General features: G+C 35.8%; 15 protein-coding genes, 3 long non-coding RNA genes and 1 other non-coding gene across 26 annotated transcripts; 9 read left to right on the top strand and 10 right to left on the bottom strand.

Moving 5' to 3' along the window:
• The first annotated feature begins 5,386 nt into the window (after positions 1-5,386).
• Positions 5,387-6,800, top strand: LOC121782189. Its single transcript, XR_006046266.1, has 2 exons — positions 5,387-5,745; positions 5,859-6,800. It is a non-coding gene; the product is annotated as an uncharacterized LOC121782189 (long non-coding RNA).
• Positions 6,801-13,130: 6,330 nt separating this feature from the next.
• On the bottom strand, positions 13,131-16,401 carry LOC121782180. The gene is made up of 3 exons (XM_042179914.1): positions 15,820-16,401; positions 15,347-15,447; positions 13,131-13,898 (listed from the first exon to the last, which is right to left on the bottom strand). Exons 1-3 carry the CDS (start codon positions 16,248-16,250, stop codon positions 13,270-13,272), a joined length of 1,161 nt encoding a protein of 386 aa, XP_042035848.1. The 5' UTR covers positions 16,251-16,401; the 3' UTR covers positions 13,131-13,269.
• Positions 16,402-24,613: 8,212 nt separating this feature from the next.
• Positions 24,614-29,466, top strand: LOC121782176 (transcription factor E2FC-like). Its single transcript, XM_042179911.1, has 13 exons — positions 24,614-24,909; positions 26,648-26,828; positions 26,916-26,966; positions 27,072-27,157; positions 27,628-27,716; positions 27,796-27,850; positions 28,096-28,148; positions 28,227-28,262; positions 28,344-28,392; positions 28,481-28,546; positions 28,624-28,700; positions 28,871-29,042; positions 29,124-29,466. The coding sequence occupies exons 1-13, from the start codon at positions 24,673-24,675 to the stop codon at positions 29,196-29,198; spliced, it is 1,227 nt and encodes a 408-aa protein (XP_042035845.1). The 5' UTR covers positions 24,614-24,672; the 3' UTR covers positions 29,199-29,466.
• A 5,244-nt stretch (positions 29,467-34,710) lies between these two features.
• Positions 34,711-36,425, top strand: LOC121782184. The gene is made up of 2 exons (XM_042179924.1): positions 34,711-35,271; positions 35,631-36,425. Exons 1-2 carry the CDS (start codon positions 35,219-35,221, stop codon positions 36,271-36,273), a joined length of 696 nt encoding a protein of 231 aa, XP_042035858.1. The 5' UTR covers positions 34,711-35,218; the 3' UTR covers positions 36,274-36,425.
• A 2-nt stretch (positions 36,426-36,427) lies between these two features.
• LOC121782191 lies at positions 36,428-37,566 on the top strand. The gene is made up of 2 exons (XR_006046268.1): positions 36,428-36,838; positions 36,907-37,566. It is a non-coding gene; the product is annotated as an uncharacterized LOC121782191 (long non-coding RNA).
• Positions 37,567-39,674: 2,108 nt separating this feature from the next.
• LOC121782187 (protein SPA, chloroplastic-like) lies at positions 39,675-42,175 on the top strand. Its single transcript, XM_042179927.1, has 5 exons — positions 39,675-40,023; positions 40,105-40,188; positions 40,323-40,374; positions 41,541-41,697; positions 41,865-42,175. Exons 1-5 carry the CDS (start codon positions 39,877-39,879, stop codon positions 41,884-41,886), a joined length of 462 nt encoding a protein of 153 aa, XP_042035861.1. The 5' UTR covers positions 39,675-39,876; the 3' UTR covers positions 41,887-42,175.
• Positions 42,176-42,518: 343 nt separating this feature from the next.
• Positions 42,519-42,602, bottom strand: TRNAP-UGG. Its single transcript has one exon. It is a non-coding gene; the product is annotated as a tRNA-Pro (tRNA).
• A 1,052-nt stretch (positions 42,603-43,654) lies between these two features.
• Positions 43,655-46,685, top strand: LOC121782172 (endoglucanase 2-like). The gene is made up of 6 exons (XM_042179906.1): positions 43,655-43,853; positions 44,318-44,601; positions 44,844-45,281; positions 45,625-45,766; positions 45,988-46,154; positions 46,262-46,685. The coding sequence occupies exons 1-6, from the start codon at positions 43,655-43,657 to the stop codon at positions 46,592-46,594; spliced, it is 1,563 nt and encodes a 520-aa protein (XP_042035840.1). The 3' UTR covers positions 46,595-46,685.
• A 2,173-nt stretch (positions 46,686-48,858) lies between these two features.
• Positions 48,859-59,067, bottom strand: LOC121782168 (5'-3' exoribonuclease 3-like). 2 transcript variants are annotated; one of them, XM_042179900.1, is made up of 23 exons: positions 58,608-59,067; positions 58,145-58,247; positions 57,972-58,048; positions 57,708-57,899; positions 57,479-57,598; positions 57,327-57,389; positions 56,950-57,099; positions 56,704-56,868; positions 55,807-55,884; positions 55,353-55,439; positions 54,782-55,069; positions 54,453-54,548; positions 53,799-53,894; positions 53,571-53,641; positions 52,910-53,038; positions 52,763-52,839; positions 52,637-52,677; positions 52,468-52,542; positions 51,541-51,698; positions 50,868-50,972; positions 50,691-50,766; positions 49,894-49,973; positions 48,859-49,816 (listed from the first exon to the last, which is right to left on the bottom strand). In XM_042179900.1, the coding sequence occupies exons 1-23, from the start codon at positions 58,809-58,811 to the stop codon at positions 49,129-49,131; spliced, it is 3,219 nt and encodes a 1,072-aa protein (XP_042035834.1). In that variant the 5' UTR covers positions 58,812-59,067; the 3' UTR covers positions 48,859-49,128. The 2 variants fall into 2 exon arrangements, with proteins under 2 accessions (XP_042035834.1, XP_042035835.1); XM_042179901.1 differs by lacking the exons at positions 58,145-58,247; positions 58,608-59,067 and having other exon boundaries at positions 57,708-57,895; positions 57,972-58,047.
• Positions 59,068-63,707: 4,640 nt separating this feature from the next.
• On the bottom strand, positions 63,708-66,431 carry LOC121782719 (putative late blight resistance protein homolog R1B-16). Its single transcript, XM_042180668.1, has one exon. It carries the CDS (start codon positions 66,429-66,431, stop codon positions 63,708-63,710), a length of 2,724 nt encoding a protein of 907 aa, XP_042036602.1.
• A 9,389-nt stretch (positions 66,432-75,820) lies between these two features.
• LOC121782718 (auxin-responsive protein SAUR50-like) lies at positions 75,821-76,129 on the top strand. The gene has a single exon (XM_042180667.1). The coding sequence runs from the start codon at positions 75,821-75,823 to the stop codon at positions 76,127-76,129; it is 309 nt and encodes a 102-aa protein (XP_042036601.1).
• A 7,125-nt stretch (positions 76,130-83,254) lies between these two features.
• On the bottom strand, positions 83,255-86,755 carry LOC121782183 (protein PGR-like). 2 transcript variants are annotated; one of them, XM_042179923.1, is made up of 6 exons: positions 86,606-86,755; positions 84,570-84,828; positions 84,349-84,462; positions 83,982-84,204; positions 83,577-83,825; positions 83,255-83,503 (listed from the first exon to the last, which is right to left on the bottom strand). In XM_042179923.1, exons 2-6 carry the CDS (start codon positions 84,713-84,715, stop codon positions 83,372-83,374), a joined length of 864 nt encoding a protein of 287 aa, XP_042035857.1. In that variant the 5' UTR covers positions 84,716-84,828; positions 86,606-86,755; the 3' UTR covers positions 83,255-83,371. The 2 variants fall into 2 exon arrangements, with proteins under 2 accessions (XP_042035857.1, XP_042035856.1); XM_042179922.1 differs by having other exon boundaries at positions 84,570-84,748.
• A 2,685-nt stretch (positions 86,756-89,440) lies between these two features.
• Positions 89,441-92,174, top strand: LOC121782175 (hexokinase-2, chloroplastic-like). 2 transcript variants are annotated; one of them, XM_042179909.1, is made up of 9 exons: positions 89,442-89,822; positions 89,990-90,140; positions 90,209-90,391; positions 90,461-90,535; positions 90,627-90,782; positions 90,856-90,951; positions 91,049-91,179; positions 91,407-91,488; positions 91,649-92,174. In XM_042179909.1, the coding sequence occupies exons 1-9, from the start codon at positions 89,554-89,556 to the stop codon at positions 91,979-91,981; spliced, it is 1,476 nt and encodes a 491-aa protein (XP_042035843.1). In that variant the 5' UTR covers positions 89,442-89,553; the 3' UTR covers positions 91,982-92,174. The 2 variants fall into 2 exon arrangements, with proteins under 2 accessions (XP_042035844.1, XP_042035843.1); XM_042179910.1 differs by lacking the exon at positions 91,407-91,488 and having other exon boundaries at positions 89,441-89,822; positions 91,649-91,783.
• On the bottom strand, positions 91,169-91,748 carry LOC121782190. Its single transcript, XR_006046267.1, has 2 exons — positions 91,613-91,748; positions 91,169-91,508 (listed from the first exon to the last, which is right to left on the bottom strand). It is a non-coding gene; the product is annotated as an uncharacterized LOC121782190 (long non-coding RNA).
• Positions 92,175-92,850: 676 nt separating the features above from the next.
• On the bottom strand, positions 92,851-97,351 carry LOC121782717. The gene is made up of 11 exons (XM_042180666.1): positions 97,331-97,351; positions 95,816-95,873; positions 95,140-95,258; positions 94,904-95,051; positions 94,588-94,807; positions 94,455-94,515; positions 94,334-94,376; positions 94,107-94,231; positions 93,727-94,029; positions 93,451-93,660; positions 92,851-93,352 (listed from the first exon to the last, which is right to left on the bottom strand). Exons 1-11 carry the CDS (start codon positions 97,349-97,351, stop codon positions 93,065-93,067), a joined length of 1,596 nt encoding a protein of 531 aa, XP_042036600.1. The 3' UTR covers positions 92,851-93,064.
• Positions 97,352-110,993: 13,642 nt separating this feature from the next.
• LOC121782182 (protein PGR-like) lies at positions 110,994-114,626 on the bottom strand. 4 transcript variants are annotated; one of them, XM_042179919.1, is made up of 7 exons: positions 114,433-114,625; positions 113,451-114,090; positions 112,309-112,560; positions 112,087-112,200; positions 111,721-111,943; positions 111,316-111,564; positions 110,994-111,242 (listed from the first exon to the last, which is right to left on the bottom strand). In XM_042179919.1, exons 3-7 carry the CDS (start codon positions 112,473-112,475, stop codon positions 111,111-111,113), a joined length of 885 nt encoding a protein of 294 aa, XP_042035853.1. In that variant the 5' UTR covers positions 112,476-112,560; positions 113,451-114,090; positions 114,433-114,625; the 3' UTR covers positions 110,994-111,110. The 4 variants fall into 4 exon arrangements, with proteins under 4 accessions (XP_042035853.1, XP_042035854.1, XP_042035855.1 ...); XM_042179920.1 differs by having other exon boundaries at positions 113,451-114,073; XM_042179921.1 differs by lacking the exon at positions 113,451-114,090 and having other exon boundaries at positions 112,309-112,487; positions 114,433-114,626.
• Positions 114,627-117,458: 2,832 nt separating this feature from the next.
• LOC121782174 (hexokinase-2, chloroplastic-like) lies at positions 117,459-120,196 on the top strand. The gene is made up of 9 exons (XM_042179908.1): positions 117,459-117,831; positions 117,999-118,149; positions 118,218-118,400; positions 118,470-118,544; positions 118,637-118,792; positions 118,866-118,961; positions 119,059-119,189; positions 119,425-119,506; positions 119,667-120,196. Exons 1-9 carry the CDS (start codon positions 117,563-117,565, stop codon positions 119,997-119,999), a joined length of 1,476 nt encoding a protein of 491 aa, XP_042035842.1. The 5' UTR covers positions 117,459-117,562; the 3' UTR covers positions 120,000-120,196.
• A 645-nt stretch (positions 120,197-120,841) lies between these two features.
• Positions 120,842-127,020, bottom strand: LOC121782171. The gene is made up of 11 exons (XM_042179905.1): positions 126,040-127,020; positions 123,877-123,934; positions 123,183-123,301; positions 122,940-123,087; positions 122,626-122,845; positions 122,493-122,553; positions 122,370-122,412; positions 122,143-122,267; positions 121,763-122,065; positions 121,487-121,696; positions 120,842-121,388 (listed from the first exon to the last, which is right to left on the bottom strand). The coding sequence occupies exons 1-11, from the start codon at positions 126,109-126,111 to the stop codon at positions 121,107-121,109; spliced, it is 1,641 nt and encodes a 546-aa protein (XP_042035839.1). The 5' UTR covers positions 126,112-127,020; the 3' UTR covers positions 120,842-121,106.
• LOC121782186 lies at positions 124,041-125,961 on the bottom strand. Of its 2 annotated transcripts, none has more exons than XM_042179925.1 (3): positions 125,620-125,961; positions 124,932-125,509; positions 124,041-124,843 (listed from the first exon to the last, which is right to left on the bottom strand). In XM_042179925.1, the coding sequence occupies exon 3, from the start codon at positions 124,769-124,771 to the stop codon at positions 124,220-124,222; it is 552 nt and encodes a 183-aa protein (XP_042035859.1). In that variant the 5' UTR covers positions 124,772-124,843; positions 124,932-125,509; positions 125,620-125,961; the 3' UTR covers positions 124,041-124,219. The 2 variants fall into 2 exon arrangements, with proteins under 2 accessions (XP_042035859.1, XP_042035860.1); XM_042179926.1 differs by having other exon boundaries at positions 124,932-125,506.
• Positions 127,021-141,872: the final 14,852 nt, after the last annotated feature.

Genomic DNA, 141,872 nt, shown 5'->3' with positions numbered 1-141,872 from the left:
TTTGACAATACAATGCCATGTCCAATAGGAAGAAAACCTTTCTTAGAATTCTCCATTGAGAAGCGCCTTAGCAACTTATCTATGTAAGTGGATTGTGATAATCCTAACATCCTATTTGGTCTATCTCGATAGATCTTAATTCCAAGGATGTAGGAAGCATCACCCAGATCCTTCATCATAAAGGAACTAGACAACCATTCTTTCACGGATTGCATCATGGAACGATCGCTTCCCATAATCAAGATGTCATCAACATATATGATAAGGTATACGGCGTTTCCATTTTCACGTTTACTATAAACACATGGATCCTCTTTGCTTCTGACGAAACCAAACGATTTGATTGTTCTGTCCAAACAAATATTCCAACTCCTCGAAGCTTGCTTAAGTCCATAGATGGACTTCTTTAGCTTGCACACTGCATTCGGCCTTTCTTTCAACACAAAACCTTCAGGCTGTGTCATATAGACATCGCCTTCTAATTCTCCATTGAGAAATGTGGTTTTGACATCCATTTGCCAAATATCAAAGTTGTAGTATGCAGCTATTGTAAGTAATATCCTAATGGACTTGATCTTAGCAACTGGTGAAAAGGTTTCATCATAGTCAATGCCTTCGCGTTGACTATAACCCTTTGCCACTAACCTAGCCTTGTAGGTTTGTACTTTGCCATCTGCATCTCTCTTCTTTTTGAAGATCCATTTGCAGCCTATGGGGTAAACCCCATTTGGACAAGTCAACTAGTTCCCAGACTAAGTTGAAGTACATCGAGTCCATTTCAGATATCAAGGCTTCAAGCCACTTCTCTCGATCGGTGTCTGACACCGCCTCGGTATAGGTCTTAGGCTCATCGTCATCTAAATCAACTTCATAATCTTGGTTCTCAACCATTAGATTCAGTCTCTCAGGTGCACGACGAATCCTTCTAGGCCTATTAAGTTGGTTTTCTTATGGTTCAGGCTGTTCATTCTGTATGTGAGAAGGTTCAGGAATATCACTATGATCTTCTTGAGGTAGAGGTGATGCAACTATTGTATCATCTTGTCTTTGATGCATCTCATTGTTTTGAGGTGGTCCTTCGAGAGTTTCTCTAAGGTCCTCTCTAAGAGTAATTTCCCCTCCCAATAGATCATCAAAAACTCCCACTGAGTTATTGTCCAATCCAGTGGATAATATCTCATCCTCATTGTTAACTTGTGGTTCTTGAATTTCTTCAAGATCTACTGTATTTTGACCTTGTTCCTTGTACACATAATTGTCTTCAAGGAACGTCACATTCCTTGATGTTATCACCTTGTGATTTTCAGGACAGTAGAAATCGTATCCTCTAGTTTGTTTAGGATATCCCACAAAATAACATTTCTCACTTTTAGTTTCTAATTTATCAGTCATCATTTTATTAACAAAAGCTGGACAACCCCAGGTCCGGATATGGTTAAGACTTGCTTTCTTGCCACACCATAACTCATATGGTGTTTTCTCGACTGATTTAGAAGGAACCATATTTAGAATGTAAATAGCCGTTAGTAAAGCATGCCCCCAGAGAAATAAAGGAAGACTAGCTAAACTCATCATGGATCGAACCATATCTAATAATGTTCGGTTTCTCCTTTCAAATACTCCATTCATTTGTGGTGTACCAGGAGGTGTCCAGTCTGACTGAATTCCATGCGATTTCAAGTAATCAAGAAATTCTCGGCTCAAGTATTCCCCTCCTCGATCTGATCGAAGAGTTTTGATACTTTTCCCAAGTTGTTTCTCAACTTCACACTTAAACTCTTTAAATTTCTCAAAGGCCTCAGACTTGTGTTTCATAAGATACACATATTCATACCTTGTCAAATCATCAGTGAAAGTAATGAAGTACGAATAACTACCTTTTGCTTGAGTTGGAAACGGTCCGTCCGCACACATCTGTGTGGATCAACTCTAGCACATCATTAGCACGCACCTCTTTCCTAGAAAGTGGCTTATTAGTCATCTTTCCTTTGAGACAGAATTCACCAGCATCATATGATTCAAAATCAAATGAATTTAGATAGTCTAACTTTCTCAATCTCGCTATCCTTTTCTCATTGATATGACCAAGTCTACAATGCCAAAGATAAGTAGCATTATCCGTATTACATAGCTTAAGTCTTTTATTTTGCACATTGAGAATATCCTGTTTGCATTCAAGCACATATAATCCATTCTCTAAAGAGGCATTTCCATAAAACAATCCATTATTAGAAAACGAGCATCTGTTGTTTGCAAAATGGAAGGAAAAACCTTCGATGTCCAACATCGGAATGGAAATAATATTCTTTGAAATAACTGGAACAAAATAACAATTATGTAAATCTAGTCTATGTCCTGAAGGAAGGTCTAATCTATAAGTTCCCACGCGTTCGGCAGCAACTTTTGCTCCATTTCCAACACGTAGGTCTACTTCCCCATGTCTCACTTTCCTGCTGTCAATTAAACCTTGCACATTATTACAAATGTGTGAACCACAAGCGGTATCCAATACCCAGGATTGTGAGTTATTCATAGACATATTTGTCTCAATGACAAACATAGCCGAGCTCCCACTCATTGCACCTTGTGCCTTGAGTTTTGGGCAGTCTCTCTGCCACTCCGTGAAATTTGACCTAGTCAATTTGTTTGTTTTCATCATACACTCATAAGATAAGTTTGACATATTATCTAAACAGAAAATAATACGAAAAGCAAATTAGAAAAGCCTGCAAAGATCACATTCGCATCACTAATCAAACAAGAGTTTATTGTATTGATTAGCTCACACTAATTTTGACATATATTATGCCCCCAAACATAAAATATGAATTTATATCAAATATAAATTTTAGTGGTCCAAGATCGAAGTCTATGTTATTGCAGCCCCTGCTTTGGCTGATCACTACAATAATATCACAAGGTAGGCCTCCAAGCCAATTGCAATAACTATTTTGCAATTCTTGGTTTATTAATCCAATTAATATGCATCCATAAACTATTTAGGTCGCTTTGGCGTCACTAAACAATTTAAGCAAGTCAACCTCATCACACGATGCCAACCATGCATCTATGAATGAGCCTAGGCCTTGTAGATTTAGAGTAAACACTTTGGCGTAAAACTCGTGGTCGAAAAGGCTAGGAACATCAAACATTTATGATGGACGATGCGTTTGTTTCAAAACAAGACTTATATTTTATGGGGAAAAGTGTGATACTAGTTCTGTGAATATAATATCCAATATTAAATTTCAAACAATTACTGGGCGCCGCCTACCCAGACATAGTATAACACAGACTACACATACTGGGCGCCGCCTACCCAGACAATAAAACGGTCTCCAACTACTATAGTTAAAATAAATAAGCATAAATCAAATAGCATGCTTATCACATCGGATATCAAATAATGCTCAATGAATAAAATCAAATTTTATTCTCTAATTACATGTGGATTTAAAATTATATTAATTCGAAATTAATGTAACAAAATGTATTAATCCAATTAATAAAATTATCATATAATCTATATCAATTCCAAATTAATATAAACATATACTTAATATTAATTCTAAACTAATATTAAAGGCAAATTTAGGGTACTTAATATTAGTTCTAAACTAAACCGATACCCTAAGCATGCACTATTAATAAATAATAATTTCTTGGCATGGATTTGTCGGCGGAAGCATGATTCTCTTTTCATATTATTCGAAAAAAATGAGGTCAAAATCCAAAACAGATTGCAATTTGCCGTAATTTTTACAAAATTTTGTTAAAAGAATCGAAATCTAATTACAACTTCTAAGCAATTATGAAACCAAATTCTTGGAAATTTTGAAATCAAATTTCGAAGCAGATCAATATATACTTCTTCAGTTCTTCTGGTCCCATGTTTGTTTTAATTTCTTGCGGTTTTGTGCTGCGATTTATCTTAAACTCTCCCAATCTGGTATTGCGGCGAGGATGAAAGATTTTTCGAAAATTTTATTTTGATTCAAGATTCGAAATTTTGAATCTAATGCAGTTTCTTAAAACCGTTTCTAGAAATTTACCCCAACTACAATAACATGATTAATCCACATATAATTAGCAAATAGAACAAAATAATTATGAATCGAGCCCCGAGTTCTGATACCACTGTTAGAAATTCTTGTATTCATCTAATGAGCGCAACGGAAATTGCATACAAGAACAAGAGATCTAGATTCATAATTATATTGTACGTTGAGCACGTAATACACAACGGAACTAAATCTTACTTGTTGTTGTGTTTTCTTCTACGATTGAATCCTGCAAGTTGAATCCACTACTATCGAGGTCCACGTGCAATCCAATCCGATGCGGGAACTATCCCGGTACAATTGCTCCGTAGAGGAAAGCTAGGAATTCTCTCTACAAAGCTTTACGTATTTTCTCTCTAATGTTACGCAATTTCTCCTCTCCCACAATGGAGAATAAATAACCATTATATATAGACAAAGAAACATTAGGGTTTCATGATTGTTGGGCTTATGGACTAATTATAATTGTAGCCCAACTATAATTATTTAATCCATATTAATCTAATGTAGCCCATATCCTTTCAATGCTATGTCTTGCCTTGTATTCGTGAGATATATGAGCTTGCCTACAAGACGTTGATACTCTCCTCTGTTGGCTACCGTTGCTCCATCTTCAAATTTCATACCATGATTCACCGTGAATGGTATGTCTGCTGGTTTGCATTTTTGTAACACCCACCCTTTTCTGTGCTTGGAAAAATTCTATGTCACCTTTGACTTGCGTGAAATATGTGAGTAATTATTTTCTTACTTCGTGATCAAGGAATAAATACATGATGGTTGACCAATGTGAAATTTCATGCTAAACACTTGCTTCGTGATCAAGTGATATATGTGACCAGATGGTAATTACACTTGCTTCGTGATCAAGTAGTAATTTCTTGATAAACACTTGCTTCATGATCAAGTGATAATTGTGATCAAATGATAATTGTGATTTTTACTTCAATAATTAATGCTTGGCACAACACCGAATGATTAATTATTTGTTTGTTGCGAAGGGAAATGACGAGTTTAAAATTCAAGGAAATAGGAACATGTTATTTCCCAAGTCCCTTGGACTTTCAAAAGAAATAAATAATGTGAATGTGGTTATTATTTTAGGTTCACTAAAATAATTAAAGTCTTTTGTTCAATTAATTAAATGCACCAATTGGGCTTGTACCAATAAATAAATAAATGCTTGTTTTACCTTTTTTCTCAAATTCTTTTCCGTCCCTGAAATTTTCTTTTTCTATTTCTGTTCATCTCATAAAAGTTGCCACGTTTCATTTTTTATCATTTTTTATTTTAGACCTCATATTTCACTAACTCATTCTTACTCACAATTTATTATAAAATTAATATATAAAAATACAAAGTTCACTAACTTTTTCAACTTATTTTCCATTACATTTTTTAAAATTCATATCTGGTCAAAGTATGACAAAATTTAGGGTTCGGATGGAATATTTCTTTCTTGAGCCCAAAGTCAAATAAATCCATGGAAAAGTCTTCCTTCTTCTTCCTTCCTCCACATCACACGCCTACTACTCCCTCCCCACTCCAAGATCTTTTCAAATTCCCATCTTTATTCCCTACAATCATACACCAAAATTCGAGCTCCCATATTATCTACACCCCTGTTGTTTGAAGAAAAATCGAGAGAGAAGAAAGAGATTTCAAGTTCTTATCAAGTCGAGAGGTATACCTTCATCCACCAATTTCACATATTTTCTTTCATCTTTTGCATTTATATAATCAAGATAATAAAGAGCCAAACTTAAAAATCAAAAATTAAACGGGGGATGATAGCAGCAGTAGTGGCGGCGGCTGAAGCAGCGACAGCTGTTGTCCACGGAGATCAGGCAACAGCGGCACCGGATGGCGGTGACCGGAGACAACTGGCGAAAAAGAGAGATTAGCCGTGAGTAGAGATGTGATACGCTCGGATTTCGCTCTGTTTTAAGGCCAATATTTGATCCGTTTTTTAGTGTCAAAGTTGCATTATATGTCCATTATTTGCATATTTGATCCATTTTGGTATTTTGACGTGTTTTGTGATAAATGTGCAAAATTGAGCTGAAAAAGTTATAAAAAGGTCAATATTCGGAAGTTGGAACTAAAGGGCAACCCATCGGTAGCTGAAAAGCATTCCAAAGAGCTTGAAAGCTGTCCACCGGCCCGCTGGGCCTGTTCGCGCGCGGCAGTCCCAAACACATTTTTCTGGTGATTCTGACTTCTGATCAGGTGGTCTTTCTACACCATTCTCTTCTTCTTCGAAAGATCTTCGCGATGGTACGTTGATCATCTCAATCGGAGTTTCGTGGAGAAAGTTGTCGCCATTTTACCAAAGTCGTGCAATGTTGTCAAGAGCTGAATTTATGCGGAAATTCAAGAAAGGAAAGAAACTATTACCTTATGAAGCCAAATCTGTCCTTTAACCTATGAGGCACGAAATTTCCATCTTTTCTATTACTTGGACGACGTCTTTTACCAAATTCAAACATTTTTCAAGCCTATATATACCCCATAACCTAATTCTTCATCTATTGTTCCATCCATCATTCATGGAGATTGGAGCAAGGCAAGAGAAGACTAATGATTGCACAACAATTCATCTTGGGTTTTGTTTGTTTTTCTTTATGTTTTGTATTTTAATTTGTACTTTTTGCTATTTGTCTATGATTAGCTAAACTATAAGAATTTTTGGGATGCGTTAGTAACTTTTATTAGTTTATATAATTCCACTTTTTTGTATCCGTTTTGTTCATTACTCCGCTTCTATTCTAAGTGTTGGATAATTGCTTCATGTTTGAGTGACACATTCTATGATGATCTATTGACTTGCAACATTATCGTGAAAAGGAGGTTTGCGAGTTAGAAGAGCTTAGTTGATGTTACAATTAGCTTCCCTCAAAACGTCACTGTTAATTGAGAGCGAGAACACTAGGAGTCTTATGTGCTTTTAGGAGTTACAAATCTAGGATCGACACTCCTAGTGAATGTGATCTACTTTGTGCAGCATGAACAATATTTATGTAGCTCATTCTAGTGAACCATAAAGTATGAACTGTGCTAGGCTATCATAACTGTGTTTTTTGTAAACCATATTAGTGAAAGCTCTATCCTTTGAATTCCACTCTTTGCCTGATTTACTTTGGTTATTTGCATGCTTTGCTTTATTTATTTCTGCCTAGTTAATTAATCCGACCCAAACACTCTTGTTTCTCTAGATAGTATACGACGCTTAGTACATGATAGTTAGTTGTAATTATATTCCTTGAGTTCGATATCCCGGTACTGACCTTTAGTTATACTATTTCTTTCTTGTATACTTGAAAGTAGTTGTAGTGCTCAAAAATAGTGCATCATGATGCCCAAAGTTTACAGTCCGGACGATTTATCGATAAACCGTAACTGGTTTGATTGGATAATTAGACTGTAACCGGTTTGATTGTTGTAATACCTATTGTGCTGGTTGGATAGTTAATTAATTGATTGGGTTTATTTATTTGTTTCCCTGAACTATTAATTAATTATTTTATGAGATAATCTTCTTGTGAATAATTAGCGTGCATTCGGTATCATGAAATTGAAGGCTTGAAATTGGAATTGGAGCCTCCAATTCCATATCCATTGTTCGGAATCACAAAAATATTTGGATTTGGAAATGAATTGCAATTCCAAATCTTCCGATTCCACAGTTTGAGTTTCATATCAAAAGCAGAAAATTGTAACTCCAAAATCCAAATAGTCATAAAATTTCACTATATATCCACAACAAACACTTCACACACTTCACACACTACACACATTTCATATACTACACACACTACACACATTTCTCACATTTCATACACTTCACACACTATACACATTTCACACACTACACACATTTCACACTACTACAGTTAACACACTTCACACACTGTACACATTTCACTCACTACACATATTTAACACATTTCACACACTACACATATTTAACACGTTTCACACACTACACACACTACATGCATTTCGCATACTACACATATTTAACACATTTCACACACTACATAAATTTCACGCACACTACACATTTCACACGCTACACACAAGTCACACACTACAAACGCTACTCACATTTCACACATTTCAAGCATCCTATTTTTAAAAAATATTCCAGCTTTTAGATTATTTTTTCACTCTAAACCGAACCGAATAAAAAAACTGATTTTTTTTAAAATTTAAACTGAATCAACCCAAAAAACTGTAAAACTTAACTATTTTTGAAATTTTAGTTTGTGTGAAGTGTGTGTGTAGTGTGTGTATTTCGTGTAAAATTTGTAAGTGTGTGTAATGTGTGTACAATGTGTATATTTTGTGTATAGTGTATGTAGTGTATTTATTTTGTGTGTAATGTGTGTATAGTGTGTGTAGTATGTGAAGTTTGTGAAATGTGTGTAGTGTGTAGGGTGTGAAGTGTGTGAAATATGTGAAACATGTGTAGTGTGTGTATAGTGTGTGAAATGTGTGTAGTGCGTGAAGTATGTGTAGTGTGTGTAGTGTGGTAGTGTGTGCATATTTACCAAACATGTCAATTCCATTTCATATCAATTCTTCATTTTACCAAACATAGGATTTGGTAAATTCAATTACATAGAATTCCAATTCCAATTCCGTGTACGGAATGGACCCTTAATTGTAGTTTTTATGGTAATGAAATTGTCGGACTTTGTATGCATCAAGGGGCAAAGGGTGTGAGTTAATAAAAGCGAAAGCGTCCGACCGGCGTCACCGCGATGCCACAGGCGGCCACTGAAAATCAAAATAACCTTGACGCATGCATTTATTTGCTAAGTGTTATTTTTGTGCTAATTGTGAATTATGTGAAAAGGTTTTTCTCAAGCGATTTTATGTCGAAGTACAAGATCTGTGTTAAGGAATCACCTAAGCGTTTGAGGTGGGCTTTCGAACTACCTTACGGTGGGTCTTTTCTAAGCATTGTGTATGGGAAAAATGATAAACTATTTTACGCTTCGTGAAAAATGAAATGTTTGTCTTGCTATGATTTTGTTTTATGATTTGTCTATCTGAGGCTAGATGGTCGGGGCTAATTGCCTTTATGGAATTATGGGCTCATTATGTGTGAGAAAATGCAGAAGTATGGGCCGCAAACCCTGCTTAGCTAGTTTACACCATGAAATGTGAGCTAATACGTGTTGACCAGTTCAGTGAACGTCGTGGAATGTGGTCACATTCCCGGTTCACAACAATTTGGTACTCCATCCATTCCATAATAGATGTTAGACTTTCCTTTTTAGCTTGTCCTACAAAAGATGTCACATTTCCTTTTTTTGAAAAAAGCTCTCTCACATTAATATAAATATACTATTTTCTATCTCCACCTAATACACAAAACTACATCGCATAAAATCTCGTGCCAATCCCCAAGTATGTCAATTTTTTAAAAAATGGAAAGATATTTAGTGTCTTGGGAATTTATAAAGAAAAACCCCAACTTCACTAACTGCTCAGCTCTGCATGTGTTTTTCTTATGCGCAGGTTTAGCTAATGATGGACCTGTGGTGGGTGTTGAGGTCGAGTTTTGAAGCCTTTGGTTGATGTAGAATGCATTGGATCTTCACACATTGAGTTTGAATCGACACAATATTGTGATTCGTGTTATATCCTTTATTGATTCAAGTCTCGTTGTGAAGATTGACTTCTGTGAAACCATACTCCGATATATGACGAGTCTCCTTTGGTTTTGATGTATTGCTTCCCCATAGTTCTCATCCCCCCCCCATTTCTTTTCTCTCCGCTTCTTATCTTTCTTCCTCAGTCGCGATCACTTAAGTTTTCTATCCTTAGGAAATGAGGGTAGTGACAAATCTAGCAGCCTAGTTTCGGCAAGGAGGTCTAATATATACTTCTTCTGTCGTAGAAATATTCCTTCTATGGATGCAAGCATTTCAATTCCTAATATTTGAGAGCTCCGAGATCTTTCATCTCGAATTCTTGGGACAAATTTCTTTTTGTCTTCAACCTCCTCCCCATCATCTCCTATCTACACAGATGATCAAACAGGCTAGCTTGTCACCCCTTCTCTTTAGAAATAGAGAGTGTTCTAAAAATCTCTCATATTTGAATGTACCCATTCTTTTTATGACTTTGAATGTACCTATATTTGATCATTGCTTGTGAAAATCTCCCAAACTACACTCTTAGGGACTGTTTTAGTCCGTAGAGGGGCTTCCATGTACACCTCCTCATTTTTCTTTAGTTCTCCATGTAGGAAGGAGTTCAATACGTCAAATTGGTGTAGTTTTCAATCCTTGCAAGAGGCTATTGAAAGCAAATTTTGACCTTATTTATTTTTACTACAGGAGAGAAAGTTTCCTCATAGTCGATCCCGTAGGTTTGAGTGTACCATTTTTCCACCAATTATGCTTTGTATCTCTCAATTGACCTGTCTACTCGGCGTTTGATAGTGAAAATCCATAGGCACCCTACAGGTTTTTTTCCATCTAGCAAGCTGCATTTCACTCGAGTGTTGTTTCTGACAAGTGCATCCATTTCTTTTTTCATCGCCTCCCGCTAGTGTTTATGTTTCATTGTCTCTTCTCATGCAAGGCTACTTCAAAAGCTCGAGCCATCTCAGTCAGAGTTCCCACTATAGATTTGTCATAGAGTACCTTGCTTTTTGCCTCTTCCAATTAGCTGAGTATCTCTTGGGTGGAACACCCCTTGTACAACTCCTACAACTCATAGTAGATTCCTCAGTTATTCTGTAGCCCTGTCTCATATGGTCTCATATGGTCAGAACTGAATTGAGGGGTGTTAGTGTTCTCAGAGTTGCCAACCTCAGGAACCATAGACCGGTCTGACGGTGAGGCTATATCGCTGGATTCGCAAGCCTGATCATGGGACTCTGTAGTGATGCACTTTTTATTAGCATTAAAAATATATGCAAGTATACATGGTAAACCTAGTATAGCTAAAGGTTAGTACCGGATATCGAACACAGGAAAAACGATCACGGACTGTCTATCTTCTTCTAAGATTTTTCTACTATTTGGAGAAGTAGAGATTTTTGGTTTTTTAAAAGTAAATTAGAAAGAAAATAAACAATTGCAAGTAAATTAATAGAGATAAAACAAATGAAATAAGAGAATTTCAGGGATATGCTTTCACAGTTATGGTTTATACAAGTTCCAACCACAATGCCCTATCACAATTCATACATCACTAGAACGAGTCACATAAATATTTTCAGCCCACAGTGGATTATAGACACTATGGGCGTCAATTCTAGATTTGTAATTCCTAAAAGCTCCTAAGACTCCTAATGTTCTCGCTCTCTATCGACTGGGGAGGATATAAGAAGCTGGGAAGAAAGGGTAATTAAAGCAAAACCATACATGGACATAAATAGATAATATAATACTCAATCTATTTCCTAAAATAGAAACTCTTGCCTTTTTGGTCCGCTTTCGAAAAATTGAAACTTTCTAATTTGAGAAATGAATCCGACAATCCACTAACAATAATTTGACTATTTTTTTCTTAAAACCCGTGCTGGGTCAAAACTCCTCTTGTATTGGTGGACGGAGGGAAAAACTCTTAATCTCCAAGCCCAAAAAAATTGTCTCCCTTATAGTGGAACAAAATGAGTACTCCCTTCATTCTATAGTAGTAGAGGCTTAGAATCATTTTGTCATTTTAGTATATTTCATAGTAGTGCAGTTATTTTCCTTTTTAGTCAAAGTCAACGCATTTCTTCTCACTTACTTTACTCTCTCTTACTTTATTCTCTCTTCATCTCTCTATCTTTTTCATTTCATACTTTATTCTTTTTTTACTTTAGTCACTTAACATATTTTTCTTAAATTGCGTATCGATACTATGGAACGGAAGGAGTATTATATATAGTGAGTCGTGTGTATATCATTATGGTGTTTGTGGCTTTTGGTATTTCACTTAATTGCTCCTTGGTGGTTCAGAGCTCGAGTGTTTTTCCTTGCCGTGTGCTTTAATACCATATCAAATGGTAATCAAGAGATGTCACAAGGGTAAATTTTTATACCGTTCATTCATCCATCTGTGATATATAAACTATAATATAAAGTGTATTACAAGCTTTACAATCATAAGATCTTTTTTACAAATGTGGAGTTATGTTCATTTTTCTCATCCTTCCCTTAAAGGCAAAGAATCAATTCTTTCCTAATGTTTGAGGAATTTACCCAAAAATGTCTCATTGTTTAGATAATTACTATGTAATATTCATCGTTTTACTTTTGTTCCATAAATTTCCAAATCATCTCGTATTTCATCGTAACAGAGAAGTATGAGAAAATTGTGAAAATTACAATTTTTATTATTTATAATTTAGTTTTTGAAAAAGTTTGGAACAAACTATATTGGATCATCTTTAGTGATTTATTTAGTTATTTACTTTTAATTTACAATAATTTGATTGAAATGAATTATTTGAATAAGATTTCATTTATCCAAAATAGTAAATGTGAAATGAGACATTGAATATCCAAAAAGATAACATGAAATATTTGAAACCACCTCCGGTCCCATTAGTTGTCCCGTTTTCGGTCACAGTTAATTGTCTCATATCATTTTTACTATTTTTGATAAATGAACTTCATATTTCATTAATTTATGACATTCCAAATTATTATAAATTTAATAATATAAAAATAAAATTCATATTTAACTTTTTTTCTATTATTATAATAAACTTAAATAATTTTTGAAACATGCGTTAAATATGAGATCATAAATGAGGACCGGATACTGTAACAAAGTACTATTGAGTATTGGAGTATTTTACAAACTAGAAAGAGATGCACACGTGAATAAACATGGCACTGAAAACAACAATAATAATAACAAAAACCGTAAATACCAAACAGAAATAGATCAGCTTTAACTCTACAAGCCAACCCACAACTATTTACATGGATTGATTCCACCCACTCCATATTTTAAGCTACAACAAGTATACTGTAAAACACAACTAATTATACCCTTTCTTTAATCAATTCATGTGTTACAAACTCTATTGCACCTAACGAGACAACTACATTACACATACAAATCATGTATATACTCATTATTCCACATATATACACGATTGGTACAAGTAAAGTAACATAGCAATAAGAGACGTACCAAAATATGAAGAAAAAAAAAAGTTTATAATTGCACATTAAAAATAGTACTATCATTCAAGCGCTTTGTATATCACCACAAAGCAAGGCAAAATCGCCCTCGAGCTAAACACGTTCAACTCCTCCATATTCGAGTAGACTCCGGCGCCCCCGGAGACGGAGTCGTACGACCCGGTCCCATCGCCATCGCCATCGCCGTCGTCCTCGCCGGGGTCGCGCTTGACCCGGCCGGCGATGACGCGGCAGACGAGCATGGCGCGGCGCCCGGCGCTGGCGAGGGAGTCGTGGGCGCGTCCGCTGCTGGCGGTGGTGCGGATGCCGGCGGCGGACTTGGCGCCGTGGAAGCCGTGGCGGATGACGGTGCAGACGCCGCAGGCCGGGATGGCGGCGCAGAGGGAGGAAGAGCCGCGGGCGCCGAGGGAGCAGGTGAGGGTGGAGGAGAAGAAGCGGAGGAGCTCGTTGCCGTCGGCGGCGCAGCGGGCGCTGCGCTTGGTGGCGGCGGCGGCGGCGCGTGACTTGACGGCGTCGCGGTAGTCCTCGAAGCGCTGGATGGTGCGCTGCGTGTTTTGGACTTTGAGGATGCGGTCGATCTTGCAAATCGGGTTGTCTTTCTTCAGCCAGCTTGATTTGAAGATTATTTCTACTATGTTTCGGCTCGAGTCCTCTGCCCCTAGCTCACATACTGTTTAACAACACAATTTTAAACACTCATAAATTACAGAAAAAATAAAATAGAAAAATACAGACAGAATATATTAGAAAAGTAAACTACAAAAATATACTATAAATCAGTTTAGATAGTGTATTATTCCTAAAACTAATACGAGTCGGTTCTAATGAGAGGATGATAGTAAAAATAAAGAGAAATTGATTAGAAAAATCATGAACTTTCATAAGATCTGGTATTTTTCACAATTTTTAAAAGAGGTTTTAAAAAATCACTAATTTTTCAAATTGTGCGGATTTCCCACTAAAGATAAATTCTAGCATAAATTTTTTATTGAATGCTAAAAAACATACACGTAATCTGTTTTGTGGGAAAGATAAAACTGATGATGATAATAAGGATACTCTATCGCACATAGGGAAATTAATGTTATAAACTCTAGTATGTAAATTTGGCACTGAAATACTTTTTAAGATCATTTTTAAAAATTATACTCCCTCCGTCCCAATAAATATGGAACATTTATTTTCGGCACGAGATTTTATGCAATGTTATTTTGTAAGTTAAAGAAAAAAAGAGTAAAGTAAAAGAGATGGAAAAGTAGAGACGAAATTATTTCTACTTTAGGAAACATTTCATTTCTAATAGACTTACCTAAAAAGAAAAATGTTTCATTTTTAATATAACAAATGTGGAGTAATAAATATCATATTTTTATAAAATTTCATGGTTTTTCTTACCAATTTCCATAAAATAAATAAGATAGCAAATATGAACTGTCGGTGAGGTAGTACATAGAAATAATGCGAGACGAATTATAGAGCGCCACGTAACAAGAAATGTTACTTTCATTTATAGGGTTGAAAGCTGTGATATTAATTTCAGATGGTCCATAACATGATGAAGTGGTGCAGTACTATAAAAAGGCATGGAATTTATAATATTAAGCACGCAATTAAATCTGTTTCACATCTTTTAAGATTTTTGCTTGCACTAACAAGTCCATAATCCTTAATTTCCTCTATTGAAAAGTAAAAAAGTTTCTAGGAATACAAATAAAACCAAAAATACCGAATCCATGTTTTCTGTTTGTAAACAATCACACCCACATTCTATTTTTATGTAAGTACTTATTGAAGATGTCAAATATCAGAGACTTTCCAACGAAACCAATAATAAATGAATAAATAAAATAAATAGGATAAGGGAGTAGGTAGGCCATATGCAATGATAGATCAACTGCCCCAATAGTCAATCTATCTGTTCCACCGTATATACTAAAGTGGTGATTTAATTAATGGTCCTAGAATGAGTAATAAAGTTACAATGATGGTGATTCATGATTATTGTCGTCCCAAATCATGAAACTTTCACATATTACCAAATTGAGCAAATTTAAGTGACAAATCAAATTAATCTAACATGGGAGTACTTTTTATTCACAAAATTAAGAGCAAATTTACCTGCATGTCTCACTGCTTGATGATGCTCCAAACTCTCTAGTTTGGGGAAAACCTCTCCACACTCTGAGCAAGCACATATAGTTGTTCTTGGCAAAGGATACCTTCAACACAAGGATAAATTTCATTAAAGACAGCACTGAATTGGAACTTCTGTAAAATCGACTAAACTGACCTAAAAGTTACCTGGTCCACTCAAATTTATTATACTTTTAATAAAGTTATAAACGAACAATATCACGTACTGATATAAAGAGAGTACTAAAACTATTATCCAAGTCCATATTTCTACCAAGTGGGAACTTGTATGGCTGAAACTTTTACTGACCTAATACAACAAAAGTTACCCGGTCCCCTCAAATTTAACATGCATTTAACAAAGTTGCAAACAAACAGCATCACGTATCGATGTTAAGTTGGAAGTTTTACCAAATCGGCCGAAATTTTAACTGACATAACATTACGAAAGTAGTTACCTGGCGGGGTCGAGAATGGCGTGGCACTCGTAGCACCCGGAGAGCTTCCTGAGCTGGATGCCGCGGGGGGCGGATCTGGCTGAGGCGGCCGAGCGGGAGGAGGAGCCGTGGGCGCTCTTCTTGGAGAGGAGCTGGGTTTCCTGGGCGGTGGAGCTGCCGTCCGGCGAGTTATCGGCGCGGTGCACGACTCTGGTGTTGGCGTCTCGGAATGTGCAAATGGAAGAGCAGGATGAGTAGATATTGTGGTGCTTGGAAGGGTCGTGGATTTTGGAGTCTGCGATTTGCTTGCAGGTCAACAAGTTCTTGAACTGATCCCACGAAGACGGAGGCTTTGCCGCCGCCGCCGCCTGCTTCCTTTTCTTGCGCTTGGACTTGGGGGGGTGTTTAATCGCCTCCTCGGATTTGTCTGGCAGAAAAGTTAGCAGCGCCATGAAAAGGGGAGCTTTGAATCTCAGGAGGAGTGCTGGTGAAGGAGGAGAATCTCACTTTTTCTCTCTCTTGCTTCTGCAGCTTGGGAGAAGAAGATTCTTTAATGGGGTGAGGGATCCAAGATATGTAAAGAAGATGGGGAGAGGGGTGTTTTCGGTATTTTATGCATGTCAATGTTAGCTTGTCAGGATAATAATTAATTCAATCTCATTAGTTAATTGTAGCCATATTAATTAAGTCAGATTTTATGCAAACCCTGCTTTCTTATGATCTCTATTAATTGATATGCAAATAATCACATTTATTGTTGGAAAATGAAACAAAAATAAGTCTGAAATGTTTATTTTGGGCATGAAGATAAAAAAAATTTGTGTTTGAATAGAATAAAATAAAATATGAGAAAAAATAGAAGAGATAAGAGAGAATAAAGTAGAAATTTTTGGATAGAGGGAATCTCATAAAGAGAAATGAACAAACTAAGTTATGACATTCTAAAAAAATACAACTCACTAAGTTAGGGATAGAGTGAGCTAATATCAGTGCAAAGAGAGTACTGAAATTATTATATAAGTTTAATGAACCACTCTTCCTATCACTAATTTGTTTTAGGAATCCTATGAATTAAATCTCTATCATGGTATTTGATCGGGTCATCGATCGTGGACTACATTTAACTGACCTAGCAGTATATCTAGATTGAAACTAAAATAACCGACCCAATACTTTATTTGGAATTTAAATTTGATAGAAGTATGTAGCAACCCGATAAAATAAAGTCCAATATAACCCCTCAACTTAGGCATGTTCGATAAAGGGTTGGTCCATTCCGATAAAAAATTCCAGCACCTCTAGGGTTCAACTTAAAGAGTTGGGGTAGCGTGTTGAAAATTGATACAAAAGTAATTACTTCTTCCGTCCCAGAAAGTTTGTCACATTTTTCTATTTCCATCAATCCTACAGATTTTGTCACGTTTCACTTTATACCATTTTTGGTAGTGGACCACATATTCCACTAACGCATTCGCACTCTCATTTTATTGTAACACTAATATATAAAAGTATGACTCACATTCCACTGACTTTTTCAACTCACTCTCCATTATATTTCTTAAAACTCGTGTCTGGTCAAAGTGTGACAAAATTTATAAGACTAAAAGAGTATAATATTATATATGGGGTAGTGATAAAATGCAAGCTCTATATATTATACAAACTCCAAACTTTTCAACATAGTATCAACACAACGTCAACACAATGTCAACACATTGTTAAATTTCAAGATTTTGATGTAAACACAATGTCAATACAATATCAACACAATGTAACAAGGTGTCAATCGTTGACACTGTATTAATATTTTCTGTTGATGTTATTTTTTCATCTGTTAACATTTTCTAACGATCCAGATCATAGTTTAGAATTTGTACGATATTTAGAGTTTGCATTTGATTATATCAATATAGGAATGTATTCAGGTCAGAACGCTAAGTATTATCAGAATGTCAAACCATGTACATTTTATGCACATATAATGTACCACCCCCATATGTACATTATATGTGGGTGATACATTATTACATATGGGGGTGGTACATTATATGTGAATAAAATATACATGGTTTGACGTTCTGACAATACTTAACGTTCTGATCGTAATACACCCAATCAATATATATATACATCTCTATATATATATTGGTGTAAATAGAAAACTTAAACCATTATATAATCTAAAAGAACTATTCTTCTTTTATTACTAATTGATTTTAAGATGGAATCTTATATCTCTCTATTATTTACGAGTTTTATGTAGCAGAACTATAGATTTCTATTGTTTATGAGATTTATGTAGCAGAACTATTATAGCGTAGAATTTCGATCCGGGGCTTGGTTAAACTCTAGTCAACGTTTATTCGTACCTATATATAAAATTTTAATTATAGCTTAATCAGGATACCTAATCAAATAAATTGTGGACGAGTGCAGTCGGTGAAAATCCGACCAAAATATTTTGTTTTAAGTGTACTTTAATTATGCACCAAGTGATTTAGTCTAAGACAAATAGTTGAAGAAGAATTCATTTAACTCAAAATTCTCAAGATGAAATCTGACCGCTAATTGTTATTGATGTGGGGCTCTGGTCATTTTCTATTTATGGGAGGTCTCAATTCATGCATTTCATATGGAGTAATTACTTATCTCTCTCTATATAAACATCAATCAACTGATTAATAATTGAAGGGGGAAAATGTTCCAAATAATTGAAGACGAAATAGTCTCATTTCAATTCCCCCTTGTGACTGAACTTCTTTGTTTGCACTTTTTGATTGTATTGATCATTTAGAACATGATCGGTTACGATATAAATGTTGGTAGGAATATAAAATCGAATAACTAATATATTAGTTTTATGCAAACAATAGATATTTAGTTCTAGTGTTTTTTAAATATTATGTTTCAACATTAAATTCGAATTGATTGATTTGTTTTACAAATTGTGAAAGGAAAAGAATTCTAGATAATTTTATCCCTCTATGTAAATTGTTGGCAAGCCACATTTGTTAATGTATGTTTGTAGACTACATTAAAGTTGCTCTTGTAGACTTATTTAAAGTTCTATCTATTCACAATTAAATTATAGATTCACACTGGAAAAGCAAGCTTTCGAGTAATTATAAAGTTATGTTGTGTAAGCTATATTTTATATGGAGGAAAAGAATGGTTGAACTTGCTAAGAACTTTTATTAATTTTTAAATTAATTGTTGTAAAGAAAAATAACGTGTACCTAAAGAATTGTCCGTCAATTCTACGATGTCCATCGGTATAAAAATGACGGTAAATTCGGGTGAAGCATACGCGCCAACGTTTGTCAGAGAGTCCTCGGAGAATTTACCAACGGGAAAATCCAATCCATCGGAAATCGATCAACGACGGACTACTATTTGTCGGTAAACTGCGCTTTTAAGTAGTGATCGTTTTGTTGCTTTTGTGTTATTCTCTTATGATTGTCCCATTTCACGTACCAGTGTACTCATCCCACTCCAACAGACAATCTTTCAATATCCTTATTCCTTTGCACTTTTGACTAATTATCACAATTAATCATGCCATAAAGGTACTCCTACAAACATTTCCTATTGCAAATCTCACGAGGTGAGTCGAGTAGCTCATATATAGTAAGTTTGTTATTCATAATGTTTTGGTAACATGACACGTCACAATAACGACAGATCCCTGATATTACACGGTCGAAAAATTAATACTTATACAATAAAATTACACAATTAAAAACATGATACCCCCTCCATCCTACTATACTAGAGGCGTTTCGTTTTGAGCACCAATTTTAATAAAATGATAATAAATAGTTAAAGTAAAGAAAGAGAGATAATAATATAGATAAACGTCTTCTACATCATTTCTAACTTTACTCTTTCTCTCTCCTTTAACTACTTGTTATCATTTTTCCAAAACGAGTGCTCAAAACGAAACGTCTCTATTACAGTGGGACGGAAGGAGTATAGTATAACTAAAAAAATTTCGCAATTTAAATCTTAATAATTAAATTGAGGTATAAGATTTTTAAATCAATTAAATAATGATAGTATTTCTTAATGGGCTATCCGAACCCAACTCGGCCCAACTGAAATTAATCATCGGTTTCTTATTTGGTGAATCCGAACCTTAACTTCATGCGTATTCGTGTCATGTCGAGCCCTATGTATATCAATTTCATTGAGATTTGAGGGTAATGATATATACTTGTATTTAGTAAATGTAGCCTTGCATGCACTATATACTTGTGTCTTTTTCCAACAGGAAAATTAGGAACGTATCTGGTGTCAACTTGTGCGTACTTAGGTCACGGCAGATAGTGAAGATTCAGAGAATAATTAGAAATCATGTATATATAAAAATTAAAACGATAGTGGAACGATATTAAAACAACGCATGTGAGAGTTAGGACGGCTAAGTTTGGCTATATATGCCAAGTGTAACATCGCATGTATATTGGAATAATCCTTTTGTTCCTTCTTTTTGTTCTTTTGAGGCAGAATGCATCTCAAAATTCTTGTAATTTCACATTTTATTTCGATGTATAGGCTATTGAACAAGAATTTAATTTTGTTAGATTCTTTTAAATCTATCTTATACGATAATTTGATCGGTTTTAATTAACAGATTTATCAAACCCGTTAACTTTGTTTCTATATTCTCTTAATATTCTAACTCGGCCTTGATTTATAATAGTTGATGGTGTAGAATATAATTAACCGAGAAGTTAATTGATTTTTGATGAATTCGTTGAAAAGGATCCGATGAAACTGAACATAGGACTAATTACAAGGATTTAATAAAGGCCTGCATGTTACGGTGGTGTTAAAAAAAAAACTTTTCTCCTGAACGATTCAATTTTATATTTAAGGGGTATAATGATGCGTATTTTAGAGTATCTAGACCAGTTCACGCAAGTTATCAAGTTTAACTAATTAACTCTAATAATACTACAAAACTGCAAGAATACAGCGTTGTAGTAGTATTTCAAGTGTCGATCTGCAGGGAAGTGAGAAATTGATTACACTTAAAAGCTTACAAAAATAACTAAAGGAAGACTTTTCAAACGGAAAAACATGCCACTCCAAGTTGCTCACTAGTCTTGTATTGTTCTACACCTTTAACAATGAAACATGTGAAGGGATTAAAACATCTACCTAATCACATACACTGAACATGTACACGATGAGTAGTTCACAATTAGTTGAACACATAACCTATGAACCAATTTTCAATGTCTATAAACTCCTACGGAAGCGCGAGAGAAATAAACATCTACTATAATCACTCACTTAATCCACTATCAAATTATCATTTGAACAATTCTAATCCAATAGCTTACCAACAAACAAACATTCCTGAACTATGTTAAAGAGACAATAGCAAAGGAAAGAACAACACTATATTATTAGCCAAAAACATAGTGTATAATCATTGAGCACATAGTTGGTAACAAAACACATGAATTAAATGGTGTAGAAACATCCATACAAAGCCTAGATTACAACTTGGAGCGACATAGATAGTTTAGCCTAAACACATGGTGGAATTTGCAATAAAAACCATAGGAATCATGCTCTCTTTGAGTGGAATTGGGATTCGGAGATGGATCCTTAGAATATTGCCCGGAATTCCTTCATTCTCTTCTTCCTCCTCCATTTTTCTCTCTTTCTCTCTCTTTTCTCGTCCAAAATCTCTTTGAATCTCCCCCCAAAACTGCCTCCAAACTATATGAAAATTGAATTAAGCAGTTACTGCGTTTTAGTACCTAACCGGGCGAATTATTGGGCATGAAATTCGCCCGGCCGGGTGGCTTTTTTTGAGGGCTCATTGGACCTTTTTCACACTTTTTTTTCACCCGGCCGGGTGGCTCTTTTTCAGCCTATTCTGGACTCTGACGCAGACTGGGCAATCTGTCAAATTGGCCATTTTGCATGACTTTCTTCAATGACCTTGTGCTTAACCCGAGCTTCATTCCATGTTCAGTTTCACCAACCATTCTACTTCCTACACCATAAAACATACTTTTGCGAGCATCAAACCATATAAATCATGTAAAGCAATGGGAATAAAGATATTCTATTTGATTGACATCATATAACTAAAATATCCCGATCATGAAGACTTGAGTTAGAGGTTTATTATACAACACGACTTCTCAAACATCAGAGTTTTAAAGGAAATAGAAAATTTATCTTGCTTAAAAGCATGACAGAAACAATTGAAATGCAGTTACATATATATAAAGAAATGGACCTACGAGAGTACTACATGAGCACTAAAGTAAGCCCATTTGGACCTGCACCCTCCACTCCATCACCGTCCAACCTGCACATTTAGAAATACCTACAGGGGCTTAATACAGGTGTACTCAGTAAACATATTACTACAAGATACAACTATACATCAGAAAATATCGGCAAGCCGTCACAGACTCACAACAACACACATGGATTTTTCGTAAAAGGCCCGAGGATACTAAATTCTTTGTAGGCTAAAATTCGACTAATATCAAAACATCTTGTGCCGAGAAGGCTACCTTCCACGGTCACCAGAGCAGGCAATCATCTGGATGACACACGGACCACAAGTATACTAGTTCGAGTAGGGATGCTCCCCTTGCTGGGACCCGAAATCGATTAATAAATTTTGGCATAGCACTTTCAGTATACTAAAACAGATATGCATTATCACACAAAATATATGGCAATACTGTTATCATTTGCATAAATAATGAACATGAGTTCGATTTCATAAAATATCATCAAGAGAATATTTTCTATTTCTATCTACGTTAGTATGTATGGTATAAAAGTTCATCTTGTACGTTTTCCAAACTCTGTAGATTATTAATCAACTTGAAGTGAATTTCCTTGCGAAGTCCTTTTTCAATAAAAGATAATAATCTATTTAGCTTCAAAAAATAAATAAAAGCGGATCATCTGAATTTATATTATAGGAATATGCATCCTATTTTCTCATTCTATAAAAAGTTTACTTTTTCACTTTAATTAAATTGTGAGGTTTATTTCTTGGCAATAATTAAATAAGAGATTAACTAGATCAATAAATCCAAAGATTAGTCGAATCAAACTATGCAAACTCTCCTACTTTAATTAATTCAAAGGAACTTAAGCCTAAATAATTAATTTAATCCAAACTTAACAATTAATTAATCTTAACTCAAGAATGAATTAATAATAGCCCAACAATTAATTAATCTTAACTAAAGAATTTATTAATTGTAGCCCAACAACGTAAAATCTCTTATGTTCAAAGAATTAATTTAAACCACGAGCTCATTATATTTCTTTTTTAAACTAGCCTAACAAAAATAATAACAAGGCCCTATTATTAAATAAGAATTCAAAATACCTTGGCCCATAAGAAAAAAGTGGCAATACTTAACTAAGAGATTGACTAGATAAATAAATCCAAAGATTATTCGAATCAAATTATGCAAACTCTCCTACTTTAATTAATTCAAAGGAACTTAAGCCTAAACAATTAATTTAATCCAAAGCTAAAACTTTATTAATCTTAACTCAAGAATGAATTAATAATAGCCCAATAACTAATTAATCTTAACTCAGGAATGAATCAACAACTTAAAATTTCTTATGTTCAAAGAGTTAATTAAACATACGAGTTCATTAAATTTCTTTTGTAAATTAGCCTGACAAAAATAATTACAAGGCCCTATTATTAAATAAGAATTGAAAAAACCTTGGCCCATAAGAAAAAAGAATGAGATGATGTAAAACAAGGATCGGTCCTAAACTTTTAACAAAACCGTTGTTTTCAACATTTAGAGTGTCATTTTTTCTAGATGATTGGAGGTTCAAACGTTGTCTAATCATTTTGAAATTTTAACGGATGGTAAACGACTCATCCAACTTCTTTCTGTCTGAAGAAAATTAAATTTAAGCAGTTAGATCTTCCATCATTAATTTTCAAAGTAACTGTTATTTTAAGATGCTAATTTTGTAATTGAAAGAAAATAAAAGCTTTTCTACTTTCTTGAATTTGAATGAAGAAGTTGGATTATTTAATATTGGAAACATGATTGGCTATGAAGTTGGGGCGAGAACAATATTTTTGAAGTTCTTGAAAGCTTTTAAAATTTACCACGCATTTTAGTAATACATGCTTGAAAGTAAAGATTTTTAACAAGATGTGTTTCATAAAATTTGCTACGCATTTTGTTTATGTTTTAGTGAAAATGGGTTTCTGGCAAATAGGTTTTTGAGTATGGGCTTAGTTTCTTTATCAGACTCCGTTTGAAGCGTGTAATGTACCAATGTGAAGCTCTTTCAAAGAAGACATTGGCCCTCTCACCTCCTCCTACGTCATTGTTTGAATGATTTGTCCTCAAATCTAAAAAAAATACATATAACCCAAAAAGACGAAAATTGAAATTTTAAAAAAATTATAATAATTAAATTGAGAATAGCTAGATTCTAATTAAAATTATAAATCTTTAATTTACATTTCTTTTGTCTATTTCAAGTGAACAATTTTTTTTTCTTTTTGAAGCGTGTGACATGGAAATATATCCTTTATTAAATTTATTTTCTCTTATTTTTTTATTTCTATTTAATTAATAAAATGGCATTGTATAAATTTTGCCGAAAAATATATGCTTTACATTAAGTGGGAATGAAGGAGTAATAAATAATTTTGTATAAATATAGCTTTTGTTTTACTCAACCAATGGTGTGGCAAATTATGTGAGTAGAGCATCGGGCCCACAGTGATAAATTGGGCCAATGAAAAAATTGAAAAGGGCAAGAGGCGGGGGGGCGGGATTCGAACTCCACTCCCGCTCGCCGGTAAACCCTTCCTGATTCCGAATTCGATTCCATGGTATGTCGGCCTCCGGCGATAATCTCGACCTCAATCTCAGCCTCAATCTACCTCTATCTAGATTGCAGCTGGAGAACCATTCCCTCTCCCCGGCGCCGCACCCTCGGATTCCTTCTCTCCCGCCACCCGCCTTCGCCGCCGCCGACTCCAGTAATGATAAGTTTCTAGCTCACTCGATGATCGCGCAACGATCGCCCTTCCCTCTTCCACCGTCGCACTTGCTGCCTCGGAACAATGCGGTGCGTTTGATTTGCCTCTTTTTTTTTCGTCTGTGTATGATTGTTATAATTAGTGTTGAGCTCTAACTTCATTTGAATTTTTGGTATTTATAGGATTAGGATCGATGCTCCTGAAAAGTTACACTAGGCGTTACTTTTTTAATGGCAATAGAATAGTGTTTCATATATTGTAGGATCTGGATTCTGATTTTTATTTTTTGCTCCATCACTTTTACTTATTGTTCTCTCTTCCTTTCTCTATGATTATTTAGTCTTCACACTGCTCAGTGATATCCTAGAACTATAAGCATCTATTGTCATGTGTTTGAGATTGAAAGTAGGTGTAATCAACTAACCACAATCTCATCTTGTGGAAAAGAACCATTCCAACAACTGTTTAACAAGCTACGAGCATTCAAATGTTCTCCAATGCGTATGAATTGAGCATTTCTGAAGTAGATTAGTTCACGGAGTATTTGTTTATCCATCTCTGACACATTTTTAAGTTCATTGAATTTGATCCATCCACAAACATTAGTCTTGAAGGGGATACGTTGCCACTAATTTACCGTTTCTGCTGGCGTTAATAGAGTTGGCATGTGGCACAATGTCCTCTGTTTTTTTGATGTGACAAAGTTGGGGATGTTTTGATTCCAAATCCTTCCTTTTGGTGCATAAATGGAAGTTTATGAAATGAAGTATTTTCATAGGTTGTTCTGCTGGACTCAAATATGGTAGTAAGTAGTAACGAGTGAGGTGAGAAAGGTTCTAGATTTGTATGGCAATGCTGACCTTTCAGTACCTTTACTCCCATGTCCATTAATTATTGGTTAAGTTGTTTGACATGGTGAGGCAGATCACTCCTTTTGAGATGTCTTTACAGCATGGATGTTATTTAATTTGATACTTGTCGTGGTAGTCAAATTGGGCCGTTTCTGATGCAATTAAAGCATACTGCATAAATTCTATGGAAGGAATATAATATTGAGTATCATCCATATCAGTGTTGCAAGGAGCATGGGGCGCTCCAGGGTGATTACATAAAATCCGGGGCATGGGACCCACCAACTGGGGCACATTAATGCTTCATGTTTTTGAATTTGAGTGTATGTAGAGTTTTATAAATTAGTAGAGCTAGATTCCCCGTGGTTTGAATTGTATTCTTTATTTTCTTCCCTTTTTATGTGTATTTTGGAGTACTGGTCCTAAGCTTATTGCTAATTGCTATAGGAGAAGTATGAATCTAGTAATGACCTGAGTTGTGATGTGCCTCTCTCAGATTTGAAAATCATAGAAATGGAAATTTAACTGTAAATCTAGTATTTCACAGTCTCATGTATCCTCAGCTCTCAAGGAGAACAAGCATGGCTAAGGATCATAATTTTGATGATTCACCTTTTAGAATTATTACTACCTACAGTACAATGACAAGCTTAACTTTGCACTCCCATGTTTTGTTTCCCAAACTGCTAGAATATTTGTATTTAAATTTGGATTACTGATATAAGTATTCTCAACATGAGTGATGTATTTCCTGAAACAACCGAATAGATAAGGTTAGCATAAAATTTTTTAAAAGGCTACTATAAAATGGTATATACAAGTCTCTACAATTTTCACAGCTTTAGTGTATCATTGTTCACCAGTCTAACTGGTATTTTATTTTTCTTACACAAGTTTTGAGCCTTAATTGCCTGAGTATGTCTCTTCAGAAGCTCTCTAATTTTAATGTGATGTCTTTTAACTATTTTTGAAACAGCTGAATGAACTTGCAAATGTTGGCTGTAAGTCTGGTGGTAATGCAAGTATCCTGATTCCTAAACAGGAGGAAGAAGCGAGCAAATTTGTGCTAGGGCCTTCATCTTACATGGGTGCTAAACGTCTCAGTAAAGCTAAATCTTCAAAACATGCAAAATCTGTTGTTAAAGATGCAAACCTAGGTAAATTAAGCTTATATTATCTAGAATTGTGTAAATTGATCATGATTATAGCAATTTATTTTCTCACTGGTATCCTTTTCCTTGCAGAGGCTATTGTGAACTTTGGTTTAAGCGGTTGCCGGTATGACAGTTCTTTAGGTGAGGCTTCTTAAAATATACTATTATTTTAATGACTTTTTTGCAATCATGTTTCTTCAAATAGTAGAAGTTAAAGGATGGTATTCCAAATGCCAAATTTTGCAGGTTTATTGACAAAGAAATTTATCAAGCTTATTCAAGAGGCTAAGGATGGCACTCTTGATCTTAACAGAACAGCTGATGTTTTACAGGTAATAGCTATTTGTTAGACAGATGCTCATAAGTTATATAGAAGATGCAGGAAATAACTGGAACAGAACAGAAAATAGAGAAGAATAGAGAACAAATGACTAGATATAAGATATGAATAGAAAATACAAAAGAAAAGATAATCCTCAAAAGATGCCCTACGGTACTACCGTCCTGAACTGAAGACACTTTGCTCTTCTATTTAGGAGCTATTTACGAGACTCTTTACTTTGAATAAAACTCATAACTAAATAAAGAATCCTAAACCAACTTTAACTCTAAGAGATAACAGCTATATCTAAACAATTACTAATGCTAGACTCCCTGCTCAAACAAATAACTGATAAAGAATAATAAACCACTGAAGAGAATGTAGTGAATGCAGTGGATGCCCTCCATTAGTATGTTTCAAGTGACACCTTTTTAGTTCTTGTGCCAAATATTGCTGTTAATTGGTTTTGACAACATGCAGGTCCAGAAGAGGAGAATTTATGATATTACAAATGTTCTTGAAGGGATCGGTTTGATAGAGAAAACCACCAAGAATCACATTCGTTGGAAGTATGTTATGATCACCTTCCTTTACTTGTACATGTCTAATGCTTTTTCATGTGAACTATGTGTGGCTTCTTTGTGACAGAGGAGTTGAGATGCTTGGACCTAAGGAGCAAGATGACAAAGTTTCTCACTTGAAGGTGCACCTATAGCACTTCTATGTAATGGTCAATTTTAATCAATATCTGAAGTGCCCAGCATTAGTCAGGCCACTTACCAATATATAACATGTTGGACAATAGTTGGTCCAATTAAAAAGTACTAGTACTTATTTAATGGTAAATGTAGATATGAAGTAAATTGTTATGTAGAAGTTTCTTTGTTTAAAATCTTATGATGTTTATAAATTTTCAAGTGTCAGTGACAGAATTATTTTTCATGACAGGCTGAAGTTGAACTTCTACGTGCAGAAGATTGTAGACTTGATGACTGCATAAGGTAAGGGTAATTGAAAGAAAAAATCTCTTGTAATCTTAAAGCTTAAAGGTGCTTGTCTAATGCCTTAATTTTACACAGGCAGAAACTAGACGACATTAGGGGACTTGATCAAAAGTATGCAGATGTTTCCCCTCTTGATTTTTTTATGTAAACTAGTAGTGAAATTTGGTATTATAGTTTTTGGTATTTCTGCAGGAATCTTTTTCTGACAGAGGAAGATATCACGAGTCTTCCAAATTTTAGGGTTTGAACTCTCATGACCTCCTGAATTGTTTCATTTCCTTACTCCAATATTCCACTGACTGCATTTTATTTTTGTGCGACCGCTACAGAATCAAACTGTTATTGCCATTCAAGCTCCTCGCGCAAGCTTTCTGGAAGTGCCAGATCCTGATGAGGTGGGTAACTGGATTATTCTGGTTCATACTATTCTTACAATTTTTTGTTGGTTTCTTATTGGTACCATTCATCTCAGGATATTGGTTTCTCTCAGAAACAACATAAACTTATTGTGAGAAGCACGACTGGACCTATTGATGTTTATCTCCTGAGGTACTTGTATCAAGAGCTTGAGAAGTTGATGCATCAACTAAAATTGCCTTTGATATTGATCTTTGTACACCTGTGAAGGATGCATATCAAAGTTATTACAAAGTTGTTATAATACCCTCACACTGCAATTTATGCAGACCTCTAATATCAAATTCGTAAAATTTCTGCAGCAAAAAGGAACAGAAAAGTAGAGATGCCTCAGTCAAGCGTGCCAAGTTGTTGGATTCGATGGCCAGGACTAGTAGCAGTAGGGTTGATGAAGCCGATCTGTCTTCAAGTCCTGATACTTCAACGACCTCCAAGGCATCCGGGTTCCAGAAAATAGTCCCGTTTGATGTTGGTGTAAGACCATGTTTATAGCTTCAGCTAGTAATTGCTTAAAGGGGTTCATTATCTTTTTTAACTGTGCACGGCTGCATGCAGAGTGATGATGACTACTGGTTGAGATCGGATCGTAACGTGAGCTTATCAGATCTATGGAGCTCGGAAGAGTTGTAGCACTTCAACAGGATGTGCAGACCAACATACAGAGGGAAAATGAAGGATGTACATAAGTTAGAACTACAGTTTTATTTCTATACCTACAATTATATTGAGTGATCAATCTGGAAAATGAGATTCTCCAGTATCTCGCAGATTGGAGCCTATCATAATAAAAGCCCTTTTTGCACTTTTGGAATTTCAAATGTAAATCTTTAGCATTCAATGCCTAAATAGTGTTTACAACGTGGGGTAATCCAATTATTTGTTCCTTTTAATATTTTTACATGGGGATTATGATCATCTTATGCATTTTCCTTTCATTTTGGTCATTTGCAGCAGTACTGATGTGAGAATGTCTTCTTCAATTTCAGTATTGATATTTGTTTGATGTTTACTTTATAATTAGAACTTTTTTTTTTTGCTTATGCTAATGTAATTTCTAAGCAATATAACATGAAGAAATGGACATGCATATGTCGAGTCGAACACTGGCTGTATTTTTTATTGAGCTCAGGTCATTTAGAGCATTCACAATAGACGTCTTAGCCACTGCCTAGAGGGACGACGGTGGCTAGGGCACTATTGCGGGAGCCGAGCCGACCCGAGAGCTAGGACATGGCCGAGGAGTGCTCGGCGGGTGGGACGGTGCCTATTGTGCACTGAGCCGAGCTGATTTTTCTTTTAATTTTTTTTATTCAATATATACAACTCGTTGTATTTCATTTTTTTAATATTTGAAAAATAAAAAATTAAATGAAGATTAAAGGTCCATTTTGGTCCTTAACATATTGTGATTTTTTTTTTATTTTGGTCCAAAACATTATCTTTTGAATTATTCGGTCCCTCACAAATAAAAACGAGTCACATTTGGTCCATTTTGGACGGTTCCATCAAAAATTTGACGGTCAATGAATTTTAAACCTATTTTGACTGGATTAAGTTAATAAATATATTTTATTATGCATGTTTTGACTGGATTAATTAAAATGAATTAATTTACCAAAAATTTAAATATATTATTTACCAAAAAATTCTCATTCACATCACTGCTCTCTCCCTCAAATTGAAAATAGGGTATTCCAAAAATTGATTCTCCCTTAAGTCAGCACGCAAGTTTGGGGATCCCCCATTGCTAAGAACGAACCTTTAATCGAAGTTTGGGGGTTGTCGAACCAAGATGCGAGCTGGCTGTTCGAATAGCAGCGGCTATGGCGAGAGAACCAGCGAGGAGTTAGGGACTGACGGTAGGCAGCACCCCACGGCTGAAGCACGAAGGACACGACGACGTTGGCTGAACTGCCACAGTCGAGCTTCATCTCCGATTCGCGATGAAGAATGAGACCAACACTGCCTGCCACCGCTCACCGAAGACGGGGGTGGTTTCGACTAGGCTGTCCGAGAGGCGCTGCGGTGAGGTTGAGAGAGAGAGGGATAGAGTGAGGGCAACTGGGAAAAGAGGAGGGAGGCGCCTCACCGCCACACACCGGCGATGGACCAGACGAGAAGAGGGGCGAAGTAGCAGCTGTGGTGAAACAGAGAGAGTTTTGGCTCACACGCCGGCCACGGTTAGTGCCCCGTTGGAGTCGGTATGAGGGCAGCGAACGATTGTCGGCAAAATTGACAGAAATGGGTAGAGGAGGAGCGCTGACTTGAGGGAGAAGGGATGCTTCATTAATTTCAGTTTGAGAGGAAGAAAAACAACGAGAATAATATTTTTTGTTGAATAATAGTATATTTTATTTTCTGGTAAATTAAATAAATTAATTATAACTTGTTAATTCAGTCAAAATAGGTTTAAAATTCGTTGACCGTCAAATTTTTGACAGAACCGTCCAAAATGGACCAAATGTGACCCGTTTTTATTTGTGAGAGACCGAATAATTCAAAAGATAATGTTTTGGACAAAAATAAAAAAATCGCAATATGTTAAGGACCAAAATGGGCCTTTAGTCTAAAATGAATTGAAATTGGAGAACTTTTGAGAAGGTTGTTGGGAGGGTTGTCGGATGGCTAGGGCATTGGTTGGGCCATGAGAAAGGCGTAATGATGTGGCAGGAGGAATTTTAAGCCGAGCTGTAGGAAGGCGTTTCTATCGTGAATGCTCTTATGAATGGGTTATTCTTCATGAACGTTGACCACTGGTTTTGCCTGTATTTTAAAATTTACCTATAAATATAATTTGTACTCAATCTCCTTGATCAATTAATAGTTCAAGTCAAAAAAAGTTTGGTACTTAAGTAGACATTTTCAAGTGTGATTAGAATTTAGAGGCCAATTTTCTAGAAAAATAGACTGTTATTACACTTATAATCTCTTCATCTCATCAACCTAATCTCTTCATCCACGACGCAGTCTCTCCATAGCAGGCAAAGGGCGGGTTCATACCATAACCGTCTCGCCACCAGTAAGCCTCGGGGGCTACTGATAGACCTTCGATGATCTATCGCCGGAAATCAAACAGCACACGAAAGATAGAAGATGAACGGAAACGATAAAAACCCTAGTTGAGGTGCTAGGGGGCGATTTCCACCAGAATCGAGAAATAATGGTGAATCAAATAAAATAAAAAAAGATATATATTGGAGATGATCTTTGATGAGATTTGTTAAATCGAGGACTCTATCAATGATCCACCATTATTTTGAAATGTTTCTCTGAATTTCCCTTTGCTTTGTTGTTGTTTTGGGTTCGAAAAATTCATCAACCCAAATGCTTGGTCCAGAAGATGATTTGAAGACCTTCCATTTCGTCATGCACTTGAAGAGAACATGTGAGATCATGTAGAGTGTATATATGTTGATAAATCCTTAGACTCTTTGATAGCGGCAACAATGTAATCATATTTTGGTGGAAGACTTGGAATGACTTTTTGAACCATTTTCTTTTCTCAATTACTTCTCCAAGACTCCTAATTTGATTCACGATCTCGGCAACTCGGGTAAGATAGATTTGCATGGTTTCATCATCTTTTTTTAATACATTATCAAACTCTCTCCAAAGAGATTATAGTTTAATAGAAGTTACCTCGTCATTGCCATGAAATCCTTTCTTCAGTCTATTCCAAGCTTCTTTGGCTCGTTTGACACCATGAATCCTTGTGGATTTGCTTAGCCCTTGTTCAATGAATCTCAAGGTGCTTGCGTCTCTCTTCACATTCTTCGTGAAGTCATTTCGACTCTTCTTCTAGGTACATGACTCTTCATCGAAGTACACGACTCTTCAAGAAGTTGCACGTCTCTTCATTGAGATTCATGACTGCAAATTACTTTTTCAACAAAGAAATGGTGCTTACCTGAACATGTCGCGACACCAGCACATCTCTGAGTCTACTGACAACAATCTGATGGCAATTTTTTTCTAATTATTTTCGTCCGATAATTTTTATTCTAATCCAATTAAAATATACCAACAATTGATAAAATAATGTGATTTGTGACTGTGGCGTGTCCACTATTAGGCTGAACAAGTTTCTGTGGCTGTGAAAGAGTCTTTGTGACTGTGCCTTGGCGGAATCGTGGCTGTGTCACTCTATTGTGGACACTCTTAGCCGCTGCAATGTGGAGGTAGCTGTGGGCTCATCTTCAGCACCTCTTCAGAACATTTCTTGACAAGGAAACGAGTACTCTTTCAACCAGGTATGGATCTTGTTGGTGAAGTTGTGTTGCGACCCATTTCTATGCAGCTTCGTAAACTTCTTTTTCACCAACCATGTTGATGGAGTTTTAAAGGGTTTTACCCATACCAATGTTTGGACCCACCAAATTAATTTACCTAAAAATGTTTTTTTATTTATAACATGTTTTTTGACGTATGCCCTACCTAGTATTTTTGCAAAGCACATGTACTCCCTCTGTCCCGGCTAAGATGACACATTTCTTAGTCAGCGCAGGATTTTAGGAGTTGTTGGTTAATATGTTTAATTGAAGAGAGAAAATGTAATTGTAAAAGAGAGTTGAATATTTAATTGGCGAGAGAAAAAATAGTTGAATGTATTAATTGGAGAGAGAAATTTTTTAAAAATAGAAATATGTCATCTTACTTGAGACAGATTAAAAAGGAAAGTGTGTTATCTTAAGTGGGACGGAGTCACGGAAGGAGTACTATTTTTAAAATAAATCAAATTGATGCCATAATAGTACTTAATTTCCTGCTGTATCGGAAAATCATGAAGCTGGCGGACTCGTTATTGCTCAATTATTCCAAACATTAATGTGTTAACTATTAATGTGTGTAATTATAACTATTTTTTTTAAAGGAAGTTTAAAATAACCATTAATTATCTCGAAAAATTACAGCTAAATTTATTAATCTTGTATTTTTTTAATTTTTTTTATTGTGGTGTGGAGAGCCGCCATGCAATTGCAAGTTGCAATAAACTTTGCAAGTACACTAGCCAAAATGGACTTTATCGCAACTTGTTTATTGTTTTTTAGTTTATATACTTATTTCCGTTCCATTTAATTAGATTGCCACATTCTTTAGTAGCACAGAGTTTTATGTGGAATAGTTGTTTGTAATAAAGTAGACTGAAAAAAGTAATTGAATATTTAATGAGGAGAGATGATATAGAGAGATTTAATTTCAAATATAGAAAATGAACATCTTGAATGAGACAAACAAAAAAAGAAATGTCGACATCTTGAATGAGACAGAGGGAGTATAACATTTTCTCATTATATAGATTGTATTTTTGTTTATCTAGATGGATTTGGTTGTCCAAACTTGAATAACATGAGCATTCTTTTTTAGAATATAGATACCAATGGATTCTATATATCTTATACATACTTCCTTCGTATGCCATTATATTACATGTCCTATTTTTTTTGTTTCTCTGATAAATATCGCATTTCATTTTTACTATATATGACAAGTAGATCATAAATTCCACTTACTCACTCCTCTCACATTTTAATTATAAAACCAATATGTGAAAGTGGAAACCAAATCCCACTAATTTTTTCTTCCATTTGTTTTACAAAATTAAACAATTTCTTAAAACCCGAGCCAATAAAAAATGAGACATTTATTGGTGGACGTAGGAAATTAGGTAAAATCTTATTTTAGGTCTTTTTTTTAACTTTGTCTAGAATATTTGTACAATTGATACATGTGTTTGTGAATATGCATAATAGTATACATGGTAGGGTTCAAATAAAAACTTTTCTCCCCTATACTTTGTGTAAAATTTCCTTATAGTAGTACTCCATATTGGATCCGGCCTTGGCGATGCTTGAGAGTGTCAACTTTTCTTTAGTCAATCTTAACATATAGCAACAGAGAAAGGGATGGTCTTTGTTTAAACATTTGCTAGGGCTTTCTTGCTAAAGAGACAGTCTTAACATATAGCAACAGAGAAAGGGGATATTCTTTGTTTAAACATTTCCTAGGGCTTTCTTGCAAGAGAGAGAGAGAGTATGGTTGTACACAATCTATATAAATGTTTCATTTGTGTTTTTGTAATAGTATAACTAAGAACAAAATCAAGAAACTAGAGAAACAAAGGCCACTAAAGAATGGTGGGAGAAGCACTAGAAAAGAAACTCTATGATGCTGCATCTGTAGGGGATGTAGAAACATTTTCACAACTTCTCCAACAAAATCCCTATCTTGTTGAAACAGTTTCATTTCCATGTTCAAGAAATATTCTCCACATAGCAACAATGCATGGACAAACATCCATTGTAGAAGAAGTGCTTAAGCTTCATCCGAGGCTAGCGCGAATTTCAGACTCCCAAAAATCATCACCTCTCCACATTGCTGCAGAAGAAGGGCACGTCAAGATCGCCTCGAATTTGCTAAGAGTAGCCCGGAAAGCATGCTGGTGGCGCAACGACCAAGGCATGACCCGATTCATCTTGCAGCCATGAATGGGCATGTCGATATTCTAGAACATCTCCTTCATGAGAGTCCATTGCCTGCAATGGAGAGACTGGATCGCGGACAGACTGTGCTGCACTTGTGTGTGAAGCATGAACAACTTGGGGTTTTGAAGGTTTTGGTGGAGAAGTTGGGAGAGCTTGTGTGTGCAAAGGATGATGATGGGGAGACATTATTGCATTTGGCTGTTAGGTGCAATCACCTTGAGGTAATTATACTGCACCCACTCTCTTTCTTTCTTGTTGAATAAGAGTTAGTCTTGTTTTGCACAACAAATATTCTCTCAGTCCACTATTTAAATAACTATTTAGCAGTTTTGAATTGTCCACGATTTATAGAATAATTTACTTTATTCCACTTATGCGGACCCCACGTTCCACCAACTTTTTTCACTCACAATCTAATAGGAGTATAAAACTAATACTTTAAATGAGTCCCACATTCCACTCACTTTCTCCCTTTACTTTTCTTCACACAGTCAAATAATTTCTTAAAACCCGTGCCAATTAAAAGTTGAAATTATTCGGTTTCACACTATAAGATACTTGGTGCACAACAAAACCATAGGGATGCAAACAAGAAACTCGATGGGAAAAACCGCCCTCCAAATCTTGAACGAGAGTCCTGCAAGCAGCAACTACTCAAAGCGAGTCGTTGTTCGAAGAGTCCTCCCGAAGATGACCGACATCACGATGGTGGTGGTGGTCCTGATCGCCACCATGGCCTTCCAGGGCGGGCTAAGCCCCCGGGAGGCGTGTGGCAGGACAACACGCCATCCCACAAGGCAGGCGAGGTCGTGCTGGCAACCACCCATCCCGAAATATACAGGCACATGGCGCACGCCAACACCATAGCCTTCTCGGCTTCCATCATCACCATCTTCCTCGTCACCACATGGCTCCCAGCCACGCACTTCTTTTTTATGGCGTCGGCCATGTACGCGATGTGGGTGGCCCTCACGGCTATCACCATCAGCTTCGGAGTGGCAATGGCGGTGGTCACTCCTGGCAAGAGGGGATATCTCGTGGTCGTGGCGGTGGGACTGGTGGCGGCCAACGGGTTTGGACTACTGTCGTCTTATGTTGCTGAGAGGAAGTTGCATCTAAGTGGAGGAGGAAGAAGAAGCAGCCCCAAGATCTTGCTGCTGATAGTTTCATACTACGTGGTTTCTATTGGATCTTTCAGCAGTTGGAGACCCGAGGGTTTTTGAGAGCCGGTCGTTGATATTTCATATACAGGAGTGTCTTATAATGCTAACTTTTCTTTAATTGTAAATCTGATAACTCATCAACGCAGTATACTAAAAATGCCACGATCACATTAAAATGTCTTGACATTTTAAATATCAATGTCAACACAGTGCATTAAATATCAACTTATAAGTTTATGTTGACATTTCAATGTCATCGTGTTGACATTTTCAATACACTGCGTTGATGAGTTACAACTTAAGAAAGTTAGCAACGGATCAACATCTTTATTATGTATACTCTACTTTACTGTCTCTGTCCGCGATTTAAAATACAAGATCTACTCCTAGTATGAATGTGTGATCCATGATATTTAGGTTTTGTGAAATTTTCAGCATAATTTCCTTTACTAGAGGAGCTGGAGGAGGATCGGACGTCTCCCTTATACTTCGGATGATGCCGCACCCTCTGCCAAGTGTTGAGATGAGTGAATGTTTTGTAATGCACTAATTGGTAGGACAAATTGGCGGTCGTGATGATGTTGACCTCGCTGGTGCCGCTCCCAGCCAACCGTTGTTCCTCGAGGTAATACCCATGGAACTTTTGGAATTCTTCGTTGGCTCTTCTGACGACATTGCGCACTATACTCTCAGTGCGCTCCACCATTCCAGCCGGTCGGCCGGCATTGTACAGGCCACTGACGCGGAACCAAAACCTGTCCACGCGTTGGTTCGTGCCTACCTCCCATCTTCGGAGATTTTCACATAGGCATCGAATATCTTCTCCATCTCCTGCGGAGTGTACGGGGTGCAGACGTTGGGGTAACCGACACTGCCAAAGGTATGAACACAGACACCACGAGTGCCGCGACTGCTAGAATCGCCCTCCGGAATTTGGGACAACGGTGGCGTTGAGGCGCTCCCTCCTGAGTCGTGCTCGGGTGCCCACCCGTATTACCCTTCGGGGGCATCTTGCATGTCCATCGAGTAAGACCGGTAGCCACCCGAAATTTGCGAACCTTGGGTAAGAGGAAGGGGCGAAATATTCATATCCGGCGAAGGGAATGCCGATCCACCAAACAAGTCGTGGTTCCATCTGCGGCCTTAGCTCAAGTCGGAGTTAGCCTCAGCCATAGTCGGAGTTCGGAGGAGGTTTGCAGGGAGGGGTGATCGCTGTAGCAGAACATTTTGTATTGAAATGTTGGGTATTTATTGATGAAAATGTTTATTTTGTGGTAAAAATAATGAAAAATAAATTAAAAGTGGAGGAAAACGGATATGTTTTATTGGAAAGTGAGAAAATATTTTTTTTTATCTAAATCTAATTTTTTTAGATTTTTCGAATTAATTTTTTTTAAAGGTAAATAGCCAACGGCATTACCTTCGGTGAATCAGAAGAAGCCACGTGCCCTGCTCTTCGGCACGGTGGTGCTCGATGGTAAGAGCAAGTCCGTGCCGTCGGCAAGAGCACAGCGGCGAGCAAGGTACTTGCCGCGCCGACGGCACGGCGGCTGCTCGTTCCAACGAGCACCGCTGCGGATGCTCCAATGTGTCTCTCTCTAGTCAACGTCAACATATTAGGTAATCCATTTTTTTTATCACGCTTTCGACGTTGTGAGGAAATTAGCAATTTAGAATTTTCTTTGGAGTCAACCTTATAATAAGTCGCTCTCATTTAAACAACATGCAAATAAATATAGGGTTGTGTTAAAATAACAACACCTAAGTGACACTGTCACACCACGTATCTTGCAATATTATAAAAGCTACACTGGAATAGTATAAACGCTAGACAACAAATGAGAATAAATGAATATTATTTTAAAAGGTGTTGTCATTTTAACGCACCCCTAAGCCAACATTTGTGGATTACACGTGAAGAACAAGAACTCATAGATGAAATATCTAATTGTGTAATACTAATAAGAAGAAACATAGAAACAAAGAAAGACATTAATTATTAGTGGAAAAGATTGGTGAGTGAAGCAGTAGAAAATAAACTCTATGACGCTGCATCAAAAGGGGATGTCTCAACACTTGTACAACTAGCTAGTTGAAGAAGTGTTGAGGCTTAATCCGAGGCTAGCGCCGATTTCAGACACTCAAAATTCATCGCATCTTCACATTGCAGCTGGGGAAGGGCACATCGAGATCTGCCAAAAGTTGTTAACAATACCTGATAGGGACCTGGTCTTTTACTTTATTTCGGATGAGAGCTGATAATCTCTCCGTATAATTGAAGTCTTTTATTATTATTAAGCAGAATGAATAATTTAATTATTAAATGGGCGTGAAACGCTCCCTAGCACTTCAACTAGGGTTATTTTCTTTTCTCACTACAATTTCATGCCGCTTTCTCTCAAATAATTCCTTTGATAGGTAAAAGCCTATCAATCATTCCAAGGAAGAGGAGGAGATCAAGCAAAAAATTCTAGTAATGCAAATTTTGCAAAAAGACTATTCGTAAGTTCTTAACACAAATGAGTGTTGTTTCAAGTGTAAAAATTGCCATAATTCAAATCATTCGCAAAGGGATTGCTACTACAAATAAAAAGAAGGGGAGCAAAATAAAGCACATTAATTTGTCTAAAGATAGAAGGTGAACAACTCTTCTCTTGTACATGGACAACGACTACGGCAGTCACATGAGAGAAAATATGATCTTTGATTAAACAACATCATGGAGATGGGAAGGAAAATCATTCGAGCATCTATCTCAAGATTATTTTTATGAATCATCAAATGTAGACGATGAAGCAGATCGTGACGTTCCTCCACCTCAAAGTCCAAATCCCACAAAATCCTCCTACTCATGTTACAGATTCAAGTCCAGATTCTCCAATAAAAAAGACTTAAACAAGCTCCAAAAGCCTATAATAGTAGAATTGATGGATATTTTCTCAAAGATGGTTTTCATAGAAGTCCCAATGAGCGTTCTTTATATGTGAAGAAAAAGAATCATGATATGATGATTGTTTGCATCTATGTAGATGATCCTATCTATATGGATACTAACAAGATTTCAAGAAAAGAATGATGGAGGAATTCCAAATGACATATTTGGGAATCATAAAGTATTTTCTTGGGATCCAATTGAATGCAATTTAGAGGGAAAATACTCATATTACAAGAAAAGTAATGAACTCCACATTCTACTAATTAATTTCACTCATATTTTATTATAAATTTAATTAATTGGTGGCAATTAATGGAGGATGAAGAAATGAAGTATGCGATAAATAAGATATCCATATAGGTATGAATAGAACATGTTGAAGATTTAAAAATTTACAAAAACCAGGCATGATTGAGGTAAGATAAATAATCACAATAAAAATAACAAATTAAATTAAACTAAACATATCAAGTAGAATAACTACATTTTCATGATACATCAGTCCACTAGAAAATGAATTCTGGATTAATAGTTTTGAAGAGAAACATATCTTCAACGTTGTTGGAAAATCTGAACAAAATCCCACCAACCATTCTCCATACTTTCCATGGCAAAGATTGAAGTCAGCCCCACACAATCCACATTCCTCCACTGAAACACCCCAACAGATTCTCCTCTCCATCATTTCATTCAAGGATTTGCTGCAATTGATTAGGGAAAAGGGTAAAATGTTAGCTTCTCGCCTCAACTCTCCATTTCTCCATTGCCCCCTTAAGCTTTCCTCCCCATCCCCATTTCCGTCAAAATCCCTCAAAACGCAACGCTCTCCCTCTTCCTATCCATGCGTCAGAGCAGTTGATCTTGATCAGAGCACAGTACATAATATCTATCCTGATTCCTATTCTTCCTCGCTCTCAATTTTTTCTCCAATTGCTAATGAATTTGTTTGTTTGCAGATAGTGGCGATTACAGTTGGAGTGGTCAGTGTTGCAGTCGGGATTGGGATTCCTGTTTTTTATGAGACCCAAATTGACAGTGCTGTAGGTTTTTTACTTCCCTTTTCTCATCATTTCCCCCTTTTTTTAGGTCTTTTAAAATGCTGGATTGTTTGGTGACTATTGAATGATGTATTGATAGAGTTTTGATATGGAGTCTTTACTGTTGTTTTTTTAAGGCCAAGAGAGAAAATACACAGGCATGTTTCCCCTGTGATGGCTCCGGTGCTCGTAAGTCGTTCTAATTGTTCCCTAATATGAGATTTCTAATTGATGTCCAACAAAAATAAAGGTTCCTTGTATATTTAGTTTGATGGTGGCTTACTGGCTTTAGAAAGTTAGAGAAGGTTGCATATTAGATGTTGCTATCCCATTACGAAGTTTTCCTAACTTTGCGCGCGCGCACACACACACACTTTTGCTATATGTATTAGGTTCGTGGAGGTATTGCTCCATTCTCCAATTACAAAGAGAATGCATGATATGTGCTTGTCAATTATGGTTCCTTTAAGGTTTAGTCATATGAATTCTGAAGGCCGTAGTTGGGAAAAAGAATTTCATCTACGAAGGGTACACAAAGAAAGAAAGCACTACTTGAACTAAAATTGATTATTCTTGGCTGTTCTTTTGTTCATTGTTACTTTCAAAAACATATAGGATTTGGAAAAATGTATCAAAATGTGTATGAGAAGGCTATCCTCCAACAATGCAGGTGTGTTTTACCTCTGATTTTCCTACCATATACTAATATTTACACATTGCCTAGCTATATGCCCAAAATAGGGCTCAGTAACAAGCCGCTTCTTCTAATTCACGCCCCATTTATTCTACCTCTAATAATCCAATTTGGGATCCCAGTGAAGTATCGTGTTTGATTAATTATGATGATCAACAGATAAGTAACACAATGCAGAGTGTGTCAGTTTCTGGAGTGTTATTCTGTTAGCCATACATGATGATCAATCGGTTCAATGGGTCCAGTTTTCAAATGTTAATCTGTTGATTTTCTTGTTCTCTTTTTTCCTAATGCACTATTGTGCGTATGTTCGTGTTATGCATTATGTATTGAATGATATGGACTAGTCTAGTACCGTTTTTTGTTGTGTATTGAATGATATGGACTAAGTAATAAAATGAAAGGATAAGTTGAAGTACATACAATTAACAAGATGAACAGGTATTACTCTCCTAAAATACTACTAAATATCTGTCTCTGTTGTATTAAATCTGCTGCATGCCTTCTGCTATATAAGTGACTTGTTTGTGTGTCCTTGCAATTCTTGCACGTACGTAGTAGCCCACATTTTAGTATACATGAACCGAGTGCTTTGCCTATATTTTTAATCAGCTATACTGTATTATTCAGATCACATCTAAATATCACAAATTTTCTGCAGAAAAATGTAGATTTTGCATGGGTACCGGCAGCGTGTCTGTTCAGCTTGGTGGCGATGAGAAAGAAATTTCTCGGTGCATCAACTGTGACGGGGCTGGCTCATTGACGTGCACCACATGCCAGGGCAGTGGAATTCAACCTCGTTACCTTGACCGTAGGTGAGTTGACTGATCATATATCGTTAATCTCCATCCGTAATGTATGTTAATTACAGCTATTATCGGTATATAGAAACGCACAGAAGAGTGAAAACTGTATGCCTTGTAATGGCCACCTAAGGATGACGAACACTTATAATTGTTTTTTTTTGTTTTGCCTCAATCAGAGAGTTTAAGGACGACGACTGAGTGCTGCAGAGAACATGGCTGCGTTCGGATGAATTCTCTAATGCCAAATTAACTGTGTTGAAGTTACATGGATGGGGCATTGACACATTTTTTGCGCAAATACATATATACTTTTTTGTGTATTTTCTTGATTTTGAAGTAAGTTCTTCTAATGTGTTATACTATATCAGTTGTTCGGCTTTTACATGGATTTGATGTATGTTAACTGAAAGCAGATGTAGAGAAAAATGTGTGGAAAGGAGAAATTATATCTTCAGTTTTTTATGATAGTAGAAGGAAATTGTGTTGCTCATGTAACTTGATAAGAGAGTATAAATATACTTCTTTGAATTGATAGAATCCAACTACTAAGATTCAAAACTCTACTGCATAGTCTTTCTTTGAAATGATTCAGTTCTTTAAGCTCTCTATCAACGTTAACATCCGAATTCAAAGTTAAAAGAGATGTTTAAATCTAGCACACATAACTCTGTAAATCGAGAAAGGAAATAAGAAGAATTTTGTTCGCTTGAAAACTCTTATTTGCCGGCCTCCATCACACTATGGCTTCGGCGTTCCTCTGTCACAGGTCGTGCACACGCACGGATGTGACACTAGTTTCATTTAAAAAAATGTGTACTAAAAAAGAAGTGCGTCGACAGCAGGGTTCGACAACCTGCGCGGGCAAAGCCCAACAAATTCCAAGTCTGTCTCCTTAACCACTCGGACATATCGACAATACTTTTAATTACTCCCTCCGTCCATGAAAAATAGGACACATTGTGAATGACACGGGTTTTAATGTAGAATTGACAAAGTAAGAGAGAAGAGAAAAAAATATGAGAGAAGTAGTGTTAGTGGAATGTGTGGTCTATATTATTAATAAGATAAAAGGGAAAAAGTATGAGAAAAGCAATGTTAGTGGAATGTGAGGTCCATATTATTAGTAAGGGAGAAGAGAAAAATAGTAAGAGAGAAATAGTGTTAGTGGAATGTGGGGTCCATATTATTAGTAAGAGAGAAGTTGTTGAAAACTTTCATTTTTTAAATGTGCTTTATTTTTCGTGGAAAACTAAAAATGACAAATGTGCTGTATTTTTTGTGGACGTAGGGAGTATTAAAAAGGAAATTGTTAATTAAACATAAATAAGGGTAAGCATGTGGTCCACTGCAGGTCCTAGTTAGGATGTAGATCTACAATTTTCCATATTGAGGTTTATACTTTATAATATGTATCATACGTATATAGATATATTTATTAGCTACAATGTATTGGCCTAGTTTTAGAAATACTAGTATTTAAAATTATTGAATATTTTGAGAAAATGACACATTATATGATTGTCATTATCTCTCATTCAAAAGAACTAAAAAAGAAAAGAAAAATTAAACAAGAATAGACCAATTCCAGTTAGAAATTCATAGAACTACCAACTAACTTAACTAACATCTACAGTCTTCAGCAGCATTTATCGGTCCTCTGTTTTCTCCTGCAGACTCTCATCACATTTAGATCTTGCCAACTCCATTACATTATCATTACTTTATCAAAAAATTCTCTAAATATATATCTATTCTCCCATCCAAAAATACCCAATTCCTTGCTCACTTCAAAACTGTGTCAATAAATCTGAGATCAATATTTCACATTTTGTTTGGTTGGTGTTTTCTTGTTTCATCTAATTTGAAGAAGTAGTCGCCCTTTAACAAGCTAGGGTAGATCATCATCATCATCATCATTGAATTTTATAGAAGAAAATTTATATTTAATCGTTTTCATCCGTTGACAATGATGGATCGGAAGAAGAAAAGGGGATCGTGTTGGGGTTGGTTCGTGTTGTTAGTAGTGTTAGGAGGCGCCGCATTCTCATGTTTTGTACTCTTGAGGAACTCTAAATCGGGCTCGGTTTTGGCTGCCACCTTCTCCGTCTCTAAGAAATATGCCAACGCTCTAGGCATCGCAATGCAGTTTTTCGACGTCCAAAAATGTACTTTCCCATCACTAATTACTCGTTTTTTACAATCCCAAAGTGTTGATTTCTTCAAAATACGGACTCTAGTGGCTTACACCGATTGCCCTAGGGCAATCGGTGTAGGCTTAAAGGCCATATGAGTCTTTTAGGATTAGTTTTTTTGTTTGGTTTGTAATATTAGTATGGAGTGGTGAATTGAAAAAAGAGTTAGTCATGACCAACGAACGACGTTTGAGAGCGAACTCAGAGTAGTGGCTTGGAAAAAGAAGCCAGTCATGATTAACAAGGATGTTGGCCTTTAAGAGATAGAGGACACTAGTATCTATGTCGGGTTGTTTAAGACAACTGATGTGATGTTTATAAACTAAACATAATAGACCAGTCTTTTGAGATGAGTTGTCATATTTTATTTTCAACACTAAATATATGTGATGTGATAGGTTGATGGTTGTTGTTGATATTTGATGGTAATATGGCAGCGGGAAAGTTGGAGGAGGATAACATAGCTTGGAGAGGGGATTCTGCTTTGAAAGATGGAAGTGAGGCAAAGCTTGATCTGTCCAAGGGGATGTACGACGCCGGCGATAATATGAAGTTTGGATTTCCGATGGCCTTTACCGCCTCCGTGCTCTCATGGGCCATCCTCGAATACGGGGACCAAATGATGCTCGTCGATCAGTTGGAGCCTGCTCAAACTTCCCTCAAATGGATCACCGATTTCCTGATCAACGCTCACCCGGTTGATAATGTTCTATACATTCAGGTTCATTTCATCATCACTCATACGATCATCATACACTCCCCTCTGTCCTCGAAAAATAGTCATATGTTTTCATCTTTGATAGTCCATCAAAATTATTTTTCTATCTATTTATAGTAAGTTTTTTCTTTTAATGAGGCGGGTCCTATTTTCCACTAATAACAAACCAACCTCTTTCTCTCTGTACCTTTCTTACTTTAGCAACTAAGACTTTTTTTTACGGACGGAGTAAAAACTATTGGCAGGTGGGCAATCCTAAGGTGGACCACGGTTGCTGGAACAAGCCGGAGGACATGATGGAGGCGAGGCCTCTGACGGTGGTGAACGTCACGTCTCCGGGGACGGAGGTTGCAGCCGAGGCAGCCGCGGCCCTGGCTTCGGCTTCACTTGTTTTTAAGAGCGTTAACACCACGTATTCAAGTTTGCTTCTGAAGCATGCTCGTCAGTTGTTCGTATTCGCTGACAAGTATAGGAAGTCTTATAGCATCAGCATTCCTCAAGTTGCAGAGTTTTATAACTCCACCGGCTATGGGGATGAGCTCTTGTGGGCCGCGGGCTGGCTCTACCACGCCACAGCCGAGCAACCTTATCTCGACTTTGTGACCGGGAAAAACGCCCATCAGTTTGCTGATTGGGGGAATCCGTCATGGTTTAGCTGGGACAACAAGCTCCCTGGAGCTCAGGTAGTTTCAGTTCTCTTTTTATACAAATGTGAAATATTTATTAATTTTTCTTTGTCAACATAAATACATACTACTATCTCTGTCCATAAAAAAATGTCTTCTTACTAGACGATAAATTTTTATTAGTACAAAATTAGTATAATAAGAGAGATATCGAATAAAAAATGATTTAGGTATTGTAAGTGATAAATGAGATTTACCCTTGAAAAAAAAATACCAAAAAACAGATAAAGACTAATTTGGTAGACGGTCCAAAATAGAAAACTATGACTATTTCCCATGAACGGTGATAGTATTGTTTACGTTGGACTATACATGTAATTAAGCATGTACTCGATTGCAGGTTCTAATGTCTCGAATTAGCTTCTTCGGAGGAAAGGACGCCTCCAACTCCGACATCCTCATGCAATATCGGGACACTGCAGAAGTTATAATGTGCGGCCTTCTACCGGAATCACCATCCGCCACCTCTAGTAGAACCGAGAGTAATCTTCTTGAGCCTTCGCGTTTACTATCTAAAATTTTGAATATCCTAAAATAAATTCTATAATCGAATATAGTAGAAAAATGTTATATTCCCCCTGTCCCAGAACCGTAGCATTATTTATTTCTGTCTTATAATTTAGTTTGATACTAATACTTTAAAAATTTTTATTAATTGGTGTTTTTTAATTTACATCGATATGAGATATTTGTTTATATACAGATGGTTTGATATGGGTAAGCGAATGGAACGCATTGCAGCATCCGGTTGCATCAGCGTTTCTAGCAGTCCTCTACGGCGACTATATGAATGCTGCGCAGGTGTCGTCTATATCGTGTGATGGGACGACGTTTACGCCTGCGGATCTTCGCGACTTCGCAGAGACACAGGTATGCATGTATATATATTTAAGTTGTATTTCAATATTAAGGTGCATTTTTGTTTTGATCATTTCCCTTCCGATGAGACCTAATTATTTTGTAAAATATGGTGTTAGGTCGATTACGTGCTTGGTAAAAACCCGATGGATATGAGCTACCTAGTGGGGTACGGTGGGAAGTTCCCGGAATACGTGCATCACAGAGGGGCCTCGATTCCGGGGGATGAGTTCCCCACCTGCAAGGAGGGTTTCAAGTGGCTGCACTCTCATAAGCCAAACCCTAATGTGGCGGTGGGAGCGCTCGTTGGCGGACCATTTCTCAACGATACGTACGTGGACGCGAGGAACAACTCGATGCAGGGCGAGCCAACCACCTACAACTCGGCTTTCATCGTTGCACTCCTCTCTTCGTTGCTCAGCACCTCATCTGATATTAAACCCTTTGCATGAGGGATGCAACAAAAAACAAAACCCTAGTTTTGTTTATGGCTTTGATGAGATGATAATTTGCCAAGACCAATTTGAATTTAATATACTAATGTTTGGCAGTGCTCGATCTGGTTTTGTTTTCTCTTGTGTCCATTTTGTACTTTATTAAAACTTTTCAAGTATTAGAAGATTAGTAAATGAGTTGAGACCTAAGGTGATAACAAAAAAAAAGGAGAAAGAACTATATATATACTGATATTATAGCAACTGTTTTACTAGGATGTCACATTTTTATTAAGAATTCAGTTGTTAGATAGGCTAAGGTGCATTATTATGTGTCAGCCACGACACAGACACGGTGCACGGGGCGTGGGACACGGTCTACGGGGCGTGGGACACGGTGCACGGGGTACGGTGGAGTCATTTTTCCATTTTAGTACATTCCATAGTAGTTGACTCATTTCCCTTTTTAGTAAAAGTCAACTCTTTTTTTTTCACTTACTTTACTCTCGGTTACTTTATTTTCTCTTTATCTTCTACCTTTTTTCATTTACTATTTTATTCTTTTCTTATTTAACTCACTTAACACAAATTTTCTCACTTAACACAAATTTTCTCAATCTTAGTACTGGGAAAGAAATATCTCCACGACTATGGAATAGAGGATGTACCAAACAAAGAATGGAAAGTAGGTAAGAATGTCATTCCATTCCCCTATTTCATTCCATCATACCAAGTATTTAAGTAGGTTTTCTACTAGTAACGTTAACCATGAATTCAACTTCATTAATTGGTCAGTCCAAAATACACTTTTTATTATTAAAAAAATTATTAATGACATTTTAAAACCCGATTCACTTATACATCCATTTGCTCAGCCCTAGAAATGCCTAAGGTTTACAGAACCGGCGATTAACCGCAAAACCGTGTTCGGGAAAAAACCTCCAGAGAACCGTGAAACCGAAACTGCAAAAAACCATCGAAAATCGGCGATTCGGAACCGAATCGAATTGCGAAAAACCGTCAGTTTGGAACTGAAACTGGAACCAGCGGTTTTCAAACTGGAACGGTAAAGGTGAAATACGCTCATGATTCAGTACCGGTTAGAGATTTTTCAGAACCTGAACAGACGGTTTCGAACTATAACCGTCGGTTCCGTAACCTTGGGCATGTGTTCTCAGCCCCACGTCACTTTTTACACGTCCATTACTTAAAAAAACAACACACACAACTCAGTATTGCTTCATACTATCTTCATTACACCATTCATTTATCATATTTTTTTGTTTTTATACTCCCTCTATCCCAAAAAAATAGATAACATTATAAATGACATATATTTTAATGTACGATCGTTAAAGTAAGAAAGAGATAGAAAAAAAAGTAAATAAGAGAGAGAATGTAATAAAATGAGTGTTACTAGTGGAATCCACGTTATAAATTATTTGTAAAATTATTACTCCCTCTCTTTCCCATTATAAATGAAATATTTATTAAAACGGAAACAACACTCTCTCTAGTTTTTCTTCTCTCTTACTTTACTCTTTCTTCATTAACTCACAAAAAAATACTCTCTATGTCTCATAATAGATGACACACTTGGGTAATGGCACTGAATTTTAGGAGATAATTTTTTTTGTGTTAGGTGGAAAGAGTAAATAGTACACATATTAATGTAAGAGCGAAGGAAATGTGACTTCTTTTGTAAAACAAACTTAAAAGGAAAGTGTGACATCTATCATGAGATAGAGGAAGTACTACATAAAATCTCGTACCGAAAACCAAATGTTCCATATTTAATAGGACGGAGGGAGTATTTGTTAAAAACTTTCTAGTCTAATTTTGAGGGACAACACAAAACTGTAGTAGAGGCGTTTCATTTTGAGCATTCATTTTGGAAAAACTATAATAAATAGTTAAAGTGGAGAGAAATTAAAGTAAAAAAGAGAATAATATAGTTAAGAGTCTTTTCAATATTATTCTTTCTCTTATTTTACATTTTCTCTATTTTAATTATTTATTATCATATTTCCAAAACAGGTGCTGAAAATGAAACACCTCTACCACAGAGGGACGGCGCGACTATTACAGTTAATGTTTTGATTTAGTTACAAAATATACTAAATACAATTTAACTGATTTATTGTCTGGTCAACATGACACAACGACAAAATTTGAATTCAATTCATTTCAGACAAAATTGCTAATCAAAAATTACTACTTATACGATGACAAACCAAACCAAATCAAACCAAACCAAACCAAACCAAGCCAAACCAAAGAGAGATCTCAAAACTGCAAAGGCTTATAAATCTTCGTATTATACAACAAAAAAGGAAAAACATTCAACAAAAATAAAAGAATATAGAAGGAATCGTTTACAACATACAAGCCATTCCTATATGAGCCACTCATCCTAAAAAAATATCGACCTTTTCCGCTACATTCAAAGTTCAAACTAATTGACGATAGAATACAAATATAGAATCATGACATTTCTATAGCTAACCCTCGTACACCAAGAACATGCTCCCACAAGCTAGGTTAGGGACATACTACCTCCGATAATTAGACTGAGGCGGCCTTCTTCCTCCTCCCCTATCCGAACTTGAGAACTGATTGCCAGTTTGACGAGGATTGTTGTATCCTCGGCCAGCATTCGGATTGATTGGGGGCACCCAATTACCAGCTCTATGGTTATTATAATTACTCCCATATGGTTGATCGGCTTCTAAATTACTGTATCCAGGTCGTGGATGGAAATAAGCATCAGGAACCTGAGCTCCATTCCCAGTAGGATGTGGGGCGTATCCATGTCCATTATGTTGAGGTGGGTAGTATCCATGTCTGTTGTATTCCCTAGCATATGGGAGAGGAGCTTCGTATACCTCATTCCCAGAATTTTGGAATCTGATATGTTGATTCTGGGGTTGTGAAACATAAGGTTGTCTGTAAGCCGTTGAGCTTGGTGGTCTATGGTGAGAATAGCCAGAACTTGCTAGCAACGCAGCATGTTCTCCACCTGGGTATGTATGATTCTGGTAATGCTGATATTGAGGTCTGTGTCCGACAGCATGAGGATATGGATGATGCATTTGACCAGCATGACCATTGTGCTCTTCACGATGCTGCAGACTGTTAAGAACAAGGCGATGTGCAGCCTCTCCAAGCTGTCGGCCAGATATGGCTCCATTTGGGTTTTGGTTGTGGTTGTGGTTGTGATTGTTGTTGTTGTTGTTGTACCTGCCAAGAGATTGTTCCATTAATACATCTTAGATAGACCCACCTAATTCAGACTAACACCAGATAAAATACAATACCTTCCATTGTCGAATGGTCTCCTTCCAGAATCTTCATGCCAAAGTACAGGTTCAGGTTTTAGATCACCAACTGTCACAATCTACATGATAAAAAGAAAAAAAGAATCAGGCAGCAACTCCCATGAAGAATACAGTGAAGAAAGCCAAAAAAACAGAGAAAGTATAAAATAAATCAGACTTTCTACTTTCTTTGCATTAAGTTTATTATCTAGTGCATCGTTCTAGCTTTAATGATAGAAATAACCAGTAACCCATGGGTATTTGGTTGATGGGTTTGGAGAATCAAAAATGGATGTTGATAATATGAAATGATTGCATGAATATGGATTTGAGAAATTAGGGAGTGAGCAAATATACATCAAGTTGGCACTCCCTTCTCCCGCTAAGTACATCTGTGATTCCCTTATATTACATTATTACGAAATCTATCATGCCAGTAGATGTAGGAGTTCAGGATATTTTGATACTAAAAATAGTATTCCCTTTGCCCCATTAAAAGTGGCATAATACCACTTTGGACTGTCTATATGCAGCCTGTCCCACAAAAGAAAACTTTTTACAAATAAAATCTGTTAAATTAAATGGACCCAACAAGAAGTATTGTGAGTTCACACAGACCATGACATCAAAATTTATAAGACAAGCAAACAACTAACAAAACCTAAACCTGTTTCACATAAAACATCAGGTAGGGGAAAGTTCACCTCAAGAAAAAATTGTAGAACAATATAGCTGCTAAGACCATAAAACAAAAGGTACCAAAACAGACTAGACAAACAAATTTTCTCAAAGTTTACCTTCTTTGGGAAAATAACACCTGGCAGTGGTTTGGCTATGTGTTTATGAACGTCTGGAAGCCTATATATAGAGCATCTGAATGCCAAAACATTGTATGGTCAGACAGTAATATAAGTGCAACTAACCAGCTGACATATTATTCCAAAAAATCCAAATTGCAATTTTATGAAGCTTACATGACTTGGTTGTTCATAATATCTTCCATCCCCAAAATAGGTGATCTGAAGACAGGAGGGCAAGGATCTCCAGCACAAAGAGAGATATAGCCATTCATTCCACCACTGTATACAGCCGTAAATAAAATCAAAAAGAGTCGTACAGGATTTTTACCATAACTTGAGTAAAAGAAATTAGTCAAATTCCAACATCAAGAGGCCAGCCCTATGATGCTGCAAGACAAGCATTTCCATAAGACAAAAGGAATAGACTTATTGATCCTACTAATAAATTAGAGCACAACTCAGGAGTAGGTTCAAATCACCAACACAACTCAGCTCGAGCAACAAGGGGCCATTTAAGTTGCTAATGGAGGAAATACATCTTAAAATGAAATGAAATGAAATAGGTAGCATCTATTAGAACAAATATCATTCTTTCTTTTCCAGGCAGTACTTTATTTCAGTAAGAACTTCTCCTAGGCAATGCATAGCAAGTTTTAGATCAGTCATAATAATACCAAAAGAATGTGTACATATTGATCAAATACAATTTAAGATTGTTATCCAGTAGATTTTCTGGCACATACTTATATATAAATAAAGCAGGATGATCACAACCATGTAGAAAATATATGTACAATCAACAAAGATGTCCTATGTTCATGCAATAATTAATTCTTTGAAGGTAAACCTTGCCCCTGGATCAAGCCGCTCCTTCACCGAAATTCTCTCTCTGTCAGTCATGTGCTTACAACGATCATCGAGAGAAAATATATATGGCGACAGTGTGTGAGATAATGACACAAAAAGCATATCAGACATTGTACTATTTCGTCGAGATTCTTCTTCCTGCATGTAGCCATTCAACTTAGTTGGAAGACCCACTCAAAAATATGACCACGCTATCAAGGAGAAGGGGCCAGAGACAGGACCAAAAGGAGACAAAGGGAGGCACTAGTATCCCCCTTCAAATTTTAAACATACCAAATGTAAGGTTTATTATTAGTAGTAGTGTTAGATATTTAATTCTATGCCAATTGTTACATTCAAATCGTCGTTATTTATTAGCAATGCTAGGCATTATTTTGCCTTTCATTCTTCACTCGAGCCTTGTCAAATTCATTCAAAATTTATTAAGATCCAGTTAACCCTTCACCTATTCATTTTTATTTTTAAAAAAGCCCATAATTTTCTGCCTATCGTCAAATCTTAGTCTTTTTTCATCATCAGTTCTTTCCTTGAGAGTTTTTTCTTGGAGTTTTTTCGATTCCCAATTTAGGTATTCAAACTAGTACCACAATGAATATATCAATATTTCAGATTATTCATTTATTTCTTAGTATTGTATTCATCACTTAGCACTAGATTTTTTGTTGGGTCAATTGTTAGCACAATTGCTAAGCTCAATCTACAAGTTAATCATGGACAAATTATCATTTTATGCCCTTGGATGAATATTTTGACTTCTTTAAGATAATTAGTATATTAACAATTTTACGATATGACTTTTATTTTTCGTACTTATGTACATTAACTTATTTCACACTAATAATCTAGTAAGTTGGACCTCCCTAAAGCAAATTCACGGTTACATCACTAGAACAAGCCATTACTGTACCGTCAGTGTGTGCTCAACTTTCGCCACCTCTGAAAGCAGACGGCTCTCATCAATGAAAGGCAACTTAGCAATACCCTAAGCCCAATAAAATAAGAGAATATGAGTGAAAATTCAAAGCCAGATATTTTAAATTAATGGTATTGTAAGATTCAGCTGCATGAGAACATACCTGCCAAGAGAACCGCTTACCATTCATGTCAACTTCAAAGTCTAAAAAGAAGACAAAAAACTGCTTCTCCAGGTTACAATAAAAACATAGTACTATGATTAGTCAAAAAAGTATAGAGACTTGTACCAGTAGGATAAAAGTCAAATATTGGTGAGTTTGGATCAGTCATTAATTTCCTGTAATGCTCGGGCAAAGCATGAGCACTGAAGATAAACTCAGTTAGAACACCAGAACAATTAGGTATGCAAAGCAATGAGAGAACATAAATCCAACCTTGCAGCAGGGAAGACCCCCAGCAATTGATTGAACGGCTTAAATGGGGTTCCCAACTCAAAGCTTATGTTCAACTGTCCAAGATCCTTAAGGTCCGAAGCAAATGGAGCATAATGGTAAGGAAAAAACCTGCAAAAACATATGCTTTCTATAAGACAAGTGTTCTACACAAGAAACGTGTTTTGAAATTCACAGTACACAAGTGAGGGGGATAAGTTCCATTTAAAATACAGCTTTCTAGTTCAAGGTACATGTTCGATCCTCAAATATCAGTAAAAGAATAACAGCAAACAATGTGTGTAGTAATAAAATTCCAAGTGTTTGTAGATAAGCAAGTAGAAGGAGTTGCATGGTCAGGAAGGTTGTAGCATCATATCTCCTATTTGATATCTGTATCAGAGAGCTTGAAAATTGAATTTTTATAGATCAAGAACCCAGCTTATAATTTCTTTAGAAGCTTGGCCAAACAGTAAATTAAGCAGTCAGTATTTGTTCAAGCATAAGGCGTTGCTATTTAATGATATTATGCTCAGTTAGGGAAGGCAAAACACAAGACACAACAACCAAGTGTCTGAAAAGAATTGAGCAAGAAAGTGAAGTTCACTTGTCATTAGTTTCTTTGAGATAAACATTAAAACAGAAGTAGAGGACAGAAACTTTCCATTGCCAGGAACAAACCCCTTCATAGTAGTAGTGCATAACCCAACAAAGACCTTCTACGTATTTGAGGACCTGTAAGAAATCAATAAGCTAGTGAACTCATTGCTCATCTATATAATTAAAAGGGATCGAAGCAAACACTGAATGGAAATCAGGGCATGTTTTAAGAAATCTCAAAACCTAATTACATTCTCATTTAGCAGTCAACGAAACCAGTTGAACAACTTACTACATCTCTTCGTACAGCATCAAGGTCTTCCGGTGATTTTGCAGAAAACTTTTCTTCATAGTACCTCTCTTTCCAACCGGGTTCCCCCAATCTGACCTGAAAAACCAAATTCACAAATTATTCGCCAGATCAACAAGGTTTTAAAATTCTCATCTTCAGAATAAAGTTTTGTTAGCAATAGGAACTAAGGCATACACTTTATGTTGGTTAAACTCTTAACAATTAGATAAAGAATATTACAGAATGTAGTATTTGCTTTCCAATATAATTCTTCAACTTTTAGTGATCAAAAGAATTAGTGGGGTAAGCAAAAACTAAGATGAGAACTTAGCTGGGGGGGACACAGAATGCTGCCCAACATTGGTTAGGAATTACTAGTCTCCTAATCAAAACAAAGTAATAGTGCGGGAAACAAAGCAAATAGATAGCCTAAACTAAGGAAATAACTCACTAAATTGGAGATGATATTATAAATGGTTAAATACACACATGGACTGAGATCGTAGAATTAAATAAAAACTGAAATGTTGTTAACTAAGAGCTTTATTCCACCTAAGCCTAACATATACTTTCATAGTTTGGTTGGGGGAGGGTATGTGTTGTGTGAACTTAATATGAAGTATGTACAAAGGAAAGAATTCAGCTAATGCTCACATTATCCTCCTCTGGGTTTTCCTGATTAAAAGCATCAGATTTCCCTCGAAGTGACTCCTTAAGCTTCAATTTCAGCTCTTCTTTGTTATCTTGAATCTGCACACAGAATAATCATAAGTTTGTCACTATGTCTAGAACTTAAATATTCTGTAAAGAAACAACAATAACATGATAAGATAAAGGACGATCCTACATATGAACATAAATGTTCTATAACATAAAACAATGATAACATGAAAACATAGAAGATAGTCCGACTGATAGAAACTGCCAAAAATCTCGAAAATGGAAATAAGAATGAGCTTTTACTCCTTTCAGAGGAATCATACTTCACTTTCTAGACCACTTTCAGCTTCAACAATAGCAGCCCCTATTGTGGCTCCAAGATCAACCCGTGCAACTTTTCTAGGCAAGCTTGAGGTAGCATGGCCAAGCTGATCACGTCTCGCGTTAGATGAAGAGCCCTTCTGCTGATAGGGTGAAGATGAAGGACCTGAAGCAAGACGAGAACCATGGAATCGAGTGACTGGAACTAAAGAATCTGGCTTGTTTGTTGGTTCGCAATCATCTCCTCGTTTAGCTTGAAACTTTTCGCGCTTGATTCTTTCAGCTTGTCTCTGCGTACATAAATTATACACACTCACATAAGCATGAATAGTGTAATGTTGACAGACTGGAGAATTACTTCCATCTGGGAGTGGTCCTTTAATAAATAGCAAGCTCATCAAGACAACCATGATTAAAGAAAATCTCAACAACTCCAGGGCCAAGCAAAACAACTAAGTATAGCCACAAGAATATAAAGGAAAAATCAGCAATGATTGTTATACTATTAGAGCATGCTCTAAAAAAATGAGCACAGTTGTAAGTAAAATATAGGGGTATAGGGGTAGAATAAACCTGGTGCAGCCGGGCCCGTTTCTGAAATATTTTATCTTCAAATGACCCCACGGCTTGAATAAAGTGCTCTACCCTACTAAGGTTTGGCTGGACAAAAACAAAAATGATAGCATATAAAAATCAAGTCTCAAAAGTATTTCTATGATGGGAGACATAAGAAAGAATCATAATTCCTAACACAAGGGTAATTGGTTTTGTGCCATCCAAACTTTGATTAACCAAACTATTTTTTTTTTCACATTTTCAATTTGGTGTTATCACCAGCAGAGTTGTTCTGGAATCCACTCAGATGGAATATTCCTGTACTGTTCTTCTTGAAGCGGCTACCAGACAACTATCAAACAAATAGCGTATATTGCAACCGACCATAAAAAGAACCATAGCTGGTAGAGTCTGAGGGTTCATAAAATGGCATTTTTCAAGTGATAAAACAATTTACCCATAATGAACATACCTTGCTTCCATCAGTCAAGTAACCACCCATAGCCCTCAACTCTTTTTTATAAACAGCCATGAGCAAGTTGATTGCACCCTGTGCATTGAAAAGATTAGAAGAATTAGCATTTAGCAGCACCATGAATATTGTGAGTTATTGTGGGAAAGTAGATAGGACTGAAGGAAATCAGTAAGGTAAAAGCAGTGTCCAGACCTACTGGAAATGGTTATAGCTGGTAAACTAGCATTATAAGTTGGTAAAACAGATGCAAAAAGAACACAGCTTACAATTAACAGTTGTTGCATGACCATTTTTATATTCTCCTTAAAAAAGTAATAGCCAGACCAAAATAAACAATTATTGAAATCAATGTCTTCAAGTTCGAGTTTCATAATGCGCACAGACCTAGTATCAAGAGCTTTAAGTTTCTTAGAAACTTAAGGAACTCTTCACCGATGTATTATCCATGCCAGAAAACCATCATACAACCTAGATATTATGAACTTTCAACACAGTCATCATATATGGACAGTGGTCTGAATATCTTTTATCTTAATAACAATCTATCAGGTTACATTCTACACTCCGTAGTTGTCAGTCTGTTGGTTTCAATTGTTCTCTTGGTTAAACCTTACAAAAACGTATGATACACATATTCATACAGGGATAAAGAAACTATAAGGCTCTTCAATTATTTATTCCCAGCATTACTTCAGCTATCTCAACATTGTGTTGTCAAATAAAATTGCATGCCACAGTAAGGAAGTCAAGGTTTACTAGGTTCACTACAGTTAAACCATATGAACAGGCCACAAAATACCCCTGTCATCACATTATTTTTTTCCAAAAAAAGGATTAAATAATCAACCAAAAGGACCACATTAGTTTGGACACAAAACAATCTACGAAACATACCTCACGAATCTCGAGCGTTGGCATATGAGGTAAAAAATCATTTCCAACAAAGAAGCACATGAAGATGAAATCGTCAATAATACATTCGAAATCAATCTCAAAAGGGAGATTAGGGAGCCTCATTTCAAATTCCAGGTATTCACGAAGAGTCCAAATGTTCAAGAACTGCATGAAAGGCGACATTAGCATTTGCATTCACACACCCAAGTATAATTACGATGCTCTATCATGTAATTTCCAACTTACTTGATAAGGCTTTTTAGGCACAATTTCTGCATCACCTTTCTCATCAAATTCTCCAGCCTTTCTCTTTGCCTTCCCTTCACAATTTGCAGCTAAATGACCCACTTGACCACAAAGAAAACATTTATCTTGTTGTCCTGGAGTGAACACAACCTTGCAATCACAATTGGAAAAAATAATAGTCATAAAGACGAAAGTTAAATGTTAGTGAGAGAGATTAACACCCAATTCTGTAGATATTTATAAACATATGACCCCATCAACTGTAGCATAAATTTTTTACTCAACTGTCACATCTTTCAAAATATATGAATTAATGGGCTTCAAAATCAAGTGATTAAAGTAAGTAAAGTTAGAGTGTCAAGCAACCAGTGGCATACCTCTCTAAGAATTGAAAAGTGAACTTCATGAGTGGCCAAAGCAAGCATGATCAGATCTGCATCCTACAATGCAGAAAGTGATGATAATCAATTATTGTGAAGTGCATAAGTCACAGAAAATTGCCTACATTTTAAACAGAAAGAAGCCATACCAATCCATACAGACAATGACGGGTATTTGGATCATAACCAGGAAGACTCCTTTGAAGGCGAATATAAGACATGATTTTGTGCTCCCCTTCACCAGGAACATTTGCATCTGAAAGGATAACCTTCATGGAGGCAGAGTAATTTGCATAAATCATTAAAGAAGTTCTACTAGTCTAGACATCTAGACATGCTATAAAAGCGAAAGCATAGCTGAATCCATGACAGCAATACCTTGACATTTTTCCATCCAGGATCATTGTTTAATCTTAGGTGAATGTAATATTGCAGAGCAACGGATAGAACAGCCATAAATGGTGTTCCAGGCGTAATAACATTGGAATCAAAAAGTTGGGATTCCTGTTTGGGAGGAAGCTTTCTCCCTTCTTTTTCAAACTCCAGACGTAACCTTTCCTCCTCAGCTGCCTAGAAATCATATGATGAGAAAAACATACTTCACACTATATATTTGTAATGAGACCATAACATGGGACACACCGAATCTGCTGCATCTTTCGCTGCTCTGAATCGCCGTGACCGCTGTTGATTCATCTTAGCCCTTGGTGCAACTCCATCTAACAATAAGTGCCAGTTTGAGTTAAATAAAAGTTGCCAATATCAGACTCGCAACTTATCCATTTCTGATCAAGAATTTTAACCTATTTACCCACCTATAGCCATGTAAAGCAGCTTCCGTGGCCGTACCATCACAAAAAGTCTATCTATATAGTCAAATATGCACTGAAACACCTCATCAAAGGTGGTCGGAGAAGGCTGCACGATACATAAAGTTTATCATCAGATTTTTCGTCACAAAGAAAGGAACACTGTTGCATAGGCTAAAGTAAATCAGAAATTAGTCCTTCAAAAGCAAAGCAAGTTCAGTGACTCCAAATCCTAAGGATAAATTTCAGGTCGTTGATACCTCCTTAGCCAAGAGAAATTTCAAGAGTAACAATTGAGGAATTTTATCAGTATATATGCAACAAAAAAATAGCAATCAATCATTTCCTAGGTAGAGTGACAAGTGACGACAACAAACGGCTGAATTTATTTAAATTCGGCTTGTTCAGCACAAGTGCCTGGAGCCGTAATAAGTTGAAACTACCAAATTATTCAAATTCGTATGCTTACTCGATCCTCCGGGTGAAAGCAGGGGTGAATAATTCCGTTCATATCGAGATACATATTATCGTATTCGATGTTGTTAGGGTTCGGCTTGCTCGTATCCACCGGAATTTTAACACCTTCTATTTCGACAGGCTCCTCCTCAATTACATCCACCACCACCATCGGATACTTCTCCGCCAGCCACCGATAGAACGCGGGAACTCCCATCGTCAATCAATCGAGTCAGGAAAAGAGATGGTTTTCAGAAGCCGTGCTAAGTCGGCAGCTGGCTGTTCGGCAGGGCTGCTGTGACGGATCTTCCGGCCGATAATCGGCGGCAACGGCCGGTCGGAGGCGTTGATTGATTGATGCGAGGAATTTTGGAGTGAGAGAGGAAGATTTGCAAATTACGGATTTAGGTTTGTCGGCGAAATGGAAGAGAGCGGGCGAGAGAGGTAGTTAATGGATCTGGCGGTGGTGGCGGCTGGCGGTCGAATTTGAGAATAAGAGAGCATGAAATGGGCTAAAACTTTGGGCCCGAATTTAGTTAATTTGGTGGGCTATAATTATCACAGTCGAGTAAGTCGAAGTTTAGCTTAATCCATTGGGTTCATTATTTGGATTCCATCTAAGAGTAAAAATCAATTTTGATCCTAAAGATATGATCAAAATATAAATTTGGTTCAAAATATTTAACTTTTAAAAAATAGGTTTATAACAAATGAAATTCTTATTGTATTGGTCCTTTTTTTTGACAGTTTCGTTAAAAAAACTAACATTCATGTCAATGTGCGTTTGGCGTTGACCGTTAGTTTTTTTACGGAAACGTAAAAAAATGACTATTTCAGTTACATTTTTCATTTGTTATGAACCTATTTTTTAAAAAGTGAATGTTTTGGACTAAATTTATATTTTAGTCATATGTTTATGAGCAAAATTGACCTTTACTCTTCAATTTAGTTATTGGTGATTTAATTAGTACAGCACCTCTCTATGTTCTAGTCGCATTTCATTTGGTTTGTCTCATTTTATTTAAGTGGTTTTTTATGAAAAAAATGACAAATTTTGCATTCCTTCCGTCCTATAATAATTGTCACTTTTTTTCATTTCAATTTATCTCACAATAATTGTCACACATCATTTTTATCATAAATGGTAAGTAGGTTTCACATTCCACTAACTAACTTCACTCACATTTTATTATAAAACATGTATATAAAAAAGTGGGTCTCACATCCTATTAACTTTTTCATTCAATTTTTCTTTACATTTCTTAAAACTCGTGCCCACAATAAGAGTGGCAATTATTATAGGACGGGTGGAGTATCTTATAGAGTACTTTATTATTACCCTTACACTCAATTATGTCTCATACAGTATTTTATGAATAGGAGTCCCGTTTTTTTCCATTTTAGTCCATCTGTAAATAGGAGTCCCGTCACATTATAACTATAAATGGTAATAGGGTCTCACATTCTACTCACATTTCATTTAAACTAATATGTACAAGTGAGACTCATATTCTACTAACTATTTCCACCTACTTTTCTAACATTTTTTAAAACTCGTGCCACCAAGAAATGGAACTCCTCATGACAGACGGATGAAGCAATATTTTATATTCTACACGCTCCTAATGACAGACGGATGAAGTAATATTTCAAATTTGGAATCGGATTTTTGCTCGATTCGATTCGACGCCGAAAATCCAAAATTTAATGAAAAATGAATCTAATCTGATTCGATTGTCTGATATCCAAAATTCGAACTATGAAATTTGATCTAATCCAAAAAAATTAAAATTACATTAATATAGAAATTTAAAATTCCAAAACCTGAAATTTGAAAATTGAAAATCCAATAAAAAAATTCTGAAAGTCTACCTTTCGAATTGGTCAACACAAATATTTCATATTTGTAAGATTTGTTATCATAATATATTTTTCTTATATAATATATATATAGGATTGTTAAAATGCATCCTAATTTGATATCAAAACTAGGACTAAATGTGAACTCTTTGATCAAACAATAGAGGGTATACTTCCTCTGTCTCACAAGAATATACACTATTTCCTTTTTAGTCCGTCCCACAGGAATATGCACTTTCTAATTTTGTAAAATATTTTCTCCCTAATAAGGTGAGACTCATTTTCCACTAACAATACTTTAATTACCTTTTCTCTCTACATCTCTCTTACTTTACCATCCTCAAAGTGCATATTCTTTGTGGACAAGAGAATAAGATTTTTGGTCATTTTAATATAATGTCAATTGGGTGTTAAGGCTTTAAAAGATCAAGATAATTGTAATATACATATAATTTGAAAATACACACATTTTATTAGCATTATATACATTGCAATTAAGGCAGTAGCCCAGGCAATATAGTGCAGTAAAAGAAAACTATTTGCAAATTCGTAAAACATATCCATAAAAAAATCCTTGTCGGACTAGTCCTTTTTTTACGGTTCCATAAAAAAACTAACAGTCATATCATTATGCAATTAGCGTTGACAATTACTCCCTCCGTCCCAGATTAAGAGTCACTTTTTTCCATAAAAGTCCGTCACAGTTTAAGAGTCACATTTAGAATTTTTCATATTTGGTCATACAATTTTACCCCATTCTTCATCAAAATTACATAACAATGCCATTATCTATATTAAAATAAACCAAAATATCTTTTAAATCCAAAAAGTCAAAAGGAACCCACATTCAACCAACTCACTTCATTTATTACACACTCTACCATCTCACTTCATTTATTACACACCCCATCATCTCACTTCATTTATTACACACTTCAACTCTTTCTTAAAGCCCTAGCCATAACAATAAGTGACTCCTAATCGGGGACGGAGGGAGTAGTTTTTTAACGGAACTATAAAAAAAGGAATACTTTAGCGATATTTTATTTTGTTATGGACCCGTTTTTGAACAAGTGAATATTTTAGACCAAATTCGTATTTTGCTTATATATTTAGAACCAAAATTGACTTTTACTCTTTAGGAAATTATTATTTGACTTTATATTGGAAATGAGTGAAAAATTAGTGGAAATGTGGATCTCATTTTTATATTACTCCCTTCATCCAAAAAAATAGGGGACTTTTGGTATGACGCGGGTTTTATGCAAAATTGGTAAATATGAGAGATGTAGAAAGAAAAAGTGATTGAAGTATTGTTAATGGAGAATGAGGTTTACCTCATAATGAAGATGCCTATTTTTATGGGATGGCCCAAAATGGAAAAAGAAGATTATTTTATGGCACAGAGGGAGTATTAATTTTATACTCCACATGTTCCTTGTTAATTGAGTCAATTTTCTATTTTGGGAAGTTCCAATATAATTGAGTCATTTTTATATTTAGCAAAAATTAACTCCCCGTCTTAGTTTATTCTCTTTTCATCTCTCTTATTTTATTCACTACCCACTTAACACACTATTCTTAATCTCCGCGCCTAAAATAGATGTCTCTATTAACAAGGAACGAAGGAAGTAGTAGAATGTGGGTGTAATGGGATAGTGGAGTATGGAGCCCGCTTACTATAAATGGAATAAAACAAATGTGTAATTAATTAAGGACAAAATGGCAAAATGTGCCAAATTTTGGCAGACGAAGGGAGTACTAGTTATTATTGTATCTATTCTTCTAGATTATTTTTATTTTAGAGGAAAAAATATTTTGGTTTGCGAACTTTGCTAAGGTATCAATTTGGTCCGTAATATTTGAAAATATTTTTTCAGACCATTAACTTTAATGTAATATAGTTTGTGCTACTTTTTACTATTTCAAACTTTTTTTTGGACAAAAATAACCTCAAGCACATGAAAGGCATTTATTTTAGTTTATTTATTCTCCCTTCTTTACTAAAATATTTAATTTTATCCTTAATTTTTTTTGCCTCTTTTTAAAAAGAGATAAAAAAATGTGGGAAAGACAAAAGAAAAAGAGAAAGAAGAGAGTGGCAAAAAAAGTAAAAGAGATAAACTAAAACATTTTAATAAAGAAAAAAGAATAAATAGACTGAAATGCCCTTATGGGCTAGATGATACTTTCGTTCAAAAAATTTGAAATAGTGAAAAAGTAGCCCACACGACATTATGTCGAAAATAATGGACCTTAAATGATATTTTCAAATATTACAGACCAAAATTGATACCTTGGCAAAGTTCGCGGACTGAAAAAAATGTTCCTTCTTTATTTATATTTATTTTTATTAAATTAAATTACAGCATATTTTGTCAATTTAATATTCAAATGAAATTGCTTCTATACGAAAAACCGTTATCTTAAATTACATTTTCTTAAAAATATATTTGTATTTCAAATTAATATTAATAAGTATACTCTATTCGTTCTACCATAAGCAAGACATTTCATTTTTTCACTCATTTTAAAAATATGATACTAGTATAAAATAGTTAAAGTAAAGAGAATGTAAAGTAACCGAGTCTTCCCTACATTATTCTTTTTTTTATTTTACATTCTATCCACTTTAATCATTGTATATCATTTTTAAAAAAATGAATGCAAAAATGAAGGGCAGAAGGAGTACGTTTTTTTTTGCAGTGCACTGTGAATATAATTTTTGTATGCTGTTTTGCGGAATTTTGGGATATTGGTGATGTATAATTAATATTTTATACTATTTTTTTGCATTTTAAAATTGTGTTAACATAGTTTTTTGTATATTGTATTGCAAAAATTTTAAATTTGGTGTGCATTTTTTTTAGTACGAAAAATGATCGGGAAAATCATCTAAAACTAAAAGACCTTAATAATTTTATATTTTGAAATACATTATATCTTGTAACGCATGTGTGATATACTCCAGTAGTTAAATTAAAACAGAAAAACTTGATAACAAATGAAAAAGGTTACAAGATAATCGAAGCCCTACATTTAATGCAATAACATGGGAGTCATTAAAGTTTATGAGTATGAGTAATAGATTATATAAACACGTGATACACCATTATTCAATTGCAAATATATTTGATAAGTTTACATAGAATTCGTAGAAAATGCAACATATACAATACAATAACAATGCAATGTTCTGAAAAGAAAAGAATCTCAAACTCAATATTTAGTAAACATAAGTACATAACCCTAGTTAGGAATACGCAACTTCAAAGTTGGGACCTGACAAGCTCTGCAACTCTCGCAACACTGCTTCTTCGTTCTTAAAAAGTGGAAGCCAAACGCTAACATTAAAGGAAAGATCGTCCCCGTCTAAATCCATTTGTTCCTCTACAATCTCTTTCGCACACTTCACCACTGATTCGCGACAATCAACCATCTGTATGCTTTGGAGCGTGGGTATGCATCCAATTTCATGTGGAATATTCTCCAACCCTTCTAAATTGAAAAGATAAAGCTTCTCGAGATGTGGAAAGATGGAGTCTTCTTCTGTAGTCCAGTGTTTTAGGCTAGCGCACGAAAATAATCCCAAGTATTTAAGGCTAGGAAATTGACCTTCACATATTTCCCACTTTCCTGTTCCAAAACATCCAAGCCACAACTTGAACTTCTCAAGAAGGGGCAATGAACCGATCTTTTCCAACATCATTTCCCATTCAAACCCACCGTTTACCGAAAGAGTCAAGCTCTTAAGGTTTTGTGGAAACATGAGCTTATACAAGTCACTTCCTCTAAAATCTAACCAAAGTGAGATGTGGAGGTATTCTAAATTACTCAAACATTCAATATTGGCCAAACAATAATAATCATCATGCTCCATTCCCTTTCTCCCTGAATACATTATCTCCAACTTATTGATATTGGGAATTCTCTTAACCACCTCTTCGTCGCACTTGAAATTGAGTACTCCCGTAAGGACCATTAGATTCTCCATGACAACATCATCAGTTGAAGGATCTGGAAGAATTAATCTTCTCCCCTTCATAGCAATATGCCTGAGTTGAGGCATTTTCCAAATCTCTGTAGGCGCAGTAGACTCACTCTCGCAAGAAACAATCAAAGTCTGCAAATTCCAAAGGTGTCCGAACGAAGAAAAAATTGAGGACATCCTGGCAATCTCAACAGCAAGGTGCCGCAAGTTAACATACCCAGACACGCGAGAATTCACATAGCTTTCGTCGTTGTAATAACGAAATTTGTATGCATGTATTGTCCTCAACAATCTAAAGTTATGGCCCTTAGGAAGTTTCCCATGCTCGCGAATGATTGAGCGAGCATGCGACATAGATTGCAACTCGTAAAGCACTTTCACCTTTGAAGTCTTTCTGCGTATAACAACGCGACGTTGGCTATTTATGCCTCGAGGACTAGACTCTCCTATCACATGATAAAACCCTTCTTTCTTGCCCTGGTTCAGACATATATCTCTTAGCAAATCATGAACTTTGACTCGTTTTATGTTTCCAGTAGACCCCAACTCATCCACTAAAACAAGATTTCTATCCACTAAGTCTTTTAATAACACTTTCCCCATCATTTCCAAACTTTGGCCATCCACAGGTTTAAGAAATCCTTCACAAACCCATAGCTTAACGAGGGTTGAGACTCGAATTGCATCATCTTCTTCAAACACACCCATGTATAAGAAACAAGGCTTCAAGTAGACTGGTAAGTGATTATAGCTCATTTTCAACAATTTTAAGCAATGCTTATTATTGTCTAAATTTACTCTTGAAGTTAAGTTGTTCCTTATTGATTCCCAACTTTTTTGGGTGCTTTCAATATTTTTCAAAAGACCACCAACTACAACAATTGATAGAGGAAGTCCCCTACAATTGTATGCAATTTCTTTTCCAATTTTCTCCAATTCAAGAGGAAAAGGTTCCTCTCCAAACACAGTTTTAGAGAACAAGACCCAACTACTACTCTCATCAAGAAATTCCATTTGATGGCTGTACTGATTGTTTAACCGGGAACTCAGTTGTGAGATCCTAGTTGTCACCATTATTCGACTATGTTTCCCATTGTCAGGAAAGTAATGTTGAATACTTTCCCAAGACTCAATGTTCCACATATCGTCCATTACAATTAAAAACCTTTTACCCCACAAATATTTGCGGAGCTCTGACCCTAATTCTTCTTCACTCCTTTCACTAAGAGTTTCCTTGTCTTTCTTAGTGGCTTGAGAAACAAGCTCACATAGAATTTCTCTTGTGTTGTATTGTTCGGAAATAGTAGCCCAAGCACAAATATGAAAATGGTCCGTGATAGTTTTTTTTTGATATACAGTTTGAGCAAGAGCGGTCTTACCTATTCCGCCCATACCGGTGATGGGGATGACCTGGCGACCGGATTCGTTTGACATGAGCTTCTCCATGATCCCGTGCAAGACATCATCAGAGAACACCATCATGCCACTACTCTTCTTCCTACTGGAAGAAGAGACAAATCCAAGCGGTTGATCACGGACCACCACCACCACCTTCTCCGTCTTGGTCTCCATTGCCACTTCCTTGATCCGATTCATTTCCTCTATCACATTTTGTACCGCTCGATACAGCTTGACCGCTTCATCATCATCTTTTTTTGATGAGGCATTTCTCTGATCCTTGGGACCTCGAAAGAAGTTGAAGAAGCGCCTGAGTTTGGATCTACTGAGGTGAATCTTGTCAACAATATGAGATTCGATAACATCCTCAGTAGCATAAGCTGCGTCAGCAATCCGCATCTCCAATGGATCCGCTTCGTCGGTGTCAGAAACAGGGGACTTGTAATCTTTGAGAAATTCTTGCAGGAAGGTAACATTTTCAGTGAGAGATTGAATTTGGTGTTTGTGGAGAGAGATGGGTGGGGAATGATGGTGTTCTATTGCATCAATGATATTCATTAGAGAAACCAAAGCTGCATAGGCTGCCATATTACTAACACAATGTTGAAGAATACACTTATGAGTTATGATGGCTGAAATGATGAATGATAGTGTTGGTGATTCAGATTTATCATGTCCAAATTCAGGCAAATAGGGATAAAATATGATTTATGATCTTTCTGAGTAGATTCAAAAAGTGGATAGGTTTTGTACAAGCAAGTTGCCAAGATTGTATCCCAAGCAGGCTGGCATATTCCATTTATTATGAGCTGGTTTTTTGTAGTAGTGCAGATATATGAGTATTAGAAGTATGGGTATATTTTAAAGAATATTTCTATCGAAAAGGTTCAAATAAAAACTTTTTTTAAAACAAAATGTTAGAATTGATTGGATTGGATGTACAAAGTATTTGTATTTTTCCAGATTTAATGTATAAAAGATGCACATTGTAATAAAATTTATGTGTATCAATGTAGTGTATAAACTAATCCATCCGTCCCATTAAAAATGAAATGTTTTTATTTTTTGGACTGTCCCATAACAAATGAAACGTTTCCTAAAATGAAAATAATACTCTCTCTATATTTTCTTCTCTTACTTTATCCTCTTTTTAATTATATATAAAATAAATGTTTCCTATTTATTCGGACGAATGAGTAAAAGATAATCAGTCTAAGTATTAATTAATAAATAGGACATATTTATGTGACTAGCTGATGCTTAAAGCTGAAATGATGAGCTATTGCATGATGATGGCTGCTTATTTTTCATGTCCCAATTCATGTATCAATGACTCAAAAGTATAAAATATGATTAGTGATGATGATCAAGGTGGTTGGTATAAATATTTGGAAATTTCCGAGTGGATTCTAAACAATGGGTAGATTTTGTCTAACAAGTCGAAAAAGAGTTAAATATATTATTGAAGAAACCTTTGCATATTTTAACAATACTTTCTATGAGAGGTTGAAATAAAATAATTTCAAAAATGATATCGTGGAAATCAATTACTGTATCTATAAAAGAGGCAATGAACTAATAAAATAAAAATATATTTATATACCCATAGCCCCATACTATGTAGAACTAATGCAACTGAAAAATAAGTCACTTATAATTTATAATTACTCCCTCAGTTCTACTACAACAATTGATTGATTTTTCTTTTTTTTGTTATATTTTTACAAGTGATTAATTTTTATTTTCAACAAAATCAACATATTTACTTTCTCTTACTTTATTTTCTCATTTCTATTTATTCTTTTTACTACTTTATTATCCCTGCACTTAACTTAATAAATACTATTAATATTTTCTTAATTCTCAGGCTCAAAAGAAATCAATCATTTGTAGTGGGACAAAAGAAGTATATAATTTAATATTCCTTTTGTACCCAAACAATAGTTTTCTTTTTCTATTTTGATCTGTTTCACAAAATTAGTCAACTTCCATTTTTACAAATTTCATCTTTTAAGAGATGGACCTAATTTTTCACTAACAATACTCTAATAATTTTTATTTATATTTCTCGTACTTTGTCAATTTCATATAAAAATCCGTGTCGTCAAGTTCCTATTTCTCGGGGACGGAGGGAGTATAAATATAATTTCTCATTTCTGATTTTAAAAATGTTTTTATTTGGACCCATCTACCCAACAAGGCCTACCCATTTTCATAGTAATTGGTGTGATATTATAAATTTCTGAGTAGATTCAAAACAATGGGTATGAAGGTTTTGTACAAGCAAGGCACCAAGTTTGCATTCCAAGTTGGTAATTTATGACTTTTGATAAACATTGCAAGCTGGAAGATGTCAAATTAAATTCCATTTCTTTTTATTTGAATCTAACTACTATTTTGAAGTCCTTTCTTTAATGGTGCAAATATAATGTAGAAGAAATATGGGCTCAGTTGTATGAATACTTCAATGCTAGAAGTGGTCACATAAAAAAATTTAAAGTGAAAATATCAATAAAATATTTGCACTTATCTATATTGAATGTATGAAGTATGGACATTGTATAACGTTATTGTAGTGTATTAAAGTGTATCAATGTTATTTTTATGTGAATCGTTGGATAAGAATTTGATAGAATGTTTATTTAGCTTCTAATAACACACATGAGTTATGAGAGACTTGAAATGATGAATTATGGCAAAGGTGATTGGGGCTGATTTTTCCCAGTTCATGCATTGATCGAAGAATAAAATATGAATAACGATGATCAAGTTGGTTGATATGGATCTTGGAAATTTCCAATTTGATTCAAATCAGTGGGTGGATTTTAATTTATAAGTAACAAGTGGATACAATTTTGAATTTTTTTGAAACATTGCAAGTTGGCAAGTTGTGACATTCCATTTCTTTGTGTTTGAATCTGATTAATATTTTGAAGTTCTTCTTTTAATGGTCCAAATATATTGAAGAAGAAATCTAGGTGTATTTGCTATACTTATAAAGGATAAGCAAGAAATAAAATGATTTTAAAATTGTACATCGAAATTAAAGGGTTGACAAATAGGGGCGGTGCAATAGTTGTCGCTGATAATGGATGACAGACGAAGAACAAAAGTGAATCATCCCATTGTATTATACATATAAGATCTTACATCTATTGTCATTTTCGTATAGTCCTCATCGAAAATCTCATTTGGAATATATTGTACTAGAAATGACAATAAACTTTTGTCCTTAATTTTCATCCTATTACACTAAATGTCATTGCTGAAAACAATAAAATAATACACTCAAACAATTACCCCTGTACCGACCAGAAATGAGACTTCTAATAGGGATCGAGGGAGTAACTATATCAGAGCTAATAGGAGAATTCAGCCTAAAAGACTAGCTTGTTAGAAGAGAGAGACCATTTAGTCTATATACCTCACACCAGTTGTTCTCACAACCGATGTGAGAATTGAGTCAGTAAGAAGCTATAATCCTTATTCTTCATCAATCTTTTCAATAGTTGTTTTGTCCTTGATCGTTACAAAAGGAATTACAACGGAAAGGAGTGAAATTGGATGAATATAAAAGATACACTTTGTGGAGATCTCCATCTACAATCGCCTCATAACTCACAACATATTCAAATGAACGATCCATTGAAAAGTTAACTCCTAAATTCTTAGCCCATTAAACTTTGAGGCCCATGACCATTCTTAGCCCATTAAACTTTGAGGCCCATGACCATTTACTAGGTCCACTTACCTTAGCGCCAGCATGCAACACCTTTCTATCTCACACACACGTATAGAAGTGATATGTGGCACAACTCTCATAGGAACGTTTCTTGAACATTAGAATACTTTTTCATTATTTTTTAAATTTACAAATGTTTTCAAAACATAGAATCATGATAATGAGAAAGAGCTAAACATGAGAATTTATTTTAAAGACCAGTCTATAAAAAGATAAGCACTTCATTTAGTCTATGAAGTACACATTTGTTTTTGTTGTTTTATACAATCAATGTAGAATAATACTTCATTTGTTCCACTGAAGATGATCCACTTTTTTTAGTTTTATTTTAAAGACCAGTCTATAAAAAGATAAGCACTTCATTTAGTCTATGAACTACACATTTGTTTTTGTTGTTTTATACAATCGATGTAGAATAATACTTCATCTGTTCCACTGAAGATGATCCACTTTTTTTGGTTTATCTCAATCAAGATGACTCATTACTAAAGTGAAAACTTTTATCTCTACTTTATTCTATTTCTCTTAATTTACTCTCTTCATTTAACATACAAAATAAAGTTGCATCAAAATTCCATGCTGCCTAATGAAGGGGTCATCTTCCTTGGGACGGAGGGAGTACTCCTTAGAGGCTAATGACTTTGTTGGCAATGAGTGTGTTGATCACGATAGGCTCATTTCCTAGGAAACCATTATATGAGCCACAATTTCAAAATCGTTGAGTCAAATAAAACACTAATATTTGGATAGAATGTCTATTTAATCTATAAACCTCACATTTACCGTCTTACACAATCGATATAAAAATAATAATGAAGTCTACATAATATGTCAATGTATATATAAAATTGCATCTTTCATCATAGTAATACTTATGATGTACTATAGCAACAATACTTTCGATGATAAATTGATAATAGTAGATTATACAATCAAAACCAGCAATACATATTCAATTATCTTTAATAATATATGTACACATTTGTCATAGAATTAAATGTTGTTTGGCCCAGCTGGAAAATAGTTTGTCCAAACATATATATGGCCGGCTGCCGCTAACATCTTGACTTGCGTACACTTAACTAATTACACATCCACCATTTGCATTCACACTCATCTACATATCTTCAAATCTATCATAATCCTAATTAACATCTAATCTTTTCATTAAATACGAGATTTGATTAACAAATGATACTACATCACTGGTCAATTAGTCGTGATAACGCTATTAGGAATTCATGTCGACATCTAATGATACTACATCACTCGTTCGATATCAAATGATGCCACATCACTAGTCAATTAGACGTGATAATGCGTGTAGTAATCGTTACATGTGATGAGGTATCAATGGTTGAGGTACATCCGTAAGTCCTTTGTTTCTCCTCTTCCCACATCTTAGCTGTAAATGGGCCATCTCTCATCCTTCTCACATTATGTTTTTTCAATCTTCATGACAATCCTAATCAGTCTATGCTTCATATTTGAGTTCTCATTTGTTTATTTTCCTTAAGGAGGTTGAATATGGCTAGTTATGTTCAGGGGCGGATGCAGAAATAATCATTGATAGGGGCTGAGATTTTTAAATTTTATTTTAATATATATTTTTGAGTAATTTAGATACTTTACAGGGGCTTTTACACTATAACTTACACTAAACTTGACTAAATTCCAAAAAAATTTAATAGAAAAAAGTTTTAAAAAATATTTCATTGAGGGCTTAAGCCCCACCCCCTTACACTTTGGGTCCGCCCATGGTCATGTTTGAAGTCGGAGATGTCGAGGTAAGTTAGGTCTATCGATTTGGCGACCTAGTATTTTCAGGCGACCATGTTAAGTTCAATAATGTCGAATGGATTTTAAAGTTTATGTGCAAAACACAAGAATTTCTTCAAAATTCACTATCACCCATTTATAAAAATTAAGTTTGTCAATCTAAAGAAGGATTACCAACTTTTTTTTTATTGATAAATGAATCAAAATTTAATTGTTGCGTCATAGTGGACTCGAACACCAGACCTTTGGCCTCATACATAACTACTTTACCACTATGTCAAGACACGCACACAGAAGGATTGACAACTTGCGTACTACCCTATTCACCAAACCAAGAAAGCTTCGTTAACTTCTACAATTTTGGAGGTGGTTGAGTTTGGAAAAATTTCTTGGATTGAATAAGCAGGCATGGGGTTTGGCTGACATAACTCGTACATTTGATTGTTGTCTTTACAAGTGTAAAGGGAGGCAAAGGTAACATGGTCATCATGTTGACAAGCCAATTACATTATTTCTCATACAAAACATTAAAAAAAATAAAAAAATTCCTCCTTGTTTTCACATTTGATTTGGCGAATAATTCATGTCGGTTCATTTACAATATTTATCGCCAAATATCATGAAATAATTTGATGTCAATGTCATAATATGGCTCGTAAAATTGATGATTTTGATTGTTGAATTAATCTTTTCCGAAAGTATAGGGATCCATAAAGGACTAATAAATTGTACCACAAAATAGGACAAAAAGAATGATTATAGTATATAGTTTGGAGGTGAAGATCCAACCCTCAAATTTGGATGTGGGATTATATTAGATCATTACTAACGATTGGCATTCATTGAGGATTTAATGGTAGGGCCTTAGTATTATAGTATGTATTTTCTAAGTGTTTAAATGTCAAAACCAGCAACAAATTTCATTCACAGAACATGGGATGGTTCAAAACACACTTCTTTTCTTGGCCCCATTGTACTAGTTGATTTCTTAGTTCAAGACCATGGAAAATTCCATATCCTTAATTGATTATTCATTTTCTTTTTCACTATGAATTTAAAATATCAAACCATGCACAGTCATAAATAATCTCACAACAAGCCGTACACTCGTGCGAGTTCAAAGATCGATCAGTCCGATTAAGGCGAGCATGCTAGGAGGACTCTCGAAGCATACGTGGATGTGGCTTATTGATGCGACATGCATGCATGGGCGGACCTATGTGTATTGGGGGAGGGGCTTAAGCCCTCAATGAATATTTTTTTTAAAGTTTTTTCTACTAATTATTTTTAAAATTTCTTCAAATTTAGTGTAAATTATAGTGTAAAAGTCCCTACAAATTATCTAAATTACTAAAAAATATACGTACTTTAATACAACATTTAGAAATTTTAGCCCCTATCAATAAATATTTCTGCGTCCGTATGTTCGTTGATGTTAGATTTGATTATGTGCAATTGCTTGATGCTGATGTGAATTGCTTGTGGTGCTTTTATCACTACATATACATTAATATTATTCATTATGAATTTTTTTTATAGATGTGAATATAAATATTCTTGAGCTTTGTTGTGACTTTTTGAATGTCGTTATGAATATGTGTTGTTGGTTTTTGGTCATGTGCTATACATAAGGAAAAAGTTTTTGTTTGTTTTTAGGAATTAATGAAGAACTGATATATAATAATTACATAGACGATTGGTTAATAAAATAAATGTATAATGAAAGATGAAATGAATTTTAAATTAATGTGTTTAATAGTCTCTCCGTTGAGTCCTACACTCCTACTTGGTTTGGGCATGAGTTTTAAAAAATATAAAGAAAAGTGGATTTAATAAGTTAGTCAAATATGAGTTACATTTATATATATATATATATATATATATATATATATATATATATTAGTTTTATAATAAAATGCTAGTGGAATAAGTTGGTGGAATGCGAGACATACTTACCGTTTATGGTAAAAATAAATAGAAATCTTATTGTGAGATGAATAGAAATGGAAAAATAGAACCCTTATTAGAAGACGGATGGAGCATTTGTTAAAGAACTATTGCTAAAGTGTTGCGTGTGCTATAGATTAGCTGATAAAGGATTTATGTGGGTTCTTCATTCATTTTTTCATCAACGATGCATCCTTGTTGATGCAGTCTTTTGTCATATGTATATCTTTTGTTGTAATAGTTATTGTATGTTAAGTACCTATTATAAAAGTTGACTTCTGGTACGATGTAAATAATATTTATATATTTTATAAACGTTGATGGTTAGTGATAATAATCATACTCCATGTGATGCTTTCCAATCTTGGGTGGTTTCCAACATATAAATGAGAAGGTAAGCATTTGAAAAGTGAACCAATATATACCCATGGAAATTACAAAGATGAAAAATGATTTAATCACTCAATTGATATACCTCTCCTTATCTCATCACTCTCCCTTCCCTGTCGGTCTCAAATTGAATTGCTTCCAAATTAACTATGAATTTGAAAGAAAGTGTGTTATCGATTCTTAAGGAAAAGAATCACTTTTAATAATTTGCTTTATTTGTATGTGTACATAATAAACAGACCGAATTAAAAAAAATTTAAAACTAATCGAATTCAAGAAAATGCTCAGCCTTTGTTACCCAAAGGAATTAGGAATAGTCTAACCAAAAAAAAAAAGAAATAGTAAAAGTCAACTTGAAGATGATATTTTGGATGGGTGAATTTAAAAGTAGTGGCTAATTAAGTAGCAATTTCATGATAATAAAGATATTAAATAGCCACTAATGTAAAAACCATAATAAAGAGGTCTAACAATTTACCCATTAAGAATTGAATTTTATTATTTAAAGCAAAACCCAGAGCCAAACATGTTCTTAGCTGTGAATTCTTCTATTTATGAGGTAATTCAATATTGAACTCGCTAGTTAAGGAAAGATAATATCTCAGGGAAAAAATGGCTAATTTTCTTAGCTTTTTTAAATTTCTATGCCTATGTGTACCTTTACAAGATATAAATTGCTATTTTTGTTGAAAAGAAGAATAAAATAGGGGATTTCGATAAAAAAAAAATAGAGTCAAAGAAGATCAATTCGATACAATATAGACGATTTTTCAAGAATTTTAATTTAATCTTTTTTATATTTCGCATTCTCCTTTTTTTATCAATTTTAAAATATTAACTCATTCAAAAACGTAAAATAATTTTTGACGAAAATGTTTGAGATAAATTTTGCGAGATGAGATTGAAAATTAACTGCTTATCCAAGTATATGGAAACAATTTAAGAGAAATTATTATTAGACTACGACGCACACTTTTTTTTGTACATGGACAATTTTAGAGTAGTTTTAAATTTTTGGGTACACGTAACCATTACTCATTAACCATTTTTAGATAGGTCTTACACTCTTTTTATTAAATTTTTATTTATCACTTAGCATCACAATCGTATCACGTATTCATCTATTTCTTTCTATTATTTAGGTGTCTCATCTATTAAAGTATTTTATTTTTTTAATTTTAATTAAATTAAAATTAACCAAAATCCTAAACCATAATTTTTTTAAAAAAACTAAAAATACATAATTAAATATCCTAAAATTATACATCTCGCCTTAGTTCGCCTCCTAAATCGTTGTTTGAATCACGAGAGCACGGTTGCACTTTTCTGATGTCGGTGTACACTTCAAAAATCCACTATGTTTCATCAGAGTGTATTGTGCTCATATGTCGTGTGAGCATAATTCATCGGAAAGATGGATGTTCATTTTGACTTTTGCATGGAATGTCTCAGGGATGTATACCCTTCGGGCATCGTCGATCGAGTGGGGTTTAAACGGTTGAGCTGAACCTGGAGTGATAACTCCAAACAATATATTAATTACATCGAATGTGAGATTGATTAGATCCATAGCAGCCTTGATCAACGAACCAATTATGTCATTCATTTTGGTTGTCGTCGCCAGATATAACGGAAGTTTCTCTAATTAAAGAAAAAGGAAAATATTTAAAATATAACTAAATTTCGAGGAAGCTTCCTCTAGATGGAAGATATGATGCAACCAAGGTAAATGAAAAAAGATGAGGTAGAGAATAGTAGTAATAGTATTATTGAAGAGAGGGTTAAAATTAAACTCAACAAATGAGGGTCCCTATTGTCTTGGTTAAAGGCAACAAGAAGTAGTAAACCCAATGGCATCATGTTTATACACACAACCCAAAAACACTCATGGTCTCATCTTTTGCCCCCACATGCCCTTGTTTTTCCAATTTTATACTACCAAAAAACAAAATTAATAAATATATCAACCCATTTTAATTTTCAAAGCTAATTAATTAACTCCCAACTTTAAATATAAGTACTACTATATATAAATAACTCACACCCTCATTACTTTCTCACCACACCCTTCTTTTAAACTTCTCTCTCTCTCTTTAAATTGATCACTTTGTTACTTACAATGGCCATCAGAAAATCAAACAAACTCACACAAAAAGCCATGATCAAGCAAATCATGAAGCGGTGCTCGAGCATAGGGAAAAGGCACGGGTACGAAAACGACGAGGGGCTGCCTTTGGACGTGCCAAGGGGGCACTTCGTGGTGTACGTGGGCGTGAACAGGACCAGATACATCGTTCCTATCTCGATTCTCAACAGGCCGGAATTCGTGAGCCTGCTTCACCGAGCTGAGGAAGAGTTCGGATTCGATCACGACATGGGGCTCACAATTCCTTGTGATGAACAAGTATTCCAGTCATTCCTTAGATAGAAAAATAAATTTTGTGCTTCAATTTATTTATAGTACTACTAGACTAGAAAAATGGATTAGGAGATATAGGAATTTGGAAAATATTTGGTCAATTTTTGCTCTAGCAGTGGTTGTTTGGCTGTAATTAGTTTTGATTACAGGCTTGATTTGTACCATGTTGGAGTAATAGTAAAATAGATGAGTAACATTATTCCATTTCTTGATTTCTTTTACATTCAATTTTCTCTCTTTTACATGCAATTATTATTCTACATTTAATTGGAAGAGGATGAGTGATTAATAGATGACGAATGGAATAGATAAATAATTGGACCATTTGACACCTTTTAATTAGAGAGAAACAAGTCAGGAGAAAAAAGAAGCCAATGACAATATAAGTAAATATGAAATCTGATAGTGATAGATTGTGTTGTCTATTTTTTTGGCATATATTTCCCATGTGCTATGCCACTGCATCTGACGTCAAATTTATATCATGCTGAGTGATTTTCCAATTTTTCTAGGGTAAACATAATTTTAAAATATTATTTTTTTAATATCATGCGTCCATTTTGGAGCCTTAATTTTGACATAATTTTAAAAATTTAGAACTGAGAATTACAAATTGGCAAGGGCTGAGAAATGGATGCATGATATTTTCAATACAATGTCGATAATTTAAGATTTAAAAGTCACATTTAATTTACGCACAATATATCATCTTCGCATGGTTGATTTATGAAATCACGAATGGTCTAATCCTGCAATGTTTTTTGGTTCTTCGTGAAAATATTATAGTTTGTTTAAAAATTATAGGTAAAATGAGTTAGATAAAAATATTCTTGATCGCAAAATGCAACACGATTGCCCAAAGTGTAAATATTTGAATCACATAGTGCTGGCTCAGAAATTGATAGGTAGACATAATTAGTCGAAATTTCCTATATTACATAATTTTCAAATTTTAATACTACTACATTGTTTTTAATGTGGTATTATGGTTTTAATTCGGGTGCTCATGGTATGTATTTTGATATTCTATTCTAGTACTAATCGTTTCTCAAATAAAACAATATTAAAATGCAGCAATTAAAAGATAAAATAGACTATATTGGAAATTTTTTATTTTCTATGTTTACAAAAAACCTTGAACGATATTTAATTGATTTAGACTTCACTCTGATTAGGTAGAAATCCCCTAATATTAGCTTATTTCCATCACTCACCTTCAAATTGAGTATTAAGATTTTTCGATATTTAACTTGCAAATCTTTAATTTCTTCATTCTTGTAACAAGGAGCTCGGTTAATCTCTATTGAATGCTTAGACTCAATCAAGCAGCTATTTTAGTTTTTCTATTAACACTTTTGACTTGTCTCAAAAGCCTTTCATACGTTCTTGACAATTTTTGTTCATGTTTAGGAGCCAATTTCAACTTTACTTTAACACTTTAGGCTCTTGTCTAGGAGCAAACTTAGACAGTATTTGCTCGTATCAGAGATATTTTAATTTTTTATTAATAGTTTTTCCATATACTTTCCATCGTAACGGGTCAGGTACCCGAAAATCGAATGTTTGAGGTAAAAGCCAAAAAATGTTGAGCTCGAAACAAATATAATTTGCTTGAATAAAAAAACTTAGGTAGACGTAAGGTTGATCTAAATTATTTACTTCTTTAAATTTTATTTGTTAATTTATCTTAGTTACCAAACTCTCCTTGTAACTACCCATGCATATATGAACATTAGCAGATGTTTACGCGAAAGCGACCTTATTTGCATTTGCTCATCCAACTTTAAATAACGTATACTTTGGACTAAATTATTTCTAGAACATTAAGTACTACTCCATCCGTTCTATAGTAATGAAAGCGTTTCTTTTCGGCACGGAGATTAAGAACACTGCCGCCCAGTGATTATGCGAGCAACGACAGCGGCGCACCTCCGATGGACCTCAACCAGCCGATGTATGAGGATGAGAGTTCCGGCACACCGATGTCCTCCCGGCGTCCCATTGGCAGTAAGGCTGCCAAGAACAGGGGCAAGGCGAAGGCGACATCCTCCCAGGCCCCGACCCCGACCCCAGCCCCGACTTCGGCTGCGGGACATGCCTACGCGGAGTTAGTGGTGGCCGCCAACCGGAGGACGTTGTTGGACACGCACCACGCCCTCAGGCAGTGCGAGGACCCGGGCGAAGCCGAATACCTCAAGTGGATGATCGATGACCTGCGCCGCAAGTTGGGAATGATGTAGAGTATGCTCTTTTTATCTGTAGTGAACTTGTTTTTTTATTTCTAACTCTTGTAACCTTTTTTTAATTATGGAATGTAGGATTTGCCTTTAAATCGTGGTGTTTTTTTAATTATTTTGCATGACATATTTGAAAACATAAAATTAATTAAACAAAACAGTAGTTAAAACTATAGGACGGACATTAGGACGTTCCACTGTAAGTGGAAGGATAAGAGGATAAAATAATGATGTGACAGAGCATAGGATGCCCCATTGTGGATGCTATTCATGAAACATCAATAGCATATGTAGGAGTAGGGATGTCAATCGGGCCAACCCGTTCGGGTTGTCGGGCCATTCGGGTACGGGCTATTCGGGTTATGATTTTTTCGGGTTATAAAAGTTCGACCCTAACCCTAACCCTTCGGGTTTCGGGCTAACCCACCGGGTTATTCGGGCCAATGCGTATTTTTAATTCTTTTAATATTTTCAAAAAATAATACGTATTTTATATACATATTTTTAATTAATCATTCAACAATGAAATACATATTTTTAATTTTCTTTAATATTTTTAAAAAAGATTAAGTTATTTAAATTTAAATAACTTATTCATTACATAATTATTTACAAAATATCTATCAATAGTATGTTTATGTTTATGTATTTAAAACATAAATCAACACTTTGTTTCAAAATTCAAACATAAATCAATTCGTAGAAAATTAAATAAAATTTTCATAACGTGAGAGATGCATCGTAGATGTAACAAAAATATTTTGAATTGTTAAAGAGTGAATTATCAAGATGCTAGCTAATTTGATTAACTCTAAGTTTTCTTGAATTATGATTGGTCAAATTTAATTTATTCCAGCTGTAAATAAGTCAAATAATAATTTATCTTTGTTTTAAGAATCATCAAAGTACGCATAATTCAATGATGAAGCGGCGTCAAAACACTTTGCACTATTATATTGGAAATATACTAAAAGAAAGCTTTTATATACGAGTATTTATGAATCCATGAACCACATGGAGATTTTTTTCGTGATCTTATATAGTCGGTTGACGTATTTGGATTTTGCATGGTTTAGAGGGTTGTCTTGGATGATTTTGATTATATTTCTATATTTTGGTAAGTTTACATGTTTGTTGAGAAATGATAGAAAATTGATTAGAAAATGTACACAAAATATGTGGATGTGCAGCAGCCTTGTTTGAGTCAATGTTTCTCGCGATTTTGAAGTCTGATAAACCTCTAATACATATCATTCTCTTCGTCTTCGAAAGAGCTTCGCGTGGATATATTGCACGCCTCAATCGGAGCTTTGTAGAGAAAGTTATGACCGTTACAGAATTGCTCGCTGTGCAGAAGCCTTCAACCCGACGGGCCGACCCGTAACCCGAACGGGTTAGCCCGCCTAACCCGACAACCCGAACGGGTCAGCCCGAATGGCCCGATTTTAAATTCGGACTGCGAAATTATAACCCTAACCTTGTATTTTTATCGGGTTATTCGGGCCGGCCCACGGGTTCGGGTTACATCGACATCCCTATGTAGGAGACACTTTTGTGTAAAAGTAATTTCTATTTTAAGTACTTGGTCCTGTTGAAACCTAAGTGTGTCCCGATTTCCAATCTTCTAAATTTAGGAGAGAACTATAATAAACAAACCTTAATTTGCTGAATTTGAACGTTATCAATTCTCCATCATGGTTGTATGAAATTAAAGTATCATTTTAATTTATGACATATTAAAAGAAATAAGGATTTAATACAGTTGTAAAATAACAATACACACTACAGTAAATTTGTTTTACAGTTTTTGCACACAAGTAAAAGTTAGTACATTGCTTATACTAGAAGCATGACGCACTTCATCATTTTACTCAAGTTATCAGGACAAAAGCACGATCAAAATAATCTCTGTGTCACACAATTAATAATCAAATAATGTACATTTAATTATATTTTGTTAGCAGTAGTATTTTGGGGGTCAATTAAGTATTAGCATATTAATGGTCTTTGATTTAGAGAGGAGACAGGTATTTGGCTTTCAGTTCAAACTTTCGTTCTGTCTTAACGACGCAATAATGGGTATTCTACTTTTCTAGAAATGAATTTAAAAATTAAAAGATAGAAAAGGTCGTCGTGTTTAATTATTATTAAGTGAGGGATGGGTTGGACTTAACTTTGAGTTATATATTGTTTATCCACATTCATAAATTAAATGATATTTTCTAGCCATTTACATTTCTTAAATCCTAAAATGTGACAACTCGTAGAAAAAGTTAATTTTCACACGAATTTTCACATGAGCTATTGACGAATTTCACACGAGCTATTGACGAATTTTCACACGAATTTTCTATCGGTGCAACTCGTAGAAAAAGTTAATTTATTGGGTTTGTAAACATAACAGTTATGGATTCTCACGAAAATAAAAAAATAAATTTAATACTTAATATTGCCGTATATATAGAATATTAGTTGAGAATTGAGATAGGGTGCAGCGAAGCAATCGTAGTGCTATCCGTGTGCTGTTTAATTCTTCTTTTTGCACACGAATTATAGGCTTTTGCCCTATTCCACAAACTAAAGAATAAATGCTTCTTTTTTTATTTCATTCTCTATTTATTCAACTGCCACAGATAATAAGATAAAGAAGCTTCAAATGTATTTACCTACTATTTCAAATGTCTATAAAGATTATTAAATCCTAAACATCTGGTCAGGAACCCATGTGAAAGACTGCACAAACCTCTCAATCATTTTAATTTTATTTATAATTCCTATACTAGCAGCCAAAACCTGCCCCCTCTCTAAATCTATTTCTTGATCTGATTTCTTGATTTTCATTGGATCATATATATTGCTAAGATAATTTTAATAAGTAGTAGTATTACATTGTAGAGAAAAATAAACATAAAAAATAAGATTATTTTAGCATTAATTTTAGGGATAAAATATCACAAACTTTACCTTTAGGCCATGTTTGGTTGCCAGGATTCTGTCTGGGAAAGTAATCCGATTCCTTAAATTTTAAATTCCCGTGTTTGTTTCCGTTTTTAATCAAACTGGGAAAGTAATCAAAATCCTGAAACAAGGAAAGTTAGTACAACTTTCCAGGATTCTGAATCCTAACTTTTCTTAGGTATTCTTTTTCCCAGTTTTAGGATTCTTACATATTTAATGCAATTTAGTACAGTTTATTATTATTATTATTAGTATTATTATTATTATTATTATTATCATTATTATTGTTATTATTTATTACAATGTTTTAAAAATAATTTAAAAGTATAAACCATACTTAATTTTAGGATAATAAATAACTATAATTCAAATTATCATAATTATAACTATATTATTAATATTTATTTTTATTTCTATAATAATAATAATAATAATAATTTATTAAATAATTAAATATAATTAATATTATATAATAATATAATAATTATTAATTTATAAATTAGTAATTAACAATAAAATTGTAGTGAAATTTTAAATTATAAAATTTATTCAATTAAAATTAAGTAAATAATGATAATAATAGTAATAATAATAATCTTATTTATTATTATATTATTATATTATGATGTATAATCCATATTTAAACTATCCATCATAATTAATAAATAAATAATATAATTATTTTCATTTGTAATTAATAATTTATTAAATACTATGTATTATTATTTTTATAAATAAAAAATGATAAGTATATTTTTATTTTAGTGTTTAAATCAAATATATATACTTTCAAATCTTGATATTTTCCAAACACAGAAAAGTAAAGTTATTAGAAATCATATTCCCGGGATTCATTTTCCCAGGAAATCATTTCCTTGCCAACTTTACTTTCCCGCCAACCAAACATGGCCTTAATGCGTTATTTTCAATCTGCAAAACTTATTCTGCGTGGTAAAATATCACATTAATAAGATATTCTGGGTGAAAACTATTCTGTGTGTGTAACAGTAAAATGCTTATGCTATTTTGAACCGTTTTTGAAGTTTGAGGTAGCAAGATAAAAAAGCCACATATATAGAAAGTAACATTGCTTTAGCTGTGTAAAGTAGGATAAAATAAACTACGTATATCAGTCAGCTATAGCAATTGATTCGTTGCGTAAAATAATACACAAATATAAAATTTGTGATATTTTATACTCCACTCCATTTTTAAAGTTCATAAGATTTTCAGAATTGGGATTAAATTCGTAGTTTTACGGACCAATATTTCTTGATTTTATATATTGTTAACAACTTCCCTCCATCATCATAGCTTCAACGCCGGTGCTGGGGTCATTTTTCCTGCCCGACCTTGGTGCTGCCGCCAAACGTGGATCGACTCGGCGCTTCGATGGATGTGAATCAGGATGGTGGTGCCGATGACTTACTCGCTAACTTTGTAAATAGATGCTATGCTACTTCCATATTTTTCTACGAATTTTGTTATTAATTGTTTCTGATTAAGTTTGGCTATGAATGATATATTGTGGATGTTACGTAAAAAAAATACTCCCTCCGTCCCAAGGAAGATGACCCCTTCCTTGGGCGGCATGGAGTTTTATGCAATTTTATCACGTGTGTTACGTGGAGAGAGTAAGAAAAATTGGGTAAAGTATGAATGAGAAGCTTTTTCATTTTAGAAATAACATTCTAAATGACAAAATTAGACCATTGTTCATGATCAGAGGAGTACTATTTATATATATTATTGTCTTTTGTTTTTAACAAGAAGTATGAATGAGAAGCCGAATGTATGATCCATTTTTCTGTTGGGGTTGTCTGGTTTATGGCATTGATATAAACCCATGATGGTTCATTGTAATGTTGGAATGAAAAAAAAAACCAAGTAGATTACAAATTATACATAAAGTAAGAGAGACAACCTGCATTTGCATGCATTTGCATATGAGGATTGCAAAAACATTTTATTGATTGAAATCATGCTCCAACATTATTAGTTACACATGGAATTCAAGATCTTTACCATCTAATTGTGATTTGTGTGAGTGCAGACCTCAGAATATGCATGAACAAGCTATGGAAGTCAGCGTACTCGTTAACAGAATCGACACAAAATTCACTGCATTGTTGTCGAGTATGCTAAGACCCGATATCCTCTTCACCGTCGGTCCAGCTTTACTCACAACCTGCAATGCCAGGATCAAATAACTTATACTTAACACAAGTTGCAACAAATTTGTGTTAAGATCGGAATATCACCTTCTTTCGGACACTGCAGAAACCACTGTATTGGAGGGTTGCTCCCAATAAAGAGTCGATAACACTTCCACACAATCCCGAAAGAGCTGAAACTGGTATCAACAATAGCTGCTTCATAGCTACATTGAAAGTGCAGTTGGTAGTCAGAAATCCCAAGATAACAAATGTAAGTCCAAGCACAGAGCCCGCAGCTGCAGCAGCAAGAAATCCTGCCTTCGTCACGCCACCATTAGTACCCTTCTGAACAGGCTGTATAAACGAAAGAGAGGGTAAGACACTATGAAACGAACCTTAAGGAAGCCAAATAGACGTGCTGAGCTTCAAATTCAATTACAGACAAAATTAAGCAGTAACACATAAGAATTTCTAACAGTAAAGCATGAGTAATAAGCCGTGGTTGCTCACCTTGAAGTTTGTAATAAGCCTTGGTTGCTCATCACTGAGAACCCCGAGCTCAGACGACCATGTGTCTCCATTCGAGCAACAGTAATGACCGAGAATGCCACCAGCTAGATATGTCATGAGACGCGATTCTTTCGAATTAAGGCAAAAGTCCTGCATGCCCACTCGTGCCCAAGCAATCAGGACTAAAATTGTTGCTATACCACTATTACAAAAAACTTGTATCCTGTAAAATGAAGACAAAATTGGAGTTATTAGTCTCAATGAAAGAAGAGAGAAAAAGTTGAATCACATTAACTAGGTGACAGTGAAGTTATGAAGCAACTTATATGCACATAACATTTATATTTGAGAGAGCATGGAAAGATACCAATTGCGTTGGCCACCCTCCTTAAAATCTGCATCAACTTTCTTCTTTTTGTCCTCTCCGACTTTCGTTAACAGTGAAGAAGAAACAAAGAAGGCAAGTAACAGAGCACCAAACCTACAATAATGCAAATACCACGAAAAAACGAGAGAGAGATAAGATATTATAGGCAAGCACAGGCATGTCAAAGATGTTCCCAAATATAGGAGAAGATATGCGGATACCTGTAATTGACGGCAAAATGAATCGTCATAACAACAAAACCAGAAAGAGCTCCAGAAAGGTCAAGGGACTTCTTTCTATATGACCTGATGGAAATTGCAGCTGAAAGAACTGCTGCAACCAATAGCCGTACTAAATTTCTTTCCATATCACAAGTCGACTCGTCCAACGTTGGGAGAGGCTAAGAACAAAAATAAAAATTCCGGATTAGTGAAAGCTTTTCTGCATCACTGTCTCTTTACTCTTATGACTCAAATGCAACTGCGAAACAGAGCACGAATAATTATAGATAAAAGCAAAACCATGATAAGAACACACATTTTAGGTTAGATAACTCCGAGATAGAGTTAGGACACATATACTACATGGTATACCATAGGTAATAAATTTTGATGCTACTCTATTCAGCTTGTTTATCTTTTAATATACCACAATTCTAGTTCAACAGATTGGTTATGCAGAACTGCTATTAGACCAATAGGTTTAACACCACAGACCAGTAAAACGGCACCCAAATACGAGTGGCGGAATTTGAGAGGAAATGAAACTCAAAAGTACTTTCAATTTCATGGTCCAGCATTGCCATCAACAGTCAGCTGAAAATTTTAATCTTCCTCTTAAAAACGACATAAATACTTAGGTCATCCACAATGTTGTCTCTTAACCGTCTCATCTCTTCACTATTCATGGGCCCCATTGTACTTTTCATCTCATCTCTTAACTAAGAGACCGTACCTACAACCATCCATCTCTTAACCATCTCATCCCTTAACTATTCATTCAATTTTATTTTTTATTTTTATTTCAACAAATTCAATTAATAAAAATACTTCATTAAATAAAATAAAATTACAACATAAAAATCTCTAAAAAAATATAAAAAACCACATTAATAAATCTAAAATAAATAAAAAATACATAATTTAAAATCTTCCGCTCACTCTCTCTAAATTCAAAATCTCAAAACACAAAGAAGCAAAAGAAAGAGTTGTCTAATTGCGATCATGTGCGTCTACTGGTTGCCAAATTTAGCCCAAATGTACTCCATTAGATCCTCCTGGAGTTGGGCGTGGGCGGTAGAATCACTTGTCTCCCCATACCGGGTTGTCACAAAAGTAGTCGCGTACCAACCTTGCGGCGGCTTCCTCCCGGTTACGATGGATGTAAGTCCAGAATCGCCTTTGAGGCGCCGCGACTTCCTCCTCCTCCCGACGTCGATCTTCTGCTAGCGATTCTTCCATTATTCGACGCATTTGCTCAAATGGATCCATGAATGAGTTAAATTTGGAAGAAGAATAATGTTTTGAGATGAATAATGTAGAGTGTTTGGGTGAGAATAGAGAGTTTTTTTTGTGGATTAATTTGTAGGAATGATTTGATATTTATAAAAGTGATTGGGGGCTTAAAAAAATAAAAAAATTTGTAAAAACGGCTATAAACGGCTAGTATAATTTTTGGGATTTTTTTTAATTTTTTCGAATTTTTCTGAATTTAAAAAAAAATAATAATAAAAAATGCATTTTCAACGGAAATAAATGACGCCCGAACCGCAGCTCGCCAAGTGTCTCTCCGCGACGAGTTACGGGACGGGATGCGGACGGGCTGGGTACGAGACGGAGCCCGCAACGCTGTCTCGCTGCCGTCTCGTCTCTCCGAGACGAGACAGGGACCGCAACGAGACCCGTTGCGGATGCCCTTAGGCCCGCCCGGGTGATCAAAAAGTACTATAACAGGTTATCCAACACAAAGAAACTGTACGGACATATAGAAAACATCAAATAATCCAAAACAAATTAATGCCTTTTACATAATAAAGCCTACACAACTAAGATGGATTACATTAGTCACTTTCTGCATCGTTTTAGGAACCCAACTTAAACAGCAACATTCAATCAGAAAAACAAATCCCACAATAGTTTGAAGCCCTAATTTTAACTTGTTATCTTAAACATAACTACTCCCCACTTGATTGATCCTCGATCATTTAAGCAGGGTTTCTTCACATCCACATCCAATTGAATAAAGACTGAAGCTTTACCTCGAAAAATGAAGAAAATTGTGTAGATGAATGAAGTTTGAACTCTGTTTTCGACGGTTTTGAATGGGAAGCGAACCTCCCCTCTTAATTTAATACTGCTCCGTCTAACTCCTGAAGTCTAAACTCACTAGAGTTGCTCTCTTTGTACAATCGCAGCTGCTCATTTTGACCAGTTCCGTATTCCTCATAAATGACTTACTATATTTATTTTATTATTAATCACGTTTATTAGACGTATTATCTTATTTCTAGTTGCCCAACTTAGACCACATGAAGAAATGTTTGAATTGTTAACCAGATGAACTAAATTACAACAACTTGTTTAAATTAAAATTTGTTTGGCTTATAGCATACGTATAATTTTAATAATCGACATTCGACAATACCGTATAAGTTTCAATTATATGTTGTTTTTTTAATCTACTTATTTCATTGTATGAGTTTACATACTAGTATTACTTATATATGGAGTTATGGACATAGAATTATTTATTGCGTCGCCAAAACTATTAGCTATAAGTTCATGGGAAAAAAATGATACTCCATTTATTTCTTGTTAATGGAGGCGTTTTGTTTAAAAATAGTGTATTAAATATAATTTGAATAAAGTAGGAGAAATGGTTACTTTTTACCAAAAATAAAATAACTTAAAACTTTTTAAAATAATAAATTGATTCTTTTAACATGGATAGTGGAGTACTACTCCCATAAAAAAATTAATGCCTATATGACTTACATGATACATAAAAATATATTCAGACCATCTCCGAGTGTATACTAAAATCTAAAATAGGATAGATAATTAGCTCCAATAGTTCTCCAAAACCAATTCCATTTTTAGTTTTTTTTTTAAAAAATATCTATCTTTAGGTTTATACTAAACTCAAATTCAAAAGTTTTTCAAATTTTGTAAGTAAAAAAATGCATAATATAGAGAATATTCTTTTAAATTTGAGTTTAGTGTAAATGATTGGAGTAAAATCATATTTGATGTGACATTTACAATAAAATGAGTTTGAGTGTTGTATAAATAATTGGAGATGCTCTCAAGTCTCAACTCTCTATAATGACGTATGCATAAATTTTTATAAGATACTGATAGTAATTAAATTTCAACATTTTGATTATATTGTAAATAAGTTAGTATCAACTGGACGACATTTGTATGGCATTCAAGCTGTAGTGGGGTAAGCTAAGCTAGATTGTCTATCAATACTGTAGGACTGTAGGTGTTGATTACAATGCTAATACTCCATTAATTAACTTAATTACTATGCAGATTAAGGACCTGTTTTGATGAATGAGGTGGAAATGTATGATGGGTTTACAACATAAGATTATGTTACGATTAAAACAAGTTAAAAGATGATACTCTTTCCATCCCCTAAAAATATAAACTTTTGAAATGACATGGATTTTAATAGTACATAAAATTAGCAAAGTAAGAGATATATAGAAAGAAAAGTGTATTGGTGGAAAATGAGTCTCACTTTATTAGAGTAAATAAATTTCCTTAAATAGAAAGTTACTATATTTATGGAATAGACAAGAAAGGAAAGAGAGTATAAATTTGTAAATTTTAAATAATATTAATACATTTAATAAATTTTAAAACATATGTTAATATTAATAATATTTCTTATAATGACCATGAATTAAAGGACATGTTTCAGTTTATTTTTGTATAAATTTATTTACTTTATCAAAATTATCATTAAAATGTAGAATCATTTGCTAAATATACAACTTACAAGAATAAACAATGTCACAATAGTTACACATAAAATTAATTCATTTTAAAGACTAATTTAATTAGATGAATAATTTCAATTTCAACTCTCTAAATTAGCGGACTATTCAGATAAGTGGAGTACAATACTACACTAACATCCTAATTTAGTGGATAATAAAAAGTTAATAACGCTCATTTGAGTTATGTTTAGCATCGTATTTTCCGCCCTATTATGTTAGTACATGACAAAGTTTCTTGTTTACACACAATTTCTAAATCAATCATTGAATTTTCTTTAATTTTGATTGTATTTTAATCTACACATCATAAACACTGCATACAGAAATACACACTCAAACGATTTACACATTTCTGAAATTATTAAACCGAGAAAATTTTTTCTTCATTTCCATTAACATATAAATGCACGTAAAGTATACTTTCACTTCAATTTTGACAAATAAAATCTCAAAAGAAAAATGTCAAGTCATTTATTTGTAATCAATTAAATAGAAATTCAAGACATTCCAAATAACTGCAATCTCACTGAAATTTATTATTACATCTCAAATATAAACACTGAATAAATCAATATTTTACGCAAAAAAAGGACTCTCTTATGCAGCCGTACACAATTAATTTTAGTTAAGGGTTGATTATACATTTAATTTAACACTTTATTTAGTCATAATGGAGTACATTTTTACTACATAAACTTTGATTCTACTATATCGTTACATAAACTTTAAAAATATCTTTTTGACATAATTTCACTGAAGGGAATATGTATTTTATGGATTTTTTTTGTTCTAAAATGCTCCATCCGTCAACGAACAGGAGTTCCGTTTTGCCATTCTGGTCCGTTCACAAATAGGAGTCCATGTTCATCATTTTATTAACTTATTTCGCACATATATCATTTAAAACTAATATATATAAGTGAGACTTATATTCCACCACTTTATCGAAAATCATGGAACTCCTATTCGTGCACAAGGGATTAGTACTCTCCAACTATTAAGTGCATTTTAGCCTTATTTATATTTATTTATTTATTTATTTTACTCTCAGTTATACTGTGAGAATAGTTCATGAAGAATAGTTTGTCTGAACAAAGAGACTGTTGTTCTCTGTTGATCACGCCATTAATCTAGCAAGTTGGCAGCTTACTTTTTCTCTTTCTTCTTCCCCACACATTTCGTGATCGCAACCGAAAATGTCGGTAATCACCGCCACATCCGCCGTTCCACCTCTCCACTCACCGCGATCGGCCCCGCGGCCGAGAGTCGCGATGATGGTGCGATCATCCAGCGCAGTCTCTGCCGCTTCGATCCTCACCAAGCTCCACAGCGACTGCGCCACTCCCCTGCCCCTCCTGCGCCAAGTCGCCCACGCCATGGCCGCCGACATGCGCGCCGGCTTGGCCGCCGACGGCGCCTCTGATCTCAAAATGATCCTCAGCTTCGTCGATTCCCTTCCCACCGGGTATGCATTGTCACAATTACATTTCCTATTACCTCGATTTTCAGCTGAAATTTAACAAATCGGAGCTACATTCGACCTAATTCTGTTGCAATTATGCTGAATTGTTGAAAATGCACATGTCTAGTGTGATCCTTAATTGATTTGGAATGGTAATTTGATGAATTAAGGGATGAGAATGGATTATACTATGCTTTGGATCTCGGAGGTACGAATTTCCGAGTGATGAGAGTGCAATTGGGAGGGAAGGAAGGTAGAGTGGTGGCGACTGAATTCGATCAAGTCCCCATCCCTCATGAATTGATGTTTGCTACTTCCGAGGTTGGTTCGTTGTTGCTTCGGTTAATTCACTGATAATTATATAATCATATATGACCATGCTTTTTTAGGAGCTTTTCGATTTCATCGCGTCTAAGCTGGCGAAATTCGTTGAGAAGGAAGGCGGGAAGTTTGAGTCGCGCCCAGGAAGAACGAGGGAAGTGGGGTTTACTTTCTCCTTTGCAGTGAAGCAGACGTCGATTAACTCTGGCGTTCTCATTAAATGGACTAAAGGCTTTGCTGTCTCCGGAACTGTGAGTGTTCATTCTCGATTGATCTAAGTTAAGAAAGGTCGGTCTCACCTTGTTTTTACTGCTTTTCAGGAAGGGAGAGATGTAGTTGCCTGCTTGAATGAGGCTATGGGAAGGCAGGGCTTGAATATGAGAGTTTCTGCCCTGGTACATTGTCATTCGTGATGTGGCCTCGTTTGCAAACACGTGTGGCTTCTTGCTCATTGTTAGTGCTTTTTTTTGTGTGGTGTTATGTTAGGTCAATGATACTGTGGGAGCATTAGCCGGAGCTAGATACTGGGATGACAATGTTATGGTTGCGGTCATTCTAGGAACGGGGACCAATGCCTCCTACGTGGAGCGCGTGGACAACATACCTAAGCTTCACGCCCCCAAATCAGCAGGTGGAAGTACGGTATGTGGCTATATGTTCGTCTGTTGGTGATTCGTGATATCATTATGAATACTTCTTGTTGTTTAACCACTAGATTATAAACACCGAATGGGGGGCATTCTCGAGGGGTCTGCCCTTGACCGAGTTTGACAGAGAAATGGATGCTGCGAGCATCAATCCCGGCCAACAGGTAGACATCCAGCCCTGTTCACATCCTTTTTTTCCCTTTCGTTGTGTTACTGTTCCGTGCATTGCCTGATTGATTATACAACGAAATTGGCAAACAGATATTTGAGAAAACAATTTCTGGGATGTATCTTGGTGAGATTGTTAGACGAGTGTTGCACAGAATGGCCAAAGATGCTACATTATTCGGTGACTCCATACCAGAAAAGCTACAGATGCCGTTTTCTCTCAGGTACATTATAGTAGTATACTAAAAAGGAAAATAAAAAGGTTACATTGTTATATTGTTATGATGAGTATTTTTCAACATTTCTACAAATTTCATTACCAAATCATCTTCATTTAGTTTGAGATTTGTATGCCACAAAGCATTAATGTGTCGTTGAGAAACCGGATTTAGAACTATAACCTTATGAGAAGAATTTCCCTTGAATATGTTTCTCAAACTATACCTTGTAGGACACCAGACATATGCACCATGCAACAGGACTCGTCTAAAGATCTTGAAGTCGTTGGATCAATCCTCTACGACGTGGCTGGGGTAGAACTCCATTTACAGCTCTACAATAAAAATTTTGATCATATGGCATACTTTGATCAAATAATGAACCTATAACGACAAACATCGAATTATGAAAAGCTATTATTAGTGATTGGTGCCATACTACTAATTTCCCGGCTGATATGTGCATATCCATCAGGTGAATTCCAAACTGGAGTCAAGGAAGATAGTAGTAGACGTATGCGAGACCATTGCAAAACGTGGGGGGCGGTTGGCCGGGGCAGGAATCGTGGGGATTCTCCAGAAGATGGAGGGAGATTCAAAAGGTGCGGTGTTTGGTAAGAGAACGGTGGTGGCGATGGATGGAGGGTTATATGAGCATTATCCCGAATATAGACGGCACCTTCAAGATGCAGTGACGGAGCTTTTAGGACCCGAGATTTCGAAGAATATAATAGTGCAACACTCTAAAGATGGATCTGGTATTGGAGCTGCTCTTTTGGCTGCTACTAACTCCATCTATCCACATTGAATTTTTGCAGCTCTATGGTATGGGCCTTTGTTTTGTTAGCCACAATGATCAAGTGGTTGACAAAGACTCCAGCCTTCAAAATTTCTTATCTATTGAAAGAAATACTGCATTTTTATTGGCCTCTCTTTGCTTGTCTGCTACCAAATCAAGAATGCTTATTTATATATGAGGAACACCAATAAACTTGGTGTGATGAGTGAGGTAGCATTCAAATTTTGGTTTGGTTTTATGTTGAAATTAAATAAAAAAAGGGTTTTAGTTTTGCAAAAATGACCTAATTAATCGAATTATCCTAAATTTTAGAATCAAAATTGAACAGAAAAAAAAATTTGAAAATCTCTGAAAAAATGAAACGAGTTCAGGTAAAAATGACAATAAATTTTCATCCCATTTTTTTCAAGAACGTGCAACCAAATTATGATCTATAAAAACCTAAGCACAACTAAATTATTCATAAGATACAACCGAATAATTACTAGATCATCCCACCCTCAACCCAAATAAATACCGAATTACATAATTTTAACAAGGAAAATCACACAAAAAGAAATTTTAAACTACATAATTAAAAATTACGCAGTCGAAATCAATGGAATGTGCCCCTATATCTTCGATAAGATCTCGTTGGAGCTGGCTTTGAATTCATTTTCACGAAGAGAAGCACGTCGACTTTGACATTCTCGAAATTGAGCCGGTGCACTTTGAGATGGATCGTTGCATGTAGTTGTCGAGCTAGATCCAACTTCATCATTCGATCAATTAGTTATGCTTTTCTTTTATCTCTTTGAAAAAAAAGGAAAAATTGCTCTTGGAAATATATAAAAGAAAAATATAAGATCAAAATTCAACCAATAATGTAGGGCAATCTCTTGTTTCAGTGTTCTTTCAATTTGAAGTAAATCTCCAGAAAATTTACAAGCCTTGTCAAGGAAATTTGCTGCAGATTTTTCCAAGACTCAAGTTTCGTACATCCGAGGGTCACAAGTCGTCGATGTAAACAGGAAACGAACCAAAATGGAGAAGAAATAATGAACAAATGATGATATATTTAGTAAGCATGTTGATAGTAACTACTTATCCATGTCAAAGGTGCATGTTTTCAGGTTGGAACACGGCTCCATTTCTCCCGAATCCCAAAGGAAGGTTGTGATGCCTCTTCAGAGGCAACGACGCGTTGATAGCCATTACCTGCTGTTGTGAAGGTGGGAGCTGTTGAAACTTGGAGCCCAGAGCAGCATGCAGATGTGGGAACAGAGAGTTCAGCACAGCTCCGTTTCTCCAGTCTGGAAGGCGAAGCGCACCACCTCCTCCCGTGTTGTTATCATACTGTCCTGTTCTGTCTGTGAAACTGCTGGTATGATACTGAGAGAGCTGCAGCATCGATCAAGCATGATTTTCTCGTCATTACTATTATAAAGGAAACACCAATAGTAACAATATCCGAATTAAAATGACGATCAGCAAGCTACCTGTTGTGCTTGCAAGGCTGAATTATGACTGTGCGGAGACGAAGAATAGCCATTCCGGGGCAGTGAATAAAGCATGGGGGACTGGTTTCGTGACTGCGTGTATGGCATATAGTACTGTTTAGGAGGCTCGAGAAAACATCCTGCTCCGTTTGCACTCTCACTGGTGTCCAAACCACGAATCCCCATTCCCAAAGATAAAAAGTCGTATCCCTGCAAAATTATAGCATTCAGATCAGAGCCGGATTCTCATACAGATGGCATCAGCAAGGAACTCACCTGCTTTGCAGAGGTTTCAGAAGCCATCTGCTCATCTTGGATTGGCCTCTTATTCAAAAGGAAACCATTTTGGTTTTCCGATGAACCTTTTTCAGCAGCATCTATGTCGATGGCACTAAAATATGTGTCACCGTTTCTCCCCATTTGGTTGTCTGAACCTCGAAAATTTGTTGGTTGAGCAGGCTTCACTGGCAATCCTTCTTTTCTGTCTGATATTTGCAAGACTTTGATGAGACGACTTATGTAAACGTGTGCTGAACATCTCTTCCGTGAATTGTTCGATTCAGTAGCAACTCTAGTATGCTGAACCATTAAAAGGTTCTAATTAGCTTGTTGGGTTCAAACAAACCATTTCCAAACTACTATCTTTAAGCTTGTACCTTTTCACTACTAATTTTGCTCTCAACAACATGAGGCTGAGAGGAAAAAATTGTGCCCTCAAACAAGCGGTGTGTCTCAGAACTCGCGGCTTGCATTGCAGACAAGTTGGGTGACGGGAACAAATCTATATTTGGAAAACACACATACCCCATAAATATACAAACAAAACAAGTACACAATCCGTGCACCCAAAACTAATCTTTCTGGTAATGAGAATGTTACTTACCCTTATATTTGTTTTTGCCATACTGCAATCCAGGAGCTGTGACCTGAAAGGTTCGAGAACATCGTCTTAGAAACATATATTTAGATGCAAGATACTACCTTAAATTAAATATTGAGCATACCCGATCCAAGCGAATTTCCTCTTCATGACTTTGATTGATGCCATGTACGGATACTAGTGGTCTGCAAGATAAAAAACTTTGTAAGAATAAAATAGCTAAACTAATAACGGCGTGAAGAAATATTTTACTTCACCTTAAAGTGGAACTCGGACAAGAATCAGATTTGCCTCCATAAGCATTGGGGGTCGCTGCCTGCTTGCAAGAAAAAAAAGGCACAGGCTGTCGAGCCCCTAACGTTTGGGATATGACTTCTTCTGTTAAATTGACCACATTTGAAATTGAAGGACAATCAGCTCCAAGAGTTACTTCTGAGCTAATTTTTCTAGTCTCGTCTTGTAGTGTCCGACAGGTATCTGCTTAAAGATGCATTTGGAATGATTAAGTATTTGACAAGAGCATAAACTGACCAACAAAAAAAAAAGTACTACTCGAAACGTTGATGGAGATACCTTCTTCTAGAGTAGCTGAAGATTTTATTTCGGGCTTCTCATCGTCTACTTTTTGCTGATCAGCCTCGTTTGCATTAGTGAACATACCAGCCAAAGCATACAAGGTTTCAGCCACTTCTTCCTCGTCCTTGGTGATATGTCTCTTCTTCTGAAAATGTAATTCCACACAGAATTGTATTTTTATTTTTTGTAAATGAGATAATACAGCTTAATGTTTAAGAACTGCAGTGTCCAACCTTATTCAATTTGAATTTCTTTGCACCATCTTTTCTATAAACTGTAGTTGACACATCATGTTGCTTCCTTGAAGTTAGCAACGGTGAAGTAACGGACTCACGGCTCCGCTTTTTGATGGCTACAGAATTGAAAACACGAGATTCATACAAAACTCAAAGCATTGAACCAAATACTCTTCAAAAGCCAATTTCACAAAGGAAATAACTTTATGCTTCAGCAACCAATTGCAGCAACTCTGTCTACAGTCTACACAACTAATTACTGAAACTGTTGAACAGAAAAGTTGAAGTAAAAGATAACTAAAAAATAAAATAAACCCCTTCAAAACATAAAAAAAAAAGGATATTTCCAAACCAAATGAAGAAGTCAGTGAGTCAAAGTTACACCACAGCTAAAAGAGTTAAATAAAAATTCACATCATTTCCATTTTCCAAAGTACATTCCTCACAAGCTCAGATAAAGCAACATAGAGAATCTTCCTCTGCCAACACCAGCAAGAAAAGCCAGTAAAGAAACAAAAAGGCAGTAAGAAAAGAATTAGGTACACAGAAAAGCAACAAGAAGATGAGTAGGAAACTCCACTTTTCCAAAAAATGATCAAACCACAAACTCCAATTAACCAAAGTAAATCACAATTAACACTACGATAAACATGAAACTCCCATAACCACGCACCGGACCGCAGCTTCCTCGGAATCGAGGCATACAGCACCACAAGTGGAGATGTCAAATTCTAAATTCCATTTCTTTTTATGTGATCTAACTACTATTTTGAAGCCTTTCTTTAATGAGTGGCAAATATATTGTAGAAGAAATATAGAAGAAATATGGGCTCATGGTATAATAACTTCAATGCTGAAAGTGGTCACATAAAAAAATTTTAAAGTGAAAAATATCAATAAAATATGTGCACTTATCTATATTGAATGTATGAAGAGTATGGACATTGTATAACGTTATTTGTAGGTATTAAAGTGTATCAATGTTATTTTATGTGAAGCGTTGATAGAATGTGATAGAATGTTTATTTAGCTTCTAATAACACACTTATGAGTTATGAGAGACTTGAAATGATGAATTATGGCAAAGGTGATTGGGGCTGATTTTTCCCAGTTCATGCATTGATCGAAGAATAAAATATGAATAACGATGATCAAGTTGGTTGATATGGATCTTGGAAATTTCCAATTTGATTCAAATCAGTGGGTGGATTTAATTTATAAGTAACAAGTGGATACAATTTGATTTTTTTTTTTTGAAACCTTGCAAGTTGGCAAGTTGTGACATTCCATTTCTTTGTGTTTGAATCTGATTAATATTTGAAGTTCTTCTTTTAATGGTCCAAATATTGAAGAAGAAGAAATCTAGGTGTATTTGCTATACTTATAAAGGATAAGCTAGAAAAAAATGATTTTAAAATTGTACATCGAAATTAAAGGGTTGACAAATAGGGGCGGTGCAATAGTTGTCGCTGATAATGGATGACAGACGAAGAACAAAAGTGAATCATCCAATTGTATTATACATATAAGATCTTAAATCTATTGTCATTTTCGTCTAGTCCTCATCGAAAATCTCATTTGGAATATACTGTACTAGAAATGACAATAAACTTTTGTCCTTAAATTTCATCCTATTACACTAAATGTCATTGTTGAAAACAATAAAATAATACACTCAAACAATTACCCCTGTACCGATCAGAATGAGACTTCTAATAGGGATGAGATGGAGTAATTCAACAACTTACCCCACAAATATTGGTATATCTCTATATCAGAGCTAATAGGAGAATTCAGCCTAAAAGACTAGCTTGTTAGAATAGAGAGACCATTTAGTCTATATACCTCACACCAGTTGTTCTCACGGTTGATGTGAGATTGAGTCCGTAAGTAAGAAGCTATAATCCTTATTCTTCATCAATCTTTCAATAGTTGTTTCTTGTCCTTGATCGTTACAAAAGGAATTACAACGGAAATGAATGAAATTGGATGATATAAAAGATACACTTTATGGAGACACTTTATGGAGATCTCCATCTACAATCACCTCATAACTCACAACATATTCAAATGAACGATCCATTGAAAAGTTAACTCCTAAATTCTTAGCCCATTAAACTTTGTGGCCCATAACCATTCTTAGCCCATTAAACTTTGAGGCCCATGAACATTTAATAGGTCCGCTTACCTTAGAGCCAGCATGCAACATCTTTCTATCTCCCACACACGTATAGAAGTGATATGTGGCACAACTCTCATAGGAACGTTTCTTGAACATTAGAATACTTTTCATTATTTTTTAAATTTACAAATGTTTTCAAAACATAGAATCATGATAATGAGAAAGAGCTAAACATGAGAATTTATTTTAAAGACCAGTCTATAAAAAGATAAGCACTTCATTTAGTCTATGAAGTACACATTTGTTTTTGTTGTTTTATACAATCAATGTAGAATAATACTTCATTTGTTCCACTGAAGATGATCCACTTTTTTTAGTTTTATTTTAAAGACCAGTATATAAAAGATAAGCACTTCATTTAGTCTATGAACTACACATGGTGTTTTGTTGTTTTATACAATCGATGTAGAATAATACTTCATCTGTTCCACTGAAGATGATCCACTTTTTTTAATTTATCCCAATCAAGATGACTCATTATTAAAGTGAAAACTTTGAAAACTTTTATCTCTACTTTATTCTCTTTCTCTTAATTTACTCTCTTCATTTAACATACAAAATAAAGTTGCATCAAAATTCCATGCTGCCTAATGAAGGGGTCATCTTCCTTGGGACGGAGGGAGTACTCCTTAGAGGCTAATGACTTTGTTGGCAATGAGTGTGTTGATCATGATAGGCTCATTTCCTAGGAAACCATTATATGAGCCACTATTTCAAGTCGTTGAGTCTCTCTCAATAAAACACTAATATTTGGATAGAATGTCTATTTAATCTATAAACCTCACATTTACTGTCACACAATCGATATAAAATAATAATGAAGTCTACATAATATGTCAATGTATATATAAAATTGAATCTTTCATCATAGTAATACTTATGATGTACTATAGCAACAATACTTTCGATGATAAATTGATAATAGTAGATTATACAATCAAAACCAGCAATACATATTCAATTATCTTTAATAATATATGTACACATTTGTCATAGAATTAAATGTTGTTTTGACCAGCTGGAAAATAGTTTGTCCAAACATATATATGGCCGGCTGCCTCTAACATCTTGACTTGCGTACACTTAACTAATTACACATCCACCATTTGCATTCACACTCATCTACATATCTGCAAATCTATCATAATCCTAATTAACATCTTCTTTTCATCAAATACGAGATTTGATTAACAAATGATACTACATCACTGGTCAATTAGTCGTGATAACGCTATTAGGAATTCATGTCGACATCTAATGATACTACATCACTCGTTCGATATCAAATGATGCCACATCACTAGTCAATTAGACGTGATAATGCGTGTAGTAATCGTTACATGTGATGAGGTATCAATGGTTGAGGTACATCCGTAAGTCCTTTGTTTCTCCTCTTCCCACATCTTAGCTGTAAATGGGCCATCTCTCATCCTTCTCACATTATGTTTTTTTATCTTCATGACAATCCTAATCAGTCTATGCTTCATATTTGAGTTCTCATTTGTTTATTTTCCTTAAGGAGGTTGAATATGGCTAGTTATGTTCAGGGGCGGATGCAGAAATAATCATTGATAGGGGTGAGATTTTTAAATTTTATTTTAATATATATTTTTGAGTAATTTAGATACTTTACAGGGGCTTTTACACTATAACTTACACTAAACTTGACTAAATTCCAAAAAAATTTAATAGAAAAAAGTTTTAAAAAATATTTCATTGAGGGCTTAAGCCCCACCCCCTTACACTTTGGGTCCGCCCATGGTCATGTTTGAAGTCGGAGATGTCGAGGTAAGTTAGGTCTATCGATTTGGCGACCTAGTATTTTCAGGCGACCATGTTAAGTTCAATAATGTCGAATGGATTTTAAAGTTTATGTGCAAAACACAAGAATTTCTACAAAATTCACTATCACCCATTTATAAAAATTAAGTTTGTCAATCTAAAGAAGGATTACCAACTTTTTTTTTATTGATAAATGAATCAAAATTAATTGTTGCGTCATAGTGGACTCGAACACCAGACCTTTGGCCTCATACATAACTACTTTACCACTATGTCAAGACACGCACACAGAAGGATTGACAACTTGCGTACTACCCTATTCACCAAACCAAGAAAGCTTCGTTAACTTCTACAATTTTGGAGGTGGTTGAGTTTGGAAAAATTTCTTGGATTGAATAAGCAGGCATGGGGTTTGGCTGACATAACTCGTACATTTGATTGTTGTCTTTACAAGTGTAAAGGGAGGCAAAGGTAACATGGTCATCATGTTGACAAGCCAATTACATTATTTCTCATACAAAACATTAAAAAAAATAAAAAAATTCCTCCTTGTTTTCACATTTGATTTGGCGAATAATTCATGTCGGTTCATTTACAATATTTATCGCCAAATATCATGAAATAATTTGATGTCAATGTCATAATATGGCTCGTAAAATTGATGATTTTGATTGTTGAATTAATCTTTTCCGAAAGTATAGGGATCCATAAAGGACTAATAAATTGTAACAAAATAGGACAAAAAGAATGATTATAGTATATAGTTTGGAGGTGAAGATCCAACCCTCAAATTTGGATGTGGGATTATATTAGATCATTACTAACGATTGGCATTCATTGAGGATTTAATGGTAGGGCCTTAGTATTATAGTATGTATTTTCTAAGTGTTTAAATGTCAAAACCAGCAACAAATTTCATTCACAGAACATGGGATGGTTCAAAACACACTTCTTTTCTTGGCCCCATTGTACTAGTTGATTTCTTAGTTCAAGACCATGGAAAATTCCATATCCTTAATTGATTATTCATTTTCTTTTTCACTATGAATTTAAAATATCAAACCATGCACAGTCATAAATAATCTCACAACAAGCCGTACACTCGTGCGAGTTCAAAGATCGATCAGTCCGATTAAGGCGAGCATGCAAGGAGGACTCTCGAAGCATACGTGGAGTGGCTTATTGATGCGACATGCATGCATGGGCGGACCTATGTGTATTGGGGGAGGGGCTTAAGCCCTCAATGAATATTTTTTTAAAAGTTTTTTCTACTAATTATTTTTAAAATTTCTTCAAATTTAGTGTAAATTATAGTGTAAAAGTCCCTACAAATTATCTAAATTACTAAAAAATATACGTACTTTAATACAACATTTAGAAATTTTAGCCCCTATCAATAAAATATTTCTGCGTCCGTATATTCGTTGATGTTAGATTTGATTATGTGCAATTGCTTGATGCTGATGTGAATTGCTTGTGGTGCTTTTATCACTACATATACATTAATATTATTCATTATGAATTTTTTTTATAGATGTGAATATAAATATTCTTGAGCTTTGTTGTGACTTTTTGAATGTCGTTATGAATGTGTTGTTGGTTTTTGGTCATGTGCTATACATAAGGAAAAAGTTTTTTGTTTTTAGGAATTAATGAAGAACTGATATATAATAATTACATAGACGATTGGTGAATAAAATAAATGTATAATGAAAAATGAAATGGATTTTAAATTAATGTGTTTAATACTCTCTCTGTTGAGTCCCACACTCCTACTTGGTTTGGGTACAAGTTTTAAAAAAATAAAGAAAAGTAGATTTAATAAGTTAGTCAAATATGAGTTACATTTATATATATATATTAATATATATATATATATATATATATTAGTTTATAATAAAATGCTAGTGGAATAAGTTGGTGGAATGCGAGACATACTTACCGTTTATGGTAAAAATAAATAGAAATCTTATTGTGAGATGAATAGAAATGGAAAAATAGAACCCTTATTAGAAGACGGATGGAGCATTTGTTAAAGAACTATTGCTAAAGTGTTGCGTGTGCTATAGATTAGCTGATAAAGGATTTATGTGGGTTCTTCATTCATTTTTTCATCAACGATGCATCCTTGTTGATGCAGTCTTTTGTCATATGATATCTTTTGTTGTAATAGTTATTGTATGTTAAGTACCTATTATAAAAGTTGACTTCTGGTACGATGTAAATAATATTTATATATTTTATAAACGTTGATGGTTAGTGATAATAATCATACTCCATGTGATGCTTTCCAATCTTGGGTGGTTTCCAACATATAAATGAGAAGGTAAGCATTTGAAAAGTGAACCAATATATACCCATGGAAATTACAAAGATGAAAAATGATTTAATCACTCAATTGATATACCTCTCCTTATCTCATCACTCTCCCTTCCCTGTCGGTCTCAAATTGAATTGCTTCCAAATTAACTATGAATTTGAAAGAAAGTGTGTTATCGATTCTTAAGGAAAAGAATCACTTTTAATAATTTGCTTTATTTGTATGTGTACATAATAAACAGACCGAATTAAAAAAAATTTAAAACTAATCGAATTCAAGAAAATGCTCAGCCTTTGTTACCCAAAGGAATTAGGAATAGTCTAACCAAAAAAAAAAGAAATAGTAAAAGTCAACTTGAAGATGATATTTTGGATGGGTGAATTTAAAAGTAGTGGCTAATTAAGTAGCAATTCATGATAATAAAGATATTAAATAGCCACTAATGTAAAAACCATAATAAAGAGGTCTAACTATTTACCCATTAAGAATTGAATTTTATTATTTATAGCAAAACTCAGAGCCAAACATGTCTTAGCTGTGAATTCTTCTATTTATGAGGTAATTCAATATTGAACTCGCTAGTTAAGGAAAGAAAATATCTCAGGGAAAAAATGGCTAATTTTCTTAGCTTTTTTAAATTTCTATGCCTATGTGTACCTTTACACGATATAAATTGCTATTTTTGTTGAAAAGAAGAATAAAATAGGGGATTTCGATAAAAAAATAGAGTCAAAGAAGATCAATTCGATACAATATAGACGATCTTTCAAGAATTTAATTTAATCTTTTTTATATTTCGCATTCTCCTTTTTTATCAATTTTAAAATATTAACTCATTCAAAAACGTAAAATAATTTTTGACGAAAATGTTTGAGATAAATTTGCGGGATGAGATTGAAAATTAACTGCTTATCCAAGTATATGGAAACAATTTAGATAAATTATTATTAGACTACGACGCACACTTTTTTTTGTACATGGACAATTTTAGAGTAGTTTAAATTTTGGGTACACGTAACCATTACTCATTAACCATTTTTAGATAGGTCTTACACTCTTTTTATTATATTTTTTATTTATCACTTAGCATCACAATCGTATCACGTATTCATCTATTTCTTTCTATTATTTAGGTGTCTCATCTATTAAAGTATTTTATTTTTTTAATTTTAATAAATTAAAATTAACCAAAATCCTAAACCATAATTTTTTTAAAAAAACTAAAAATACATAATTAAATATCCTAAAATTATACATCTCACCTTAGTTCGCCTCCTAAATCGTTGTTTGAATCACGAGAGCACGGTTGCACTTTTCTGATGTCGGTGTACACTTCAAAAATCCACTATGTTTCATCAGAGTGTATTGTGCTCATATGTCGTGTGAGCATAATTCATCGGAAAGATGGATGTTCATTTTGACTTTTGCATGGAATGTCTCAGGGATGTATACCCTTCGGGCATCGTCGATCGAGTGGGGGTTTAAACGGTTGAGCTGAACCTGGAGTGATAACTCCAAACAATATATTAATTACATCGAATGTGAGATTGATTAGATCCATAGCAGCCTTGATCAACGAACCAATTATGTCATTCATTTTGGTTGTCGTCGCCAGATATAACGGAAGTTTCTCTAATTAAAGAAAAAGGAAAATATTTAAAATATAACTAAATTTCGAGGAAGCTTCCTCTAGATGGAAGATATGATGCAACAAGGTAAATGAAAAGATGAGGAGAGTAGAGAATAGTAGTAATAGTATTATTGAAGAGAGGGTTAAAATTAAACTCAACAAATGAGGGTCCCTATTGTCTTGGTTAAAGGCAACAAGAAGTAGTAAAACCCAATGGCATCATGTTTATACACACAACCCAAAAACACTCATGGTCTCATCTTTTGCCCCCACATGCCCTTGTTTTTCCAATTTTATACTACCAAAAAACAAAATTAATAAATATATCAACCCATTTTAATTTCAAAGCTAATTAATTAACTCCCAACTTTAAATATAAGTACTACTATATATAAATAACTCACACCCTCATTACTTTCTCACCACACCCTTCTTTTAAACTTCTCTCTCTCTCTTTAAATTGATCACTTTGTTACTTACAATGGCCATCAGAAAATCAAACAAACTCACACAAAAGCCATGATCAAGCAAATCATGAAGCGGTGCTCGAGCATAGGGAAAAGGCACGAGTACGAAAACGACGAGGGCTGCCTTTGGACGTGCCAAGGGGCACTTCGTGGTGTACGTGGGCTGTGAACAGGACCAGATACATCGTTCCTATCTCGATTCTCAACAGGCCGGAATTCGTGAGCCTGCTTCACCGAGCTGAGGAAGAGTTCGGATTCGATCACGACATGGGGCTCACAATTCCTTGTGATGAACAAGTATTCCAGTCATTTCCTAGATAGAAAAATAAATTTTGTGCTTCAATTTATTTATAGTACTACTAGACTAGAAAATTGGATTAGGAGATATAGGAATTTGGAAAATATTTGGTCAATTTTTGCTCTAGCAGTGATTGTTTGGCTGTAATTAGTTTTGATTACACGCTTGATTTGTACCATGTTGGAGTAATAGTAAAATAGATGAGTAACATTATTCCATTTCTTGATTTCTTTTACATTCAATTATCTCTCTTTTACATGCAATTATTATTCTACATTTAATTGGAAGAGGATGAGTGATTAATAGATGACGAATGGAATAGATAAATAATTGGACCATTTGACACCTTTTCATTAGAGAGAAACAAGTCAGGAGAAAAAGAAGCCAATGACAATATAAGTAAATATGGAATCTGATAGTGATAGATTGTGTTGTCTATTTTTTTGGCATATATTTCCCATGTGCTATGCCACTTCATCTGATGTCAAATTTATATCATGCTGAGTGATTTTCCAATTTTCTAGGATAAACATAATTTTAAAATATTATTTTTTTTAATATCATGCGTCCATTTTGGAGCCTTAATTTTGACATAATTTTAAAATTTTAGAACTGAGAATTACAAATTGGCAAGGGCTGAGAAATGGATGCATGATATTTTCAATACAATGTCGATAATTTAAGATTTAAAAGTCACATTTAATTTACGCACAATATATCATCTCGCATGGTTGATTTATGAAATCACGAATGGTCTAATCCTGCATGTTTTTTGGTTCTTCGTGAAAATATTATAGTTTGTTTAAAAATTATAGGTAAAAATGAGTTAGATAAAAATATTCTTGATGGCAAAATGCAACACGATTGCCCAAAGTGTAAATATTTGAATCACATAGTGCTGGCTCAGAAATTGATAGGTAGACCTAATTAGTCGAAATTTCCTATATTACATAATTTTCAAATTTTAATACTACTACATTGTTTTTAATATGGTATTATGGTTTTAATTCGGGTGCTCATGGTATGTATTTTGATATTCTATTCTAGTACTAATCGTTTCTCAAATAAAACAATATTAAAATGCAGAAATTAAAAGATAAAATAGACTATATTGGAAATTTTTTATTTTCTATGTTTACAAAAACCTTGAACGATATTTAATTGATTTAGACTTCACTCTGATTAGGTAGAAATCCCCTAATATTAGCTTATTTCCATCACTCACCTTCAAATTGAGTGTTAAGATTTTTCGATATTTAACTTGCAAATCTTTAATTTCTTCATTCTTGTAACAAGGAGCTCGGTTAATCTCTATTGAATGCTTAGACTCAATCAAGCAGCTATTTTAGTTTTTCTATTAACACTTTTGACTTGTCTCAAAAGCCTTTCATACATTCTTGACAGTTTTTGCTCATGTTTAGGAGCCAATTTCAACTTTTCTTTAACACTTTAGGCTCTTGTCTAGGAGCAAATTTAGATAGTATTTGCTCGTATCAGAGATATTTTAATTTTTTATTAATAGTTTTTCCATATACTTTCCATCGTAACGGGTCAGGTACCCGAAAATCGAATGTTTGAGGTAAAAGCCAAAAAATGTTGAGCTCGAAACAAATATAATTTGCTTGAATAAAAAAACTTAGGTAGACGTAAGGTTGATCTAAATTATTTACTTCTTTAAAATTTTATTTGTTAATTTATCTTAGTTACCAAACTCACCTTGTAACTACCCATGCATATATGAACATTAGCAGATGTTTACGCGAAAGCGACCTTATTTGCATTTGCTCATCCAACTTTAAATAACGTATACTTTGGACTAAATTATTTCTAGAACATTAAGTACTACTCCATCCGTTCTATAGTAATGAAAGCGTTTCTTTTCGGCACGGAGATTAAGAACACTGCCGCCCAGTGATTATGCGAGCAACGACAGCGGCGCACCTCCGATGGACCTCACCAGCCGATGTATGAGGATGAGAGTTCCGGCACACCGATGTCCTCCCGGCGTCCCATTGGCAGCAAGGCTGCCAAGAACAGGGGCAAGGCGAAGGCGACATCCTCCCAGGCCCCGACCCCGACCCCAGCCCCGACTTCGGCTGCGGGACATGCCTACGCGGAGTTAGTGGTGGCCGCCAACCGGAGGACGTTGTTGGACACGCACCACGCCCTCAGGCAGTGCGAGGACCCGGGCGAAGCCGAATACCTCAAGTGGATGATCGATGACCTGCGCCACAAGTTGGGAATGATGTAGAGTATGCTCTTTTTATCTGTAGTGAACTTGTTTTTTTTATTTCTAACTCTTGTAACCTTTTTTTAATTAAGTAATGTAGGATTTGCCTTTAAATCGTGGTGTTTTTTTATTATTTTGCATGACATATTTGAAAATATAAAATTAATTAAACAAAACAGTAGTTAAAACTATAGGACGGACTTTAGGACGTCCCACTGTAAGTGGAAGGATAAGAGGATAGAATAATGATGTGACAGAGCATAGGACGCCTCATTATGGATGCTATCACGAAACATCAATAGCATATGTAGGAGTAGGGATGTCAATCGGGCCAACCCGTTCGGGTTGTCGGGCCATTCGGGTACGGGCTATTCGGGTTATGATTTTTTCGGGTTATAAAAGTTCGACCCTAACCCTAACCCTTCGGGTTTCGGGCTAACCCACCGGGTTATTCGGGCCAATGCGTATTTTTAATTCTTTAATATTTTCAAAAAATAATACGTATTTTATATACATATTTTTAATTAATCATTCAACAATGAAATACATATTTTTAATTTTCTTTAATATTTTTAAAAAAGATTAAGTTATTTAAATTTAAATAACTTATTCATTACATAATTATTTACAAAATATCTATCAATAGTATGTTTATGTTTATGTATTTAAAACATAAATCAACACTTTGTTTCAAAATTCAAACATAAATCAATTCGTAGAAAATTAAATAAAATTTTCATAACGTGAGAGATGCATCGTAGATGTAACAAAAATATTTTGAATTGTTAAAGAGTGAATTATCAAGATGCTAGCTAATTTGATTAACTCTAAGTTTTCTTGAATTATGATTGGTCAAATTTAATTTATTCCAGCTGTAAATAAGTCAAATAATAATTTATCTTTGTTTTAAGAATCATCAAAGTACGCATAATTCAATGATGAAGCGGCGTCAAAACACTTTGCACTATTATATTGGAAATATACTAAAAGAAGCTTTTATATACGAGTATTTATGAATCTATGAACCACATGGTGATTTTTTTCGTGATCTTATATAGTCGGTTGACGTATTTGGATTTTGCATGGTTTAGAGGGTTGTCTTGGATGATTTTGATTATATTTCTATATTTTGGTATGTTTACATGTTTGTTGAGAAATGATAGAAAATTGATTAGAAAATGTACACAAATATGTGGATGTGCAGCAGCCTTGTTTGAGTCAATGTTTCTCTCGATTTTGAAGTCTGATAAACCTCTAATACATATCATTCTCTTCGTCTTCGAAAGAGCTTCGCGTGGATATATTGCACGCCTCAATCGGAGCTTTGTAGAGAAAGTTATGACCGTTACAGAAATTGCTCGCTGTGCAGAAGCCTTCAAACCCGACGGGCCGACCCGTAACCCGAACGGGTTAGCCCGCCTAACCCGACAACCCGAACGGGTCAGCCCGAATGGCCCGATTTTAAATTCGGACTGCGAAATTATAACCCTAACCTTGTATTTTTATCGGGTTATTCGGGCCGGCCCACGGGTTCGGGTTACATCGACATCCCTATGTAGGAGACACTTTTGTATAAAAGTAATTTCTATTTTAAGTACTTGGTACTGTTGAAACCTAAGTGTGTCCCGATTTCCAATCTTCTAAATTTAGGAGAGAACTATAATAAACAAACCTTAATTTGCTGAATTTGAACGTTTATCAATTCTCCATCATGGTTATATGAAATTAAAGTATCATTTTAATTTATGACATATTAAAAGAAATAAGGATTTAATACAGTTGTAAAATAACAATACACACTACAGTAAATTTGTTTTACAGTTTTTGCACACAAGTAAAAGTTAGTACATTGCTTATACTAGAAGCATGACGCACTTCATCATTTTACTCAAGTTATCAGGACAAAAGCACGATCAAAATAATCTCTGTGTCACACAATTAATAATCAAATAATGTACATTTAATTATATTTTGTTAGCAGTAGTATTTTTGGGGGTCAATTAAGTATTAGCATATTAATGGTCTTTGATTTAGAGAGGAGACAGGTATTTGGCTTTCAGTTCAAACTTTCGTTCTGTCTTAACGACGCAATAATGGGTATTCTACTTTTCTAGAAATGAATTCAAAATTAAAAGATAGAAAAGGTCGTCGTGTTTAATTATTATTAAGTGAGGGATGGGTTGGACTTAACTTTGAGTTATATATTGTTTATCCACATTCATAAATTAAATGATATTTTCTAGCCATTTACATTTCTTAAAATCCTAAAATGTGACAACTCGTAGAAAAAGTTAATTTTCACACGAATTTTCACATGAGCTATTGACGAATTTTCACACGAGCTATTGACGAATTTTCACACGAATTTTCTATCGGTGCAACTCGTAGAAAAAGTTAATTTATTGGGTTTGTAAACATAACAGTTATGGATTCTCACGAAAATAAAAAAATAAATTTAATACTTAATATTGGCCGTATATATAGAATATTAGTTGAGAATTGAGATAGGGTGCAGCGAAGCAATCGTAGTGCTATCCGTGTGCTGTTTAATTCTTCTTTTGCACACGAATTATAGGCTTTTGCCCTATTCCACAAACTAAAGAATAAATGCTTCTTTTTTTATTTCATTCTCTATTTTATTCAACTGCCACAGATAATAAGATAAAGAAGCTTCAAATGTATTTACCTACTATTTCAAATGTCTATAAAGATTATTAAATCCTAAACATCTGGTCAGGACCCATGTGAAAGACTGCACAAACCTCTCAATCATTTTAATTTATTTATAATTCCTATACTAGCAGCCAAAACCTGCCCCCTCTCTAAATCTATTTCTTGATCTGATTTCTTGATTTTCATTGGATCATATATATTGCTAAGATAATTTTAATAAGTAGTAGTATTACATTGTAGAGAAAAATAACATAAAAAATAAGATTATTTAGCATTAATTTTAGGGATAAAATATCACAAACTTTACCTTTAGGCCATGTTTGGGTTGCCAGGATTCTGTCTGGGAAAGTAATCCGATTCCTTAAATTTTAAATTCCCGTGTTTGTTTCCGTTTTTAATCAAACTGGGAAAGTAATCAAAATCCTGAAACAAGGAAAGTTAGTACAACTTTCCAGGATTCTGAATCCTAACTTTTCTTAGGTATTCTTTTTCCCAGTTTAGGATTCTTACATATTTAATGCAATTTAGTACAGTTTATTATTATTATTATTAGTATTATTATTATTATTATTATTATCATTATTATTGTTATTATTTATTACAATGTTTTAAAAATAATTTAAAAGTATAAACCATACTTAATTTTAGGATAATAAATAACTATAATTCAAATTATCATAATTATAACTATATTATTAATATTTATTTTTATTTCTATAATAATAATAATAATAATTATTAAATAATTAAATATAATTAATATTATATAATAATATAATAATTATTAATTTATAAATTAGTAATTAACAATAAAATTGTAGTGAAATTTTAAATTATAAAATTTATTCAATTAAAAATTAAGTAAATATAATGATAATAATAGTAATAATAATAATCTTATTTATTATTATATTATTATATATTATGATGTATAATCCATATTTAAACTATCCATCATAATAATAAATAAAATAATATAATTATTTTCATTTGTAATTAATAATTTATTAAATACTATGTATTATTATTTTTTATAAATAAAAAATGATAAGTATATTTTTATTTTAGTGTTTAAATCAAATATATATACTTTCAAATCTTGATATTTTCCAAACACAGAAAAGTAAAGTTATTAGAAATCATATTCCCGGGATTCATTTTTCCCAGGAATCATTTTCCTTGCCAACTTTACTTTCCCGCCAACCAAACATGGCCTTAATGCGTAATTTTCAATCTGCAAAACTTATTCTGCGTGTGTAAAATATCACATTAATAAGATATTCTGGGTGAAAACTTATTCTGTGTGTGTAACAGTAAAATGCTTATGCTATTTTGAACCGTTTTTGAAGTTTGAGGTAGCAAGATAAAAAAGCCACATATATAGAAAGTAACATTGCTTTAGCTGTGTAAAGTAGGATAAAATAAACTACGTATATCAGTCAGCTATAGCAATTGATTCGTTGCGTAAAATAATACACAAAATATAAAATTTGTGATATTTTATACTCCACTACCATTTTTAAAGTTCATAAGATTTTCAGAATTGGGATTAAATTCGTAGTTTTACGGACCAATATTTCTTGATTTTATATATTGTTAACAACTTCCCTCCATCATCATAGCTTCAACGCCGGTGCTGGGGTCATTTTTCCTGCCCGACCTTGGTGCTGCCGCCAAACGTGGATCGACTCGGCGCTTCGATGGATGTGAATCAGGATGGTGGTGCCGATGACTTTACTCGCTAACTTTGTAAATAGATGCTATGCTACTTCCATATTTTTCCCACGAATTTTGTTATTAATTGTTTCTGATTAAGTTTGGCTATGACTGATATATTGTGGATGTTACGTAAAAAAAATACTCCCTCCGTCCCAAGGAAGATGACCCCTTCCTTGGGCGGCATGGAGTTTTATGCAATTTTATCACGTGTGTTACGTGGAGAGAGTAAGAAAAATTGGGTAAAGTATGAATGAGAAGCTTTTTCATTTTTAGAAATAACATTCTAAAATGACAAAATTAGACCATTGTTCATGATCAGAGGAGTACTATTTATATATATTATTTGTCTTTTGTTTTAATCGCCGGTTTGTAGTTTCTACAAACAAGATCAGCTTTAAATCAGATGGCCGAATGTATGATCCATTTTTCTGTTAGATTGTCTGGTTTATGGCATTGACATAAACCCATGATGGTTCATTGTAATGTTGGAATGAAAAAAAAAACCAAGTAGATTACAAATTATACATAAAGTAAAGAGAGACAACCTGCATTTGCATATGAGGATTGCAAAAACATTTTATTGATTGAAATCATGCTCCAACATTATTAGTTACACATGGAATTCAAGATCTTTACCATCTAATTGTGATTTGTGTGAGTGCAGACCTCAGAATATGCATGAACAAGCTATGGAAGTCAGCGTACTCGTTAACAGAATCGACACAAAATTCACTGCATTGTTGTCGAGTATGCTAAGACCCGATATCCTCTTCACCGTCGGTCCAGCTTTACTCACAACCTGCAATGCCAGGATCAAATAACTTATACTTAACACAAGTTGCAACAAATTTGTGTTAAGATCGGAATATCACCTTCTTTCGGACACTGCAGAAACCACTGTATTGGAGGGTTGCTCCCAATAAAGAGTCGATAACACTTCCACACAATCCCGAAAGAGCTGAAACTGGTATCAACAATAGCTGCTTCATAGCTACATTGAAAGTGCAGTTGGTAGTCAGAAATCCCAAGATAACAAATGTAAGTCCAAGCACAGAGCCCGCAGCTGCAGCAGCAAGAAATCCTGCCTTCGTCACGCCACCATTAGTACCCTTCTGAACTGGCTGTATAAACGAAAGAGAGGGTCAGACACTATGAAACGAACCTTAAGGAAGCCAAATAGACGTGCTGAACTTCAAATTCAGTTACAGACAAAATTAAGCAGTAACACATAAGAATTTCTAACAGTAAAGCATGAGTAATAAGCCGTGGTTGCTCACCTTGAAGTTTGTAATAAGCCTTGGTTGCTCATCACTGAGAACCCCGAGCTCAGACGACCATGTGTCTCCATTCGAGCAGCAGTAATGACCAAGAATGCCACCAGCTAGATATGTCATGAGACGCGATTCTTTCGAATTTAGGCAAAAGTCCTGCATGCCCACTTGTGCCCAAGCAATCAGGACTAAAATTGTTGCTATACCACTATTAGAAAAAACTTGTATCCTGTAAAATGAAGACAAATTGGAGTTATTAGTCTCAATGAAAGAAGAGAGAAAAAGTTGAATCACATTAACTAGGTGACAGTGAAGTTATGAAGCAACTTATATGCACATAACATTTATATTTGAGAGAGCATGGAAAGATACCAATTGCGTTGGCCACCCTCCTTAAAATCTGCATCAACTTTCTTCTTTTTGTCCTCTCCGACTTTGGTTAACAGTGAAGAAGAAACAAAGAAGGCAAGTAACAGAGCACCAAACCTACAATAATGCAAATACCACGAAAAAAACGAGAGAGAGATAAGATATTATAGGCAAGCACAGGCATGTCAAAGATGTTCCCAAATATAGGAGAAGATATGCGGATACCTGTAATTGACGGCAAAATGAATCGTCATAACAGCAAAACCAGAAAGAGCTCCAGAAAGGTCAAGGGACTTCTTTCTATATGACCTGATGGAAATTGCAGCTGAAAGAACTGCTGCAACCAATAGTTGTACTAAATTTCTTTCCATATCACAAGTTGACTCGTCCATCTTTGGGAGAGGCTAAGAATAAAAATAAAATTTCCGGATTAGTGAAAGCTTTTCTGCATCACTGTCTCCTATGACTCGAATGCGACTGCGAAACAGAGCACGGATAATTATAGATAAAAGCAAACCATGATAAGAACACACATTTTAGGTTAGATAACTCAGGTTAGATAACTCCGAGATAGAGTTAGGACACATATACTACATGGTATACCATAGGTAATAAATTTTGATGCTACTCTATTCAGCTTGTTTATCTTTTAATATACCACAATTCTAGTTCAACAGATTGGTTACGCAGAACTGCTATTCGACCAATAGGTTTAACACCACAGACCAGTAAAACGGCACCCAAATACGAGTGGCGGAATTTGAGAGGAAATGAAACTCAAAAGTACTTTCAATTTCATGGTCCAGCATTGCCATCAATAGTCAGCTGAAAATTTTAATCTTCCTCTTAAAAATGACATAAATACTTAGGTCATCCGCAACGTTGTCTCTTATTCGTCTCTTAACCGTCTCATCTCATCACTATTCATGGGCCCCACTATACTTTTCATCCCATCTCTTAACTAAGAGAAAGCTTCTGCAACCCTCCATCTCTTAATCATCTCATCCCTTAACTATTCATTCAATTTTATTTTTTATTTTTATTTTCAAACAAATTCAATTAATAAAAACATACTTTATTAAATAAAATAAAATTACAACTTAAAATTCTAAAAAAATATAAAAAACCACATTAATAAAATCCTAAAAAAATACATAATTTAAAATCTTCCGCTCACTCTCTCTAAATTCAAAATCTCAAAACTCAAAGAAGTAGAAGAAAGAGTTGTCTAATGGCGATCATGTGCATCTACTGGTTGCCAAATTTAGCCCAAATGTGTTCCATTAGATTCTCCTGGAGTTGGGCGTGGGCGGTAGAATCACGTGTCTCCCCATACCGGGTTGTCACAAAAGTATTCGCGTACTAACCTTGCGACAGCTTCCTCCTGGTTACGATGGATGTAAGTCCGGGATCGCCTTTGAGGCGCCGCGGCTTCCTCCTCCTCCTGACGTCGATCTTCTGCTAGCAATTCTTCCATTATTCGACGTATTTGCTCAAATGGATCCATAAATGGATTAAATTTGGGAGAAGAATAGTGTTTTGAGATGAAGAATGTAGAGTGTTTGAGAGAGAATAGAGAGTTTTTTTTGGATTAATTTGTAGGAATGATTTGATATTTATATAAGTGATTGGGGGCTTAAAAAAATTCAAAAAAATAAAAAATTTGTAAAAACCGACTATAAACAGCTAGTATAATTTTAGGATTTTTTTTTTTATTTTTCAAATTTTTCTGAATTTTTAAAAAAATAATAATAAAAAATACATTTTCAACGGAAATAAACGACGCCCACTCACGGACGAACAGCAGCTCGCCACGTTGCCAACGCGCGTGGCGAGACAGCTCGACAAGTGTCTCTCCGCGACGAGTTACGGGACAGGATGAGGACGGGCCGGGGATGAGACGGAGCCCGCAACGCTGTCTCGCTGCCGTCTCGTCTCTCCGAGACGAGATAGAGACCGCAACGAGACGCGTTGCGGATGCCCTTAGGCCCTGGTGATCAAAAAGTACTATAACAGGTTATCCAACCCAAAGAAACTGTACGGACATATAGAAAACATCAAATAATCCAAAACAAATTAATTAATGCCTTTTAGATAATAAAGGCTACACAACTAAGATGGATTACATTAGTCACTTTGTGCATCGTTTTAGGAACCCAACTTAAACAGCAACATTCAATCAGAAAAACAAATCCCACAATAGTTTGAAGCCCTAATTTAACTTGTTATCTTAAACATAGCTACTCCCCACTTGATTGATCCTCGATCATTTAAGCAGGGTTTCTCCACATCCACATCCACATCCACATCCAATCAGAACAGAAAATTGAATAAAGACTGAAGCTTTACCTCGAAAAATGAAGAAAATTGTGTAGATGAATGAAGTTTGAACTCTGTTATCGACGGTTTTGAATGGGAAGCGAACCTCCCCTCTTAATTTAATACTGCTCCGTCTAACTCTGAAGTCTAAACTCAGTAGAGTTGCTCTCTTTGTACAATCGCAGCTGCTCATTTTGACCAGTTGCGTATTCCTCATAAATGACTTACTATATTTATTTTATTATTAATCACGTTTATTATCTTGTGGAGATTCTTCTTATTTTTAGTTGCCCAACTTACACCACATGAAGAAATGTCTGAATTGTTAACCAGATGAACTAAAATATAACAAGTTGTTTAAATTAAAATTTGTTTGGCTTGTAGCATACGTATAATTTTAATAATCGACATTCGACAATGCCGTATAAGTTTCAATTATATGTTGTTTTTTTTAATCTACTCATTTCATTGTATGAATTTACATACTAGTATTACTTATATATGGAGTTATGGACATAGAATTATTTAGTGCGTCGCCAAAACTATTAGCTATAAGTTCATATGGGAAAAAATTATACTCCATTTATTTCTTGTTAATGGAGTCGTTTTATTTAAAAATAGTGTATTAAATATAATTTGAATAAAGTAGGAGAGATAATTACTTTTTACCAAAAATAAAATAACTTAATTAACTTAAAACTTTTAAAAATAATAAATTGATTCTATTAACATGGATAGGGCATACGGGAGTACTACTCCCATATAAAATTAATGCCTATATCACTTACATGATACTCCCTCCATCCCGCACTACTCGCACTTATTTCCCTTTTGGGCGTCCCAAGTTACTTGCACTCTTTCCATTTTTAGTAAAAATTTTCACCTACAGCCGTAATTTTTGACTTTCCTATACACTCATTCCTTAATCTCCGTGCCGAAAAGGAAAGGGACGAGTAGCTCGGGACGGAGGGAGTACATAAAAACATATTCAAACCATCTCCAAGTGTATACTAAAATCTAAAATAGGATATGTAATTAGCTCCAATAGTTCTCCAAAACTCAAATCCAAAAGTTTTTCAAATTTTGTGAGTAAAAAATGTATAATATAGAGAATATTTTTTTAAGTTTGAGTTTAGTGTAAATGGTTGGAGTAAAATCATATTTGATGTGACATTTACACTAAAATGAGTTTGAGTGTAGTATAAATAATTGGAGATGCTCTCAAGTCTCAACTCTCTATAATGACGTATGCATAAATTTTTATAAGATACTGATAGTAATTAAATTTCAACATTTTGATTATATTTTAAATAAGATAGTATCAACTGGACGACAATTAGTATGGCATTCAAGCTGTAGTGGGGTAAGCTAAGCTAGATTGTCTATCAATACTGCAGGAGACTGTAGGTGTTGATTACAATGCTAATACTCCATTAATTAACTTAATATGCAAATTAAGGACCTGTTTTGATGAATGAGGTGGAAATGTATGATGGGTTTACAACATAAGATTATGTTACGATTAAAACAAGTTAAAAGATGATACTCTTTCCACCCCTAAAAATATAAACTTAAAATATAAACTTTTGAAATGACATGGATTTTAATAATACATAAAATTAGCAAAGTAAGAGATATATAGAAAGAAAAGTGTATTGGTGAAAAATGAGTCTCACTTTATTAGAGTAAATAAATTTCCTTAAATAGAAAGTTACTATATTTATGGAATAGACAAGAAAGGAAAGAGAGTATAAATTTGTAAATTTTAAATAATATTAATACATTTAATAAATTTTAAAACATATGTTAATATTAATAATATTTCTTATAATGACCTTGAATTAAAGGACATGTTTCAGTTTATTTTTGTATAAATTTATTTACTTTATCAAAATTATCATTAAAATGTAGAATCATTTGCTAAATATACAACTTACAAGAATAAACAATGTCACAATAGTTACACATAAAATTAATTCATTTTAAAGACTAATTTAATTAGATGAATAATTTCAATTTCAACTCTCTAAATTAGCGGACTATTCAGATAAGTACAATACTACACTAACATCCTAATTTAGTGGATAATAATAAGTTAATAACGCTCATTTGAGTTATGTTTAGCGTCGTATTTTCCGCCCTATTATGTTAGTACATGACAAAGTTTCTTGTTTACACACAATTTCTAAATCAATCATTGAATTTTCTTTAATTTTGATTGTATTTTAATCTACACATCATAAACACTGCATACAGAAATACACACTCAAACGATTTACACATTTCTGAAATTATTAAACCGAGTAAATTTTTTCTTCATTTCCATTAACATATAAATGCACGTAAAGTATATTTTCACTTCAATTTTGACAAATAAAATCTCAAAAGAAAAATGTCAAGTCATTTATTTGTAATCAATTAAATAGAAATTCAAGACATTCCAAATAACTGCAATCTCACTGAAATTTATTATTACATCTCAAATATAAACACTGAATAAATCAATATTTTACGCAAAAAAGGACTCTCTTATGCAGCCGTACACAATTAATTTTAGTTAAGGGTTGATTATACATTTAATTTAACACTTTATTAGTCATAATGGAGTACATTTTTACTACATAAACTTTGATTACATAGACTTTAAAAATATCTTTTTGACATAATTTCACTGAAGGGAATATGTATTTTATGGATTTTTTTTTGTTCTAAAATGCTCCATCCGTCCACGAACAGGTGTTCCGTTTTGCCATTCTAATTCGATCACAAATAGGAGTCCATGTTCATTATTTCTACAAATGTAATAGGTCATACATTTTATTAACTTATTTCACTCACATATCATTTAAAACTAATATATATAAGTAAGACTTATATTCCATCAGTTTCTTCGACTCACTTTTTTAAATATTTCTTAAAATTTATATCAAAAATCATGGAACTTCTATTCGTGTACAAGGGATTAGTACTCTCCAACTATTAAGTGCATTTTAGCCTTATTTATATTTATGTATTTATTTTACTCTCAGTTATACTGTGAGAATAGTTTGTCTGAACAAAGAGACTGTTGTTCTGTGTTGATCACGCCATTAATCTAGCAAGTTAGCAGCTTACTTTTTCTCTTTCTTCTTCCCCACACATTTCGTGATCGCAACCGCAAATGTCGGTAATCACCGCCACATCCGCCGTTCCACCTCTCCACTCACCGCGATCGACCCCGCGGCCGAGAGTCGCGATGATGGTGCGATCATCCAACGCAGTCTCTGCCGCTTCGATCCTCACCAAGCTGCACAGCGACTGCGCCACTCCCCTGCCCCTCCTGCGCCAAGTCTCCCACGCCATGGCCGCCGACATGCGCGCCGGCTTGGCCGCCGACGGCGCCTCCGATCTCAAAATGATCCTCAGCTTCGTTGATTCCCTTCCCACCGGGTATGCATTGTCACAATTACATTTCCTATTACCTCGATTTTCAGCTGAAATTTAACAAATCGGAGCTACATTCGACCTAATTCTGTTGCAATTATGCTGAATTGTTGAAAATGCACATGTCTAGTGTGATCCTTAATTGATTTGGAATGGTAATTTGATGAATTAAGGGATGAGAATGGATTATACTATGCTTTGGATCTCGGAGGTACGAATTTCCGAGTGATGAGAGTGCAATTGGGAGGGAAGGAAGGTAGAGTGGTGGCGACTGAATTCGATCAAGTCACCATCCCTCATGAATTGATGTTTGCTACTTCCGAGGTTGGTTCGTTGTTGCTTCGGTTAATTCACTGATAATTATATAATCATATATGACCATGCTTTTTTAGGAGCTTTTCGATTTCATCGCGTCTAAGCTGGCGAAATTCGTTGAGAAGGAAGGCGGGAAGTTTGAGTCGCGCCGAGGAAGAACGAGGGAAGTGGGGTTTACTTTCTCCTTTGCAGTGAAGCAGACGTCGATTAACTCTGGCGTTCTCATTAAATGGACTAAAGGCTTTGCTGTCTCCGGAACTGTGAGTGTTCATTCTCGATTGATCTAAGTTAAGAAAGGTCGGTCTCACCTTGTTTTTACTGCTTTTCAGGAAGGGAGAGATGTAGTTGCCTGCTTGAATGAGGCTATGGGAAGGCAGGGCTTGAATATGAGAGTTTCTGCCCTGGTACATTGTCATTCGTGATGTGGCCTCGTTTGCAAACACGTGTGGCTTCTTGCTCATTGTTAGTGCTTTTTTTTTGTGTGGTGTTATGGTAGGTCAATGATACTGTGGGAGCATTAGCTGGAGCTAGATACTGGGACGACAATGTTATGGTTGCGGTCATTCTAGGAACGGGGACCAATGCCTCCTACGTGGAGCGCGTGGACAACATACCTAAGCTTCACGCCCCCAAATCAGCAGGTGGAAGTACGGTATGTGGCTATATGTTCGTCTGTTGGTGATTCGTGATATCATTATGAATACTTCTTGTTGTTTAACCACTAGATTATAAACACCGAATGGGGGGCATTCTCGAGGGGTCTGCCCTTGACCGAGTTTGACAGAGAAATGGATGCTGCGAGCATCAATCCCGGCCAACAGGTAGACATCCAGCCCTGTTCACATCCTTTTTTTCCCTTTCGTTGTGTTACTGTTCCGTGCATTGCCTGATTGATTATACAACGAAATTGGCAAACAGATATTTGAGAAAACAATTTCTGGGATGTATCTTGGTGAGATTGTTAGACGAGTGTTGCACAGAATGGCCGAAGATGCTACATTATTCGGTGACTCCATACCAGAAAAGCTACAGATGCCGTTTTCTCTCAGGTACATTATAGTAGTATACTAAAAAGGAAAATAAAAAGGTTACATTGTTATATTGTTATGATGAGTATTTTTCAACATTTCTACAAATTTCATTACCAAATCATCTATTCATCTTCATTTAGTTTGAGATTTGTATGCCACAAAGCATTAATGTGTCGTTGAGAAACCGGATTTAGAACTATAACCTTATGAGAAGAATTTCCCTTGAATATGTTTCTCAAACTATACCTTGTAGGACACCAGACATATGCACCATGCAACAGGACTCGTCTAAAGATCTTGAAGTCGTTGGATCAATCCTCTACGACGTGGCTGGGGTAGAACTCCATTTACAGCTCTACAATAAAATTTTTGATCATATATCATACTTTGATCAAATAATGAACCTATAACAACAAACATCGAATTATGAAAAGCTATTATTAGTGATTGGTGCCATACTACTAATTTCCCGGCTGATATGTGCATATCCATCAGGTGAATTCCAAATTGGAGTCGAGGAAGATAGTAGTAGACGTATGCGAGACCATTGCAAAACGTGGGGGGCGGTTGGCCGGGGCAGGAATCGTGGGGATTCTCCAGAAGATGGAGGGAGATTCAAAAGGTGCGGTGTTTGGTAAGAGAACGGTGGTGGCGATGGATGGAGGGTTATATGAGCATTATCCCGAATATAGACGGCACCTTCAAGATGCAGTGACGGAGCTTTTAGGACCCGAGATTTCGAAGAATATAATAGTGCAACACTCTAAAGATGGATCTGGTATTGGAGCTGCTCTTTTGGCTGCTACTAACTCCATCTATCCACATTGAATTTTTGCAGCTCTATGGTATGGGCCTTTGTTTTGTTAGCCACAATGATCAAGTGGTTGACAAAGACGTCCAGGCTTCAAAATTTCTTATCTATTGAAAGAAATACTGCATTTTTATTGGCCTCTCTTTGCTTGTCTGCTACCAAATCAAGAATGCTTATTTATATATGAGGAACACCAATAAACTTGGTGTGATGAGTGAGGTAGCATTCAAATTTTGGTCTGGTTTTATGTTGAAATTAAATAAAAAAAGGGTTTTAGTTTTGCAAAAATGATCTAATTAATCGAATTATCCTAAATTTTAGAATCAAAATTGAACAGAAATTTTTTTTTTTGAAAATCTCTGAAAAAATGAGACGAGTTCAGGTAAAAATGACAATAAATTTTCATCCCATTTTTTTCAAGAACGTGCAACCAAATTATGATCTATAAAAACCTAAGCACAACTAAATTATTCATAAGAAACAACCGAATAATTACTAGATCATCCCACCCTCAACCCAAATAAATACCGAATTACATAATTTTAACAAGGAAAATCACACAAAAATAAATTTTAAACTACATAATTAAAAATTAAAAATTACGTAGTCGAAATCAATTGGAATGTGCCCAAATATCTTCGATAAGATCTCGATGGAGCTGGCTTTGAATTCATTTTCACGAAGAGAAGCTCGTCGACTTTGAAATTCTCGAAATTGAGCCGGTGCACTTTGAGATGGATCGTTGCATGTAGTTGTCGAGCTAGTCCAACTTCATCATTCGACCAATTATTTATGCTTTTCTTTTATCTCTTTGAAAAAAAAGGAAAAATTGCTCTTGGAAATATATAAAAGAAAAATATAAGATCAAAATTCAACCAATAATGTAAGGGCAATCTCTTGTTTCAGTGTTCTTTCAATTTGAAGTAAATCTCCAGAAAATTTACAAGCCTTGTCAAGGAAATTTGCTGCAGATTTTTCCAAGACTCAAGTTTCGTACATCCGAGGGTCACATCCGAGGGTCACAAGTCGTCGATGTAAACAGGAAACGAACCAAAATGGAGAAGAAATAATGAACAAATGATGATATATTTAGTAAGCATGTTGATAGTAACTACTTATCCATGTCAAAGGTGCATGTTTTCAGGTTGGAACACGGCTCCATTTCTCCCGAATCCCAAAGGAAGGTTGTGATGCAGAGGCAACGACGCGTTGATAGCCATTACCTGCTGTTGTGAAGGTGGGAGCTGTTGAAACTTGGAGCCCAGAGCAGCATGCAGATGTGGGAACAGAGAGTTCAGCACAGCTCCGTTTCTCCAGTCTGGAAGGCGAAGCGCACCACCTCCTCCCGTGTTGTTATAATACTGTCCTGTTCTGTCTGTGAAACTGCTGGTATGATACTGAGAGAGCTGCAGCATCGATCAAGCATGATTTTCTCGTCATTACTATTATAAAGGAAACACCAATAGTAACAATATCCGAATTAAAATGACGATCAGCAAGCTACCTGTTGTGCTTGCAAGGCTGAATTATGACTGTGCGGAGACGAAGAATAGCCATTCCGGGGCAGTGAATAAAGCATGGGGGACTGGTTTCGTGACTGCGTGTATGGCATATAGTACTGTTTAGGAGGCTCGAGAAAACATCCTGCTCCGTTTGCACTCTCACTGGTGTCCAAACCACGAATCCCCATTCCCAAAGATAAAATGTCGTATCCCTGCAAAATTATAGCATTCAGATCAGAGCCGGATTCTCATACAGATGGCATCAGCAAGGAACTCACCTGCTTTGCAGAGGTTTCAGAAGCCATCTGCTCATCTTGGATTGGCCTCTTATTCAAAAGGAAACCATTTTGGTTTTCCGATGAACCTTTTTCAGCAGCATCTATGTCGATGGCACTAAAATATGTGTCACCGTTTCTCCCCATTTGGTTGTCTGAACCTCGAAAATTTGTTGGTTGAGCAGGCTTCACTGGCAATCCTTCTTTTCTGTCTGATATTTGCAAGACTTTGATGAGACGACTTATGTAAACGTGTGCTGAACATCTCTTCCGTGAATTGTTCGATTCAGTAGCAACTCTAGTATGCTGAACCATTAAAAGGTGCTAATTAGCTTGTTGGGTTCAAACAAACCATTTCCAGACTACTATCTTTAAGCTTGTACCTTTTCACTACTAATTTTGCTCTCAACGACATGAGGCTGAGAGGTAAAAGTTGTGCCCTCAAACAAGCGGTGTGTCTCAGAACTCGCGGCTTGCATTGCAGACAAGTTGGGTGACGGGAACAAATCTATATTTGGAAAACACACATACCCCATAAATATACAAACAAAACAAGTACACAATCCGTGCACCCAAAACTAATCTTTCTGGTAATGAGAATGTTACTTACCCTTATATTTGTTTTTGCCATACTGCAATCCAGAAGCTGTGACCTGAAAGGTTCGAGAACATCGTCTCTTAGAAACATATATTTAGATGCAAGATACTACCTTAAATTAAATATTGAGCATACCCGATCCAAGTGAATTTCCTCTTCATGACTTTGATTGATGCCATGTACGGATACTAGTGGTCTGAAAGATAAATAACTTTGTAAGAATAAAATAGCTAAACTAATAACGTCGTGAAGAAATATTTTACTTCACCTTAAAGTGGAACTCGGACATGAATCAGATTTGCCTCCATAAGCATTGGGGGTCGCTGCCTGCTTGCAAGAAAAAAAAGGCTCAGGCTGTCGAGCCTCTAACGTTTGGGATATGACTTCTTCTGTTAAATTGACCACATTTGAAATTGAAGGACAAACAGCTCCAAGAGTTACTTCTGAGCTAATTTTTCTAGTCTCGTCTTGTAGTGTCCGACAGGTATCTGCTTAAAGAGGCAGTTGGAATGATTAAGTATTTGACAAGAGCATAAACTGACCAACAAAAAAAAGTACTACTCGAAACGTTGATGGAGATACCTTCTTCTAGAGTAGTTGAAGATTTTATTTCGGGCTTCTCATCGTCTACTTTTTGCTGATCAGCCTCGTTTGCATTAGTGAACATACCAGCCAAAGCATACAAGGTTTCAGCCACTTCTTCCTCGTCCTTGGTGATATGTCTCTTCTTCTGAAAATGTAATTCCACACAGAATTGTATTTTTGTTTTTTCTATCATGTAAAAGAGATAATACAGCTTAATGTTTAAGAACTGCAGTGTCCAACCTTATTAAATTTGAATTTCTTTGCACCATCTTTTCTATAAACTGTAGTTGACACATCATGTTGCTTCCTTGAAGTTAGCAACGGTGAGGTAACGGACTCACGGCTCCGCTTTTTGATGGCTACAGAATTGAAAACACGAGATTCATACAAAACTCAAAGCATTGAACCAAATACTCTTCAAAAGCCAATTTCACAAAGGACTTAAAAAATAGCTTTATGCTTCAGCAACCAATTGCAGCAACTCTGTCTACAGTCTACACAACTAATTACTGAAACTGTTGAACAGAAAAGTTGAAGTAAAAGATAGCCAAAAAATAAAATAAACCCCTTCAAAACATAAAAAAAAAAAAGAAAAGAAAAGATATTTCCAAACCAAATGAAGAAGCCAGTGAGTCAAAGTTACACCACAGATAAAAGAGTTAAATAAAAATTCACATCATTTCCATTTTCCAAAGTACATTCCTCACAAGCTCAGATAAAGCAACATAGAGAATCTTCCTCTGCCAACACCAGCAAGAAAAGCCAGTAAAGAAACAAAAAGGCAGTAAGAAAAGAATTAGGTACACAGAAAAGCAACAAGAAGATGAGTAGGAAACTCCACTTTTCCAAAAAATGATCAAACCACAAACTCCAATTAACCAAAGTAAATCACAATTAACACTACGATAAACATGAAACTCCCATAACCACGCACCGGACCGCAGCTTCCTCGGAATCGAGGCATGATTTACAGCACCACATCCATCAAGAATCTGCAGAAATGGAGACCTATGCGGCACCGATACGGATACGCGTATCGGTATCCGAAGGATACGGATACGCGGATACGGCTCTTTCCCAAACAACCCGATACGCGGATACGTTTTAACTATTTTTTTTAATAAATAATAATAGTGCAAAATAAATTACAAAATAGATATTCTAATTCAACATAGAGACATTAAAGGTCTATTACACTCAAAATAACATGATAGCAGCAGGTTCTAAATTAGGAAATAATTAAAAGGTAGTAGCAAACTAGCATCAAGCCATCAACATCAAGCTTCTTCCTCATTCCCCGTCTCCTCCAGCTCCACACCTTCATCCTCGGCATCACCCAATCCAAATGATACAGCCTGCAACTCAGGTTCATCAATGGAGAGGTCAGCAACTTCAAGAAGACCAACACCACTAAGGGAATCAAAAGAATCTCCCCCAACATCCCACATCCTTGTCTCTCCTTTCTTGTATGCATCAGTTCTTCTTGACAAATGTCTCAGATTTGAGTGCACAAAGACCAAATCTTCAGCCCGCTCAGGAGTTAAGGCATTTCTCTTGACACTATGGATGAAGCTATATGTGCTCCAATTTCTTTCACAGCAAGAAGAAGAGGCCGGTTGGCTGAGCAGTTTCATGGCCAAACTCATCAAAAGAGGGATAGATTGTCCATGATTTGTCCACCATGTCATTGGGGAAACAGCCCATCTATCATGTATAGAATCAGGGTCATTGAATTCTTCTGAACAACTAGAAAACCTTGCATATTCTTCCTTCACTGCAGCCAACTCTTGCGGTATGCGAAAGAATTTCTTGAAGCAAGTCATCCTCATTTGTGATATTTCCTTGTCCTTGTGGGGGGTAGTCGGCCAGCACCTTCTTGAAGCCACATGTTGCTGTAAAATCTGGAATTGGCAGCAATTTAGATCATGAAGTTAAAATGAAAAAATGAAGAGCAAAGAATCTGAATTTTAATTGCACAGTGCATATTACCTTGGATTGAGTGAATGAGCCAAACAATGAAGTGGATTATTGCCTTTTGTCCACCTAGCAATCAATATATCATGAAGTTGAAAGAAATCCCTCCAGAAAACATTGCTCTAACAATTAAAGCATCCAAGTGCTTGCGGTCTTGCAATGCCCATGATTTTTCCAATTGAGAAACAGGCCCCCTCTTGGTCCTCTTGCTGTTGTCTGAAGGAGCTACAGGCAAAGAAACAGTGCATGCCTTTGATCTTTCCAATAGCTCCTTACACTTTTCCACTTCCCTCCTCATGTCACTCAGCATTTCAAATGAAACATTTGGACATGTCTTAATCCCCTGTCTTAATTTTTGCAGCAAATGAGCTTCAACTCTTGTATAGCTAGTGCTTTTTGAAAATGGACAATAGTTGCATCTCCATAATATATTTCCTCCACCAGGTTTAGGCTTCTCTAGAATGGTGACATGATCCCACAATGGAGCCCTGATATCAGTTATTTGTCTGGACCCAGATCCAACACTAGAACTAGCAGCAGAACTAGCACTAGAACTAGCAGCAGTAGCACTCAGATTTGGAGATGCCATACTGCTGAAATTATAATTGAATTGAATTGGGGGAGCAAAAAACTGAATTATAACATAGAAAAGCGATGGCAAAAATAGATACATAAAACGAAAAATCTAAAAAAAAAAGCATACCGAATCTATGGAGGCGGGGAGTTTTTGACCTAGCTGCGGCTTTCTCAATTGTGTGGAATCTTATATTGTATAGAGCATCATTATTTATAGAGCTAGATTTGTTCATCCAGCTGCAATGGGCTACATCACAAATGGGCTTTTTGGTCCAGCCCGTTAATTCTATCGGGCCGGCTCCTTTAGATGGGCTTTAAACTGGGCCGTATCCACCGAGATACGTATCGAATCTGAGGTTTCCCGGCCCAATACGGCCCATCCCGCGGATACGCCCAGGATACGTATCCGTCGCGTATCCGTCGCGTATCGGTATCGGATACGTATCCGATACGCGATACGGCAACAAAGTGAAGTATCCGTGTTATATAGATGGAGACTAATTAGCAATTTACCATCAAGAATCATAATGTTATTTATTTTTTTTACCATTGTTGATAACTTGCAATTACTAGTAGAAGGCTGAGACTCATCATCACCAGCAAATGAAACAGAGCCCATTTCACATCCAAAATATCCCTCTCTTGAAACACAGACTTCCAAAGCTACAAACAAGACGAGATAAGTTCAACCGCAAAAAGATTACAAGATAGAAAAAGAAGAATATAATGCGACACGTAGCTCAAGAAAACTAACACCAAAAAGCATATCACCATAGCCCAGATGAAGACAACCCCCCTTTTGTTGGCTAGTACCTTAAAATTCAATTTGCAAGTGGAGGATGTTTCGGTAATTTCGCACCAGATGCGGAGAGGAATTCGGTGATCGAAGCGAGAATTGAAAACGATGCACGATGACTAATCCCACATTTGTCCTTTTCTACTGAAATTGAGAGGAGGAGGAGGAGGAAACAATGGAGTTGGGGAGATGGATAAAGTGCGTTTCTTTGTTCAATTTTTCATTTTTGTGTGAGTTAAAGCGAATGAGAGGGGGAAGCAAAGTTATTGTTGTTGTCCTTTTTTACTGGGGATGTTGAGGGAATCGGGTTCTTCAGCTTCACGCATTAAAAAGGACTCATCTTTACTCTCTCTCTCTCTCTCTCTCTCTCTCACACACACACACACACACGCCTGCACACTCTCAGCTTTCTCTCTCATTGTCTCAAAAAACGGAGAAGAAAAGGAAATACGGAGAATAAAAGGAAGAAAAGAAAAAAAAATTGCGACTTTTTGGTTTGCATTAATTCTATTATTGAACTTAGCTTGATTCAGAACGGCATTAATGCGAATCGGGGAGAAATAGGTGTAAAAGCAGAGAAAGAAATCATCAAAATGAGGGATGTTCGATTTTTGATGATGTTTGATTTATGAAACTGAGACGAATTTCAGTCGAGACGGGGCGATGAAAGAGAGAAAATGGTGTCTGTGTTTGTCAATGATTTTGCAGAGAAGAGAATGGCAGAGAAGAGAAGCAATCACGCTGAGTGTGTGGAAGAGTTAAGAAAATAGTAATAAAATAAGTGTCGTGAGTGACGTCATTAAAAGATCGGACGGCTGCGATCAAGTGGAACCTTTGACCAGTCGGATGCATGTACAACACTGCGTCCGACGTGTTTGTCTACAATGATGTTTACTATCCCATCATTGAATACTCCCTCCTTATCATTAATCATTTATCAAAAGTTCTCCCGCATGGGCGTAGCGCAGTTGGCAACGGAGGGCAGATCTTGCTACAATGAGTCTGGGTTTGAATCTCACTGCTGTCGTGTAGTTGCTTCCAATCCCACTGCTGTCGTGTAGTAGCTTCCATCTCTCTGGCACAAGTGTGAGACCTTAGGAGATGGACTTCTTCTGGCAGCCAGTAGGTTAAGGCCTCCCCTTAACAGGCTACTGCGTACCTGATTGAACCTCCTCATATGAGTCGGGCCGAAGTGTGGGGGCCACCAAGGCGACGAAAAGTTCTTAAATTTTATTTGAAAGTATATTTAAATGATATTTAAGAATTTTATATAGTTATTTATATAAAACTTATAAAAAATTTAAAAATTATTCCTTTCATCCCAATTAAATTAAGTTCAAATTTTTGGACATGGATGGAGATTAAGAAATTGTGTTGAAAAATATGAGAGATGAATAAAATAGAAAAAATAAAGAGAGAGTATATGATGGAATAAAGTAAAGGTGATTCGATGTTTTGTTTTTTTGTCAAAAAAGTAAATAATTCAATTTAGCTGGGACATCCCAAAAGGAATACGATTCAACTTAAGTCAAATGGAGGAAGTAGTTTAATAGGGCTTAGGGCATCATTAACCCCGGCCCAGTTTCAGGCCCCAAGTCCCCTCCACGTCATCATTCCTCTACAGTTGCGGCCCAGGCCCCAACTGCTCTAACCCTGCTGGCCACAACTAATAAATGACACTATTCACAACTTCAATCTATTTTACACGTAAAATAAAAAATACCGGAAATTTATAACACGGAAAATTTCATTTATAACACTAGAATTTCATTTTTAATACAAAAACAATAAATTATAACCTAAAAAATATTAAAAATTTAGAATATTAAAAAAAGTGCAAAAAAAAATTACAAATCTACAGCCACGTCGCCCCTTTCCCTCTCCATCTTCTTCCTATTCCTCTTCCACCCTCTTCTTCCTATCCCCTAACCTCTTCTTCCTCTTCTAAAATATAAAAATTCAGAACTTGGGGCACAGGAGTGGCCCGAACCCCCTCACCCCGGAAGCTCCAACGCCGGCCAGGCCGGACCGCGGGAGCGTCACCGGGCCGCAACTACGGCCCAGGGACCGGCCTGGGCCGGAACCTCCACCCCTCCAACGCGTAGGACGGGCTGGGACTCGCGTTTTGCGGCCCGACCTCCCCCGTTAACGATGCTCTTAGATCATCTCTAACCATTTACACTAAACTCAAACTCATTTCGGTGTAAACCTAAAGATAGATATGCTTTACTCAAAAACAAAAAAAATGAGATTGATTTTGGAGCATCATTAGAACTAAGTGTCTCATCTATTTTGGGTTTTAGTGTACTATTTGAGATGGTTTTAAGCCCCTTGATTCCTGCACTTGTGGTCCGCCCATGTGACAAGTACCGACGGATATACTGAAAAAAAACTAATGACAAGTAATGTGAACGAAGGAATTATCTTATTTTGCTATTTGAAACATTTATATTTATGTGTCTTTTGAATTTTTTTTTTAGTTTGACAATATGTATTCTGAGTCCACCTTTGGTGAAATACGAGTAATCCTACTTGATTGGGTTTGCAGATTAAGGTAAAAAATCATTCAACGGATGACGGGGTTTGACCCGGTGACTTTTTTTTTTACATTTTCTCTCTAAGACCTCCCTTTTCAGACATATAATTTCCTCACATTGAAAATAATGTTACTGTGAAATCAATTCTAAGAGCATCCACAGTGGGACGGATGTCCCGACGGACTTTCCAAATACACCTCATGCCACGACATAAGGACATCTCATTGCACTGCCACATCATAAGGACATCCCACAGCACAATGGCGGGCATCCACAATAATAAAAATTCACAAATTCACCAAATTAAACAATTTACGGAATTAAACAATTTACGAGTCGTATATATAGAATTTTTTTTAAAAATTAAAAATGCCGGACGTCTGCCGGGATGTCCGTCGGGAACCCGCAATGGCGGACGTCATCGGAAATCCGCGGAACTCCGGTTTCCGCAAGCGACGTCCACGTCGGCCTCGCGCTCGCCTAATGGCGGACGTGCCGCGCGGACGTCCGGCACGCCGGTCCGACGTCCGCCGGGACGTCCGCAGCTGCGGATGCTCTAATTCCAAATATTTTTTTCTTTACGAGTTGACATTTTGTATATGTATATTCTTTATCATCCATAATGCTTTTTTCTATCAGAATAGTGGTTAATTTTCAAAATATAAAGTAGATGCATTTTTGTACTCTCTTTATTTCATAGCAGTTGAGGTATTTCTTTCTGGTACGTAGATTAAGAAAATAGTATGTAACGTAGGAGAGTGAAAAAAGTAGAGACAATAAAGTAAGAGATAGAGATAGAAAAGTAAGGGTGTCCACTATAAGGCGGACACGCCCAATAGCCCCGCCCCAGTTTTTGTCCATAGCCCCAATTTTGTTGTCCATAGCCCCAAAATTCTATTTCCGCCACTATAGTGGACAACTCCAATAGCCCCCAAATTTTATAATCAATTTTCATTTTTAAATATTTTTTAGTTTCAATCCAGTGTAATTTAAATAATCGCAGTGTAAATAACTAGAATACGAGGTAATTAGGGCCGAATATTTGTTGTATTGCAAACCGGTAAAATTATACAACGAATAATTAAAATAAAATACAACTACAAAACTCCGGCACCGTCTACTCGGTGTCGGAGTCGGCTTCCTCGTCTTCCTCCGGCACCGTATTTGCTCATCTCTAACGAACAACTCCGAGTACTTCTCTTTCATTTTATCCTCGAGTTCCCATGTAGTCTCCTCATCACCAAGTCGGGATTCAAATACATTTCCTCATCATCATCACATCCAACATCAAACCATTCATACTTCAGGATAACCAAATATAACACACAACATTCTAACTTTCCAAAGCAAACACTTTCGAACTTCATTAACATTCAAAACTTTTGAAATAAAAATTTTCTTTAAACTCTCGCACTTTCAACAAAATTTCTACATCTTACTTTCCACTTTAAAACTCAAAACATACTTTAACATCAACTTTCATCTTTCAAGTAGAACAACAATCCATCGTTCCTCTTCAAAACTTCATCATCTTTCTTTCTTAAAAACTTTTCTATCTTTCTTTCTCAGAAACTTTATCACCTTGCTTTCTCGAAAACTTTCTCATTTCAAAACATTTTACCTTCTCTCTTGTTGAGCGCGACGAGACGGAATGTTGAGCCTTCAATAAATACTCTTTTAGTCTAGCGAAAACGAGTCTAGACTAGATTGAATAACAGACTCTCGGTCCCGAGCGGAAAGAAAAATTGCTCTGATACCATTCTGTCACGACCGCACTTTCTAAGGATAGAAAGCGCGGGGAATCGTGACTAATGGGGGATTTGAGAAGCGGGGAAGAAGGGGGAACAACCAAAAGGAGTACGACATATCGATCAAAAGATGAAATTTACATTTATCAATCAAAGTTTCAAATCCCGAAGGTACATAACGTGAATGACATGGTTTGACAATTCCAAGGAAATCAAGGAAATTCTTATAACTTGGCATAGCGGAAGCATTTGAGAGTTAGCTACTACTATGTATGAAGACACAATAGCAACCAGATCATTTATTGAATACTGTCTCTGTCCAATGCTCAACATCCTCCGTCCTCCGTCCACGCTCAACCTGCACATAGGGAAAACATATGCAGGGGCTGAGTACTTGATGCACCCAGTGAACTCATGCCCGAAATACATTTATCATTTAGGTTATGTCAAGCCATCATAGAGTGAAACTCGGAAAAGACCGAGAGACACCAAAATCATTCCTTTAAAAGTGTCAGCGCTGACAATCATCATCCCCCATCATGTACCATATCTGAGCTATCATGTGAAACGAGAATGTGGCCACAAACTCGATCACTGGACCGGCCGACCCAAGGGACGGCTCACGATCCCCATCAGTGCACTAGTCTGAGTAGGGACTCACTCCCTAGTCAGACCCGAATTCGTTAACCATCAAAGTCTAGTAGGACATTATCCCAGTAGACAATCAGATAGGCAATTCAAAACATAAAATACGGCATGACATAGCATTTAAACCACCCTTATCTCACCATATACATATCATTTCAAAATAAAAGGATTTAAGAAATAAAGCCCACCTCAATAGCTTAGAGTTTTCCTTAAGCAGTTCCTCGTTCCGACTTTTAGCGTGCGTGCGAACCACCTTTTCGGAAAATACAATAAGTTCACATCAAATCTCTGTAACGACGATATTTAGAATGCATGCACTCCAATTAAGATCTTTTAATTCATTTTCTCAGTTTTCGTGCATTTTCGATTATTCGGCGGCCGCCCAAGGCGTCGCGTGCGGCGCCGGTCGGCCGCTTACGCTCGTTCTTTCCTCCGTTGGCTCCTCGTATTTTCCATGACGTCGGAAATAAATTTCCTAAAATTATTTAAGCGTATAATTAAATTATAGCACTATTTTTTTCTCTTCGCCAAAATACTTATTTCGCACTTGAGACAAATTATTTGTGCTTCAAATTATTCCGGGATTTAATTAAGTTATTCGCCGGACCATCCATTATTTAATTTTTTCTTATCCCAAGGTAACTTAAAAGTCCAACCCACCTTATTCCTCCAAAATAAGATTTTGGCCCAACAAGTGGGCCCAAAATTAAAATATACTCCCCATTCTCCCTCACGCCATTTCCCTTTCCCACTATTCCACTCTCTCTTCTTCTTCTTCTTCTTCTTCTTCTTTCCCTCTCTCTTCTTTTAAGATTCCCGCCGCCCCTCCCTTTCCGCGTCGTAGCCGCCGGCCCGGTGAGAGGAGTGCTACCGCCGTCGCCTTCGATTTCATAAATGTCGCCGTCGCAGTGGGAGGGGGTCTCCGCCGATCTGCCGCTGCTGTCCTCCAGCCGGAGTTGCCGTCGCAGCTGCTCGCCGGGCGCCGCTGCTGCTTGCTGGAGTCGCCGGCCACCACTGCTGTGTTCGCCGGCTCCCTCCAGTTCCGCCAGCGCCGCCGGACCCTGCGGCGGCGGCGACTCCGCCGTCCACCAGCCCCTCTGCCAGCGCCCTTCCTCCCCCGAAAATACTCCGAACCACCCCGATTCAACCCGCAAGTTACATTTTTATCACCAAGATACGTTCTTTTGCGTTGTCGATTAACTACGGCGATGTTCGGTTCATTGTTGGTTGTTTGTTTGATTTAGTTATTTGTGGGAGTTATGGGTGAGATATGTGATGAGATACGTGCTAAAAACTTGTGCTTTCGAAAATGGGTAGAGTTTATACCTCAAAGGATCGAACTTGTTTGTGGAGAAGACAAGAAAATGCAGCAACCTCCTCTTCTCCTCTTTCACTTCTCGGCACTCTCTCTTTCTCTCATTTTTTTCTTTTGCTTGAAATGTTGAAGTGGTAGGGTAGGGAAAAGATAAATGAACAAAAGTTATAACATGAGTGACTCTTGATTTTGTAGAATTGATGGTGGAAGAGGGAATGGTGGAGAAAATGGAGAGTCTCCTCCTTTAAGAAGAAACCGTCGGCCATGGTAAGAAAAGAGAAGAAGAATGGCTTCTTGGGCTTGCTCCCACATTTTGATTTAATTTGTTTTGGACTCAATAGTTGCAAGCCCAAGTTTGTATATTCATTAATTGGCTAGCTTCTTAAATAGTTAGGGCCCAAGCCATTTTTTGTAGATAATCATTTGGACTCTAACTTAATTCGAGAAGCCCAAATAATAATATACGTTCTTTATATTCTCACATTTCTTTCGATTAATTAAAATTCACAAAACTTTATTAACTTTCGTTATCTTGTTCTTCACAAAAAAAAATAAAGAACGCCTAACGTCACGACTTATATTTGGTGTTGTTCCAAATATAATTTCTTCGATCGTTCCTTGATTTACGCGCGTCTTCTTCCATAAAAAGTACGGGCGTTACATTCTACCCACCTTAACAGAAATTTCGTCCCGAAATTTGCTCATCTCTAACGAACAACTCCGAGTACTTCTCTTTCATTTTATCCTCGAGTTCCCATGTAGTCTCCTCATCACCAAGTCGGGATTCAAAAACATTTCCTCATCATCATCACATCCAACATCAAACCATTCATACTTCAGGATAACCAAATATAACACACAACATTCTAACTTTCCAAAGCAAACACTTTCGAACTTCATTAACATTCAAAACTTTTGAAATAAAAATTTTCTTTAAACTCTCGCACTTTCAACAAAATTTCTACATCTTACTTTCCACTTTAAAACTCAAAACATACTTTAACATCAACTTTCATCTTTCAAGTAGAACAACAATCCATCGTTCCTCTTCAAAACTTCATCATCTTTCTTTCTTAAAAACTTTTCTATCTTTCTTTCTCAGAAACTTTATCACCTTGCTTTCTCGAAAACTTTCTCATTTCAAAACATTTTACCTTTTCTTTTGTTGAGCGCGGCGAGACGGAATGTTGAGCCTTCAATGAATACTCTTTTAGTCTAGCGAAACGAGTCTAGACTAGATTGAATAAAGGACTATCGGTCCAGAGCGGAAAGAAAAATTGCTCTGATACCATTCTGTCACGACCGCACTTTCTAAGGATAGAAAGCGCGGGGAATCGTGACTAATGGGGGATTTGAGAAGCGGGGAAGAAGGGGGAACAACCAAAAGGAGTACGACATATCGATCAAAAGATGAAATTTACATTTATCAATCAAAGTTTCAAATCCCGAAGGTACATAACGTGAATGACATGGTTTGACAATTCCAAGGAAATCAAGGAAATTCTTATAACTTGGCATAGCGGAAGCATTTGAGAGTTAGCTACTACTATGTATGAAGACACAATAGCAACCAGATCATTTATTGAATACTGTCTCTGTCCAATGCTCAACATCCTCCGTCCTCCGTCCACGCTCAACCTGCACATAGGGAAAACATATGCAGGGGCTGAGTACTTGATGCACCCAGTGAACTCATGCCCGAAATACATTTATCATTTAGGTTATGTCAAGCCATCATAGAGTGAAACTCGGATTTTACTTTAAAAAGACCGAGAGACACCAAAATCATTCCTTTAAAAGTGTCAGCGCTGACAATCATCATCCCCCATCATGTACCATATCTGAGCTATCATGTGAAACGAGAATGTGGCCACAAACTCGATCACTGGACCGGCCGACCCAAGGGACGGCTCACGATCCCCATCAGTGCACTAGTCTGAGTAGGGACTCACTCCCTAGTCAGACCCGAATTCGTTAACCATCAAAGTCTAGTAGGACATTATCCTAGTAGACAATCAGATAGGCAATTCAAAACATAAAATACGGCATGACATAGCATTTAAACCACCCTTATCTCACCATATACATATCATTTCAAAATAAAAGGATTTAAGAAATAAAGCCCACCTCAATAGCTTAGAGTTTTCCTTAAGCAGTTCCTCGTTCCGACTTTTAGCGTGCGTGCGAACCACCTTTTCGGAAAATACAATAAGTTCACATCAAATCTCTGTAACGACGATATTTAGAATGCATGCACTCCAATTAAGATCTTTTAATTCATTTTCTCAGTTTTCGTGCATTTTCGATTATTCGGCGGCCGCCCAAGGCGTCGCGTGCGGCGCCGGTCGGCCGCTTACGCTCGTTCTTTCCTCCGTTGGCTCCTCGTATTTTCCATGACGTCGGAAATAAATTTCCTAAAATTATTTAAGCGTATAATTAAATTATAGCACTATTTTTTTCTCTTCGCCAAAATACTTATTTCGCACTTGAGACAAATTATTTGTGCTTCAAATTATTCCGGGATTTAATTAAGTTATTCGCCGGACCATCCATTATTTAATTTTTTCTTATCCCAAGGTAACTTAAAAGTCCAACCCACCTTATTCCTCCAAAATAAGATTTTGGCCCAACAAGTGGGCCCAAAATTAAAATATACTCCCCATTCTCCCTCACGCCATTTCCCTTTCCCACTATTCCACTCTCTCTTCTTCTTCTTCTTCTTCTTCTTCTTCTTTCCCTCTCTCTTCTTTTAAGATTCCCGCCGCCCCTCCCTTTCCGCGTCGTAGCCGCCGGCCCGGTGAGAGGAGTGCTACCGCCGTCGCCTTCGATTTCATAAATGTCGCCGTCGCAGTGGGAGGGGGTCTCCGCCGATCTGCCGCTGCTGTCCTCCAGCCGGAGTTGCCGTCGCAGCTGCTCGCCGGGCGCCGCTGCTGCTTGCTGGAGTCGCCGGCCACCACTGCTGTGTTCGCCGGCTCCCTCCAGTTCCGCCAGCGCCGCCGGACCCTGCGGCGGCGGCGACTCCGGCGTCCACCAGCCCCTCTGCCAGCGCCCTTCCTCCCCTGAAAATACTCCGAACCACCCCGATTCAACCCGCAAGTTACATTTTTATCACCAAGATACGTTCTTTTGCGTTGTCGATTAACTACGGCGATGTTCGGTTCATTGTTGGTTGTTTGTTTGATTTAGTTATTTGTGGGAGTTATGGGTGAGATATGTGATGAGATACGTGCTAAAAACTTGTGCTTTCGAAAATGGGTAGAGTTTATACCTCAAAGGATCGAACTTGTTTGTGGAGAAGACAAGAAAATGCAGCAACCTCCTCTTCTCCTCTTTCACTTCTCGGCACTCTCTCTTTCTCTCATTTTTTTCTTTTGCTTGAAATGTTGAAGTGGTAGGGTAGGGAAAAGATAAATGAACAAAAGTTATAACATGAGTGACTCTTGATTTTGTAGAATTGATGGTGGAAGAGGGAATGGTGGAGAAAATGGAGAGTCTCCTCCTTTAAGAAGAAACCGTCGGCCATGGTAAGAAAAGAGAAGAAGAATGGCTTCTTGGGCTTGCTCCCACATTTTGATTTAATTTGTTTTGGACTCAATAGTTGCAAGCCCAAGTTTGTATATTCATTAATTGGCTAGCTTCTTAAATAGTTAGGGCCCAAGCCATTTTTTGTAGATAATCATTTGGACTCTAACTTAATTCGAGAAGCCCAAATAATAATATACGTTCTTTATATTCTCACATTTCTTTCGATTAATTAAAATTCACAAAACTTTATTAACTTTCGTTATCTTGTTCTTCACAAAAAAAAATAAAGAACGCCTAACGTCACGACTTATATTTGGTGTTGTTCCAAATATAATTTCTTCGATCGTTCCTTGATTTACGCGCGTCTTCTTCCATAAAAAGTACGGGCGTTACACCGCGGCTGGACCCCTCGGGCTGATCACTGCTACCGCCGACGCCACTGCCCTCGCTACTCGCAATGTCGGGGCAGCTGCCCGAGCGTCCACCGACGTTGCCGGTGCCACGACTGCCGCCTCCGCCCCTAGGGCCTCTGCCCCTACCGCCACCAGAGCCCCGACTGCCGCTACCTCCTCGGGTCGGAACGGGTGTTTCCACCCGCGCTGCCGGCGTATCTCGGATGCCGGAACTGAGCAGACCCAGCATAGTATCAAATGCGTCTTGATCTGCTTCGGTGATCGGAGATTGGCTGGCTTGGAAAGGTGAACCCGGCCGCGGCAGGTGAAGCGCGTCTAGGTTGGGTCGGTAATCTCCAAAAGCGGAACGACTCAGATTCCGTTGTAAAGGGGGCGGCGTTGGTGAGGATCTCCACGACTGAGATGGAGGAAGGGGTGGACTCGATGCCCACGGTGGTGGAGATTGATTCCAACTCCAAGGCTGTGACGGAGCCGCACATCTGCCAAATCCCGACGGCTGAGAAGCATATCCGCCAAATCCCGACGGCTGAGAAGCATATCCGCCAAAACCCGATGGCGGCGAATGATTGGCCGACGGGTGAGATGGATTGCTGCCATATCCCGATTCCTCAGTGTCGGGTGATTCGTCGTCTCCTCGGTGCATTTTGTAGAGAGTGTTTTTGTAGAAAGTGGGTGTATGGATTTTGTGAAAATGGGAGTGGGGAGGAGGGAGAGTGGTATTTATATAGAGGAAAAAACGAAAAAAAAATCAAAAAATCCGGCTATAGCCGCGGCGGATATCCGCCACTATAATAGTCGCGGCTATAGCCGCGCCTATACACCCACCGCCGCGTCCTCGCCCCTCTCGCGGCGAAGCCTTGTCCGCCGCCCTCCCCCCCACCAGCCGCGTCCACCCTCGCGGCGGACGCCCCCCACTATAATAGCCGCGCCTACCGCCCCCACCGCCCCCCTTCGCGGCTTCCGCCGCGTCCACTCCATAGTGGACGCTCTAAGAGTGGAAAAATGTATTAAGAAGGAATAAAAGCAAGAGTTTATATATGTTGTACATGTTTGACTCGGCACGAGTTTTAAGAAATGTAAAGAAAAGTGAGTGAAAAAAGTTAGTGGAATGTAGGTCACACATTTATATATTGATTTTATAATAGAATGTGAGTATAATTAGTTAGTGGAGATATGGGATAGTATAATTAGTTAGTGGAATGTGGGAACCATTTACCAAAAATGGAAAAAAAAAAAAAAAAACAAAGTGGACAATATTTCGCGGACAAACCGAAATGAAAAAACTGGACAACGTTTTACGGACTGAGGGAGTACTTTTTACTAAAAAGGAAATCACTCTATTACTAATGAACATCCAAAATAGAAAAATGACTCTACTACTGTAAAACGGCCAGATGAATTAAAAAATAGAGCCTCTAATCAAAAGATTTAATACTCCAAAAATAGGTGGAATGGTTCTCATTAATGCTCCAAAATACTCATATTTATAAATATCTCCTAATTTTCCTATTTGTTTTTCCTAAATCCAATTTATTTATTTTTTTCAACTTTTCTCTAGTTCATTATATCGTTCAGTGTAAAGAATTACTCGTCAAATTCATATGCCGCTAATTGTGTTTCATATTTATTTCGACAACAAAAAAGAAAAAAAAGGACTAGAGTTACATACTAGTAGATATTTATTCACATAATATGCAGCAAATAATGATAACTCGTCAAAATGTGAATTAATGAGGAGATGAGCCAACCCTACTCATAAAGAGCATCCACGATGAGGCAGACTGGTGGAGGATAGCCCATTCGATGCATCATCCGGTCTATCGTCTGTCATTGCAGGTGGGTGGACAATGCTCTGCCCTAAGGGCACGGAGGATTGATCCCCCGCAGATGACGAGCAAGAGGATGCATCGTCCGGCCTATCCTCCGCCCCATTGCGAGGATTCGGCCTATCCTCCGCCCCATGTGGACGATGCGACATCCACATGGCTGCCTTCAACGGCGTCTCTTCCGCCTCAGTAGCCACCGCCACCGCCGCGGGTGCTGCTCTGCACAGATGCGCCATCAGGTCCGGTCACGTTGGCCGCCTTGGCACGGCCGTCGCCGAGGCTGCGGAATTTGATAGAGGATTGGTGAATGAAGAGATCCTCGCTGTCGTCATCGGGAGTGATGAAACCGAAACCCTTCTGATCGTTGATCCACTTGACAGATCTCTTCTTCTCATCGCCGTCAGACACTATTTCTCGGCCCTACGGAGGCGGAAGAGACGCCGTTGAAGGCAGCCATGTGGATATCTGCTGGGGATGTGTATTGGAGTTGTAAATGCAGAATCAAGAAGTGAAGAAGAGATAAGAGAAGGAAAGAAGAAGAAGAAGACCGTCTAAATAAACTAGCCGTTAGTAACGGTTATTCAGTTAAGTTTTAGTTTGACAGCTGTCATGTTAGTTGCTTTTTCTGTTACGAGCTTGAGCTTGAGCTAAGATATTTTACAGCTCATTAGTCTAGTTTAGTCGTATAAATAGAAGAATAACATCTCTTTGTAAACAGTAATTTTCAGTTCACAATCAATAAGAATTCTCCCGTTTTTCCTCTGAGTTTATATCTCTGGTTTGGTTTCTTTTGTGTATTGTTCAGTCTCTGTTGCATATGGATTCTGCATTCACCATTTCTACATGGTATCAGAAGTAAAATAATCGTTTCCGCCTTTTTTGTTTGATCTCATCTTCTTCCTCTCATCATGAATACTCGAGGCAACCGTGGTAATCGTGGTGGTGAAGCTATTATTCCGGTTGATGATCACATGAGCCCGTACTACTTACATCCTAGTGACAATCCCAGCCTTCAACTCGTTCCTCATGTTCTCCTTGGCTCCAATTATATCAATTGGAGTAGATCCATTGTCACTGCTCTAATCGCCAAAAACAAGTTGCAGTTTATGGACGGATCATTGCTGCGACCAAACGATGATGATCTCTTATTTTCAGCTTGGATCCGGTGCAACAGTATGGTTGTTTCCTGGTTGCGTAACTCTGTCTCCCCTCAGATCTGCTCTAGTGTTATGTAACTCGATAATGCACATGATATTTGGTCAGATCTCAGAGATCGGTTCTCTCAAAGTGATTCAGCAAGGTTTTATCAGCTTAAGCAGCAACTCATGGCTCTTGTGCAAGGTCACTTAGATGTTAGCACCTACTTCACAAATCTTCGTATTGTTTGGGATGAATATAAACATTCACAACCTATTACATGGTGTACATGCGGCAATTGCAGATGCAATAGTGCCACAAGATGGCATACTCACCAAGAAGAAGAGTGTACAATTCAGTTTCTAATTGGTTTGAATGCTTCTTACTCTCAGATTCGATCTACTATTCTATCCATGGTTCCGCTACCCTCTCTGTCAAAGACTTTCTCTCTTGTCATTCAAGAGGAAAGGCAACGATCTATTGATGGTAATCAAAACATTTCTCCAGTTTCCTCCAGTGAACAACCATTCAATGTGAATGCAGCTTCATCAAATTTTGGTAGAGGAAGACTACTATGTACTCACTGTGGCCGAAATAACCACACCATTGATAGATGTTTTTCTCTTCATGGTTTTCCCCAAAGTTATGGCAGAGGCAGGGGTAAACCATACACCAAGGATTTTTCAAACTCTAAAATGGTGAATTATGTTGAAGACTCTGCCACAGAAACTGATGAAAAAGCTACTGCTACATCTCAACCAGTGAACTTGACTTCCTCTGATCAGCTTCAACAGTTAATTTCTCTTCTGCAATGTCAACTTGCTGCCACGTCTACTTCATCATCATCCACCTCAAATCCTCTCCTCTCTTCCCAGCAAAATAATCCTTCTCAATCCAGTTTCTTCACGGGTACAACTCTCTTCTCACCTTTTGTTGCTATTTCTTCTTTATCATCTTCATTATGGCTTCTTGATACTAGTGTTACTCACCATGTTTGTTGTGATATCAATCTCCTCACTGATTCTACCTCAGTTTCTGATGCTTTTGTTAACTTACCAAATGGTGCAAAGGCAGAGGTTACTCATATGGGAACCATACACTTATCTTCCACTATCACTCTCCACTCTGTACTTTGTGTTCCATCTTTCTCCTTCAATCTGATTTCCATTAGTTCCCTCACCTCTTCCCTACATTGTTCTGTTTTATTCACTCATGATTCTCTTATCATCCAGGGAGCTTCTCTGGGGACTGTGATTGGGAAGGGTAGCAGGCTTGGTAATCTCTATGCTCTTGATGTCTCTACTGACATTACTCAGTCTGATTGTGTTCCTTGTGTAAACTCTCTAGTTGCTATTGATCTATGGCATAAAAGGCTAGGCCATTTGTCTTTCAATAAGCTCAAACTCATGAGTGATGTAATATCTTTCTCCAAAACTACTCATTCCATATGTGAAATCTGCCCATTAGCTAAACAAAATCACCTTCCATTCCACATATCTGAGTCTGTTGTTGATACGTTTAACCTTATACATTGTGACATATGGGGGTCCTTTTCTCCATGCACCACACAAGGATATGCCTATTTTTTAACCATTGTTGATGACAAATCTAGGTTTGTGTGGACTTTTCTTATGCAACATAAATCTGATGTTAGAACCATACTTACTCAGTTTTTCCACTCCATATCCACTCAATTCTCCAAAAAGATCAAGGTCATACGTTCTGATAATGGACCTGAGTTCAATATACCTTCATTATACACAACCTTTGGCACTCTAACTCACCATTCTTGTGTAGAAACTCCACAGCAAAACGCTAGAGTGGAGAAAAAACATCAACACCTTCTCAATGTGGCTAGAAGCCTTCTTTTTCAATCTCATTTACCTATCACTTTTTGGGGGGATTGCATCCTTGCTGCTTCTTGTATCATCAATCGTATCCCATCTTCAGTCTTACCAGACAACAATACACCTTTCCAGATCCTCTTCAACAAACCACCCTCTTACACTCATATGAGAGTTTTTGGCTGTTTATGTTTTGCCTCCACCCTTCACAGAGATAGAAACAAATTCTCTCCGAGGGCCTCTCGGTGTGTTTTTCTGGGATACCCCTCAGGCTATAAAGGCTATAGAGTCTTACATCTTGACTCTATGCAAGAACTTGTAACAAGAAATGTGGTTTTCCATGAAGACACTTTCCCATTCTCACACTTAATCCTTCCCCTTTTCCTCCTGCCACACATCCTTATTCTGCCTCACCAAATAATTCTTCATCATCAAATAATTCTTCTGCCTCACTAAATAACTCTGTTTCACAAAATAACTCAGCTGCACCACATACTTCATCTCCATTACCTGATCCAACATCTTCCATTTCTGATACTCCTTCTCAGTCTATCATTACAGAACATCAGTCCACCATTCCAGCAAATCAGA

Source organism: Salvia splendens, chromosome 20 (assembly GCF_004379255.2).
Source record: "Salvia splendens isolate huo1 chromosome 20, SspV2, whole genome shotgun sequence".
In the NCBI taxonomy this organism is placed as follows: Eukaryota; Viridiplantae; Streptophyta; class Magnoliopsida; order Lamiales; family Lamiaceae; genus Salvia; species Salvia splendens.
This window is presented reverse-complemented; position numbering and strand designations above follow the sequence as displayed.

Bases quoted from the DNA above. Each gene is read 5' to 3' on its own strand.
- LOC121782180 (XM_042179914.1), bottom strand. From the start codon at position 16,250: ATGGCGCTGCTAACTTTTCTGCCAGACAAATCCGAGGAGGCGATTAAA. The intron at 15,448-15,819 runs GTAACTACTTTC...CTTGTGTTGAAG, and splicing joins GCCATTCTCGACCCCGCCAG to GTATCCTTTGCCAAGAACAA. The intron at 13,899-15,346 runs GTAAATTTGCTC...GTTGTTAAACAG, and splicing joins TCAAGCAGTGAGACATGCAG to TATGTGAGCTAGGGGCAGAG.
- LOC121782176 (XM_042179911.1), top strand. From the start codon at position 24,673: ATGTCGGCCTCCGGCGATAATCTCGACCTCAATCTCAGCCTCAATCTA. The intron at 28,393-28,480 runs GTTTGAACTCTC...CGACCGCTACAG, and splicing joins CGAGTCTTCCAAATTTTAGG to AATCAAACTGTTATTGCCAT. The intron at 29,043-29,123 runs GTAAGACCATGT...GGCTGCATGCAG, and splicing joins TAGTCCCGTTTGATGTTGGT to AGTGATGATGACTACTGGTT.
- LOC121782184 (XM_042179924.1), top strand. From the start codon at position 35,219: ATGATGATGGGGAGACATTATTGCATTTGGCTGTTAGGTGCAATCACC. The intron at 35,272-35,630 runs GTAATTATACTG...ACAAAACCATAG, and splicing joins TTAGGTGCAATCACCTTGAG to GGATGCAAACAAGAAACTCG.
- LOC121782187 (XM_042179927.1), top strand. From the start codon at position 39,877: ATGTTAGCTTCTCGCCTCAACTCTCCATTTCTCCATTGCCCCCTTAAG. The intron at 40,189-40,322 runs GTAGGTTTTTTA...TGTTTTTTTAAG, and splicing joins AGACCCAAATTGACAGTGCT to GCCAAGAGAGAAAATACACA. The intron at 41,698-41,864 runs GTGAGTTGACTG...TGCCTCAATCAG, and splicing joins CCTCGTTACCTTGACCGTAG to AGAGTTTAAGGACGACGACT.
- LOC121782172 (XM_042179906.1), top strand. From the start codon at position 43,655: ATGATGGATCGGAAGAAGAAAAGGGGATCGTGTTGGGGTTGGTTCGTG. The intron at 43,854-44,317 runs GTACTTTCCCAT...GTAATATGGCAG, and splicing joins GTTTTTCGACGTCCAAAAAT to CGGGAAAGTTGGAGGAGGAT. The intron at 45,767-45,987 runs GTAATCTTCTTG...GTTTATATACAG, and splicing joins CACCTCTAGTAGAACCGAGA to ATGGTTTGATATGGGTAAGC.
- LOC121782168 (XM_042179900.1), bottom strand. From the start codon at position 58,811: ATGGGAGTTCCCGCGTTCTATCGGTGGCTGGCGGAGAAGTATCCGATG. The intron at 53,895-54,452 runs GTGAGCATTAGC...TTGGTTTTTCAG, and splicing joins AAAACCCAGAGGAGGATAAT to GTCAGATTGGGGGAACCCGG. The intron at 52,678-52,762 runs GTACAAGTCTCT...TCTTCTTTTTAG, and splicing joins ATTTGACTTTTATCCTACTG to ACTTTGAAGTTGACATGAAT.
- LOC121782719 (XM_042180668.1), bottom strand. From the start codon at position 66,431: ATGGCAGCCTATGCAGCTTTGGTTTCTCTAATGAATATCATTGATGCA.
- LOC121782718 (XM_042180667.1), top strand. From the start codon at position 75,821: ATGGCCATCAGAAAATCAAACAAACTCACACAAAAAGCCATGATCAAG.
- LOC121782183 (XM_042179923.1), bottom strand. From the start codon at position 84,715: ATGGAAAGAAATTTAGTACGGCTATTGGTTGCAGCAGTTCTTTCAGCT. The intron at 84,463-84,569 runs GTATCCGCATAT...GCATTATTGTAG, and splicing joins CATTTTGCCGTCAATTACAG to GTTTGGTGCTCTGTTACTTG. The intron at 83,826-83,981 runs GTGAGCAACCAC...TCGTTTATACAG, and splicing joins GGCTTATTACAAACTTCAAG to CCTGTTCAGAAGGGTACTAA.
- LOC121782175 (XM_042179909.1), top strand. From the start codon at position 89,554: ATGTCGGTAATCACCGCCACATCCGCCGTTCCACCTCTCCACTCACCG. The intron at 89,823-89,989 runs GTATGCATTGTC...TGATGAATTAAG, and splicing joins GTCGATTCCCTTCCCACCGG to GGATGAGAATGGATTATACT. The intron at 90,536-90,626 runs GTACATTGTCAT...GTGTTATGTTAG, and splicing joins ATATGAGAGTTTCTGCCCTG to GTCAATGATACTGTGGGAGC.
- LOC121782717 (XM_042180666.1), bottom strand. From the start codon at position 97,351: ATGTTGCATGCTGGCTCTAAG. The intron at 95,052-95,139 runs GTTGGACACTGC...TTACATTTTCAG, and splicing joins AGAAATTCAAATTGAATAAG to AAGAAGAGACATATCACCAA. The intron at 94,808-94,903 runs GTATCTCCATCA...ATCTTTAAGCAG, and splicing joins TTCAGCTACTCTAGAAGAAG to ATACCTGTCGGACACTACAA.
- LOC121782182 (XM_042179921.1), bottom strand. From the start codon at position 112,475: ATGGACGAGTCAACTTGTGATATGGAAAGAAATTTAGTACAACTATTG. The intron at 112,201-112,308 runs GTATCCGCATAT...GCATTATTGTAG, and splicing joins CATTTTGCCGTCAATTACAG to GTTTGGTGCTCTGTTACTTG. The intron at 111,243-111,315 runs GTGATATTCCGA...CTGGCATTGCAG, and splicing joins TCTGCAGTGTCCGAAAGAAG to GTTGTGAGTAAAGCTGGACC.
- LOC121782174 (XM_042179908.1), top strand. From the start codon at position 117,563: ATGTCGGTAATCACCGCCACATCCGCCGTTCCACCTCTCCACTCACCG. The intron at 118,545-118,636 runs GTACATTGTCAT...GTGTTATGGTAG, and splicing joins ATATGAGAGTTTCTGCCCTG to GTCAATGATACTGTGGGAGC. The intron at 119,190-119,424 runs GTACATTATAGT...TATACCTTGTAG, and splicing joins CAGATGCCGTTTTCTCTCAG to GACACCAGACATATGCACCA.
- LOC121782186 (XM_042179925.1), bottom strand. From the start codon at position 124,771: ATGAGGATGACTTGCTTCAAGAAATTCTTTCGCATACCGCAAGAGTTG.
- LOC121782171 (XM_042179905.1), bottom strand. From the start codon at position 126,111: ATGGGCTCTGTTTCATTTGCTGGTGATGATGAGTCTCAGCCTTCTACT. The intron at 122,846-122,939 runs GTATCTCCATCA...CTCTTTAAGCAG, and splicing joins TTCAACTACTCTAGAAGAAG to ATACCTGTCGGACACTACAA. The intron at 122,554-122,625 runs GTGAAGTAAAAT...TTTATCTTTCAG, and splicing joins TGTCCGAGTTCCACTTTAAG to ACCACTAGTATCCGTACATG.